Raw genomic sequence first — 127748 nt, forward strand, 5'->3', positions numbered from 1 at the left:
TAATTTAATCTCAATTGTTAGGGAAGATTACAGGTGGCCTGTATCATCGATCGATCGATGGCCGGATGTTTTGATTTGATTAATCAATTAATGAGTACGGTCATTTTCCACAGTGATAATTAGTTGCTAATTGGGATGTCTAAATGTACAGTACTTGATTAAGACTTTTTGGGCGCTACACCATATATATACAACATTAAAGGAATTACTTTTAAAAGGCCAAACGTTTATTTTTGGAGACAATCCTTCTTTAATTTTGTTACTTCCAATAATCCATCATGATGAAGCACTAATATTATATATATATATATATATATATATATATACACGAGTCATCATGATATATACGTGTATATATATATATACACGTACTAGAATTAATCAGAGTTTAACAACAATTAATTTTGATTATATATATATATATATATGGAAAGTGAAAAGGATATTACCCTCCTACTATCGGCTATTTATGATTCTTTTTGTATTTAATTTTTTTAATTTTTTATTTTACTTAATAGTTAAGGAAGTGACTATTAGTAAAATTATATATTTTTTAAATTTTTTCTTAATGATTAAGGATGTTAAAAAAATATTTAAAAGAAAATGATAAAAAAATAAATATACTATAAGTAGTAAATGGATAGTAACCCTATTAAAACCCTCTATATATATATAATTAATTCTAACAAAAAATTTATTAAAAGTCATGCCACCTTAATTAATATAAAATAATATACAAACTACAAAGATATTTGACTGGCCATGTTTGGGTTGAAAGATATTTTCATCTCATTTCATTTCATCTCATCTCATTATTATAATTTTTTTCAATTTTCACACAAAATATAATAAATAATTTAACTTTTCAAATCTCAAAATAATAATAATATTAAAAAATAATATTTTTTTAACTTATCTAAAACTATTTCATTTCCTCTCATTATCCAAACAAATAATATATTTCTTTTTTCATTAATAAGAGTTTTGCTATACAACTTCCATCACACTTCACACTTTATATTTTTTTAAAATTTTTAATATTTTTTTGAGTTTATTCTTTTTAAATTATTTTATTCATTATTTATATAATAAATATTTGATAAAAGAACAAAATAATAAAAATTAAAAAAAATATAAAATGTAGAGTATGAGAAGGTTGTAAAAATTTATTCCATATTAAAAACCATGGCAATTTGAAACGTACGTGAAGACCAATATTAATTAATATCGATCAATTTGCATGTAAAAAACACAATCGATCCCATCATGCTGCATGATCGAGGAAAACATCTTTCCATCTCCAAAATGGATTTGCAACTAGTACTATCACTTATTCCAGATCAGTCATACTTTGGGTATGATCATTGTGATCAGTTTGCAAAAGTACCAACCAATGAAGATTTTCGGTCGTCACGAAGAAGATCATCCAAGTAAATAAATAAATAAATATATAAAGATGACCATTTATATATAGTTGCTTGACTCAAATCCGCTCGCGATGATAAAAGCTTTGAAAATTGTGACAAACTTGATAGATAGAAAGATTTTCATGGGGAGATAGACTTGGGAAGGGTGGGGGACCTCCTCATCTCCTCAAAGCATCTTTTTCTTAGAAGCTGGCCCAGAAGAATCATCTATTTCACTTCAGAAAGGGAATCTGTTGTTCAGAAAACTGATCGATCAGTAACCAGATTAATCGATTGCTATCAAGACTTTCTTCTTCTCCTTTTTTTTTCTTTGCTTTTAAATGCATGTATATATTGGTGCACAGAGTAACTAACTAGGCGTACTAGACGTTTCGTTCCTTCAATTCGTTGGTCATTAACTATGTTGGTACCTAAAGTGTGAGCGAATTGATGAGGGAGAAAATAATTCTATGCAACGTACGTCTTGTTTTTTGGGAACAATGATTCCCACAAACTCAATCAATCAATTTCGCACTTAGTTTTGTGCAGCAACTCAATGGGTTCGTAGTATCAACATGCATTTGTTACAGTGCTGATCTACCAACTTGATGCGTCTTGTCGCTGAGGGATCGATGCTTCTGATGTTGCTTGTGTGCTCTTGTTATATCCTATATCAAATGATGATTATAAATTTTAAGATGAAAAATAGCATTTCTCAAACTTTTTGTGTGCGCGTACATAGTGTTACTTTAAATAATGACTAGTACTGTATATATAGATCATGCAATATGTAATTTGAGTCTCTCTTTGAGAGAAAGGCAATTAATATATGGATGGGGAAGAAAGATCAAAAGAATGAACTTGAGAGGGGTAGACAAATGTGATAGGGTAGGTTAATAAATGAGATCGATCTTAATGTTATCATGATTGTAAGTATTAAAAGTTTAATCAAATTAATATACTATAGTCATGTTAGCAACTTTTAAATCAATGTTTAGGTCTTTAATAATTAATATTAAAACAAGAACCATGTTACACTTACTATTTAAGAAGGGAATCGATGTCGACCCACAGGTGAGTAGAGCCACCACAAGGAAAAGGGCTTTTGAAGTGTGCGTGCAAGGTGGAATGCTATGATTTTAAAAGTTAAATGGTTATAAGCTAAATCAATACTTTTAACAATTTTAAAACTTTTAGATCAATAATGAGGCTTTTTATTTAGACAATAAGGAAGGAACATGAAGCTAAGAAAACAACAAGCAGCCGGAAGGAGGAAACCAATTATGCTTCGTTTGTTTTTACAGATCAGATGAGATGAGATGAATTGAGATTAAAGTTAAAAGTTGAATAAAATATTATTAGAATATATATTTTTAATAGAGAAAATATATTTACAATTATGAATTGTACAATCGTAGCGTAATCGTTTTGAAAAAATGAATAAAATATAGAATCCACATGAAAAAATTATTTTTTTAATAATAGACTATACTTTTTTTCAAAACGATTACGCGACGTTTATGCACTTTATAATTATATGTAAAATTATTTTTTTTAATATTATTTTTATTTTGAGATTTGAAAATCTTAAATTTTTTATTTTTTTTTATATAACAATTTTAAAAAATTATAATAATGAGATGAGATTAAATGAATAGAAAAAAATTATAAAAATACACTAGATTATCTTCGATGTAATGTTTAAAAACTTTCATACATATAATAATATTGTCTTCTCCGAGTGTGATCAGGTACTTCTTTTCTATTTGGATTTATTTGTGTCCATATATTTCGAGTGTTCTCCCAATTCAGTTCCTATCCTACTCCACAAAACTTGAGGTCCGAAAGTAACCAAATGATCAGGACCCACTTCATTAGTCCCGTATAGTGCCCACAGGTTCAATGAGCTCCAGCTAATAATGATCTTTTTCTTCTTCTTCTTCTTCTTTTTGGCTTCTTATTTCCAATAGAAAAGAAAGGGATCTTGAATGTCCAATGTCTTATCCTAGCTAGGCTATGAAGATATAATGCATGCCTACATATCCTACGAAGCAATGATGTCCTCTTTTCTTGCAGAACGTGGAAAAACGAGGGTGGGGTTTCTTCTGGATGAAAGAGTTGAACCAGTCCCAATATATAAAAAGAGATCGGTTGGGACCCAACAACCTACATAGGCTTGTGTGTTTGTCATATGGGTTGAACAGCCACAACAGTTTCCCCACTACAAAATGGGTGATCACATGTGTTTTTAATTAAATAGTTGAATATACGATCGTAAAATATATAAATATTGTATAATTATTTAAAAAATTAATTTTTTTATATAAATTTTATATTTTATTTATTTATTTTAAAATGATTAGATAATAATTATACAATTCATAATTATAAATATATTTCTGTTAATTATCGGTAAATTTCAGCAGTACTGTTGAACGGCCTTGCTAATATTTCCCCTTACTGCCTAATTAGCAAATGGTATGTGGCGGGTTACTATTGATTTTTAGGATAATATTAAATGTTGAATAAATATTAGCGTTGCTGAGCAGAAAGAATGTTCTTGTTACTGTCTGTCTGTCTGCTACTGGTAAATTTCAGCAGTGTTGAATGGCCTTGCAAATATTTCCCTTACTAATTTATTGTTAGCCAATGGGTGACCCCTTGATTTATCGATCGGATAGTATTAAAATATATAATCCAGTTCACGTGCTTAATTATATATCTCTATGCTCTTGATTCCGACATAAAGTTTGAAGCCCGATATACATGAGGTATTGAATTGCCATGGATCTGGAGTTTCAGGCCGAATGGGACTGCAGTAATGTCTACGTCTCCCGTAGAACCTCCACATCAATGGTCATTTCCCAATTAACAAAATTCAGATGATCACCGCGGACTTCAGATTTTGGTGGGAAGTTGACAAAATAATGACACAGAAAGAAGTGGGAAAAGCCAGCCTTGCTCGCTTTAAGATAATAAAGCAAGCATTCAAGTCTTTTCGTGTGTGGAGTTTCACGTAAAAAGATAAAAAGAAGGAATTCTGTTTCTCTCCGAGTAGTCAACTTTTGGGATGCATGGCCTGTCTGGCCTTAAGAAGAGCTGGCAAGGGTCAACTTCAATCTCCAGTTAAATTAGTTATCAGAGATCGAGTTGGTTAGGTTTCTATATACTTTCTGCTAGCTCATGGAGCTAGAGCCACTCATGTAGAATGTTGAAGAAGAATATTATTATTATGCGTTTGCATTTCCATGAAAAAGACCAGCTGCTTGGGCATTGGCAGGCAGGTTTTGCTTGAATTACAAGCACAATTAATTGTAGTAGTTACACGTCTCTGTACATCTGATCTATATATATATATATATATATGCCTACTGCCTATATATGTGACTGATTAAACCACTCATGTAGACTTGGGTTTATTGATCCAAATATTCCTTTTTCTTCTCTCTTTTTGATTAGCAATAGATTACAAGAAAGCTGGCAGTTTAGGGAGGGCCAAATGGTAGGGGAAGAGTACGTACATAATTATCACGAGGATCTCTTGTAATTATGGGAATACATTCGGAAATGTCACGAGAAGCGGCCTAGCCTGTTAAAGATCTGATTCTGGATATTGATTAACTTGATCAAGCCTTTAATCGATTATACCATTCAATTACGCTTTTGAATTTGACATCGGTCCACTTTCTCAATACTGATTTTTCGGTATCTATTTTTCTTCCGATAGTTTCACTCATTTATTAATATTTAATAATTTAACACTATATCATTACATTATCAAAACATTTTAATCTAACTTATAGATCATCTTTTCTGTAACTTGAACATGTGACTTAATTTTTACTCTGATAGTAATTATTAAAGATCTAATCATTGATTCAAAAATACTAAGACTATTAGATACTAATTAGATTAATTCTTTAACCCTTAATTACGATCATAACACCGCCCAACTAGTTCTTATCATGACCTTGTACTGAATATCACCGATGACTTCCTGCAGAGAGTTTCCTTCCAAGAATTATATATATTGTCCATCATGTGATCATAACTACTACATGACGTGCTTTAACCTTGTCAATTGAGGGCTCATTAGGTCCATATATATTTCTCAGTAAGTATGTGCAAATAAGGGGATTCCATTAGAGTAATATATATATATATATATATATACATGACAGATGGTGGCGGGGTTGCTAGAAACACAAAGGGAACAAAGGGATCTCACAATACGCTAATGTGGTACGTCTCCCTTCTTCTTCTTCTTCTCTATCTCTCGGGGTGGTTCTCGACCACCACAGACGGCCAAAGGACGGCGACCGTTGACCACGCAAGCCATCGGCTCAGATCCCGACCACCTAGCGGCGACCACACAATGATCGACCAAGCACACAGTGTGCGCCCCTTTCCCTCTCTCTTTCTCCCTCCTTGGGTGGTTCCCGACAACCACAGACGCCCAATGTACGGCAACCATCGACTCAGATCCCGCTGACCTCGGCCACCTAGTAGCAACCGCGTATACAGTGTGCGCCCCTTTCCCTCTCTTTTTCTCCCTTCCAGGGTGGTTCAGACGGCCAAAGGATGGCGACTGTCCACCACGCAAGTCGTCAGCTCAGATCCGGACCACCTTAGCCACCTAGCGGCGGCCACGCAACGGTCAACCACGCACACAGTGTGCGAAATGTGCACCAACGTGCCACGATGAGCTCCACGCCGGGGTGTCGCTTAGACCACCAGTGTCTTCTGTCCACCTTGAGGTGGTTCCTGATCACCATGGCTGGCATGGAGAGAGAGTACAGCGAGAGGGCACAGGGAGAGGGCAAGGGTGTGGCGGGCACGAGAGAGGGAAAGAAAGAAGAAGAAAAAAAATAGGGGAGAGATGTGGTGTTAGCGTGTCACATCAATGTGTGGAATCTTTTTGTGAGATTCTTTTATATCTATAATATTTTCATATATATATATATATATACATATATAAAAGAATATCGTTGTGGGCAACTGAAATATTGTCGAAGTTGATCTTTAGCATGTTGTTTAGCGGAGCAGTCCATTCTTCCTTCTTGGTGCTGATCTTTTTATAAGTTGATCACCACGCATATATAATTGTTGGAACCATGTAATATTTAGTGCTATATATATATATATATATATAATATATATTAGAGGATGAACGAATGAGTTTAATTAAGAGGGATGTTAAGGGTAAAATTACGGTTTAGAAAGTCATGATCCACTCTGAAATGCTATTTACAATCATGAAGACTTGGATGCCGAGGGGCCGTTGGGGTTTATACATCAGAGAATTTCGGAGTAGTGCAATTTAGGAATGAAAAGTACTGCTACAATTATAGACTATTATATAAAAACAATATTATAAATTAAATAATATGATTTGACGTGATTCGTTAAATCTATTTTATAATAAAAATAACATTCTTTTTATAATTAAAATATTTTTCTTTAGAAATAAAGTGCATACGGACTTTTATTACTTCAATTAAAATCAATAAAAAATAAAATAGAAACTAGTGTTGATCTAACCCAACAGTGTCGGGCGCTACCATAGGACATACGTACTGAAGTGTCATTGCCCATGCTATAATCTCACCGTGTCTCTCCATTTCTACTGGAAAATGCTGGAGTGATTGTTAGTACATATATTTTTTTAAAATATATAAAAAATTATTATATATTAATGAATTTGTATATTTATTGTTTTAAAAAAATATTTAAAAAATAAAGTGAGATTACTAGAGACACATCAAACCGGTATATAAGAAGTAGACGGCACAGTCAAAATAGAAAGATGTACCCATTTCATTTGCACAAAGAATGATCTACTCGTGGGATTAGAATCTAGCTAGCCATGATCTGATCATCTTCATGATCATTATTGTAAAGAAAAAAGAGTAATGTTATATATAGTTATAGAGTGTATAAGTGTCATGTAATTATTTTGAAAAAGAGTAAAGTTTATTATTAAAAAATTAATTTCTTTTTATGTGAGTCTTATATTTATTCATTTTTTTTCAAAATGACTGCACGGCATTTACACACTCACAACTGCAAGTATTATTTCTAAAAAAAAAAAAAACGTACTAACTGTCTCGTAATTCTCACCTTCACATCTTTCGATAAAAATAACTTAAAAGCTTGGTGTTAGAATATTATCATATTTAAAATATATTCGGAATATTCTACCATCGTATGGTAATATGATTTATTTTATATTATAGTTAGTTTATTGTGTAAATTATATAATATCAATTAGTAAAGTTGATTTAGTATTGTATTTTCATTCTTTTTCTAACTCCGGTCATTCACCTATAAATAAGAACAAATGTTATGTATTCAATAATAATTAAAAATAATAAAAATGTAGACCTCAATTTCTCTTTCCTTCTTTCTCTCTTCTACCTATCTTTTTCTATTTTATTATATTTTCTAACACTTGGATTTCCAAATTAAGGTGTTTAATGACAAGTTATACCATGCCCATATAAACTGTGGTAATGATTTCTTGTTAACTATGAATGCAGATAGTTAGCAGTGATCATTATCCTGATCTACTCATGAAGTACCATCGTTTCAGGGCGGACAAGCGCCATCTTCATGGTCGGTGCATAGTGTAATTTACATCACGATTCTTACTGTATATACAAATTATTTCGAGAGAGAGAGAGAGGTGGGGAAGAAAATACTCGGGTTTTGAAATGATTAGGGTGTGCTAGCTAACAGTTTTGGTGAGTGCCATTTTCTTGTCTATGCTTTTTCTTCTATGGGTTGTGGGTACGATTATGATTAGTGTCATCACACAACGCCATCCTTAAACATCAATTATGAATACAAATATTCACAGCACCAAGTTAAAAGGGCGCAGAGGTTAACAGATCACGTCGTCTTTAAACATCAATGACGAGTACAAAGATTTGTGGTGCCAAGCAAAAAGGGCATGGAGGTCATTAGACCATGCTGCCCTCAAACATCAACGTCGAGTACAAAGGTGCGTAGTTCAAAGGAAAGGGGCGCGAAAGACGACAACAGCGAAATATAACAACAAGTCACACACAGAGTAGAAAGAAAGAGCCTCACGAAATAAAAGCAAAGGGAAGCATGAAAAAATCAAAATCGCCTTAATGTTTTCAATGTACACGACTACAAAAGAAAAATATAAGAATACTTCTATTGTTTACAAAAAGTTGTTACAAGTGTAGTAGAGAAATAACCATTTACAGAAAGCTAAGTACTAGGATCGCCGGAAGGTGGAGTTGGGCGACGATTGTTGAAGACTTCGGGCATGGTGTCCCGACCAAAGGTGTCAACAAATTGATGCGAGGCTGCATCAGGTTTGAACATCCCCAAATCTAAATGCCTTGAGTCAGTGCGGGGATTGACCAACAAATGCGATCTAAGTCGAAGCACACCGGCCCCATACCCATAACCAAAAGCACGATCCCTACTGCCATGCGTCGACGCCAATTGAGGATGAAGGCGGACACGTTCCTCTCTCGCAGCCTCCAAGTTAGACTCCAACGTCTTCACCAGCTGTGTCTTTTCCTTCATTTGTTTATCTTTGTTGATGAGCGTCTCATTAAGCTTCATCTACTGTTTGTCTGTGTCGGCGCAAACTTTCTTGTACTCCTTGTGCCATTTGGTCAACTCTTCTAGAGTGCCGCGCACCTCAGAAAGGTCAAGATTAACTAGTCGTTTGCCTTCCTCTGAGGCCACCAATTGCTCCCCGAGTTTAGTACAGTGCCGCTAAGAACTAGATAACTCTTGGCAGACAAACTTGAGTTCCTCCGAGTGGGGGGAGAGTTTAGAGCGAGCATGACCCCGCTCCGACTCTAACTCCTCCTGAGTAAGGGAAAGCTGGGCTTTAGCGGAATCACGCTCTGACTCTAACAGTCCTAATGAGAAGTTGTCCCGAACCCTTACCTCCGTGGCGCGACGGAGTTCATCGCGAGGGTGAAAAACCTCGTTGCGAAGAATGTCCAAGTCACCAGCCAGAGAGTGTGCATAGTCATTTGCTTGCTCAAGTAGGATCTCCAACTCTGCCTTTTCACCTCTCCATCTCTCAAATTCTTTCTTGGCGAAAAAAGAGAAGACGCGCCTAGAGCGGACTTCATCCTCCAAATTAGCACGATTCGCCATGATCCAGGCCGTCAAGTCATCGACACCCTACAAAGATAAAACCCAAGAATGTTAAACGATCATCTTGGAAAAATGGCAGAGAGAAAGGAGAGAAGTAAAGTTGGAGTTACCCCAGAAAGAAAAATCCTTAGCTGATTAGCCATGCTGCTAACGGCCTCATCTTTAGCAGGAGCAGAGGAGGTGGAAGTACCTCCTTATCGTACCTCAACTCAGACCTATAGTAAGGACTAAGGGGGAAAGCCTTAGGAGGTACCCCCTGTGAGTCTACTCCAATCTTATGGCCTTAGCCAAATCTCCCATCGAGAAAACATTATGGGTATAAGCAAGTTCAACTTCCCCAAGACTAATGTCCTCATTCGTGAGACCACCCAAATGAACACCTTCCTCTAAGGGAGAAGACCCGGCGTCATCTCCAAAAGAGGAAGGAGTGGGATAGGGAATAGAAATATGGTCGCCACCAACCCCCAGTCAAGTGGAGGGGGTCTCTCCTCCCGAGATGGTAGTAGGCAAAGAGTTAGGTATTGAACCTTTGCCTTCACTTTCTTCCTCCACTTCTTCACAAACAAGAACGTCACCACCCTGGACACCACGACCACCTAGGGCACCATCTCCACTACCCTGGCTTCCCTTAAGGGCTGCTTGGTCGGCAACACTCAATGAGAAGGCGGCGTCCATATCAACGTTGACCTCAGAGCTTTCCCTGGGCATTCGAATGTAGGGAATTCAAAGGTGGGGCTAGACTTTGAATAAAACTGTTAGGAGGGAAGATCAAAGTCAAACGCAGTTGCCAAGTTAGAAAGAGCTTGATCCATCAAACCCTCGATGTCATCAAGACTTGGAGAAGGCGTGTATGCGGGTGAGCGATGGGGGGTAGAATAGAAGTACCTTGAGGTTGGTTAGACACGAGGGATGCGCTGTCATCTGTGCGTGCAGCCCCCCTCTTTGCTATGGGAGAAGGTGTACCTGAAGTAGGCTGGCGTGAGCATTTCGTAAAAGCGTTTGGAGTAGACTCTGAGGGAGACTTGGCGGGGAGAGATGGCACCACGACCTTGCTTAGGAAAAAGGTGACCTTTGATCTTTGAGTGGTCAGGCATCACTAAGAAATGGTCAATATTTGCGAGCGTCAAGAGATCCTCATGTCCAAAGGTCATCTTCATGTTGACACGGGATTGTTCCCGTTCGGTTAGGGGTTCCAAAGACACCATTAGGCCTTTGTTGTTAGGAATTTTACCCCAAGTAGCCCTAATTGGAAATTCCCAACGCATAGCCTCTAAGTTAGAAAATTCCCAACCGGTGCCTGAGACAAAAAAAAACTTTCTCGTCCATTGTTTGGCGTTTGAGTGACGACTTTCAAAATGGGCCAACCGTTGTTTCCTAATCTAAAAGCTGCAAATGTTACCTGGAGAGCTTCTCAAAAAATAAAACGCCAAGAACTATCGGACAGTTAAATCTGGGTATTCTTTCCTACTAGGTTCCAAAACCAAGCAAAACACAATACAAGAACAAAGACCACACATGAGAATGAAGCTGTGCATGGGCTAGTATAAGAAGATCAAGACTGTTGCGTATTGGGTGACAAGAAGGAAATCGCAAACCGTGGGCTAGGGCATAGACAGGAAGGGAAACCTTCTGGGCGAACCCTTTTTTGTCGATGCATTCGCGGTGAGGGAGTTCCAAGAGTATGGAGTCTGGGATCCCATAGGTGTTATGTAGATTCAACAAGTCTCTGGCACTGAGGGTGGAGTGCCACTCGAACCTTCGAAGTATGGAACGTCTTTAGTGGAATAAGATTCCTGGACAACAGGGGTTCATGATGTATTTTGTTGGGCCATGAGGGTAGCAAAGAACCAGAGGAAAATGAAAAATGTGGAAGATTGGAGTCGCAGGTAAAATAAGTTGAGACAATGGGGTTTCAAGAACGAAAAGAAGAAAGGAAGAAATCAGGAAGAAGATGAAGAATAAGAAAGAGTAGCGAAATCAAGGTAATAAATTTCAATCATTATTACCTGACTAAGCGAAGTGATTGAGGAACGTGGCAACGGTTACTGGGTAATGTACGCACGTTCCCCCAAGTTTAAAATTCTTGCTTCTTGATAAATGAAAATGACGAGTAAAATAATAAATGGGCCATCTAGGTAGCCCATAGGTTGTCCCAAATCGCTAGCGGGGTGGTCTAGGATCTCAAACATCTCAACTTAGTGAGACAAGATATTTATAATTCTTTCATTATGAATTCCCCACCCTTACATGCGAGAGGAATTAGTGGGGTAACTGGAGGAGTTAATATTGGTCTTGCCCAAACTAGGGGCCCAAGGCCTATCACCCATAAAGGGCTCAATGGAGTCGTGTGACTTAATGAACACCTAGCCGCTGACCTATTAGGAGAGGGTAAATCTCACGTTATGGATATAGACCACGTGTGATTAGGTGGTTTCAATACATTAGGGATAAATCTTATAATGGCTGAGTATAGTACAAAGTTAATCAGTTTACGATACTCATCCTATATTCTCCATGCCTATATATATGAGCAATAGGTAACCTTCGTTCTCTCTGATTTCATGCATTCTCGAATTATTGCTTCTCATTACTGACTTAAACATCGGAGAGATCATAGGCACATTGTGCCGTCCATTCAACGATTTATAGGTGAGTGATCACGACTGGTGGTGGGACACGTCCTTTACAAAATACACATCAAAACTAGTCATCAAGTAAGAGGATTAACAAGAAAATTAAGCAAAATGGATTGATATTAGTTTGCGAATATATAATCTCTTGAAAATTAAGCAAACTTATAAGTTTTGGAGTGCTATAGTACCGTCTGCAAAAAAATAATTAGTTATTGAACCCAAATTTGATTTAAAATATTTAGTTACAATCATTCTTTAAGAGGCGAATGAGATCAATTTTAAAAAACACATCCATTAATAATTTTTGGTTGGATGTAAAAACCTAATTATCGATCGAGGATCTATATAATGTTTACTTTGATGGTCAATTATGTGCACCCACAAAAAGAGATTATATTTTTATTTTCCTGGTTTATTATTATTATCAACCTAATTAAATTCATTAGAGAGGCTCATGTGTGGAACCTTGTGCCTCCCTCCTATTTGATCGTCGGGTGGTGGAAATACAATCGAAACTCCAAGAATTGCATCCTTTGGATTATATTTTTGTGAGGGTTTATCATTGCGCCCTTGTGCTGCTAGCTAGTCCAAAATCTTTTCAACATGCATCCTCGTATAATTGGATTTATTGCTATTCATTCTATATCATTACAAGAAAAATAAATATTTATGACAAGTTATTTATGACCAAAATGATTATTTATGATAAAAATAGATTTATTTTGATAAAAAATAACTGATACTAAACAGATAGTTTTCTTGTAGTGTATTATAGATGACATAATAACAAGGTGAATTTTATCTCCGTATTTGTTCATAATAGCGGAAGAAGAACTATGTCGAATCAAGCTTTTTAGGAAGGTATAATTTTTAATTTTCAACAATCTCAAGGCTGCCCTCTAATCACTCACCTTTCTTTATGTTGATGATTTGGCTATATATATGTATGAATGGGTCAGAGTTTTCTCTTCCAGCGCGTGTCGAGGTTATAAGGATCTATGAGAGTATATCTGGTCAAAAGGTTAATAGCAACAAGTCTGCTATATTTTTTTTCCAACCAAAGTGTCAGCAGCTAGGAGATCAATTGTGCTAAATGTGGCTGGTTTCAGAGAGGCAAAAATCCAATGTACGTATTTGGGGGCATCATTTCATACAGGCAAGCTTACTTCTGCCCTTCTAGAGCCATTAATGCTGAAAGTGAGGAAAAAACTTGTAGGATGGAAAGTGGTTTTATTCTCTAATGGTGGAAAGCTTACTCTTATTAAACATGTCTTATCAAGTTTATCCATACATCTTATATCAGTTTTGAATGTCCCAAAGAAGGCGATAAATGAGTTGACAAAGCTATTTTCGAATTTGTTTTGGGGTTAGAAGGAAGGGTAAAAGAAGAAAAAATGATTTCTTGGAGAAAGTATGTAAACCAACAGGAGAAGAGGGTCTAGGAATCTGGGATTTAGAGGCAGTGAAGAAAGCACTGCATATGAAGTTTGCATGGAAATTCTTATATGAGAACTCTCTATGGGCAATTTGTTTTAGAGAGAAATACCTGACACAGGCACACCCTTTTCTCATCACAGCATCTCGACAAGACTCGAGTTTCTGGAAAGTGGTTAGATTAGTCCTTCCAGATGTGATTCGTGGCATAGGCGGGCTAGTGAAGCAAGGAAATCTCTCTTTCTGGTTTAATAATTGGTCTCAATTGGGTTTCTTGGCATATAAAGTGGAACATATTTCTCAACCTCAGCTGCTGGTTAAAGAGGTATGGGGAAATGATGGATGGAATAAACATAAAATGGAAGAACTAGTGGGGGAGAGTTTAATAAACTAAATAGTGACAAAGGAATTATGGATCAGAGAAAGGAATGATTGTCAAATATGGAAAGCTTCTAGCACAAGAGACTTCACAACTAGATCAAGATGGTGATACGCTCGAGTATATGGAGAGAAAGTCACTTGGGCCAAGTTGGTTTGGCACAAAGCCTTTCCGTAAAAAATAAAAAACTTCTATTTTATGTTCAAGAGTCTTGGGGGGCAGCCTGCCTTTTGATATTAACATTCAAAAGTTGAATATTGCGACTGCGTTTGGATGTTAAACTGAGTTGAGTTGAGATGATAAAATATTGTTAGAATATTATTTTTTAATATTATTATTATTTTAGGATTTGAAAAAGTGGAATTGTTTATTATATTTTGTGTTGAAATTTGAAAAAGTTATAACGATGAATTGAGATGAGTTGAGAGGAGTTAAGGAACCAAACGAACCCACTGCTGTGAAAAACTTGATATGGACTCATTAGACCATGTGTTGCGCTTAAGTTTGTTTGTTTTTGAGTTATGGGATTATTTTGCAAGGTTATTGGGCATCAAAATAGAAGGAAGAAGAAGCTGGCAACAGATGACAGAGACCTGGTTTCGAAACGCTAATGTTGTCTCCCAACTAGGTATTATTTTGGGATTACTACCATCTATTATCAGCTGGTGTCTTTGGCTTCATAGGTACACAATTCACATGGAAGATAAAAAAGGAATTGACAAACAAGACACGTACGTGCGTTTTAAGATTAAATTTTTGCTTGCTGTGTAGATGATGTAATTGTCTCCTTGTAAAAAAGTTAGTAATTCTGATCTTGCCATTATGCATCAGTTAGGCATCACCTTCTCAAATATCAAAACACCAGAAGTTTTGGTTTTGCTATGGACTTCCCCAGTCTTAGGTTTCGTCCAGCTAAATGTAGATGTGTGTAGTTTGGGCAACCCAAGTATTTATGGTGGGGGAGGGGCAATCCGAAATTCAAGAGGGGATTTGATTGTAGGTTTTTTGCCTGCTGCTATGGATAGGGAGCAAACACAATGGGTGAGGTAAGTGCTCTACTAGATGGCCTTAAAGCTTGCATAAGGTGGAACCTAAACAGAGTTGAGGTCGAGACTGATTCACAGATCCTTGTAAATTGGTGGAATGGACATAGCCGTCTTAACTGGGAAGTAAGGCCGGAGGATTGGGAGAGAATCTTATGTCTATCAAAAGATTTGGTTCTTATACAATTTTCATAGAAGTTTTCAGGGTTGAAAAGGGACTATAAGAGAGATCTGTTAGCCTCTAGAGACATTATAGGAACTCTTGAATTGAGAGAGTTGGTTTGCCTGTGCTACGGTGTAAATGATAGGGCTGACTGAATATACACAGCCCATATACATGTTTTTTTAAAAATTTATTTATTTTGGACTGTATTTGGGTTTTTGTATAGTCTAAATGTTGGTTTGTTATTATGATATTCCATGCATAATAACTATTTAAATTACAACTATTTAAAATATGTCATATCTGTAAATATGATTGAAGATAACTAGAGATGATAAAATTTAAGAGGAACAACAAATATATATATATATATATATATATATGTGTGTGTGTGTGTGTGTTATGGATGAGCAAATCATGCATGGGTTTACTCAGTTGGATTTAATACGACGACTTGAAGAGGTTGATGTGAGAATAAATTAATTAGCAGAAGGAAGAAGGTCTATAAATAAAATTGGGGCTTTATTCTCTTTCATTAAAGAAAAAAAAAAGAGCGAATTAACTTGCAGGAATAAACAAATGGAGTAAGAGTGCTGTTAGGTGCCCTCAAAGCACTGGCATCAGCCTCTTCAAACGCTAATTTTTATCAAAATTTAAAAGGTTTGTCTTTAAAATCACTACATTGGATTCAGTATACAGATAAATCTCTAACTTTGAACTACATAATATTTAAGTTCATCTTCATATTTAAAGACCCACTCTGTTCATCTCTATAATTATTATTTTATTTACTTAAATTATTATTTCCCAATTTGAGCCACGGTATATTTAAGTTGAAAAATAATAATTTAAGCATCAAATTAAATTATTAATTAACATATAGTTAATGTAATTGTAAAATATGAAAAAAATAAATTAAAAATAATATTATATTATTATTTTGACTAATCCAATGGTTAATTCAATGTGAGGTTATGGTTAGGGAGGTTTTGGATTTATGGAAAATATGTATTTTTTATCAAATTTTTAGAGATGAATTTGATAAAATCAATGTCAATGCTCTCACGTGATGAACAGGAAAATACTCCACAGCATATGTGAGAGTCCTCATTTACCAAACATCTATGAAATAGAAATGTTAGAAATATTAGATTAGAATGTACAGCGAAAGCGATATTACCTCATAAGAAATATATTGGATCTAGTGCGGTTGTTCTACAGATTCTTTATCGTCATTGTTCATCCACGATCTTTACATCGATTATGAAGTGTGCTATGTGGTAATACTAGAGCAATACTCATATATCCAAATATATCATCCAAATATGTGAAGTGATGAAAGGGTGCCCACTATGCATCCCCATTTCTTACAAGAAAATATTTTATTTGCAGGATTATATATTGACACATCGAGGCAGGTTAATAACACGAAAGATGTATAGATATGCACGTCAACTCGTATACAGTTTTATTGACATGTAAAACTATATATACAGTAGCCAACCGTATATATATTATATATATATATTATATTATAAATATTATATATATATATAATATATTATATCAAGCGGACGCCAACAAGGTCTGAGATATCTTTTCAAATCGAAATCCATGTTTAAAGGAATCATCAGCGGACCACACAAAAATGCCCCCAAGCTTGTGTCTCCCAATCAGTTCTTCACAAGCCTCGAAAAACCCATCTTCAGGGCCCAAACCTTGCCCACCATCGCTGATAAAACTAGCCAAAATCTGAGCCCCTCCATAGCGAGATTGCTGTCTGTCATAATGCCTTAGAAACTGAGACACGCTGATTTTGTCGTACGCATAGAACTGGAAATTCACGTAGTCAATGAAACGCCCATATTTCCTCCACAATGCCGTGTAGTGCTTTTGGACCGACCCTTCGTCATCATAGGGAGCAATCGAAGCAAACGAGATTGTCCCACTTTTTTTTAGATTCATTACCAGCCGTCCGATGCATTCTGCGAATGTGTTGGGATCCGTGCTGAACTGCTCATAGTCAATATCAATTCCATCCAAGTTGTATTCTTTGATCATGTTGGTTAGCGAAGAAATGGCGTTCTGAACCCACGAATCTATGGAATGTGGGGCAAAATGCACTTCTCTTTTGCCTACGGTGGCACCACCCAAGCTGACTGAGATTTTGAGATTTGAATGCGTGGCTTTCATTCGGGAAATCTCAGTAGGATTGATATGTTTGGTTGCCCAGAAAGGGTTGAATTTTCCATTGGTGGGTGATGGGTTTTTGAGGCCTGTATAGTCGATTGCGAAGGCAAGGATGAAGTGGAATTCAATATCTGGATTAACGGGTACGTCTGATAACTTGATTGAATCAGACTCCGCACCAATGTACTCCCGAAAGAGTTTGGAGTTGGCAGCTACTCGAAACAACCAAGTCAATGAAGTTAATTATAACGTTAGCATTTCTCTTATTATTCTTCAATTGGCTCAAATAAGAGAGATAAATATCAAAGTTGACGTTATAACATTTATTATTATTATTATTATTATTATTATTATGTGTATATTCCTAAAGTCTTGACACGTGTACGGTACTCTCATATGGATAGAGATCCACTAAAATTTGAAGTGAGAGATATAGATACATGAAGTGAAACCTCATAACATTTATGGTTACCCAAATGAATGCTGCCTCCTCGTTTATTTTTGGAGATGAGATGAGATTAAAATTAAAAAGTTAAATAAAATATTGTTAGAGTATATTTTTTAATATTATTTTTATTTTAAAATTTGAAAAAGTTGAATTGTTTATTTTATTTTGTATTGGAAGTTGGAAAAGTTGTAATGATTAGATGAAATGAGATGAGATGAGATATTTTTCCAAAACAAACGAGGCCTGTTAGCAATAGATGTTCGATAAATGTTTTAGGATCCAATTCATACATCTAAGGGCAGGTTTGGGACATCAAACAAAACACAAAATTCTCATCTCATCTCATCATTATACATTTTTCAAATTTCTATACAAAATATAATAAACAATTCAATTTTTTTAAATTCCAATACATATTTTTCAAATCCCAAAATAATAATAATATTAAAACTTAATATTTTAAACTTTAAAACAAAACATAAAATTCTCATCTCATCCCCCAAACCTACCGTAAATCTCAAGAATTTTAGGAGATTCAGATGATTTCTCTCATCCTATCAATTACTATTGGTATTTACATAAGTAATTACACGACACGTAATGCATGGAGACGAAGCCAGGATTATAGGTTTGGAGGGGTTGAGTACTTTTAGGTTTGGAATAGATAGTTGAGTAATTGAAATATTTTGGAAATACTTTTAATGAAGTGATAAACAGCGTGTAAAACATAAGAAAGAAACAAGCAAATTTTAAATTCGTATTTTTCCACGAATATATACTATAAATTTTAAATCGAAAATTTTCATATATTGCAATTAAAAGGTGAGGTTGAACTATGGAAGCGATCTATTCGATAATTATATAGAAAAAGGTAATATATATATATATATATATATATATGTAAACTATAAACTAAGTTTTGTATATAACTGAATAATATATAGCAGTAACAATCTAGTAATAATATATAGCATGCAGTAGCTAACAATCTAGTGAATGTGGAGGCTTTTGTTAAATATGTTTCAGCCAAATAATTACAAGCTTTAAAAGAAAAAAAAAACTAGTATAAATATTATATTTTAATTTAATTTTTTAAAATAAGAAAAAAAAATAAAAATAGTTATTTGTGGTCTCGTCACTACCGTAATGATATAATGAAAGGAATAAAACTACTTTACCTCCCACATTTACTGCTCAAGTTGACTGCTTGAGCAAATTTTAAATTTTTTATTTTTTTTTGCTTAGTAATAAAAGACGTAATTTTAAGTGTATTGAAATATTTTTTTATTTTTTTAAAATATTTAAATATATTAAAAAAATGTGAAACAAAAATGAAAAAAAAAAACCCAAAACAATGTGCGGTCACGTTGAGCGGGCTACTCTGGGTGGTAGAGTAGCCCGGCAGAGTAACCCGACTCATAATGAAAGTACTTAAGGAGTAGCTAAAACTTTTTCGAATTCGAAAAAAATCTTTTCATGATAATTGTGATATGAATAAAAAGATAACCAACCAATTAAGCAGTGCTTTTAACAAGTGAATTAATGAAATATTAATGTTACGGTTTCAATATATATACTCGCAGTACTTACCATTGCATGTGGTGAAAAAGAGGACGAAGAGGCCGGAGATGATCACAAGTACTAGGCCATCGTAGAACTTCATGTCTACTTTATTTAATAAAGATCAAGTAGTCTTGAGTGAGCTGAATAATATCAAGTAGTAACTTCACTAATCACTCCTCCTAGCTACGAATTTATAGTGGCAGTCGGCTGCTCTTGCTATAATCGCTTTGAAAAATCAAGTCACACCAAATGCAGATCCTATCATCCTACGACGGGAGATTCTGTGGTTGTAGTAAAGAGATTATCCCATATGCCGGCAAATCAATCTCAACAACAACTTAGGCCAACCGTGAAAGTGAAAATACCAATTCATGTATACGACAGTGTTAACCATAGATTTTTCAGAGGATAGAAAAGATATTGACAAGATGGCATACCAACCTTGGTTTTCTAGTGTCGGTCATATTGAGATACCATGCATGAAAGCTGGCTTTGATTATGTTTCCTTATCAAAGGGTTTATGTTTTTGTCTTTTTTAATATGTTTTTCATGTCCGTACGCGCGTCAGTTTACCTACGGCAAAAGAAAGAAAATTGTTACACATCTGTCTTTTTTGTTATCATTCTTTCACCATCTTCTAATGTATTGAAAAATTATTTATCATTCGTTAATGAGAAATACTTTAACCACAAAATAATTACACAAAAATGATCTCACAAACTGACGTAGTTTGATGTAATTTGTTAAATTATAAAGTTACTTTTATTGTAAAACAAATATGACGGATCACATTAAGTTTTATAAGGAATGGATGACGGGTGAGATGATGGTCCATGGAATTTTCCCAACAAAAAACGAGGGATCTGCAGGTGATCGGGAAGAAGTTCCTAATTACACGACAACATTGACTTCTGATGTTCCGAGAAACATGGCTTCTCTTTATAAACAGCTGCATTCATTTGTATTTTGTCCTCTTAGCCAGGGTTGAAAAACCACAAAAGGAAGAGGGAACAAAGAACAAGCACTGAGCAATTTATACTGAAGTTTTGACTTTGAGTATTGGAATCAAAGAGAATATGCTCAAAGCAGAGTCAGTAATGACTAATTAGAGAGAAAACACAGATAGAATGAATATAGAAGAAGGATGTTCATGAATTATAATAATGGCCCCATAATCCGTCCAAAGGTCCTTAAAAGGCTCTGTAAAACATGATTGATTCCCTATTAAGTAGCTCCAAAACTTGTTAGAAATATATCGATAGTAAATATCAGGGCCTATAACAGTTCTGTAGGATTTGAATTGGGCCTAATGTACTCATTAACAAAAAGCATGCTAAGATTCTCTACAATGAGAGATATTTGAAGCCCATTGAAATGCTGTAATACACATCAATGCTAGGAATCAGGATAACCGTTTTTAAGAAATATTTTAGCCATACAAAAATTTCATAAAAATAAATTCACAAACTGATATGATTTGATATGATACGTCAGATTATAAAGTTACTTTTATTATAAAATAAATTTAAAGTATCACATGAAATCATTTTAATTTATAAATTTACTTTTATAAAATATTTATGAGACTATATATTATTCAAAAGAATCCCAAAAATATCTTCGGCCTATTTCCAAATGAATCCCGTAAATTGTTCAATAAGCAACATTATATATTTCCAAGCATCATTAACCAATCAATACAGATAAAATAAGACACTGCCAAATCAGTTTTTGAGTTGATTGCTTGTGTTTTTGTACAATATGCAAAATCTATCTACAAGTTGAGTTTTTTAGCATGGCTTTGTGTGTGTGTGTGGTTACGCCAAATTAATTAATCTAAGAACGTGCGGCCTATAGAAAAAATTATAAGAACATGCGATTAAAGATTTAGGGCATGATTGAGAATACAACTGTTTTTAGATATTCTCAAATTATTTCATTAGTATTCACTATTATTTATGAAATTATTTTACTATTATTCACAAATCATATGAGATACTCTTAGGATCCAAGCGGAGTCTAATATCTCATTTGTTGAAATATAAAAGAGTCCCACCCATATCCCTTTTAGATATTTTCCTGTTACGTTGCGGGGAACTATACTTCTTTGTATAGAGTAACCAACCCATCTAACAACAAGATTCAAGAAGATCGGGCATAAATTAAGGAGGTAGCTCCAACGACGTTTTAACCAAAACCTGTGTCCTACCATGATTAAGTAGCTTGCGGATCCAATTAATCAAGGATGTTATTTCTAATCTAATTTCAACAATAATGACTATAATTGGCAGGTTTGGGGCCTTTGATGAGACACAAAATTTTTATCTGATCTCATTTCATTTCATCCCATCTTATTCCTAAACATAATTCAAATACAAAATTTTCAAATTAATCATTACAACTTTTTCAGATTAATTATTATAACTTTTTTAAACTTTTAAATAAAAAATAAAAAATAATTCTAACTTTTTCAAATCTCCAAACAAAAATAATATTGCAAAATTATATTATTATAATATTTTAACTTTATAATATTTTTTATTTAATTTTTTCTCTCTTATTTATCAAAATTTAAAAAATATTCAACTCAAACTATCTCATTATTATTGACAAACTATCTTATTATTATTTATAAAATTATCATCTTATCTTACTCTCAGAGCCCTCAACGAAAACATCCGCCTAAAACCCCCATCTTAAACCACCAACAAATGGTGGATTCCTTGAATAGTCTGCGAGAGCAACAAGATCGACATCAGAAGCAGCTCGAGGATACAATTGCTGTTCTGGTACAGCAACAAGAAACTGCAAGAATCGACAGGGAAAATCAAGATAAAAGGTTTGCAGAAGTAATACATCAGATCTCAAAAATATCAATCAATGGATCAAACGCACAGGAAGAAATGCATGAAGACAGTGAAGAAGTACCTGCCCGTGACCAAGTTGATAGAGGAATTTTTAGAAACATCAAAGTGGAGTTTCCAAGGTTTTTTGGTGGAAATCCAGTGGCGTGGGTGTATAAGGCTAATCAATATTTTTTGTACCATCAAGTACCTCCAGGACAAAGAATATTCTTTGCTTCCTTTTATATGGAGGAGGAAGCCTTGGTGTGGTTTCAGAATTCATCTGAAGCAGGTTTATTTCGTTCTTGGGATGAGTTTACTCAAGCATTGCAGGTAAGATTTGGATTATCTGTTTATGACGATCCAATGGAGGCTCTTACAAGGTTGAAGCAAGTGAGTACAGTAGCAGCCTATAAGACAGAATTTGAATTGATTTCTAATAGGCTCAAGAGAATCTCTGAGAAGAATAAGCTAAGTTGCTTTATAAGTGGCTTGAAAGATGAGGTGAGATTCACTGTGAAGATGTTTAATCCTAAGAACTTAAATGATGCATTTGGATTGGCCAAGATTCAAGAACAGAACATTTGGAGCACTAGGAAGGTGTGGAAGAACACCTCATATGATTCGGGGACTAGTATACAGAAACCAATACACGCTCCTTCAATATTGGGAACACCTCCTCGAGGGCAGGCTGTTTCAAAAATGCCTTTCCAAAGGATCTCAGAAAATGAGATGCAAGAAAGAAGGAAGAAGGGACTTTGTTACTTTTGTGAAGAGAAATATTATCAAGGCCACAAGTGTGCAAAACCAAGAGTATATGTATTAGAAGGTATGGACTTATCTCAAATGGAGTCATGCGAATCAGAAGAAGAAACTGAACAGTCAGAAGAAAATGATAGTCAACAGATGAAAGGGGTTGCTGGTGTGGCTGCAATTTCAATTCAAGCCTTGGTGGGAACACCAAGTCCCAAAACAATGAGGGTTCTTGGCCATATCAAGAAGAGAAGGTTAACTATTTTGATAGACTCTGGCAGTACCTATAATTTTGTGGATACTGCAGTAGCAAGTAAATGTGGACTAACAATACAACAATCTGACCCCTTGCAAGTCAGAATTGCAAATGGTGATATGGTGGCTAGTGAAGGGAAGTGTTGTAATGTGACACTACTTATACAAGGTACGACCTTTGTATCTGATTTACTTACCTTGAATTTGGGTGGTTGTGACATAGTCTTAAGAGTCCAATGGTTGTTGTCATTGGGCCCTATCCTTTGGGATTTTGGCAAATTAAGCATGCAATTTACTTAAAAAGGAGTTTTGACTTGTTTAAAGGCATTAACTTCCACTTCTAGCAACCTTGTGGATGATGTGGAGGTTACTAAAATCTCTTCTATGGAGAGCAAGGGATTATTTTTACAAATCACTGCAGTTCAGTCTCAAGAGGTGTTGCATGATGTACCTCAGGATGTCTTGAAATTGTTAGATAGCTTTCAGATAGTTTTTGATGAACCACGAGGCTTACCTCCACAAAGGTCTCATGATCATCAGATACTTCTGAAAACAGACTCTACACCAGTGAGTGTGAGGCCATATAGATATCCTTACTACCAAAAGACTGAAATTGAAAAAATAGTTAAAGAATTGCTACAATCTGGTGTCATCAGGCCAAGTCAGTCACCATTTTCTTCACCTGTCCTTTTAGTGAGGAAGGGAGATGGTTCTTGGCGAATGTGCATAGACTATAGGGTACTTAATGAGGCCACAATCAAAGATAAATACCCTATACCAGTGGTGGATGAATTGCTTGATGAACTTTTTGGGGCAACTGTTTTTTCCAAGCTTGATTTAAGGTCAGGCTACCATTAGATTCGCATGAAGGAGGATGACATTTCCAAGACAACATTTCGAACACATGAGGGTCATTATGAGTTCCTTGTAATGCCTTTTGGACTCACTAATGCACCCTCCACATTTCAAGGTCTTATGAATGATGTCTTTAGACCATTTTTAATAAAATTTGTCATTGTTTTCTTTGATGATATACTGATATATAGTAGAGATTTGCAATCACATTTGAAGCATTTAGCCACTGTTTTGCATACCTTACAAGACCATCAATTGTATGCTAAGAAATCTAAATGTCACTTTGCTTGCCGTGAGATTGAATACTTGGGACATCTCATTTCTAAGGAGGGAGTCATGGCAGATCAGAAAAAGATAGAATCAATGATTAAATGGCCAATACCTAAGTCTGTTAAATCATTGAGAGGGTTCTTGGGATTGACTGGCTATTACAGGAAGTTTATTCGAGATTATGGCATCATAGCTGCTCCATTAACAACCTTGTTGAAGAAGGAAGCTTTTAAGTGGTTTGAGGAAGCAACTAAAGCATTTGCAGAATTGAAACAAGCCGTGACACAGCCTCCTGTTTTGGCTTTGCCAGATTTTTCTAAAGTGTTTGTGATTGAATGTGATGCATGTGGGAGTGGTGTAGGGGCTGTATTGATGCAAGAACAAAGACCTTTGGCTTTCTTGAGCCAAGCTTTAAAAGGAAAAAACTTGCAATTGTCAACATATGAAAATGAATTTTTGGCTTTGGTCTTGGCAGTCAAGAAGTGGAGGCCTTACTTGTTGGGAAGCTCATTCATCATCAGAACTGATCATCATAGCCTAAAATACTTGTTGGAACAGAAGGTTGGCACCCTTGCTCAACAGAAGTGGCTCTCTAAATTGCTTGGCTATGACTTTTCAATAGAATACAAAAAGGGAGGGAAAAACAAGGTGGCAGATGCTTTGTCCAGGAAAGATCAGTGGGAGAATGTTCATTCTGTGTTAGCCATATCTGTCCCAAACCCTATGTGGTTAGAGGAGATTAAAAGGGCATATGTTGAAGATTAGGTGGTACAGCAACAGTTTGTGATTTTGCAACAGAACCCTACAACAAATTCATCATTTTCTATTAGAGGAGGAGTTTTGTTTAAGAAGGGGAGGTTGTATATTCCTGACTGCACTGACTTAAAAGTCAGAATATTGCATTTTATTCATGCAAGCCCTGCTGCAGGTCATTCAGGTTTCCATAAGTCACTACAGAGGGCAAGGTCTGACATCTATTGGCCTGGTATGAAAACTGAGATAAAGAAATTCATCAAGGAGTGTGAAGTCTGCCAGAGAAATAAAGTTGAAAATGTTCACCCAGCTGGGTTACTTCAGCCCTTAAAAATTCCTCAAGCAGTTTGGACTGATATCTCAATGGATTTTGTGGAAGGATTGCCATTGTCTAGAGGTTACTAAGTTATTATGGTGATTGTTGATAGGCTTTCGAAATATGCTCATTTTGTGCCTTTAAAACATCCCTTCACAGCAGTTAAAGTTGCCTCAGTTTTCTTGGACCATGTTTTTAAATTACATGGCATGCCAAAATCTATTGTATCAGATCGTGGCTCCACTTTCCTCAGTTCCTTTTGGAAGTAGTTCTTTAAGTTACAAGGTGTAAATCTGGCTTATTCTTCAACATACCATCCTCAAAATGATGGCCAAACCGAGGCTGTAAACAAATGTTTAGAGCAATTTTTAAGGTGTTTTTCAGGTGATAAACCAAGCCAGTGGTTTGACTGGTTGGCTTTAGCTTAGTGGTGATACAATACCAGTTTCCACACCTCTACTAAGATCACTCCCTATGAGGCAGTTTATGGTGTTCCATCTACCCCACTCAGAGGCTATGTTCCAGGTCTTTCATCTAATCAAGCTGTGGAAGAATTGTTGAAGTCTCGAGAACAGATTTTAGACATTTTGAAGACTAATATGTTGTTGGCACAAGAAAGAATGAAATTTCAGTATGATAAACATCATACTGAGAGAACTTTTACAGTGGGAGATTGGGTTTATTTAAGGCTTCAGCCTTATAGACAGAAGTCTTTGGCAGTAAGGAGAAACATGAAACTGTCACCTAAGTTTTTTGGTCATTTCCAAATATTGGAAAGGATTGGACAGGTGGCTTATCGTCTTGAATTACCTCCAAAGTCACAATTACATCCTGTTTTCCATGTCTCTTGTTTAAAGCAAAAGATTGGACATCATATTTCTCCTTTGACAACATTACCTCCAGTGGATATTCAAGGTGAACTTGCACCTGAGCCTCAGATTATTCTACAGCGTCGTAGCAGAAAAGTGAACAACAGAGCAATGGTCGAAGTTTTAGTTCGGTGGCAAGGCACTAATGCTGATCAAGCTACGTGGGAACCTTATTGGCAATTAAGGAAAAGTTTTCCTCACCTTGTGGGCAAGGTGCTTTGAAGAGGAGGGGTATGTAAGGGTCCAGAGGTTGAGCAATGTTGGGGAGATTGTGTGCAGAAGTAGTTAAAGTTGTTGAAGGCTCGTGAGAATAATCACATGCAGTTCGTAGTAGAAAGTTAGAAAGTTAGTTTTGTTAGTTCAAAAGTTGGTGATAATACGACAGGTCGTGAGTGTATTCTTGTTTAATAGAGTTTGATTGCACGGTGTCGTTGAGTTGAATGTAAAATGTGTAGGAAGCTCAAAACGGTGTCGTTCTAATAATGGTTAGCTATAAAAACAGATTGGAATGAAGTGAAAAGGCATAAGAAGAATTAACAGAATTTCCCTCACAATCTTTCTATTCAATTCTCTCTCTTTTATCTCTCTCTACTTCTTGGACTTTCTCTCTCTAGTTCTTGGTAATTCATATTCGGTGAAGGGGCCCATTACACAACGACGATTGGCCTGAGTGAAGGAAGAGCCTCCCCCTCCAGTCCTAGTCCATACCGTCGGTTGCTTTTTATTTTTCAGTATGTTTTTTCCTTTTCTTCCAATGCATTGAAATTGCCCAGTTTAATGCCTTCCAGTATTCAAACCTCTACACTCGCCACCCTTTTAGAGTCACCGGTCCTGAATCATTCAGAAGTTTTGAGAAGTGTAGCCAAACAATTAGTCTGTGAGATCTACGCGCTACCATGTTGCAGTGTGTTGTCGTGTCTTCCACCTTTTAAAAGGCTTAATGGGATGGGATCTTCCAAGTCTGAGCGTGGTCCCCACGTGCTGGGATAGCCTCCCATGAGTGATATCGCCTCTCAATTATCGGCAACTCAATCCTTTCGTATCATCTTATTTATTTATATTTTCGCTTTCCCTAATCAATGATCATCAAATTAAGGAAGTAGAATCTTATAGATAAAGGATTGCTAGCTAGCAATTCAAAATAGCAAGATTCAGCACACCCCCTCCCATCACAACTTTTGGCTGTGGCATTGTAGTCAATATTGAATTTCATTCACAAATTATTTACCATTATTTTATTATTATTTATAAACTATTTTACTAGTAATATTAATAGATAATCTGAGATATTCTTAACATCCATACGTATCCTTAAGAAACTGAAATGGTTTTTTGGTGCATAACTTTGCAAATGCTAACTTTGGCTACATGCAATTTTACATGGCTGTGGCAAGTCCTAATAAACCGAACAAAACATGAAGCTCTTTTTCGACTTTGTGGTTTGTGATCGATTACATAAAACAGGAGCAGAGTGATTAATTTGTGGTCACATGACAAACAAATGTTACTAAGAAAATAAAACTCGAGCAATTAATTACTCGTAACATGGCATAACAAATGATACCAATACCATATATATTATTGTAACATATCATACTGTTTTAATAAGGGGTGACAATATGTGATACGATCCGTTAACCCAATACGAACACGACACGATAAAAGTGGATTAGGGTTTAACCTTAACGGATTCAGGTGAAAACGAGTTGACCCATTAAGACACGATTGCTTAACGGGTCAATCCGTTTTAATCCATTATAATCCGTTAAGAAAGTTAAAGTTACAATTATACCCTTATACCTAAAAATAAAATTGTTGAGATTTTAATTTCGATATTTTTATTGTTTGAATTGTAATTTTGGACTTGTAGTTAGTTTTATATTTTTTTTTTTATAGATATTGTGATTTTAATATTTATATAAAATTATGCTAAACTTAACTAGGTCAAACAGGTTAATTTCGGGTCTGTTCAACCCATTTACATAAACGGGTTGAAACAACATGACCCGTTATGTTAATGAGTCGTGTTAGAGTTTGAGATTTTGATACGATAAGTTTAACGGGTCGGATTATAATTGACCTATATAATATAATATACATGTCTTGACACGATACAAATATGACCTGTTAACACGGTTTGACACCCCTATCAGACAGTTTTATTAAAAACAAGGTAACAAATTATTCTAAACCTATGATGACAGTCTAACATTAGAATATTTTTCTAATTGTCTTCGTGGACCAGACATTTCTTTTTAATAAAATGGTGTTCATGTCTAACATATTATAGCGATGGCCATAATAATTAACGATGATATAAGTACTCTAATTTATGACTATAAATGAAGGACCTTTGATGTCCACTGAATGAAACAATTGGAAACCAAGAAAATTCATGTGAAGTATAGTGCTCTTCGTTAATATTTTCCAAACGGCTAGCACATCCATCGTCTCACATAAATCCAGCACACATTTAAAGCTGATGAAATTTCAATAAATGCAGGTTAATTGATTTTAATTTAATTCTAGGGCTAAGCAAATTATAGAAATATGAACATCATTAGTTTAGGAATGTTATATCTACAAAGAAATTATAAAAAAAAAAATCCTGTAAGTTGATATAGTTTTATTTGATTCGTTAAATTTATTTTATAATAAAATAAATTTATAATTTGACGAACTACATTAAATCATGTCAGTTTATAAGATTGCTTTTGTATAATCACTTTATGACTAGAGTATTTCCCTCGTTAGAAACTGAAGAACTCTAAAAGACAAGTTCTTGTACCATTCTCCACCACAAATAAACATGGTGGGGTGCCCCCTCCTCCCAGGGAATATCCCAAGAACTTGAGTGCTGGAGACAGCAGCTTATATATTAAGATCGACCAAAAGTACTACTACTCGAAGGATTTGGAATTTTTTTTTAACTTCTTTTTTGGGTTCACATTTTATACTATAAAATCATCACTTATCCTAAAAGTTTAAGCTAATAGAAAGATGTAGATTTTATTATTTATATCATATCTTATACTCCCCTCATGTGTGGGCCAGACTCTCCCTCAACGGGCGGCCCAACACGTATAATATTTAATTAAATGAAATAGAGTGTAAAGTCAGCCAGTCAAGATTCGAACTCAAGATTTTTGCTCTGATGCCATATAAAATTACTACTTGTTTAAAAAATTTAAGTTAATAGAAAAATATAGATTTTATTATTTATCTTTAAATTCACTAAAAAAAAAAAAAAAGCATCTTGATCTTTCTTTTGTTTAGATATCTAATCAAAAGATGCAAAGAAAAAAACGAGGTGTTTAATTTTGGCTGTTTCTTTTCCAACAAAAATGCTGTCCTTTTCAAAGACAATTTTATTGCCCCCTATTTGCCACCTTTGTGGTACTATTAAAAGCATTTCTTAGATAAATGTTGGCCTGAGCAAGGTATGATTGTAAGGGTCGGGGCAAAATAGGTTCAAAAACTATGTATCTATAGGACAATTTTTCTACTTGTATCTTTCCTATGTAGAATGTCCTTCAAATTCAGTAGTACTGATATTTTAATTTCATGTTGGGTTGTCCTGTTTTCTTTAGTTTGAGGACCCGCCAGGATGTTAGACCATTTAACCAAGTAACATGGGATACCATGATTGCCTGCTGTGTGCTGTCCAAAAGCTTGGGGATGAGATGATTAATTTCTTGAACCATATTGGGACTTTTATCTCTATTTTTTTTTCCCTTCCAAGCAATTACAAAGCAAACTTCTCACTGCATTAATAATCTTCTTCTAAAGCAAAACTAGAGCAACCTGGCCTACTTCAGCTAATTTTGATTGCTTTTTCAGTACTTGTCTCTCTGTTTCGGACGCATAAAACTGGAACTTTTTGCATGCACACAACCTCAGCATCACTTTCGCTTTTGACAATAATAATAATATAAAAAATAAAAGACCACAATCTTATAACTTTGCTTCATATGCGTCTCAATCTTGATGGAAGTGGCTTGGCATTCTTGAGGATGCGTGTCTCGGTTGAAAAATGGTCTAAATATGGGCTTCGTTTTGCCGAAAGTAATTATTTCTTGGTAAATAAGTATTTTTTACGAAATACTTCGTAAAAAACTCATATTTTTCAGAAAAGTATTTTATCGAAAATATTCGAGACAACTTTTTTCACGAAGATATGTCATGAGTAAATACTTTTTGCCGCAACCTTTTTTTCATAGAGAATAATGTTATTTCTCACCACATTATAGCAGATGAGACATTATTTGTCATGAAGAAAAAAGATTTTAACGGTCACAGATGTCACGGGAAAAAAAAAATTTTTTCTATTAACTTGTAGTTTGGTGAAAAAAGACTATTTTTTACCAATTATATGTCATGAGTCTCATACAGAACAAATTGGTGGCAAAAAAAAATTTTCTCATTAATGATATATTTTTTTCCACGACTGTCACTCCCAGAAAAAAGCAATATTTGTTGTAGTTCTCTATATGCTGGGCGACATTTTAATGCCACATCTTGACCTCGAGTAGGCCAGAGATACGTTGCCACCCCCATTTACGATATCTTCGATGCTTTAGCTCTCTTTTTATCGCGTTCTTTGTTTGATCTATTATAATTTATCCGCAACCTCGCTGATCCTTTAATCATAAACGTCAATTGTTCCATCTTCGAAACATAACGTGTATTTACAGGCAAGCGTGTAAATACTCAATTTGTTATGAGATCTGTTATAATTATATAAAAAAAAAAAAATCAAAATGTTAATATCATTTTATGCTATTTGATATGAAAATTTTATTGGTGACAATTTCACTAAAGTCCTGTTTGGATATGTTTCATCTCATCTTATCATTATAATTTTCTTAAATTCATACACAAAATATAATAAACAATTTAACTTTTTCAAATCTTAAAATAATAATAATATTAAAAAATAACATTCTAATAATATTTTATTTAATTTTTATTTAAAAATATTTTATCTCATCTTACTATCCAAACTCCATGACTACACCGCCTAAGAAAATACTGTATTTTTTTAAAGAACTTTAGCTAGCTAGAGGGACATGTTGGGAATTGGAGCTAAAGGCTAAAGGAGGAGCATAGTTTCAGAATGGAGACCTCTTTCACTTTCAGTGTAAATGTCAGTGAGAAGCAAGTAGTGCAGTAAACCATACGCAGCATTTAAATATTTCGAGTAAGTTCCAAGAAACAGTCTCACTTGGCCACCTCACTGAATCGAAAAAACAAGATAAATCCTGTATATTAATCAAACAGAAGATCTACATATACGTACACATTAATCCAACAAATGTAAATTTACAAAATGACGAGCAAGATACATAAATTAATAAACATTATTCTCCGGGCTCGAGTATGTTGAAATTGGATTGTTGCTCGAAGCAAGGGAGCATTAATTAATCAATATTAATTCTGGTTGATTAGGTGAACAAATTGTCAACAGGGAATTAGGAAGTACTGTCACACGTGAAGGAAGCAGCTGGCTTAAGAAAATAATTAAATTTGTTAGAAAATTACATCAAGAATTTAAGATTGCATTGCGACGTCGTGTCTATGCTGCTGACATGAGTTAAAAGAGTATTATTATATATAGTATGGGTTATTCTATTTTAAATTCAGTTTGTAGAGTCCACCATCTATACTATCATTTAAATAGTAAGATTTGATTCGTAAGATTTAAATTTTAAAATTTATTCAATGTGTTATAGACAAATTTTGAGAACATACGTATTACTTTTTTTTTTTTAGTATATTACACAAGCATGTAAGCTGAAATTTCCAAGGATGTTGTCCATAGATATACCGATCAACTTCAATGCCCATTAATTTAGCAATGCAATGATGGGTAAAGCTTGTTTCTATTCTAAATATTGTTGAAGGAAATTACATCTAAAACCTCATTTTCCTGGTTCACAGCGTACATCATTTTCATCCTCTCATTGGAACAGTTTGATACTCCGAAAACAACTAGAATTTTTACATGGGAAAGGTACTTGAAAGCAATATTGGTGTAAAATGTACACGTGGCAGCATCACCAGGTTGATGAAAAATCAATGGAATATTAATTCTTAGAGTGACATCGAAGCTACATATCCATGTAGAGAATGACATGAGTTCGTACATAACCCTTAAGAGGATGTTTGTTTCCCATGAAAGCTTGAGAAAGAGCCCTACGTACAAGAGGGTAAGCTATATATAGGGAGAGGTTAGGTGAATGAGCCAATGAGGCAACCAGAGGTTTTATTTTTATTTTTTATTTTATTTCCTGAAATCAGCCTATAGTCAGGCACCAGCAGCATGTGCCTGCACACATCACTCTTTATCACGTGGGGGCACCTACCTTTGCCACCACATACAAACCCCACTTTGTCTTGCTTTTTAATTATCATCAACCTTCTTTTCCCATCCTACGTCCCAATCTTTTCACGTTTTCTTCAAAAATCCTCTCCATTTTTTGTTACCGTTTGCACTTAATTAGTCCTATTTGTCATTTGAAATAATCGAGTATTTTAATTTCTTTCCCCCAAAATAAATAAGAAGATATATGACTGGATTGAATGATCTAATACAGAGAGAAATAGAAACAGTATCAGATCATACCGTTCACAAATCTTATAGGCTTGCGTTAAATGTTGTAGTGACCACATTATGTGTCTATCTCTCTCAATAATTAGATAATTAAATTAAGTAAAATAATTAGAAATTATCTTTTAGTTCAAAATTTCAAATGGTATAAAAACTTAGATTGAGACTAATCGCAGCCCGAAATGAATTCAGGAAGAGAAGTAATTAAAGAGCTTGTTTTGTCACGGAAAATTAGTTTGTGTACCAATTCATGCATGTTCTGATGAGTGCCAATGTTCACATGATGTTAGAGCTTTATATTTCATCTTTTGGCCTAAAATGAAAGGATAAGTGCTTGATAGATCGGGATTTTGCCTTTTGTATTAGCATGATCATAAAGACGAATACTTTTTTTTTAGAATCATTTTAGGTACAAGTGTCAAACGTACAAATTTTGTATAAATATTTTGTAAAAATGTGAAGTTTTGTATAAATATTTTATAAAAATGTGAAATCTATCAAGAAAAAGTGAGTTTTCACACTTTTCCATGGTAAAATTTATTTTTTTTATAAATGGCTTGCGGGAGATTTGTGTATTTGAAATTTGTATATATAATTTTTTAAAAGAAAAATTTTTAGACTCCGAGTGGTTTTGATTCAGAGATGAGTTGAGATGGTTTGTAAAAAATTGAATAAAAGTTAAATTATTTATTATATTTTGTGTGAAAATTTGAAAAAATTATTTTAAAATTTGAAAAAGTTAAATTGTTTATTATATTTTGTGTGAAAATTTGAAAAAATTATAATAATGAGATGAGATGAGTTAAGGTGGGTTGAGATGAGTTATGAATACAAACGAGACCTTATGTTGAATTGTCTCATCTCATCTCAACTTTCAAACGCATATATTTTTCAATCTCAAATCTTAACTTTTTTATTTAGGAAACGCTTGGATTCGCAACTCATTTCAACTCATCTCAATTCATCTCAACTCATTCCACTACTATTCATTACTATTCAGCAACTTTAACTCACAAATCTTACTACTATTCACAACTCATCTCATTACTATTCACAATCCATCTCAACTCATCTCAAATCATTTCAAGTCATCTTCGAGTCACAATCCATCTCATTATCTAATCATTAAAATTTTTTCAAATTTTCAAACGAATATAAAAAATAATTCAACATTTTCAAATCTCAAATAAAAAATAATATTAAAAAAATATATTCTAACAATATTTTAACTTTATAATATTTTTATTTAATTTTTATTTCTTATTTTTTAAAATTTTATAAAATATCCTAACTCAAATTATTTTATTATTATTTATAAATTTTTCATCTTATCTATAGACGTAATTTTTGAAAGATCGCTGCAATCTCTAATGAGAAAGGACCCTGCTACTCTTCTGCCCAACAAGTACAGCTCGGCGTGCTTCTTAGTGTAATTGTATTTTTTTAAATATATATTTTAAATATTTAAAAAAAATATAAATTTATCAAGAATTACTTTCTTAATCATTAAAAAAATTTAAAATATACGAAAGGTAAAACCTAAAGAGAAAAGGACAACCTAACATTTTCCTACGAGCAACACTCTATTCTCTTCCTCCGTCCCTGATTCTATTTTTCCTCGACCCTTTCTCCCATGTTTATTTGCTTTAATGCCTATTTATTTATTTATTGATTTTGTGATTTCTAAGAATTTTGATTTGCGACAATTCACCATCGTTTGCCTCCCACAAGCCCCCACTAGAGGGCTACTAATATCCCACCCTGCCATTCCCCTCCGCCAATGCCTATTTTTATCGATGCATGTAACACAAATGTGGTGACATTTTCTGACCGTCAATGCCAAAAAATTGGACTAGTCCAACCTATTTGGAGCCATTTCTCGATTTATCTTTTTCTCATTTTTCTGTTTATATTAATTTACGTGAAATATTTATGGCACTCTCTTTTTGCATCCTTCGTATTATCCTTTAATTTAATGCAACTATTATCATGACTGTAAGAAAATTTTTTCCTGTGTTCCAGTGAGCTTGAAAATTGACAACTAAGGAAACAGGAACTAAGAGCCTAGCACAAAATAAGTAGAGTTTCCAACTCGGCCCGTGGGTAAGCTTCTTTGGACATAACCTTCATGAGGGAACGTGTTGCAGGGGATAAGACTTGTCAACCTGGAAATCTCTCGAATAGTGTCCAACTCTTAAGTACTTGTCCGAGTAGTGGGCATAATGTGCGTAGAACTCTCGATCCTCTGACAGGAGGGGCATCAATGGACTACCAAGGACGTTAGTAAAGTAGGCGAAATCATAGAATTACGTCGCATTAATGACACCACTACCTGAGTTACAAGTCACATTAATGACGTCGTCATAGAGTCATGCCACATTAAAAGATTCTGACAAAAGAAACAGTTTGAAAGACACGGACTCCATGGGAGCAAACATGATCTATCCCCAGACTAATGATATAAATAGCAAGTCCCAAATACGAGAAAACTCTCTCTAATTCCTAAACTCTCACTTATTTACAAACTTTCAAGAGAATTTATTAACTTTAGCATCGAAAACTCTCCAGCCCCAATGCCACCCCCTCTTAGTTGCCATATTTCCTATATTTTACAGACCCAAATTTTGAAAACCTGAATTGTCGGAACCTGACCCAAAAGCATGTGTAACACGATGTTAACAATGACCATAAATATTATAAATTATATCTTTAAGTACGTGTGTAGAGCACATCATCCACACCATCTTAAATGATAAGATTTGATTTGTAAAATTCAAATTTTAAAATTTCTCTTTCAAATCAAATTATGTCATATAAATACTTTTTTATGTTTATTATCCATATCGACTTATAAATACAAATTTTTGCAATAATAAAGGTCTTGACCTTTCTAGTTTAGTGTAACAATAGTGGTAAGTTATTTATTTATCTTTTAAGTGAGAAGGTAAAGATCTAGGCAACCAACATTATATTTTAGACATCTACGACTTTATTCTCTCATTTTATTATTACAAAAAGATGATGCATTTCATATAGATTAGATTACAAAAAAAAAAAAAACTTAGATTGGATGGTTGGATATTAAACAAGAGAAAATATATAATTTTCAATCCATCATGTTTAACCTATTAAGTATTAATTCAAGTTTATTGATAATTAAAGTCACAATCTTTCACTCCATGGGTGTTCTTGCAAGCTATCTTCTTTGCCTATTTTTAAAATTTGAAATATAGAAGATTAGCTGTTTCCCAATTTCAAATATCTCCGTCATTTTTAAAAATACAAAATAAAAATCCTTGTGTTTTTGTTTTTTTATATGTTTTGAAATCTGGGGGGTCCAATGGGTTGCAACCAAGTGGAGCCCACTTTTCCTCATTAACAGGAAAGCTGCACTTGGCACTCTCTCAATGGAGCTCTGAATCTTAAACATCCGAAGTTTAAAATAAATTAAACTCAAAATTCAAAAAAAAAAAAAATTTAAATACCTTATCTCAACTCTTTTGATCGATCAAATTAAATAGATAATAAATAAGAAAAATAATTCATCGCCTTCCAAGCAAGGGGCTAATCTCGTAATATCCAGGAAAGAAAGGGGCCAATTTTCGAAGCGTATTCGGTTCCAAAAATAAAAAAAAAAGAATTGTTTTCAAAGAGCGTTTTAATTATCTTTTTGTCCCTTTATAACGGTCGGAAAATTCTCATAAGACGGATCTCGCTCGCTTGACGACGTTATCACCCTGCCGTCAGTGCCGTCCTCTTAACGTTCAAACGCCTCGTAACTTCTTTGAAAATTTTTGATCTTATTATATATTCTCTCTCTCACTCTCTCACTCTATCTGCTCCAAATCCAAGCACAGAGAAACGCTCTCTCTCTCTCTCTCTCTCCGAGAATCTGTGCCGTACTTGGGAGCTGACTTCAAGTTCTTCTACGGCCGGCCATTACGTTTAGAACTTTCTGTGAGTTTTTTTTTTTTAAGTTTTTTGTTCTCTTTCAGATTCGATCGGTCATTTTCGATCCGACTCGGATTCATCAATGTGTGCATCTCCTGGTTTTAATTCCTTGTTTTCTGCTTTTTGAAGTTCCGTTAAAATTTAAAGGAAAATTTACGCTGTACTTTTTCACACTCATTTTTTTATCTTCGTTGTGAAATCTATGTGTGATCGAGTGAATTGTGAGAGTGTTTGATCATCGGAATAGACTTCCTAGAAGACCTGGGGAGGGTTGGGTTAACGGAGCTGAGTTCACTCGTCGAGTTCTCACTTCTTGGTGCCGAGTCGATCTCAATTTTAGATTCAAGAACAGTGTAGCTCTCGAGCACTTTTTTTTTTCCTTACCAACAATTTTCCTATCTTTTGCAATTTTATTTTACTGTCACCTCATTTTGTTACTTTCGTTCTCCTCTGATTGTTAGGTGAAAGGTTCTTATCCGTACTAATTTAGGGAGAATACAGAAGGACTCTCATTGATTCGGATCGACTGAGTTTTTCCGATTCGGGAAAAGTTTCAGACTCGCACAGTAAAATAAAAAGCAATGGATTCCACGCAGAGAAGAGGTGGACTGGTATCGCTATCGCCATCGCAGACACCACGTTCGAGCGATAAGTTGGTGCGGGAACTGCGATCTGGGGAATCGAATTCCAACACCAAGAATGACAGAGACAAAGGTGTCAATGTGCAGGTTCTTGTGCGTTGCAGGTCAGTTCCAATCTGAACTCAGCATGTCGTTAAGTTAACGTGGCTTCTTTCGGATTCATGATCCAGTGGTTGGATTTCATTTGTAGGCCATTGAGTGAGGAAGAGTTGAGGATCCATACGCCGGTTGTGATTTCTTGTAATGAGAGTAGAAGGGAAGTTTCGGCAGTTCAGAGTATAGCGAACAAACAGATTGATAGAACATTTGCCTTCGACAAGGTTTGCTGAGCCAAATTCTTTGTAATTTCTTTTTGGGGTTCCTTAATCCTCTTTTTTTGGGTTCTCGAGGAAATGTTAGGAGAACGCAAGATTGTGAGATTAGTTCTCTGAGCTGCATGTGTTCTTGCTGCCCGAATCCTAGGAACTGATCTCAAATGAGCAGAATGGTTGAACTAGACCTGTTACAGAATAGAATCTTGCGGCTTTTGCTTTTTTGGTGGTCGCAGATTATGTAAATATGAAAGTTGACCATATTCTCTTTTATTTTCACTTCCCACTGACAATTGGGGTTGATAGGGTGATTTTGTGTTATTTGACTTTGCCTTACCCGGTAGAAATGTTTGTAATATTGGCAAATTCGGTTTAGGTCTTTGGTCCAACCTCCAAACAAAAGGAATTGTATGATCAGGCTGTGTCTCCTATTGTGAATGAAGTACTTGAGGGCTATAACCGATCTCAAATGAGAGAATGATTGAACTAGACTTTTATAAAAAAGGACCTTGTGGGTTTTTGTTTCTTTTGTGGTCCTAAATTATGTAAGTATGAAAGTTGATCGTATTCTCTATTATGTCACTTCCTGGGCTTGTTTGGAAACTGACAATTGGAGTTGATAGGGTGATTTTGTGTTATTTGTCTTTGCTTTAGCCCCTGGAAATGTTTGTAATTTTGGAAATTTGGTTTAGGTCTTTGGCCCAACCTCCCAACAAAAGGAATTGTATGATCAGGCTGTGTCTCCTATTGTAAATGAAGTGCTTGAGGGCTATAACTGTACCATCTTTGCCTATGGTCAAACGGGAACAGGGAAAACATATACAATGGAAGGAGGAGCAAGAAAAAAGGTCTGCTTTTCTCTTAAACGGATCAACTTTATATGTTTCATTCGCATCTACGTGCTGTATCAGTTACCGTTTGCTGCTTTTTGTAGAATGGGGAATTTCCTAATGATGCGGGCGTCATCCCAAGAGCTGTTAAGCAGATTTTTGATATATTAGAAGCTCAGAATGCTGAATATAGCATGAAAGTTACATTTTTAGAGCTGTACAATGAGGAAATTTCGGATCTTTTGGCCCTAGAGGAGTGTTCTAAATTCATAGATGACAAATCAAAAAAACCCATAGCTCTCATGGAGGATGGAAGAGGGGGTGTATTTGTGAGAGGCTTGGAAGAAGAGATAGTATGTACTGCTAATGAAATTTACAAAATATTAGAGAAAGGTTCTGCAAAAAGGCGTACAGCCGAAACTCTTCTTAACAAACAAAGCAGTCGCTCTCACTCAATATTCTCTATCACAATTCACATAAAAGAGTGCACACCAGAAGGGGAAGAGATGATTAAATGTGGGAAGCTGAACCTTGTTGACCTTGCTGGTTCCGAGAATATTTCACGCTCTGGTGCCCGAGAGGTATGGCATGAATAGAACTATACCATATTCAACTTTAGTACATAAAATAATGTAGTTGCATGTATCATATTGTGTGTATTTCTTGTGTTTTATCCTGACTGGAGTTGCGCACATTTTCCTAGTAGAGAAATTGTGTTTTCAGCTTTGTTTTCATTTTTTCCTTCCCTTTTTTTTTTTTTCTTTTAATTATCTCTTGACTTCCACTATATGACAGCAACGAAATTGTAACTTGCAGGGCAGAGCAAGGGAAGCTGGGGAGATTAATAAAAGCTTGCTTACCCTGGGTCGTGTTATTAATGCACTAGTTGAACACTCTGGTCATATTCCATATAGGTACGAATTACGCAATATAACTAGTTAACAGATTCTCTCTGGTCTCTTGGTTGTTTTTGTAAGCCTGGAAAGTAAGCTAATTGTTAAGATGCTTGAAATATCAGGGATAGTAAACTAACAAGGTTATTGAGGGATTCGTTGGGGGGAAAAACAAAGACATGCATTATTGCTACAGTTTCACCCTCCATTCATTGTTTGGAAGAAACACTCAGCACCCTTGATTATGCACACCGTGCCAAAAATATCAAGAATAAACCTGAGGTTAGTAAGTGGTACAGTATGTGCGTGTCATCAATCCTCTTTTAGTGCACATTTTTTTTTTGAGTTAATTTCATTTCTTTGCAACTGTTGCATTTGATCACCATTTCAGATCAATCAGAAAATGATGAAATCTGCAATGATCAAGGATTTGTACTCTGAAATTGACCGGCTTAAGCAAGGTTCACTGCTCTTAGATCTCTCTCTGTTTCTCTCTCTCTAGAAATACTCCTCCTATCCCATAATAGATACTCCTTTTCCTTTTTGAGTTGCAGTAAGAGTTTGCTGTAAATGTGAGAGTTGTTTATGCCCAAATGTCAACTCTCAAGATCACGTGCCTTGTTATGGAAAATTGTTGTTTTCGTTTGGAAATATTTTGGGGATCTACTGGGCATTAGATCTGATTTGAATCATAGTTGGGATTCTCGAGTTCTATGTTTGGGTCAACACTGGGAATATCCATTAGTATTTTACCTTTATTAATTAACTTTTGGACTGGAAGATGTAAGGTAAGAATGAAGGATAAGGGAGGCAGTTTGTTTTGGCATTAAACAATGTTGGCCAAGAAAATGGCAAAGGCGGCTAAAGTGAGGATATTGAAACAGATGGATCTTGCTGTTATTCAACAGTATTGAGTTCCATGTGTTATTGTGAAAAGGCCAAAACTGCAGCTAATGAAAACGAGCACTGGCATTGGCCTAGCTAAATGCCAGTGCTTAGCCAAATTTTAGCTAATTAGCTCAAAAGTGATCTGCACAGGAGTAGTCAAAACTCTAAATTCATCAATTTCTCCAAATTTGGCCAGCCACCATTCATCTCCAAAATAATATTTTACTCTAAAAATATTCCCAACGACTACTATTGGATAATTAGGTTGAGGAAAAAAATAGTTGGGAAACAATAATTTTAAGTAAAAATTAAATTTTGGACTTGGCAATAGCTAGACCATTTTGCCAATGCTCTTAGAGGGCTATTGGGAGAGTGAACTGCTAGTGCAGTGTCTTGGTACCAAAAGAAAAGCTCTCCACCAAGTAGAGAATAGCTAGAGATCTTTAAGGAGAATATGTTGAGTGGCCAGGTATACCAAGGGAGGTTAGAGGGCTTGTCATAGCTGATTGAACGGGCTTGTTTTATATATGTTCTCTTGAGTTGCAAATGATTTTGAAAATCATTCACCTTTCTTGGCTCATCCAAGATCTTTTTAGGAATAGTGTTGCATCAAAACACATTCCATTTATAAACTTTCATATATTATAAGACCGAGGAAGTAACTTTTGACATTGATGAAATATACATTTTTATTATAAGGAACTATGATGTAATTTAATTCCTCTTGGATGTTTGGGTACTGACGAGTAAATTCTACGGCATGTTTTGTATATGTTCAAATAGAGGTTTATGCTGCAAGAGAAAAGAATGGGATCTACATACCACGAGACCGTTATCTACAAGAAGAAGCTGAGAAGAAGGTTCAGTTATTTGCATAAAGTTGGATTATGCTATAATTTTCTTATTTTACTGTACATTTGTGGTATTGCTAGCTTTTATTGATCTCTCTCTTTACCCTAGGCCATGGCTGAAAAGATAGAACGCATGGAACTGGATTCAGAATCTAAGGACAAGGTATGTTTAGTTGAGATCATTTTATCAAAATTCTGTTCAGGTCGGTAAACGTAATTGAAAATAATTATGTTGCGACTACCTATCAAAAAAATAATCACATTACTTATCAACAGCAACTTATGGAACTTCAAGAACTCTACAATTCCCAGCAACTTTTGACAGCAGAACTAAGTGATAGACTTGAGAAAACTGAGGTATAGTATGCTTCGGTGGTCAAAGTACAGACCCTACAATTTTCAGTGCAACTTTCTGTCCTGCTCTCACTCTCATCTTGCACAAGAACTCACTTGTTTCTGTTGTTTGCAACTTCAGAAAAAGCTCGAAGAAACTGAACATGCATTATTTGATCTCGAGGGAAAACACAGACAGGCAAATGCAACAATCAAAGAAAAGGAATTTCTCATATCCAATCTCCTCAAATCTGGTCAGTGAATCGTTGTTCTTGTGCTCTATAAAAAAAAAAAATCGTAGTCTGCACAGAACAGTCTCTCTCTTTACTACTACTTATAGTTATTTTGTTGAAGATTGAATGGGGAAAAAACTTTTGAGGTATAAATCCAAATTAGATTTTATACTTCCCTCTTGCTGTTCTGGTCAAGTTGGTTTTGTTTTATGCAGTGTATGGATCAAAACATATTTGATAAGGCATTTGACAGAATGTCCTCCATTTCAATTTTCTATTTCTGGGCTTGGCATTTTAAAGTCTCATTCATTTGTAATCCAGTAGACTAAATCTAACAAGAATTTATGAATCAGATGGCTTAATTAGGGTGTTCCTTCTCTGTTTGCTCTAAATTAAATCGCTTGAAATTCTAGTTCTTCAAGTTTTATTTTAAATGATTGAAGATAGCAATTTAACAGTAACTTCCCCTGTTAATTGAACAGAGAAGGCACTTATTGAGCGAGCATTTGAGGTTCGAGCAGAGCTAGAGAATGCTGCTTCAGATGTGTCTAGTTTATTTGCCAAAATTGGTTTGTATTATAGTCTTGGAAGTTAAACTTCTTTTGGGTGTTGTCCATCAGTACTAGAGGATGATTTATTGCTGACCATGGTTGATCTTTCAGAGCGCAAAGATAAAATTGAAGATGGAAATAGAATACTTATCCAGAAGTTCCAGTCCCAATTAACTCAACAGCTTGAAATCTTGCATAAGACTGTGGCAACTTCTGTGACTCAACAAGAGCAGCAACTGAAAGACATGGAGGAAGATATGCAGTCCTTTGTATCAATGAAAGCAGAGGTAGAATCTACACTGGATAATTATGTGAATTCTTCAGATTTGATGTCAATCCAGTCAAATTTTATCTCTTGTTATCCTTGAAGGCTACTGAAGAACTTCGAGGAAGGCTGGGAAAGTTGAAAACCATGTATGGTTCTGGTGTTAAAGCTTTGGATGACATAACCAAGGAGCTCGAAGTAAATTCTGAGTCAACTTTTAGTGACCTGAATTCTGAAGTTTCTAAGCATTCATCAGCCCTTGAGGACGTAAGTTACTTTATTTACTACTCTTTCCTAACCTTCCTTCTCCTTTATAGCTGTCTCTGATTTAATTTATGCAATTCAGCTATTCAAAGGAATTGCTTCAGAAGCTGATGCCCTGCTTAATGATCTTCAAAGCAGTCTTCACAAGCAAGAGGAGAAGCTATCTGCTTATGCACAACAACAGCGTGAGGTTTGTAACTGGTCATGTATCTTAACCAGGGTTCGTATTATTATTTAATTTCTTGAAATGCTTCTCTGATACATGATACAGGCACATGTGAGGGCAGTCGAAACTGCAAGGTCAGTTTCCAAAATAACGGTCAACTTCTTTGAGACTCTAGATGCGCATGCATCCAAGCTGAGCCATATTGTGGAAGAGGCACAAACCGTCAATGATCAGAAATTGTCGGAACTTGAAAAGAAGTTTGAGGTGGTTGCAGTACTCTATTTAAACTGCATGGATCAGGATATAGGGTCTTATTCTGTTGTATTAATTTTTTTTAATCATTCATGTAGGAGTGCGCTGCTAATGAAGAAAGGCAATTATTAGAAAAAGTTGCGGAGTTGCTGGCAAGTTCAAATGCTAGGAAGAAAAAACTGGTACCTCTCGCATCTGCATTTTCTCCTTTCTGCACAATCTAGTTGTTCATCTGTTCCCTGGAACATAAAGGTTGCATATCAAATTGATGATGACAAAATGGAGCTTTGATTAGTAGCTTTATTTTTTCAATCTTTTTAGGTCCAAGTAGCAGTAAATGATCTTCGGGAGAGTGCAACAAGTAGAACAAGCAAACTGCAGCAGGAAATGTCAACCATGCAAGATTCCACTTCCACTGTTAAGGCTGAGTGGACAGTTCACATGGAAAAAACAGAATGCCACCATGATGAGGATATTTCTGCCGTAGAGTGTGGAAAGAAAGACCTAGAAGAGGCTCTTCAGAATTGGTATAGGCTACTTTTAGTATTAGATTATAATTGGTCTGGGAATGGTCTCGTCTACTTCAGTTCTTTTTTAGTGTATGTGAACTGAACTTAAAATTGTGCAGTTTAAAGAAGGCAAATTTGGGTGCACAACAATGGAAGAATGCTCAAGAATCCTTGCTCATCCTAGAAAATAGCAATGTTGCTTCTGTGGACTCCATTGTTAGGTTTGTATTTCCCAATACAAAGGTCGTTGACTTTTATTCAAGATTGTTCAATGCTCATTAAGTTTTCCTTTCTCAATCAGGACGGGAATGGAAGCCAATCAAGTCCTGCGTGCTCAGTTTTCTTCTGCTTTGTCAACTGCTCTGGAAGATGTAGACACTGCTAACAAGGATCTGTTTTCATCCATTGACTGTCAGTATCTAATTTTACATGCACACATGATTGCTCATTAAGTTTTTCTCTTGAAAAATCATGCTCAAACTATGAATAAAAAAACAATGCAGATTCACTGGAACTTGACCACGATGCATGTGGGAATCTCAATTCAATGATAGTTCCTTGTTGCGGAGATTTGAGAGAATTAAAGGGAGGCCATTACCATAAGATCGTGGAGATAACTGAAAATGCGGGGAAATGTCTTCTACATGAATACACGGTAAGAGTTGGAAATCTTTTACATATACAACACTTCGGGGGCTATTTAGTAGTTCTTCACATCACATGTCCACGAGAGAATATGGTTGAAAACACTACTAAGACACCAACCATCTTGGCAACCAAAATGCATAAAAAAAAACACTACAGCTAGTGAGAAAATATTTTTCTTTCTTTTCTTTTATTTTCTTTTATTTTTCTCGGAAATGTGATGCATGTGAACAGAGAAACCCCATTTTCTCCAGTAGGGGGAGCCCCCATGTATGTATGTATTATACTTGGTAGTTTCTATAATCATATGTCAACCCTCAAATCACAAACAGGTGGACGAACCATCTTGTTCAACACCGAGAAAGAGGTCGTTTAATCTACCAAGCGTGGCATCAATTGAAGAACTCAGAACCCCTGCTTTTGAGGAATTATTGAAGACATTTTGGGATGCGAGATCTGCGAAGCAAGCAAATGGAGATGTAAAACATATTGGTGGGGTGTACGAGTCTGCCCAGTCCGTAAGAGACTCCAGAGTTCCTCTCACTGCTATTAATTAAGGAGAGTTGAACAGAAAGAAGGGTGAGGGGTAGTAGTGGTAACAACAAATTGTGTACATAATAAAACCATGTGGTGCCGCCAATGTCGGACTCTCACCTATCTCTATATTCGTTATTTGTTGCCATGAAAAGGAAAAATCACTCTAGGCAGGAATATATATATAATATATATATATATATATATATATATATGGTAGATCTTTTTCTTTTTTTTAATATTTTGTTCTCTCATTCTTGTTGTTTTTAGGGGGGGGTGAGGTGGGGGGGTATTTGGGAGATTCAGTTCATTGAAGCTCCCTTGCTTATATGACACTACCTATTACTACTGCGACTCGAATATGGGTGAAGATTTTTCAGGATGCTTGTATTAAAACGTTCTATTGTTCAATAATTTTCGTCTCTCTGACAGATATATGGAGAACCTCGTGAGATAGTTAACTCGTAGGAAAGATATGGAGCTTTAGGCCTAGATTGTTATGCATACGAGAATATGAAAAATTTGTAAATAGTAATGATATAATTTATGAATAGTAGTGAAATAGTTTGAATTAAATAAAGTTAAATAAAAAAAATTAAAAAATTTAAAAAAGGTAGTATATAATTTTTTAATATTATTTATGTTTTGAGATTTAAAAAAGTTCAATTATTTTTTACAGTTTGGGAAAGATGTAAGATAATGATTATATTTGAGTATTTAAAAATTTGAAATTGAAAAATGTTTGTGTTTGAATGGTATTTAGATGTTAAGATTGGATGAGACGAGATGAGACGACTTGAATGGTTTGTGAAACCAAACCAAGATGTTCGAGCATTAGCATTGATTTCATCAAAATCATCTCCCAAATTTAGCTAAAAGTATATGTTTTCCATAAATTCAAAACCATTCAAGCCATAACTTCACATTGGATTATTATTTTTTTAATAATAATTTTTTATTTTATTTTTATATTTTGTAACTACATTAACCATATGTTAATTAATAATTTAAGTAAAACTTAAATTATTATTTCTCAACTATTATTTTTCCTCAACCTACTTCTCAACTATTTAATTAAATGTTTTACTTAAATGTTTGTGTTGGGTCTGATTTTTAAAATAAAATATCAAAGTAGTTGAGATGAAATGGGGTACATCTTCAAATATGAATAAATTACTTATATATTTTATAATATATATATATATATATATATATATATATACTAGCAGTGGTAAACGTGCAAAACACATATGCCACATCTGCCAAATTGAAAAAAAAAATAAAGTGTAACTTTAAATATTAAAATAGTCTAATATATAAAAATAAAATTATTATTTATTTATGTTCATAATTTATTATGAAATTTAAATTATATTAAAAATTCAAATTTATTAGATAGTTTTTTTCTCTTAAAATTGTACAGTAAAATCTCATCATTTATTTAATGATGAAAAATTAATATTTTATAAATTAAAGTTGATTTTTAGTATATGATATAATATTATTCTCTTAAAAATATTCAGTAAAACTTTATCTTTTATTTAATGATTTAAAATTAACATTTTATAAATTGAAGTTAATTTTAAATGTATGATAGAATATTTATATTTTAATTATCTATTTTATGTTAGTTTAAATTAATATTTAAACTTCTACCGTTAAATTAAATCTTAAGATTAAATATGAAGGGTTGAAATTTAAAACCTAAAAACTAATATTTTTTTTCACTTTTCCTTTCTCCCTCTCTCATTCTCCACGCACGATTATAGTATTACGTCGCACACTGGTATTCACACGGACGAACCCAAAAAGAAACAGAAAAACCAAACAAACATAAAAAAAAATAAAATAAATAAAAGCCTCTATACTGTTCATTACTATTGATGAACAATAATAAACAGTAATAGACGGATAGCCTCTTTTAAGTTATAGGAAGATATATGAAGAAACACTCCCAAATACTGTAGCTCATATTTCAAATTCCTATTGTTTGACTGCTCCAATGTACAGTCATATTTCTTCAAATTTTGAAGATGCACTGGCCAAATGCCAATGCCAGTTAGCTATAAAATACAACTGCTTCTCCGTCAAGGCAACTGCCTGTTTTGGGATTCTTCACTTGTACCATGCTCAAGCAGACCCCCATTGAGGAGCTAGTTTTCAACCTTTGGAATCTTATTTCAAAAAATATAACGCTATTTTTCCAACAACGTACGGCAGCTGTAAACCTTTGTAGTACACTAAATATGATACTCACAAGTCATAACCCCTTTAAAAAAATAGAGTAACTTGGGAAAAAATGTCAAACGCCCATAAATCTTGAGATCTAAACCATAATTGCTGCCACTTTAAACACAAAACCCATTGTCTCAAAGTTACTGGGAATCTTAATAAATGCACAATACTGCTTCGTATTCTTTTCTTCCTTTCTTTTTTTCAGAAAAGGATTATTTATCCACAACCACCCTGCGCTTGATGTGTTTTAAACTCATCCGCTTGTCTCCAAGTCACCTTTTTATGATAAATATGTCATGATTTCTCTAATTTCACCACCAATCCAACATATATAATCAGTTCAAACTCATTGACAATTGCAGACTTCGTTTAGAAAACGCGAATCAAAGAATGCTGTCGCTACTACTGCACCATTTGATCCAAAAGTCACAAACCGAGAAGTATAAAAAGAGAACTAAAAATTTCAATTTAATTTTTTTTATTATCTAACATTTATTTTCATATTGATTAGGCGGCAGAATTCCATAAATTCCTGCACAACAATATGTTTTGTTCTCAAATTATCAGTCTCCTCAGTTTGAACAGATTCAACATGGCACCAGCCCGGTCTATAAATTCAACAACTACAAGTGCTGATATGCTTTTTTTAAAACCTTACTCTTTTCTTCCATTCTCTAATTAACTTGGTTGGGGGGGTTCTAGTCTTGACAAATTTACTTATTTAATCTCATCTAAACCATATTGACAGACAGACAGGACAAAATATTGGGATGTCACCACTCAAATACTGAAATCACCAGCTTGCTCAACTTGATATACAAAATGAACCTATATACTTTAAATGATCTAGATATTCAGACAAAAATGCATTATTTATAGGATGCAGAAGCATATAGATATCCATCGGTACTGGACATATTCAATGGCCTCGAACAAGATCAAGTTTCTATTCTATATTTCCCGCTGACATAAATGTACATCTAACAACCTTCAATGTATAACACGCACCTTGGATGCGAATGACCATGCCATCTAATGTAAGCTGATGACCAACCTGCAAAATCAGAAAAATTACAACAATTAAATCGGATAGCAAGTACACCAATAACACATTAAGACTTCATTTGGAAAGTAAACTCATCTCAACTCATCATTACAACTTTTTCAAATTCTAACACAAAATATATAATAAACAATTCAACTTTTTCAAATCTCAAAATAATAATAATAATAAAAAATAATATTCTAACAATATTTTATCATCTCAACTCAACTCAACTCAGTTCAACATCTAAACGCACCCTAAGAGTCGGGTGAACTGCAAACTCTGATTCTAAATCATCTTTCATGTCATAAGAGGCAAACATGGACAAAATTTAAATAGTTATGGTTGTTTAAAAAATATTTTCTAACTAAACCCCCCATCCTTTTACAAAGAAAAATTATATTCTCAAGCTAGTGTGTAGAGCACACAATCTAAAGTGCTTACACGACATAATTTGATTTAGAAGATAAATTTTAAAATTTGAATCTTACGAATCAAATTTTACCATGTAAGTTATGTGGATGGTGTACTCTAACACACTGGCTTGCAAATAGAATAACTCTTTTCCAAATTGCTTGATGCTTAATCAGAATATCCTCAGTCTTCCAATGAGCTTGATATTGTCTTCACCTTCCAACTAAAAGCAAGCCAACAGCTAATTTTGGTCACCCAAAGTAAGAGGATGGTATCATTTTAAACACATCAGGGGAAGTCGTGTTGTAGTCAGAGTTGGGAGACACCAATTTAAACAGTCCAACTTGGGTTTTTCCCAATTCTATTTCACTCTAGATACAGGCAAGGACAGAAAATTATATGCTACACTTGGATAAATTGTCTATATGTAAGTATATAGGACTCCATTGCTCCTTACAGAGAAGACAAAAGGCCACACACACCTCATTTATCACATCTGTGTAACACAAGCATACAACCAATAACACCAGCAACAGAATAATTAACTTTGGCACATAAACTAACAACAGCTTCAGCCATAAGATTTATTTCCACAAGAAGGATGCCCATCAAATTAAACTACAAAGTGAAAGCAAGTAATGGGTTGCCCGTATGCCAGCCAGAAGACAATGGAGCCAAAAGACACTAAATCCTAGACCGGGTAGTGAATCTCTTTTTGGCTTAACAACATATGGTCAATTATGCACGAAGACAAGCAATACCTTAACAAAGCGCCACATGTAGAGTTGACCTTGTGAGGGTGGCGAGACCCAAATTTCTATTCACTATGTCACATACTGAGACCCAACCCCTGTGACCCATTATTAAGCAACGATTTCATTCCATACAGAACTAGCTGACAGCTTTAAATGATAGAGCAAAACAGAAGTAAATAGTCTTTGAGAAACAAATCATTTGATCTAAAAAAATATACACACTTTTCAAGTAATGACACAAACAAGAGTGCAACAGCATTCAGGACGAATAAAACAATTAAACTACCTGAAGAATTCCTCTCAATAACTGCACTTAAGAGTTCAACCGGCCTCTCTCCCAAATGTTTCATCATCAAAATCATCATTTGTGGAATTTTCTTGACAGATCAATTTGTCTTCTCGCATAGAATTTAAGCCATCATCCCAAAGCGGATGACTCTGATGAGTGTCACTGTGCTCAGATCCATGATTCATATCAACATTATCCTCCACATTTTGTCTCACATCATTTTCTACAAGTTCCATTCCCTTCTCGTCATCAATACGAGATGGCTCTACATTGAGATCAGAGCACAAATCATATCCAGTCTGATCACCAGTCCCATGATATGCAACCGTCACAGCACCCTGGTCCGATTGCTCAGCAGCATCTTTCTTCTGCCTCTTCCATTTCTTCGTAGATGAAGTACCATCATCTTCAAAATCTTCTTCTTCTCTTTCCCGATGTAAATAAACCCATAATTTCCTTTCACCGTCAAATTGCACACAAGGGTCACGTTCATAATGCAAACGGTCCAGGGCCCCACTAACAACTTGATTAACTTGTGCATCAGACACGTCTTCCACAATATATTGAGAATCTCTTATCAACGTACAAACATCTGCTCTGGTACCAATGCTTCCAGGCAATCTAGCAGCAGCATCTCTCACAAGACAAAGAATAGTAACATGCGGTGGCCGATTACGTTTCAGCATAAAATGGTCTCGAGCTTTCGAAGTAGGCTTCCCACCACACCTTCTCAAGGGAGCAACAATGGATTTTCTACCATCCGCTGCCGTGTAAGAGAAGGCCCTGTCAGGAACTGAATACCTAAGAACTTCCTCCATGCGAAAATAGGAACGGACTTCTTCAGAGCTTGGGCTAATGGTGTTAAGACTCTTTTGAGCTCTCAGGTCCCTGAACCTTTCTTTCTCATCCAGGTTGATCTGCATCAGTGCCAGAGGCGGTTCAGGGAGACTCCCTATTTGTCGAAGTGTCTCCTGACCACTTTTCAGCCAGTTAGCAAAAGAATCAACTAACTTCACCAGCATTTTGTGAGGAAGACTCCAAGCCTCAGGAGATGTCACCTCCTCAATAGTCTCGTGATCTGATGAACTATGAGAAACTGGACCAATCCAGGACCAACTTTTTGTAGACTTTTCATAGGATGCAAGTGCCTTCCAACCTTTCGCTCCTAAAGGTGCTGTTTTCGATGAAAATATCTTCAGAACTCCTCTCACTAAATCCTGAAGTGGCTCTTGAGTCTCAAGTATACAAGGATCTCCAGGGTTTGACCTGACACGGTTAACAATCTCCTGAACAGTAAGAGAAGGCACATTCCCTTGGCCACCATTCTCTAAGACATTGACATCCACCTTCTCAAGAGCAGGAATCCCATCAACACTGTCATGATTTTTGTTCTGCTCCTCTAGGGGTTTGCCAACCTCTATATCTTCTGGAAGTGGAGTAATCATTGCCAAGCGAACTGCAGAAAGAAGATGTATAATAGAAAAAGAGAAGCCCGTATGAACCGTAGGTGTAATGAGGGTAAACTGTTTTTTCTGTGGTTTGGTTTCCAGCTCCATCTCCACTGCTACCATTTCTGTAACACGTGGCTCAGAGTTTTCCATGTCTGAACTACCAGGGTCTTGGTCCAGTTTCCTTTTTGCTTTCTTCTTCAAAGGAGTGGAATCATCAACTTGCCATGGACCATCAGGCTGTAGATCACTGTCTTCATCTCTATCATCCATATCTGTTTTATCCTCCTTTCCTTTCCGCTTCTTTATCCCTGAATTGCAAACTAATAATGGAGCCTCAGATCTTCCATTGCGATCATTTAAACGTGCTTCTTTACCCTGACCTTTCTTCACAAATCTACTCCTCCCTTTATCATTGGCAATCGATTGTCTACCAAGTGGATCATCATCCTCAACAACAACATCGTCATGCAAATAATCATGGCTAACACCTCTTTTTTTCTGCTTCCTCTCAGAAGGCCGGGTCTTTGATGAGGACATATGTAACCTTTCAACATGTTCCCCACGTAACTTACCATTCCTCCCCATTTTGTGTACTTGTTTCGTATAAATATCATCATTAAATTTACCCACGCCTGAAATATAGCCGTCTCCCAAAGCCCTAGAGGCAGAATCGTGCAAGGGACTGGTATCCCGCATCTTACCCTTCTGCATCAAAGAGTAGTTTTCTACTTCTGGCACATGGCCATGATTGCTAAAGCCACCAATTTTCTTGGAAGGGTGCATGGTCCCATCAAGATCCCGTGCAATCTCCTTCATATTTTTCTTCCCAAATTTGGGCCTTTTAGCCTCTAGGCCAGACTGCAACAACTTAGATCGAGAACCTTCCATAACATCAATTGGGAAAGCCGACCTGCTTCTCAACAAGGGATTGGTATCCTCATCATCATCAAATTGCTCTGATGAGTCTGATTCTGTGTCTTCACTTTTCATCAACATTCTATTACCTTTCATTCCATTCTGCACAAAATTACCTTTAATCTTCTCTTGTGATGTTTCTGCTCTCAACTCAGACAGTGAATATCTTTCATTCATCTGCGGTGACGAAGTCCTAAGTGATCTGTAATGCAAATCAGGAGACTCCCTCCCCGTCTTCCACTTTTTACTTTTAGCATCCCAATCATCTGGTCTAAATGAGGAATCAACAGCAAAAGCCTCCCCTGGAGCCTTCTTATGCCAAAATGGTTCAGCACAATCTGATGAGTCAACTCTATTTGCTTTCACTTCCCGGCCTTTAGATGAAACCCCAACTGAGAATTGCTGAACATTCTCGGGATACTTGGAATTTTTAACAAAGTCATAGGAGGTTTTCATATTAGGTGGCTTTGAAGTGAATGCCTTCACCTCTGACAACTGACTTGAATTCCTGTTCCTACCAAAGGCAACTGAATCACTTTTTGAAGACAAAGGCAGAGCCATAAAACTCTCAGTGGCTAAATCATCGCCTCTTAAAAGGCCACGCTTCTTTCCTACTTTTAAAATCCCAGATTTCTCCATCACAGTGCCACGTGGGACATTTTGATCCTGTCGGAGACCCATTCCATATGTCATTTCTTCAGAATCATCACTGATTCTCATCTGATCCCTTGTCCGGAATGCCGTTGCTGAATCATATCCCACAGCCTTATTCTGCCGAGGAAGAGCAGCTATTGAACTGTATGGCCCAGAATTTGTATCTAAACCATGGTAAACAGAAGGATTGCGGCCTGCTAAATCCTTAGCTGATGGTGGCTTCGACCCAGCCAACTTCAATTTACCTTTTAGATTTGGCTTTCCATATTTTTCTGGCTCCAAAGTCATCGACCGTCCTCGTGAAGGTATGTCCAGATTTGGGCCCACTCCAGAAGCAGAATGACGACCCACTTTATCTGCAACTTTCCTGTCCTTGATGTTTCTGCTCCACAAACGTTCATCCGACCCTCTTTCTGATGAATCAGACTCAAAATCCTCCATCTTCTCATACATCAAACTCTTCTGGCTTTTCATAATATTCAAAACACGGAGCCGCTCTTCAATACTGTATCCCCTACAATTAAGCCAAGCATCCCTTATCTGACAAAGGTTACTGATAATATTATTTTGATAATTCCTCAAAAGATGGTAGTGTTGCCGCTTCTGAAAGAAATTCAAACCTTCCCGGTAAAGAGCTACCCTTGGCTCACACAAACCTCCCTTCAATGTGTCGAACAATTTCTTAATGGGGCTCCCAAAGTGCAAATTGCAACCTGTAAAAATCTCTTTGAGAGTAATCATATACGTCTCTTGGTCCATGTCCGGGAGAAACTTGGTGAGACTTAACCTCTCCTCATCAGTCAAGAACTCATTCCACACATCCACGGACAAAATATCCTCCAGACCAGGAAGATCATAGAGCTCCAATGGAATGCTACAAGTCTGATTCCCAACTTGGCAAAACTCGGCCCCGGTCTCTCCCAATTCCAACAAATCAAAGTCGTCGGACCCTGCCCCAGAATCTGCATCATCAAATTCATCATCGTCATCTGATTCAACCACCGAGCCACGCCGTTGAAGCTCATCCTCATCACTGGACATAGTCTCCCCACTACCAGGTGAAAACTCCGGATCAAACCTCGACACTTTAAAGCTATTCTTTTCAATCGCCATGTAACATCCAAAAATCAAAATCAACCACGGCCACAAGAAACCCGAACTTACCGCTCCAATTAACCAAATTTCAAAAATTCGCAGCCGTTATTGACAAAGCCAACTCAAAAACCTATTAAGAAAATATTAAAATTAAGACCTTAAATCAAGTCCAAGTCCTAACATTTGCGACTAATTATACAAATCGAAGCAGGAAGATTTGGAAGAAAGAGCACAAAATGCAATTAACAATGATTCCACAAGGAATGAAAACAGAGAAGGAAAAAAGAATTCTTGAAAATCAGGGATATGATCGAAGAGTACCTCATCGGGACTCGAAGAGATTCTGTGGACAAATTATCGAACCGAGCACGAAGTCCCTGGCATCGAAGGTCGAAGAAGTACGATAAGTCGCGGCACGCAGATAGAGGGAGAGAGAGCGAAACTGTGTATGGGTGAATCTGCGAAACCCTAGAGGACGAGGCGAGTGTGTGTGTGTATGTGTATGTGTATATATATAGAGAGAGAGAGAGCGAGAGGGAGAGAGGGAGGGGGTCGCAGGGGATGAAGAAGGCGTTGGTGGCGTGGAGGGAGGTGAGCCGTCTGATTAGGAGGCCGAAGAAGACGAGGAGGAGCAAAAAGACGAAAAAGGGCAGGAGGAGGTGTGTTTGAGGGGATGGTTTAACAGAGAAAGGAGAAAGGGAAGAAGAGAGAGAGAGAGAGAGAGAGAGAGGGGGGGGGGAAGCCGGGTGTGCAGAGCTAAAGAGACAGTGAGTGAGAGGCAGAGAGAGAGAGAGAGAGAGAGAGAGAAGGAAGCGAGTGATTTTATTTTATTTTTTGTATATTTTTTTTCAAAGGGTAACGTAGAAATAGATTTTATTACTTTATATCTCATTCCATTATAACAAACTAAAAACTGTATAATTTTAATAAAAGTAATTTAATTTTATATATAATTATTTATATCTCATTTTATAATTAACTGATAATAATTCTCATTTAAGTGTAATTATAAATGTCTAGAATAGACCAACTTGCTTATAACCAATTTATAAATTTACAATAATCTGATATGCTTAAACGACGACGTCAGACAAAGCTGCCAATCATATTCAACGCAATGCATTTTGATTTTCCCCCAAAATTGTCTTGCGCCAATATCGCAGCTCCCTGCCACCGCACACAATTTGAGTTCGCAACCGCTCCGTCATCTCCATTGCCAACCAGGTATACCGACGGCCATCTCTCTCTTCTTTCTCTGTCTCTCTCTCTAAGAAAATTTGTGTATAGCTGAATTTAGACAATCTTTGTTTTAATCGTTGTTTTATTCTAGAGTTGGATGTATTTTTCACAATGCATTCAATGATTCAGAACTTTAGGTAAGAATAATTTGTTTGGATGGCATCCTGTATTGGTCTCCGTTCGAACGAGACTGACCTCATCGATATGCTCATAATTTGATCTAGGAAGATCTCCGTTCAGATGAAATTGACCACATCCGTTCATTCTAAGTCTTTTTTAGAAACAAAAACAAAAAAACAGAAAATTCTTACAGATGGTCAAAGTGGGAAACTTTTCAAGGGTTATTTGAGAAGAGAAATTTTATATATCAGTTCACATCTCATATTTATAGTTTTTATTTTTTTATAGGATGTGGGGTGTAGGATAGTGAATAGTAACTATAAAAAAATTTTTCATTTGGAAAAAGTAGGAATAGGGCACCGATACATGAGGTCCAAATTTAGTGGGACCTTTTCGGACCCTTGCAAATGAAATCATCTCAGGTTATGGTCTTCATGCATGGAATACAACTAATTCAGGTTCGAAAAGATCATGTCTAATTTATTATTGGAAACTACCCAATAACCACTTGAATTCATGTTCGGTTTCTATCTAAAACCACCAAGATTGTTGAAAGTATAATGGAACTAACTAGCTAGGAAGACAACCCATCCATCTATATACGTTGAAGAAAAGAAGGGGGGCCGAAGAAGGTGGTTGTACGTGGGAGAGAGTATGAGAGGGAAGGAAAACCACAACCTAATTCCCACTCAAAAGGCCGGGATGGTTCTGCCAATCTCATGATGGTATATTTGCCCTAATTGGTGGAAGTCAAAGGGGGCCGGTGTAAGAAAGTGGGTTTCGCTAGGGATCCCTCTCCCTCCTATACATACATATATACATATATATATATATGTATATATATGTGTGTGTGTGTGTATGCTTTTATCATTAGTGGTGGTGGTCTCCTTAAGGGCTGCAGGGTCACTCAATGATATGAACGGCATGGAGTGCCGTTCGGGTATTCATTCGTTCAAATGAAACTAACAACAGCCGTAGATTCAAACTATATTGAGTTCCATGTGCTATTGTGAAATGCAGCTAATGAAATGGGTTAGACAATAGACTGGCTGTTGGGAGAGTGAAGTGCTGGTGCTATGCCTCGGTACCAAAAGAAAAGCTCTCCACACTCATCAATCGGCGAATAGCAAGAGATCTTTCACGAGAATATGTTGAGTGCCCAGATATACATTTTGTGTGGAGATATGAACTGAGTTTGCTCAGCCCCTACTGTGATTGTGGACTCCTTTATACTATAAGACTTCTTTCTTTTTCTCTTTTGCTCAGACTTCTTGATATTTGTAGGTTGCATAAGTCCCTTTTTCTTTTTTTTTTTTTTTAATAAATAAATCTGAAACTTACATGAAAAAATCACTTTTTTAAAAGAAAGTGCACGAGACTTGCATATTTTAAAATTGTATATAGCATTACTCTTTTAGAAAAACACCTCCCATATTGCAGTTAAATTTGAACCAGCAAACTGCAACAGGAAATGGCAAACCATTCAAATTCCACTTCTACTGTTAAAGTTGAATGGACAGTTCATATGGGAAAAACAGAATGCCACCATGTGGAGGATATTTCTACCGTAGAGTGTGAAAACAAAGACCTTGAAGAGGCTCTTCAGAATTGGTATAGGCTACTTTTAGTATTAGATGATAGTTGGTTCTGGGAATGGGAATGGTCTCTTCTACTTACAGTTCTTTTTAAGTGTATATAAACTGAACTTAAAATTGTGCAGTTTGAAGAAGACAAATTTGGGCGCACAACAATTGAAGAATGCTCAAGAATCCTTGCTCATCCTAGAAAGTAGCAAATTTTGCTTCTGTGGACTCCATTGTTAGGTTTGTATTTCCTAATACAAAGGTTGTTGACTTTTATTCAAGATTGTTCAATGTTTATTAAGTTTTTCTATCTCAATCAGGACGGCAATGGAAGCTAATCAAAGTCCCGTGTGCCCAGTTTTCTTCTGCCTTGTCAACTGCTTCTGGAAATGTAGACATTGCTAACAAGGATCTGTTTTCATCCATTGACCATCAGTATCTAACTTTACACGCACATTATTGCATAGAGCTGAAAACATTCAGGTTTATCAGGACTACCAGAGCACTGAATATTGAGAACATCGGTGTTGATGATTGCCTACAACGATATCTGTTCAGTTGGGAGGACAGTTTATGGTCAACAAATGTCGACTCGGCCATTGAAAACCATAAAAAACCGACCTCAAAGAATTGGCACTCCACCCTAGTAATAAATTAGCCTATGTCAAAAAGAGTAAGGCATATAACACGATGAAACCACACCCCATGGAGGTGTTCCTTCTCCACATTTGGAATCTTTACATTAAATGATATTACGTTAATTTTCCAACAATGTATTATTAGATCCCCTTGTGAGTAGGATGTTTTAAATTTGGTTTCGGTGATCATTCAGGCCATTGTGATGAAATATCGAAAAGGTCCCTAGCATCAGATCGCTCCAGCATTTGCATTTCCAGAGCCATCTCACTCTTCCCTCCAATGTCTCCCTCTCTCACCCTCCTCTACTCTTTCTTCTCTCACACATCTCCACCTCTTCTGCATCTTCTTCCTCTTTTCCCACTATTAAAGATGACTAGAAGAAGACTACTTACATAGTCCAAGTCCAACCAGATGGATGCCCTTGGCCCTGTACCCTCCAAGTGAAAAGGCCGATGCAGTTCCGGCGTCGTTGGTGGGATTTGGTTTGGGTAGATGGGAGTCTAAAAACTTTGATCCATGTCCTTTGGTTTCTTATTTCTTGTTTTTGTTCATTTCTTTTATTCAAAGGTGAAAAGAATAATTAAATAAGTAATCATCACTCCTGAGTTTTCTCTAAAAACCTAAAGCAGAAAAATCATCTCAAACATGCATTTACATACCTGAGCAACATCTTATTTTTCTCTTGTATTTTGCTTTGTTTGAGACTTCGCACTAAAATAAGAAAGTTAGAATGGTTGAATGAATCTTTGTCAAAAAAAAATCTCTCTTAATTATAATTTGCTACCATAAAAATAAAAGAGAAGTGTTAGATCAACATGGTTTATCGCAATACAACATTAAAAAGAGTTTTACAATTTCACAGAGCACATTAAATGAGGGGTAAGTGACTTAGGAGACGTTTGGATTCGCAAGTCATCTCAGCTCATCTCAACTTATTTCACTATTATTTATTAGTATTCAGCAACTTTAACTCACAATCTCACTACTATTCACAACTCATTTCATTACTATTTACAATCCATCTCAACTCATTTCAACTCATCTCTAGTCATTTTCGAATCCAAACGTCTCCTTAGGCAGAATGGAGGGAGGAAGTGGGAAAGGGAGAGTCATTCAGTCTGAGGAAAGAGAAAGAAGGGGCTCCTGATTTCAGATCCCTCAGTGAGATGATGGGGTGCTGATTTCCCTTAATGAAACGACTTGTTTATGCCACATAAGGAGTGCACGTGTAGTCCTTTGTTTGGGGACTGTAAATAGAATTATTGAAAAAAATAATAATAATAAAATGCTTAAAAATAATTAAAAATAATGAGATTAAAAAAATGAGGGGACAAATTTAAAGTTAAGAAAAAAAATAAAATTATATAAATCCCTTTTAGATTTTAATGAATACTATCTAGATTTAAAATTTACAACATTATTATTAAACAATATGGAAAGGAATGTAGTTAAGAATTGGCCAGAATTGATCGAAACGGGATGGAATTTGGAACAAAATGGATTGAGGATACATAGTGTACCGGTTGTTACACTAAAATGAAAAATCTCGATCGTTCTGACCATAACAAAATGAAATGGAATTCAAAATTATGCTTGGGATGACAATACAATATTACTTTAGAAAAAAAGTCGAATACCTAGAGTCTTGAGATCTAAAATACACATGCATGGAAGAATATAATTGTTGTAACCTTAACCACAAGCCACTGTCTCCAAGTTCTTAAGATCTAAATACATATATCGCTTGGGTATTCTTTAGGGGGGGACAACGTATTCTTTATTTACAACCATCCTAGGCTTGATATGTTTTAACCTCACATCCACTTGTCTCCAACTTACCTAATTGTTATGATAAATATATCATGTATGGTGTGGGAATGTTGAAATATATTCAAAACGGATGGGGGATTTTATTAATCATTTTAGATTTGTTGCGGGTTGGGGGGGTCTTGGATTAGATTTTGGCATTATATTTGTTGTGGGAATACAACCCTTAAGAATGTTTATTCTTATCCTTTTAGGATTGCCTTTGTTCAAGATGTTTCTGTGGCAGATTTTATGGACAACTTCAATGGTTCTCTACAGTGGAATGCAGATTTAGAGCTGTTCAGACTTGGGAAGTGGGTGACATCTCATATTTTTTCAGAATGTTGTATGCTTTGAACATTGATACTAGCCGAGAGGATAGGTTGCCATAGATTCATTCCGAGAACAAGAAATTTTCGCCAAACGTCAGTGCATCTTCAAAATTTGAAAGAATATAGATGAAATGATCTGTATTGGAGAAGTCAAATAGTTGGAACTCCAAATTTGAGATATAGTATTTTCAAGTCTTTCTTCATATTTTAAGTTAGGGCTGCAACCCGGTCTGTTACAGTCGGGTTTGCGCCCGAACCGACCCGAATGATCCACTTCAAGGCTCCAACTCGGTCCGACTCGACCTGAATAAAATCAGATCGGGTCGAACCCGTATGACCCGGCCTCTAAATACAACATCGTTTACTCTTCCTTTCCCTTCCAGAAACGACTTATTCACAGAAATTACAGAAATCCAGAAAGCACACGACCCACAACCATCAAAGAACCATTCAAAAAAAAAAAAAAAAAACATAACATAACCCTAATCATCAAAGAGTTGCCGACAGAAATAGAGAGAAATGGCGAAATAAAAAACCACACGGCCACAACCAATCCTACAAGCCCACAAGAATGGCATCAAGAAACCCAGAAAGCACAGGCACACTTCCACTGTTAGAATTGCACCTTGAGAGAAGAGAAAATGAGATAGGAAATCGAGAGAGCAGCTGAGGCCAAAGAAATGTTTTTGACTCTCTTCATTAATTGATGTTCTGTATTACACATTATCCCTTTATATATTGCACAGACCATATGGGTACAAAGATTAAGGAAAGAGGAAAAAGACAACTAAGTTTCTATTTCTAGTATACAATCAATTCTACAAAATGTACATAAACGGTAAAGCAACATTCTGGCACCAAAAGCATACTGCAGGTTCCTCTTGCTTTATCATGGTGACTGCTGGTCCAGCTTTTGTAGCTTGTTAGCTGCATATCCTTCTGTTGTAGTGTTGACAGAGTAGCCTTTTGTAGCAGTAATAGGGATGCATTGCTTCTCCATGGACCTTAGGACATTCGAGTTTTGTGACTCCCCCTCAAGATGGGCATAGATATTTAAGATGCCCATCTTGAACAACAGAAACTGAAAATTTGCAGTGCTTAGTGCCTTAGTGAAAATGTCTACAAGTTGAAACCTTAAAGCAACATGTAAATGAGTGATAACCTTGGCCAACACTTTTTCTCTAACAAAATGACAATCTGGCTCGATGTGTTTGGTCATTTCATGGAAAACTAGGTTCTTGGTTATATGCAAAGCAGATTGGTTATCACAGTATAGGGTGGCAGGCTTGGTATGCATAATGTTAAAATCTTTTAACAAGGAAATTAGCCATACTTTTGTGAGCTAGTGCTCGATATTCTGCTTCTGCATAAGAACGTGAGACATTTGCTTGTTTCTTTGATTTCCAGCTAACCAAGGAATTACCAATGAAGACACAAAAACCTGTTATGGATCTTCTTGTTTCTGGGCAGGCTGCCCAATCTGAGTCACTAAAGGCCTTGAGGTGTAGATCACATTGAGAGGAGAAGAGTATACCTTGCCCTATTGACCCTTCCACATATCTCAAAATTCGATGGGCAGCTTGCATGTGCACCTCACTTCGTTTGTCCATAAATTGACTTAGTATGCCTACTGCATAAGTGATGTCAAGTCTGGTTATGGTGAGGTAAATCAGTCTTCTCACAAGCCTTCTGTAGCTTGAGGGATCATTTAGTGAATCTGAAGCTGAGTGTGAAAGTTTGTGATTTGTTTCAATGAGTGTGCTTGCTGTTTTGCACCCAAGAAGCCCTGCATCCTCTAAGATCTCTAGGCAGTATTTTCTTTGGCACAAGTGGATCCTAGCAGTTGACCTTGCAATTTCTAATCCCAAGAAAAATTTAAGGATGCCAAGGTCTTTAATTCTGAATTGAGAGTGTATGTGGGCCTTTACTTTATCAATTTCTTTGATGTTGGAGCTGCCTATGACTATGTCATTAACATAGACAAGTAAGGCTATGAAACCAGCCTCATTGTTTCTAGTGAAGAGAGAGTAATATGATTTTGAGGGTTGGAACCCAATGGAGGCAAGGGATTCAGAAAATCTAAAGTGTCATTGCCTAGAAGCTTGCTTGAGTCCATAGAGTGATTTGTGGAGTTTGCAAACCAGATTTCCCTTGGTGGTGGACTCCCCTTTACTGTGATAACCAGGAGGCAATTCCATATATATTTCCTCATCCAATTTGCCATGAAGGAAGGCATTGTGCACATCTAATTGATAAATGTGCCAATTAAGGGTAGCAACTAAGGCAAGAAACACACGAACTCACATCTTGGTAGTCGAATCCTTCCCTTTGAGTGTAGCCTTTTGCTACTAATCTAGCCTTAGGCCTCTTTACTATACCATCAAACTTGAGTTTAATCTTATAGACATATTTGCATCTCATTGCCCTCTTTCCTTCAAGCAACACAGTGATTGTCCAGGTGTTATTCTCCTCTAAGACTTTGAGTTCAGTATTCATGACATCTTGCCAATACTTAAACTTAGTAGCTTCTTGGTAGGTTTGAGGTTTTCGAAGGAGGGAGAGTGAGAGAGCAAAAGAATGGTGAGGAGGGGAAAGATTTTTGTAGGAGAGGTAGTGATGGAGAGGATGAGCAGTAGGGATATGAAGTGAATGTGAAGATGGGTTGGTATGAGCTGTCTGGCAGTAATAATCATGGAGATAAGCAGGTGGGTGTCGAGTTCTATCAGATCTCTTGAGGGTGATAGGTGTTGTGTTGATTTGTGGAGAGGCAGGTGATTGTGTGTAAGGTGAAGAGGGTGGAGGCAGGTTGTGTTCATCATTTTGTGAGGTAAATTCAGGGGTGTTGTTTTCAATAGGGGTTGAGGGAGTGAAATGTTGGGATGTGAAGGGAGAGATGGATTCCTGTATAGGTATTGGAAGGACTAGATTTTAAGTTGGTGGGGTGGTATCAAAAGTTTGGAGTTGAAAAGGGAAAAATGACTCATAAAAAGTAACATCCCTTGAGACAAAACAAGAGTGATCTTCAAGATCATAAACTTTGTATCCTTTGATTCCAGGTGGGTAGCCTATGAAAATACATTTTGTTGCTCGAGGATCCAGCTTACTTCTATGGTTCTTGACAGTGGATGCAAAGCATAGACATCCAAAGACCTTTAAATGAGAATATGAGGGAATAGATGAGAAGAGGGTTTCATAAGGAGACTTATTGTTGAGGACAGGTGTAGGAATTCTATTGATGATGTGTGTTGCAGTCAACACAGCATCTCACCAAAATTTGAGTGGAAGGGAAGCTTGAAAAAGAATGGCTCTGGCAGTGGAGAGAAGATGTTGATGCTTCCTCTCTACCACCCCATTTTGTTGAGGGGTGTAGATGCAAGCTCTTTGGTGTAAAATGCCTTGTGAATTATAGAAGTCCGTCATTTGAAATTCTAGACCATTGTCAGACCTCACTTGCTTAATTTTGGCATCGAATTGATTTTTAATCATGTGAATGAAATTCTGTAGGATATTTCTTGTTTCAAATTTGAACTTCATTAGGTAGACCCAAGTGACTCGAGTTTTGTCATCCGCAATGGTTAGAAAGTACTAATGGCCTTGAATGGAAGGATGTGAGTATGGCCCCCAAATGTCACAGTGAATTAGTTCAAAAGGAGTAAATGTGGAAATGGAGCTCAAATGAAAAGGTTTCCTTTTTTGTTTAGCCAAATGATAGATTGTGCATTGCATATCACTATTACATTTTACATTAGGAACATGGGATTGAATAACATTCATCCTTTGATGGGATATATGTCCTAATCTAAAATGCCACAGATCAAAGTTTTGTGATTGACTAGAGCTTGAGTCTTCATTGTTGGTGTGCTGACTGGAAGTTTCTGTGTTTGATGGAAGGCCTTGAACAGCATGACAGGTTGGGGGTTGAGGTCTGAGGAAATAGAGGCCATTGGAAACTTCAGCAAGACCAATCGTCATCCATGAAGATAGGTCTTGTATAAAGCAAAATTTTTCAAGAAAAATGATGCAAAGAGAAGAATCTTGGGTGAGCTTGCTGGCAGATATAAGATTGAAGGCAAAACTGGGCAAACATAAGACATTTGTGAGGGTGAGTTTATTTGAAATTTTAATTGTGCCTATATGTGTCACCTCAGCATATGTTTTGTTTGGAAGGTGCACCTGAGTGTGTTTCTTACAAGTGATGGTGGTGAGCAGTGAAATGGAGCAGACCATGTGGTCTGTGGCTCCAGTGTCGAGGATCCATTGTGAGTTTGATTTTTGATTGTTTTTTGCAGGAAAAAGATGGCATGCTTGTAAGACAGTTTCCATGTGAGGGGTTATACCTGCCATGTTGGAGGAATGATAGTCAGGAGACTTGGCATCTGTGGCTGTTTGGAGGTCAGTGCTAGCATGGTTGGTTGGCATGTTCCTCTCCTTTGAGTTGAGCTGAAAAGTCTGAGCATTGAGAAGAGCTGATATCTGCTGAATCTGTGCCTCAGTCAAAGGAAGTTGTGGGGCACTCCTGTTGTTTTTTTGGTTTTAAGCAACAGCCTGGTTTGCTGAGTGCGTGTTTGGTCCATTAGTTGAGTACCCAGGTTTGGACTTGGTGAATTTGAAGTTGGGTGGGAATCTAACTAGTCGATAGCATTTTTCTCTTGTATGGCCTATCTTGCCACAGTGGTAACAAATAATGCCTGTCTTGTCTTTCTTCTTGGCTTGACCATGGTAAGCAGCCAACACTGATGGTTCATTTGGGGGCATCACAAGGGATCTAGCCTCCCTTTGTCTTTCTTCCTACAACACTAGAGAAAAGACTCTATCTAATGAGGGTATGAGACTCATAAGAATAATCTGACCTCTAATGGCATCATAGGTATCATTCAACCCCATTAAAAACTTGAAGATTGAATCTTTTTGTTGGACTTCTCCTATGGATTCTAAGGCTTTACAAGTGCACAAGCCACATGAACAATGAGACAGTGGCCTATAATTGTGTAGTTTTTCCCACACTGCATTAAGTTGGGTAAAGTAATCACTCTCGGATTGTGTTCCTTGAGTGATGGACCCTAGATGCTGTTGTAGTTGATAGATGCGCACATTGTCAGGTTGTGCAAACCTAGCTTTAAGCTTATTCCAAAATTTTTTGACTGAGCTCACATATAGAACATTAGATGCGATTTCTTTTGAGATTGAGTTGAGAATCCAAGATATGATCAAGTTGTTACAGCGGAGCCAAGGCACATAAAGGGTGTTGGTGAGTGTAGGAGTTTCAATGATTCCATCCAAAAAACCAAGTTTGTTTATTATGGAAATGGCTAAGGTGAATGAGCGATTCCAAGAGAGGTAGTTAGGCCCTGTGAGGTGAGATGTGACCACCACAGTGTTGGCATTGTCACTGTGGGGCAAAAAGAAGGGGCTGTTGGGGTCCTCAAATGGGGAAGATTTATGTTGTGTTTCAGCCTCAGCCATGGGAGCAATAAGCTATAAGTAAGATGATGAAGATGATGTTTAATGATAGAGATAAAACAAGCAGGTTACACCCGCTCTGATACCATGTTAGAATTGCACATTGAGAGAAGAGAAAATGAGAGAGGAAATCGAGAGAGCAGCTGAGGCCAAAGAAATGTTTTTGACTCTCTTCATTAATTGATGTTTTGCATTACACACTATCCCTTTATATATTGTACAGACCATATGGGTACAAAGATTAAGGAAAGAGGAAAAAGACAACTAAGTTTCTATTTCTAGTATACAATCAATTCTAGAAAATATACATAAACGGTAAAGTAACATTCTGGCACCAAAAGCATACTGCAGGTTCCTCTTGCTTTATCATGGTGGCTGCTGGTCCATCTTTTGCAGCTTGTTAGCTGCATATCCATTTGTTGCAGTGTTGATAGAGTAGCATTTTGTAGCAATAATAGGGATGCATTGCTTTTCCATGGACCTTAGGACATTCGAGTTTTGTGATTCACGAAAGGGATGTATCGGAAGTTTTTGAGAAACCAGAGGTATGCAACGAAGCACAACAAGAAGAATGGTGGTTCTGCATTTTCGGGTTCTGGCGCTTTAGCACATTACGTAGTTTTTCTCTTCTTTTTGTGAAATAATTGGAACAAATTAAAAATCTAATAAAGCTCACCTTAAATGTACGTTTATACTGCTCATTGATTTGCGGACTCCATTAACTAATGCTCTTTCATCTCCAAGCTTTCATGTACACTTTTTTCTCCGTATTTCTTGATCTTCTCTCTTAGGCCCACCTAACTTTCCCATACAAAAATGGCACATTAATGTTCCTCCTATTAAAGCCTCTGCTAGATTAGGTGTAATGGCGTCTCCTCTAAAATCACGGCCCGTATAAATTCTTCATGATACTTTTAGGCACAGATATTGACATTTTTTTTTTGGCAAGGAAATACTCTCTCGGGACCTTTGATGGTCGAGCTTGGCAACTCGATGAGCCTGAAATCCATAAAAGTGTTGAAGACTTGCCAGAGCTGAGTTTAGAAATAGGCTTCATGGCCAAAGCTGGAGGTGTTGCAGTTTTTTACTTGAAAAGTTCAGACGAGTTACACCCAAAATACGAACCCGCTATTTGCTGGGTTGGAGACCCGCTCAGATCATAACCCGATAAAAAGTAGGGTCGGGTCGGGTGAGTCTCATCGGATCCAACGGGTGATCAGGTCACATGCACAGCCCTATTTCAAGTCTTAATCAGTGACTATTAGTTTATTGATATTTATTTTTATTTTTTATAAAATGTTTAAAGATTTAAAAAAATGTGAAAATTAAAAATGAAAATAAATAAAAAAATGAATTTTGCCTAGGCTGTCACGCCCAACGGTCACTATTGGGCGGCAGCCTTACATCACTCTTTCGACAATAAAAGACTATGATCCAAAAAAAGAATAATTGTGAATAGGCCACAAGAGATGAAAGAAAATCACAAACTTGAGGCCACATTGAAATGAAAAATTTTTCATTTAGTTTTAAAGATTTAGCTAGAAGAAAGTATTGATGCATGCTCGCCAAAACCTTCCAACTTGCCAATGTTTTAAAGACATATATTCATATATGCACAACTATAGACATATTATAGGTTTGTGTGTCAATAGAATTTAAACAGACCATAAGAAATGTCACCTTTGTCTAGGTGTAATGCACAACTATAGACCAATAGTCTTTGCAAAAAATTTTGGTGAGGAATGATGAACAGATTGTTTAGAAATCTTTGCAAAAAAATTGCCCTAAATATGGGAGATGCTATGTGATGTATGATGAACAGATTGTTTAGAAAGATGATGACAGTTGCAGAAAGTAAATTTTGGTTCCGATTTATTTTTCCTTGCAAAGTATGGTAAAGTTCAACTCATCTCATTTCATTTAATTATTATAATTTTTTTAAATTTCTATACAAAATAAAATAAATAATTTAATTTTTTTAAATATTAAAATAAAATAATATTCTATTAATATTTTATTTAATTTTAATCTCAACTTATCTCATCTATAAAAATAAATAAAGTAAATATCTCGCTGTTCAACACTGGCCAAATATTAATATACTGTTTTTTTTTTTTAACTTCACATATCTGGTCTTATAATCTACTCCTCATTCCAGGTGCTCACATGAATTTAAGGCTGCAAATGATTTTGGCCACATCAATTACAAGATGCAATTAGGTTGACGAAAAAAATTAATTAGAAAATAATAATTTAAATAAAAATTAAATTGTTAATTAACATATGGTTAGTATAGTTGCAAAATATGAAAAAAAATTAAAATTATTTATGAAAAAATAATATTATATTATTATTTTGATTAATCTAATGTGAATTTATAACTTAAATGATTTTAACTTTACGCAAAACACGTACTTTTAACTATATTTTAGAGATGTCTTTGAATCTTTGATGAAACTAATATCAATGCCATTATCCTGACTCTTTTCCTTAATAACTGCATTTAGAAGAGTAAGGTGCCTTTCAGGCATTTTTTTTTCCGTCGTCGATTGGCTTTTCTTGAAAAAATCTTGACAATGTATAATTTAAGAAAACGCTTTACCATTATAGATTGGTTCTTTATGTGCAAAAGGAATGTGGAATTTGTGGATTCCTTAGCACTCCATTGTGAGGCAGCAAAGGTTCTTTGGGATGAGATCTTTAATAGGATTGGTATTGCTTTGGTGATGGCTAGAAAGATGGTGGATTCACTGGCTTGTTGGAAATGTATCCAGAATAACCACCAAATCATTGCCATGTGGAAGATGATTCCTTTATGTCAAAAGAACAACGACATTAATTTTGAAGATAGAAAGCGCTCGTTGGGAGAGATTAGATATTTTTTTCTTCCATTTATTATTTCTTTCTTTGGTCATCTACTACTTGATGGGGCTAGTTTATAATGAGGTGTTCTCTATTTTATACTCCCTTTGCATAGGCTATGCCCAATTACTTGTTTAATAAAATTTCTTTTTAAATCTAAAAAAATTAAGTTCTCTAACTTAGAGCCAAGACTAACACAATCCAACATACAATCGGCTCAAATTCATTCAAAATTCCCGACTTCGTTTAACAAACGTAAATCAAAGAATGCCGTGAAATTAAGGTCAACCGAAATAAACATAGTAAAAAAGAGTTGACCCCCCACAAACGAATTAATGAAGTCAAAGATCTACAAGCTTACTAAACTACTGCTACTGCTACTGCACCACCGTTCGGTCCAAACGTCGCATATCAAAATGTAACAAGAAAGAAACACTATATTTCTCCTCTTTTTTTTTTCTTTTTCTTTCTAACGTCGAAAATCATACTGATTAGATGGCAGAACCCCATAAATCCTTGGGCAACAGTATGTTCTGTCCTGTTCTCAGAGTATCTGTGTCAGTTTAACAGATTCAATGTGCAAAATTCCCTGTGAAATGTAAAAGGACAATTTTCTTAGGAGGAAGTTCCTCCAACCTTGTCTACGAACTCGACGGGTACCAATTGAGCATGAAACAAGACAAGCTTTGTTTTTTACTTTAAGAAAAAAAAAAAAAAAAAAAAACCCTACGGTTATCTTCCTTTCTCTTCCCTTTTTAAAGGGTTCGAGTGTACTGGTCAAGACAAATTTACTTATTTAATCTCATCTAAACCATTTCAAAAGACACGAAAAAGTATTGTGATGCCGCACCACACAAATACCGAATTGACTAGCTTCCTCAACTTGATATACAAAATGAACCTATATACTTCAAATGTTCTATGACATTCAGGCAAAAATGCAATATTTGGAGGTAGAAGCTGAAGCATATTGATATCCATCTGTACGGGATATATTCAATGGCCTCAAAGAAGATCAAGTTTCTATTCTACATTTCCTCTGACATCAATGTACATCTAACAACCTTCAATGTATAACACGCACCTTGGCTGGGGATTACCATGCTGCCATCATCTAATGCAAGTCGATGACCACCCTGCAAAAAAAGGAAATTACAGCATTGAAATCAGATAGCAAGTACACCGAGAACAAATTATTAAGATTCTAAATTATCCTTCAAGTCATAATAGGCAAAACATGTACAAAATTCAAATAGCTATGCGAGTTTCAAAAATCTTTTCTAACTAAAAACTCACTCATTCAATTTGCCTGATGCTTAATAACTTAATCCGAATACCCTCAGATGGATTTAAGTCTTCCCATGAGCTTAATGCTGTCTTCACCTTCCAACTAAAAGAAAACTAACAAATAATTTTGGTCACACAAACTAAGAGGATGATGCTGTCATTTCAAACACATCAGGGGAAATCAGTGTGCCTTTAAGAAAAGACAGGTTTTTTCAATACTTTGCCCCTTCAAAAAATGCTGCAATGCCGAATCTTTTATAACAATTCACTATGATATACTTGGCACACATGTTCTTGTTTAGTAGCTCTTTGGGTTAATTATAAGTCACGGTGTTGCACTCATAATTGAGAGACCAATTAAAACAGTCCAACTGGGGTTTCCCAATTCTATTTCACTCTACATACAAGTAAGTACACGAAATTATATGATACACTTCGATAAACAGTATATATATGTATGTATATAGGACCCCATTGTTCCTTATGGAGAAGACGAAAAGGCCGCACACCTCATTTATCCTATCTGAGTAATACAAGCCTACAACCTAAAACACCAGCAACAGAATAATTAACATTGGCACATAACCTAACAACAGATCTGACCATAAGTTTTATTTCCACATGAATGATGGCAATCAAATTAAACTACAAAGTGAAGGTAATTAAAATTTAATGTGTGGCCTTATGCGGGCCAGAAGACAATGGAGCCAAAGGACACTAAATCCAAGGCCTGGTAGTGAATCTCTTTTTGGCTTAACATCATATGGTGAATTATGAGAAATGACAATGCGATATATCAAAAAGGCACCGTATGTAGAGTCATTGTGACAGTGTCGGGACCAAAATAACTTTTCACTACGTAACAAACAAGGCCCAAGTCCTGTAACCCATTATTACGCAACGATTTCACTACATACAGAACTAGATGACAGCTTTAAGAGAGCTCAAAACAGAAAAAAAAATAGTCTTCGAGAAACAAATGATTTGATATAAAAATATACACACATTCCAAGTAGTGACACAAACAAGAGTGCAACAGCATTCAGAAAGAATAGCACTACTGAAACTACCTGAATAATTCCTCACAATAAGCTTGCACTAAGGAGTTCAACTGGCCTTTCTCTCCCAAATATTTCGTCATCAAAATCATCATTTATGGAATTTTCTTGACAGATTAATTTCTTGTCTCGTGTAGAATTTAAGCCAATATCATCACAAAGCAGATGACCCTGATGAGTGTCACTGTGCTCAGATCCATGATTCATATCAACATTATCCTCCACATTTTGTCTCACATCATTCTCTACAAGTTCCATTCCCTTATCAGATGGCTCTACATTGAGATCAGAGCAGAACTCATATCCAGTTTGATCCCCATTACCATGATATGCAACGGTCACTGCCCCCTGGTCAGACTGCTCGGCAGCATCTTTCTTCTGCCTTTTCCATTTCTTCGTAGATGAAGTACCATCATCTTCAAAATCTTCTTCTTCTCTTTCCCGATGTAAATAAACCCATAATTTCCTTTCCCCGTCAAATTGCACACAAGGATCACGTTCATAATGCAAACGGTCCAGGGCCCCACTAACAACTTGATTAACTTGTGCGTCAGACACGTCTTCCACAATATATTGGGAATCTCTAATCAACGTACAAACATCTGCTCTGGTACCAATACTTCCAGGCAATCTAGCAGCAGCATCTCTCACAAGACAAAGAATAGTAACATGTGGTGGTCGGTTACGTTTAAGCATGAAATGGTCTCGAGCTTTTGAAGTAGGCTTTCCACCACACCTTCTCAAGGGAGCAACAATGGATTTTCTACCATCAGCTGCCGTGTAAGAGAAGGCCCTGTCAGGAACTGAATACCTAAGAACTTCCTCCATACGAAAATAGGAACGGACTTCTTCAGAGCTTGGGCTAATGGTATTAAGACTCTTTTGAGCTCTCAGGTCCCTGAACCGTTCTTTCTCATCCAGGTTGATCTGCATCAGTGCCAGAGGCGGTTCAGGGAGACTCCCTATTTGTCGAAGTGTCTCCTGACCACTTTTCAGCCAGTTAGCAAAAACATCAACTAACTTCACCAGCATTTTATGAGGAAGACTCCAAGTCTCAGGAGATGTCACCTCCTCAATGGTTTCGTGATCTGATGAACTATGAGAAACTGGACCAATCCAGGACCAACTTTTTGCAGACGTTTCATAGGATGCAAGTGCCTTCCAACCTTTTGCTCCTAAAGGTGCTGTTTTCGATGAAAATATCTTCAGAACTCCTCTCACTAAATCCTGAAGTGGCTCTTGAGTCTCAAGGATACAAGGATCTCCAGGGTTCGACCTGACACGATGAACAATCTCCTGAACAGTGAGATTCCCTTGTTTGCCATGCTCTGGGACATTGGCATCCACCTTCTCGTGAGAAGGAATCCCATCAACACTTTCCTTGTGATTTTTGTTCTGCTCCTCTAGGGGTTTGCCAAGCTCTATATCTTCTGAAAGTGGAGTAATCATTGCCAACCGAACTGCAGAAAGAAGATGTATAATAGAAAATGAGAAGCCCGTATGAACTGTAGGTGTAATGAGGGTAAATTGTTTTTTCTGTAGTTTGGTTTCCAGCTCCATCTCCACTGCTCCCATTTCTGCAACACGTGGCGCAGAGTTTTCCATGTCTGAACTACCAGGGTCTTGGTCTAGTTTCCTTTTCGTTTTCTTCTTCAGATGAGTGGAATCATCAACTTGCCATGGAGCATCAGACTGTAGATCACCATCTTCATCTCTTTCATGCATCTTTGTTATATCCTCCTTTCCTTTCCGCTTCTTTGTCACTGAATTGCAACCTGTTAATGGAGCCTCAGGTCTTCCCTTATGATCATTTAAACGTGCTTCTTTACCATGACCTTTCTTCCCAAATCTACCCCTCGCTTTTTCATCTGCCAACAATTGTTTATCAAGTGGATCATCCTCAGCAACATCATCATGGAAATAATCACGGCCAACATCTCTTTTCTGCTTCCGCTCAGCAGGGTGAGTCTTCAATGAGGACGTGTGTAACCTTTCAACATGTTCCCCACGTACCTTACCATTCTTTCCAAATTTGTGTGCTTGTTTCCTACTACTATCATGATTAAACTTACCCAAGCCCGAAACGTAGCTGTCTCTAAAAGACTTAGTGGCAGAATCGTACAAGGGACTGGTATCCCGCATCTTACCCTTCCGCTTCAAAGTGTAGTTTTTTACTCCTGGCACATGCCCATGATTCCTAAACCCACCAATTTGTTTTGAAGGATGCATGGTCCCTCCAACATCCCGTACATTCTCCTTCATGTTTTTCTTCCCAAATATGGGCCTTTTAGCATCTAGGCCAGACTGCAACGACTTAAATCGAGAGCCTTCTGCAACACCAACTGGGAAAGCTAACTTGCTTCTTAATAAAGGATTGGTATCCGCATCGTAGTCGTCAAATTGTTCGGATGAGTCTGATTCTGAGTCTGAACTTTTCATCAACATTCTATTACCCGTCCCATTCTGCACAAAATTACCTTTAATCTTCTCTTGTGATGGTTCTGCTCTCAACTCAGACAGTGAATATCTTTCATTCATCTGTGGTAAAGAAGTTCTAAGTGACTTGTAATTCAGATCAGGAGACTCCCGCTTTGTCTTCCATCTTTTACTTTTAGCATCCCAATCATCAGCTCTAAACGACGAATCCATAGCAAAAGCCGCCCCCTGAGTTTTCTTATGCAAAAATCGTTCGGCACAATCTGATGAGCCAACTCTATTTGCTTTCACATCCCGGCCTTTAGATGAAGCCCCAACTGAGAATTGCTGAACATTATCGGTATACCTGGAATTCTTAACAAAGCCATAGGAGGTTTTCATATTAGGAGGCTTTGCAGTCAACACCTTTACCTCTGACAATTGACTTGAATTCCTGTTCCTACTATAGGCAACTGACTCACTTTTTGAAGACAAAGGCACAGCCATAAAACTGTCATCATTTCTTAAAAGCCCACGCTTCTTTCCAACTTTCAAAATCCCAGATTTCTCCATCACACTGCCACGTGGGACATTTTGATCCAGTAAGAGAGCCATTCCATATGTCATTTCTTCAGAATCATGACTGATTCTCATCTTATCCCTTGGCCTGAATGCCGCTGCCGAATCATATCCCACAGCCTTATTCTGCCAAGGAAGAGCAGGTACCGAACCGTATGGCCCAGAATTTATATCTAAACCATGGTAAACAGAAGGATTGCGGCCTGCTAAATCCTTAGCTGATGGTGGCTTCGACCCAGCCAACTTCAATATACCTTTTGCATTCGGCTTTCCTTTTTTTTCTGGCTCCAAAGTCATCGACTGTCTTCGTGAAGGAATGCCCAGATTTGTGCCTACTCCAGAAGCAGAATGACGACACATTTTCTCTGCAGCTTTCCTGTCCTTGATGTTTCTGCTCCACAAACGTTCACCTGACTCTCTCTCTGATGAATCAGACTGAAAGTCTTCCACTTTCTCATACATCAAACTCTTTTGGCTTTTCATTATCTTGAACACGCGGAGCCGCTCTTCAATACTGTATCCCCTACAATTAAGCCAAGCATCCCTTATCTGACAAAGGTTACTCACAATATTGTTCTGATAATTCCTCAAAAGATGGTAGTGTTGCTGCTTCTGAAAGAAATTCAAACCTTCCCGGTAAAGTGCTACCCTTGGCTCACACAAACCTCCCTTCAAGGTGTCAAACAATTTCTTAATTGGGCTCCCAAAGTGCAAATTGCAACCCGTAAAAATCTCTTTGAGAGTAATCATATACGTTTCTTGGTCCATGTCCGGGAGAAACTTGGTGAGACTTAACCTCTCCTCGTCAGTCAACAATTCATTCCACACATCCACCGACAATACATCCTCCAGACCAGGAAGGTCACAGAGCTCTAATGGAATACTACAAGTCTGACTCCCAACTTGGCAAAACTCTGCCTCGGTTTCTCCCAATTCAAACAAATCAAAGTCGTCGGACCCTGCCCCAGAATCTGCATCATCAAAGTCATCAGCGTCATCCGATTCAACCGCCGAGCTACGCCGTTGAAGCTCATCCTCATCGCTGGACATAGTCTCCCCACTACTAGGCGAAAGCTCCGTATCAAACCTCGACACCTTAAAGCTATTCTTTTCAATCGCCATGAAACATCCAAAAATAGAAAACTACCCCAGCTATAATAAACCAGAATTACAGCTCCAATTAACCGGTTTCACATATTCGCAGCCGTTGGTGGACAGAGCCAACTCAAAACCCTAAAGAGAAAATATCAAAATTAAGAACTTCTACCAAAGCCAAGTCCTAACAATTGCGACTAATTATACAAAACGAATCAGGAAAAATCAGAAGAAAGAGAGCGAAAATTCGAATTGACAACAATTCCACGAGGGGAGAAAAAGAGAAGGAAAAGGAATTCTTGAAAATTAGGGATAAGACCGAAGAGTACCTCATCCGCGACCCGAAGAGATTCTATGGAGAAACCGAGCACGAAGTCCCAGGCATCGAAGGCAGAGAGAAAACGAAACTGAGTATGAGAGAATCTGCGAAACCCTAGGAGAGTAGGGACGAGACAGGTATACCTATATATAGAGAGAGAGAGAAAGAGGGAGGGGGGTCGCAGGGGATGGAGAAGACGATGGTGACATGGAGGCAGGTGAGCCGACTGATTTAGGAGGCCGAAGAAGATGAGGAAAAGGACGAAAAGGGGCAGAAAGGAGGTGTGTTTGGGGGAGAGGTTTAAAAGAGAAAGGAGAAAGGGAAGAAGAAGAAAGACACAGAAAGAGAGACGAGAGAAAGAGAGAAGGCGGGTGCGCAGAGGTAAAGAGTAGTGAGAGAGGGAGAGAGGGAAGGCAGCGAGTGCTTTATTTTTTTTTTATTTTTTTTTAAAGAGACCGTTGTAAATTGTAAAACGGGCCTTCATTTTCTTGGGCTTCCCAACCGTATTGTATTGCCCCTAAACCCGGCCCACTTTCTGTCCTCTTCCCGCCTCCTTTTTTCTCCTTTTCACAATTTTATAATACTTTATTTATTTATGTTTTTTCCCCTCTTTTCTGTATTTTGAATTTTCCAATAGAGTTTTGATGTAATATTGTGAGAAGAAAAAATATATTTATCATTAATTTTCTTATCATTCTCTCATAATCATATGATATGGTATTAGATGATAAGTTTATAAGTAAAATATAATAAATAGTCTTCAATCATCTAATCTCACGTCATGAGATGATAAGTGTATGATCAGAATTGGAATGATGAATAGGATTACTCGTAAATAAAGGTACTTAATAATTTTTCTCAAGTTCAAAAAATAAAATTTTGCTACACAAATAAAATGCTCGCAGGGCTTCGAACAAAAAAAAGAAAAATGTTTTGGTCATATATATCCAAACCCTCGGGAAGCTCAATAAATCAGGGCTCGTTTAGGGAGTAAGATGAGAATTTTGTGAATAGTAGTAAGATGGTTTGAGTTGAATATTTTTTAGATTTGAAAAATGAGAGAAAAAGTTGAATTATTTTTTATTTTTTGTTTGAAAGTTTGGAAATATTGTAATGATTAGTTTGAAAATATTTGTATTTGAATTATGTTTGAGAAGGAGATGAGATGAGAATTTTAAGATGAGATTTATTTCCTAACAAGCCCCCAAACTCCAAGTCCAAACTCTCCTCGGTACTTCCCCACTCAATTAGCATGTTGGACCAATTACAGGCTTATGAATAGGGATGACCATATGCGAGATAGTTCGTAAACTCAATACGAACATATTATGAAATTTATAAATTTGAGTTTGATATAAATGGATTCGGGTTAAAATAGGTTCACCTATTAAAACACAATTAATAAACAGATCAACCTGTTTAATCCGAATCAACCCGTAATAACCTGTTTAAATTATATTTCAAAATTACAATTATATGAAAAAATCTACGCAACCTCATACTATTCATATAACCTCCACACACCATATTTTTTTTAATTATTATTATTATTTTCTTTTATCAAATATTTAATAGATGAATAATGGATAGAATAATTGAATTAGTTTAAAAAGAATAAACTCAAAAAAAAATTTTAAAAAAATATTAAAAAATTTAAAAATTTAAAAAAATGTTGTGTGTGGAGGTTGGGAAGATTGTGTAACATTGCTCCAATTATATATGAAAAAATCTATTCATCATTCTAACTTCCATCATCATTATCACTAAACTAAAAAAAATTACTTATCACTATCTTTCATTCTCTTATGCCGTCTTAACTTATAAAATTTATCTTTCATTCTCTTCTACAATTGGTTGAAAAAAATTTTGTGATCCAGCTTTCCATCTTAGTATTGTAACATTAATTTTAAATGTTCACAATAATGGTACTTGATTGTATTTGGTTTTTGAGAAATCAAGTAGTACATAATAATATATATGTCTTCATCTTGAACTACTTTCCTCTGAAAAGTTGAGAAAATATAGTGAAAACACTGCCAACCGAGAGTGATTAAAAGTCAAGAAGACAGTTTTCCTCCGCAATATATGGAACCCTCCTCCAATAGATTTATATTCTTTTTTTTTTATGATGTGGGAGTAGGAACTTTAGGCAGCACGACTGTAAGGGGATTTCCCCACCCCTCCCCCCCAATCTCAGCGGACTTGAGAATAATAACTAAGGGAATTAGAACCGAAGGTCTAGCTCAGAACGAATAAAGTCTCCAACTCGGCCCATGAGTGGGCTCCTCTAAACGCAACCTGCATGAAGGAACGTGCTGTAGGGAATGAGACTCATCGACCTAGAAATCCCTCGAGTAGTGTCCAGCTCTTGAGTGCTTGCCCGTATAGTGGGCATAATGTACAGAAAACCCTCAATCTTCTGACAAGAGGGATATCAACTTACCACCAAGGATACTAGTGGGGAGGAGAAATCAGAAAACTACGCCGCATTAATGGCACCACTACCCGATGTACATGCCACATTAATGACGCCGTCGCAGAGCCATGCCTCATTAAAGAATGCTGACAAATGGAAGAGTACAAATGACACAAACTCCATGGGGAACTGAAGAAGAGCGGACCAACTGTATTGCTATCTAAACTTACCTCCTCCGTGGGATACCATAAGGAAAGGTATGCCTAAAAGTTGCCTTATCTCTCCTGCGACTAAGTGCAGGTTAGTCCTCAGCTACTCAAAAGCAAAAGACTTTACATTTCTTTTAAGCGTCAACAAGTGGGAGTGGGAGCAGGAGCGGGTCTAGTTACAGACTACCTGAAAACTTACCTCCTTGGGGGGTAACATGGATGAGTCGCCAGAGGCCACTCGAACCCTCCTGCGAATGAGAGTGGGCCCAGCCTTTAGGTGGTCCGAATACTTACCCCGACCTCCGCTGCAAACGAAGAGTGGGTTCAGGGCTAGTCTGGCTCAAAATCTTACATTTCCCTGTGATGTCAGAGAGCAGGAGTGAATTCAATCTTAAATTGCTTGAAACAATTACCTCCCCACGGGATAATAGGGGTAAGTCGAGCCAGAGGTAGCTCGGACCACCCCGCGGAGAAGAGCGGGTTCAGCCTTTAGGCTACCCAAATACTTACCCTGACTGCTGTCACAGCGAAAGAGTGGACTGGCCCCATGGCTGTCCGTAAAAGTTACCTTCTTAGGGAACCAGAGAGGTGGGTTTGACTTGAGGCATCCTAACCTCTCCTTAATGGAGTGTGGGCCTAGTCTTTCGACTACCTGACGTAAACAAAATCTCTGAGAAGGAAAAGACTGCACATGAAGCTATAAGGTGTCAACGAGCGGGAGCGAGTCTAGTTGCAGACTTCCTGAAAACCTACCTCCTTGCGGGATAATAGGGACGAGTCGAGCCAGAGGCCGCTCGAATCCTCCCGCGGAGGAGAGCGAGCCCGACCTTTAGGCTACCCGAATACTTACCCTGACTTCCACTGCAATAAAAAACAAACCGACTCACAGCAACCTAAAGAAATTACCTCATCGAGGGTTAAAGAGGTAGGTTGGCCTAAGGCGTCCTGGCCTCTCCTCGGCGAAGAGCAGGCCAAGTCTATTGACCACCTGAATACTGTAGCACAGCATGGACAACAATGTGGTAGAAAACAACAAGCCTGGAATCAAATACAAAATGCTAATAGAGGAAGATGGCTACAGTTCCAGACCGCTTACCTCCCTGCAGACCAAGGAGGCAAGCTGAGCCTGAGGCCATCTTGTCTCCCTATGGTGGAGAGCGAGATCAGCCCCGCGACTACTCGAAGAATAAATTTATGCTAATAGAGGAAGATGAGTACAGTTCCAAACTGCCCAGATAACTTATCTCTCCGCGGACCAAGGTGACAAGCCAAGCCCGAAGCCATCTTGTCTCCCCATGGTGGAGAGCGATATCAGCCCCGCGGCTACCCGAAGAATAAATTTATGTTACTGAAGGAAGATGGATACAGTTCCAAACTGCCTGGACAGCTTACATCCTCGCGGGCAAGGAGGCAAGCCGAGCCCGAGGCCGCCTTTTCTCCCCGCTGCAGAGAGCAAGATTAGCCCAACTAGAAGACTACATGGCAAAGGTGGGGTAAAGTAGAAGAATAAAAGAATCAGGTGAGTTAAAGCCCAACTAGAAGACAGATAGAGAAATAAAGGAAATCAGCTTAAGGAGAATGTAGAGAAACGTCAGCCTCACTAAATGAAGTCGCCAAGGTCCCAAGAGAATGGCTACACAATAAAGGCGGACAAAAGCGGTGCAAACAGGAAAGCTGTCGGCTAGTGGGGTCGTCAGGCGTATGCTGGGCACTGGCTGGGTGGACCGTAAAGCCCTATATGGCAAACCCTTGCGGCTAAACCCCCCAGGCCGGCCACAAAAGAAAGAAGAAGGAAACATCAAAGGAAAAATACGCAAAGATACATAACCGGACACAGTAAGATGTAAGGCGATATCATTAATTATCACGAGTTATAACATAAAACCGCAGAGTTATAAGGAGCAAGATACAACATAGCTAAGTGCGACAAAAAGTTTAAAAGTGAGGCAAACCAAAATCTCATCAAGTAAAATCACATGGAGATCTCGAGATGATGACTAGCCAGTGAGGGTGGACGAACACAACGTAAAGGAATAAACGGACGTCAAGTAGGGTAGTCAAGAATCATTTGATTTCCTATGCCAAATTCCCCCAGGCCGACCACACAAAAAAAAGGAGAAAAAAAAAAGGAAAACATAATGAGGACAAGCAGCTCGACACGTCAAAATTGCGAAATACTTTCATTAATTAAAGTTATATACAAGTCGTAGGGCGACGACATGCACGTAGATACATTCAACTAAAAAGAAAATGAAGAACGAAATAAAAAAGTCGCAGCAACAATGGGGAGCAAGGGTAGGGCGACTTCAGGTCTCGGCACTGGGAGTACCAATCTCAAGAATGTCGGGAATAGGGTCACTCAGCTCTAGAGTAACCGGCTCAGGCACGATCGAAATGATTGGACCCTAAAAAGCATTAGGGATCTCTTTCCTTCCCAGGTCACGACTAAACTCAAAGGCCACCTCGTTGACAAGAATATTGGCAAGGTCGAGGTCCTGCAAATAGTTCGTGAAAGTCCTCAAACGCAGCTGCGGACTCCCCAAGAGGTGGTCCCGCATCGACATACGCCCTTGACACACCCATGCCCCCACGCTTGAACACAAATGCCTGGGGCCAACTTTAGTTGCCTATCCAGGTGGGAGGCAGCCTCCTACGCCGGAGATCGGTCATCCCGAAGGTCAGCGATAAGCCACTCCAACCGCTGGCCATTCTCCCTCGCTTCCCTCGCCTTCTTCTTGAACTTTTTCTGGCTGTAATCAAGTTTCTTATTCTTCCTGTGCTCATCCTTCAAGGCATGTTGTACCCTCTCCAGCTCTCACTCCAACTGTTCTCTCTCTTCCCTCTCTCTGCGAGCATAGTGAAGGGTGGCTTGGGTCATCAAATGAAGGTGTTGGTTCTTTTGCTCAACGGCCTCCTGGCCGTGCACAATGAAAGTCACTAGCTGAGAGATACCCTAAAAACAAGAAGGGCCGACATGCAGCAATCAATAAAAGAAGATTGGAAAATAACGAGAGAAAGGAAAATGACAGAAGGAAGTAGCCAAACCTCGTAGAAAAAACTGGACAAACACTTAACGACTTGGTTGATAGTCTTTGCACGGCTCCCTCCTTTTTCCAGCCGGGACAAAGGAGGGATAACTTCTACTGAGCCATCAGCCTTGGACCTTCGCACCGACCTACTGGATTAGATTCGACTACAACATTCAAAAGGGACTCACCTTCCATTGGGCGTTTTGCCTAGATAAGCGGGTCGTCGCAAGGACCCCTAGGACCCGAGCCAACTATAACATCCAGAAGGGACTCACCCTCTTCTTAGCGCTCTGCCCAGGTAGGCGGGTTGTCGCACAAACTCCTAGGACTCGAGCTGACTACAACATCCAAAAGGGAGTTGCCTCCTGCGCTGCACTCCATCTCGACATGTTTATTGGAAGTAGCAGCGGCCACCCCCTCATTAGCAGCATCCAAACCACCCGAGCAAGCCTTGGCCTCGTCCCCAAATGAGTAACTACCAACAACAGAGCGAGTTGAGGAAGGAGGAGAAACCCACGAAGAACGCTGCGCCTCGATAGCCCTCCTAGGGATCTTGACCACAAAGATTCTCGAAGTAGGGCATCTATTTCGACCACGTCTGGGGGCATCTCAGTAGCACCAGTCGACGGTGGCATCGCGGAGGGAACGTTGGTTGGAGGACCTTTTGCTGGGGCATCCGAGGGTTTCAAGGAAGAAGGCTTTACCGGCACCTCCGCTGGCATCACCAGGATGGTGAACCTCGGGGGTAGCTGGCTCCCGCCTTGGAGGAATCAGGGCTCCAGAAGGGAGCCTGTTGTCAGCCCGGATACCTTCTAAGTGAGGCTCCTTCCCCTTGCCTGATGGAAAAGGGTCCAAGGGACGCTTTCGAGCGGGAACAGCCAGGGGCTGAGCAACGGTCATCCTGTCGTCGAAAGGAACGTGGCTAGGAGGAGGCAGAGAATCCCTTAGGCTCTCATAAAAAAAGAGGACTTTCGATAAGACACTATCAGGGTTCTTCTGCACCCACACTCGAACGACTTCAATGCACCGCACCTCGTTAGAAGTAGATAACGAGCGCACCACCTTGTCCTCTGGAACCTTACTCCAGTTCGTCCAGATAGGGAACTGGCAGCGGCTCACTTGACCCACTGGGAACTCCCACCCATGGCCAGACACAAAGAAGAACTTCATAGACTAGTCCTTCACCTTGCGATACCTCGGCTCCAGGTTAACATGGGCATGTATTGCCCTACAGTTATAGATGTTCCCCTTTTGTTGTAGCACCTTGTAAAGAGGAACTCATGCTCAGTATGGTCGGCGTCATCTGGGTCAGTTTCCAGCAGAGCATGCCACCAGATAATGCTGCAACAATGCAATGATAAGCTAAGGCGGTCTAGCAAGTCATGAACAGGGCAACAAAAGGCAACCTCAAGCCGCACAAAAGCATGGAATGAAATAGGGTCAGTCGTGAAGAATGACCCTCAACATTGACACCACCCTTGTTTGGACCAGGGACCTCAAAGAGCACTGATTCTGGCACTTGGTAAGTGAGGGCTAGCAAAGCTAGCATCGTCGCAGAGGCATTGGAACACCAACTGTTGCCCCCGAAAGATAGTCCAGCGTTAGTATCACCCCCACCAAAAGCCCTAGGTTGAGTGAATTTCTCAGAAGCCATCAATGTAGAAGTAGAAGGTAATAGGGGAAGGAGAAGAGAATAGGCAAAGAAAGAAGAAGTTGAAAAAATAGGGATGGCAAGAGAGCTACAACGTGATGAAAAGAAAGGGAACTCTAACCCTAACTGTGTTTATATAGGGGAAAGGTAACGGTTGATCTCCCACACCCCATGACAGAAGGGAGAAGTATGAAACGCTTTGAATTCTGGGAGTGTAGCCCACGAAGCGACGTGAATGCAAAAAGCCACCTGGCACCCTCAACATTAATGAACTTGAAAGACGCCATCAGAATTATCAAAAGGCGAGCCAACAAGTATGAAGGGGAAGCGTTACCAGGATTACCAAACGACAGGAACCTCCCCAAACTTCGAAATCGTGTACACGTCAGCAGAGGGATCTCGACCTCAGAAACAAGGCAGGCTCAAGTGATAAATAATTCCTTCCGTACTCATCTAGTGGGAATTAGCGGCGTAACTGTAAGGGGATTCCCCCCGGTCCCAAAGAGCATGAGAATAACAACTAGGGGAACTAAAACCGAAGGCCCAGCCCAGAACGAATAAAGTCTCCAACCCGACCGATAGGCGGGCTACTCTAGATGCAACCTGCATGAGGGAGCGTGTTGCAGGGGATGAGACTCATCAGCCTAGAAACCCCTCGAGTAGTGTCCAGCTCTTAAGTGCTTGTCCATGTAGTAGGCATAATGTATGGCGAACACTCGATCCTCTAACAGAAGGGATATCAACGGACCACCAATGATACTAGCGGGGAGGGGGAAATCGGAAAATCACGCCGCATTAATGACACCATTACCCGAGCTACACCCCACATTAATGACGACGTCGTAGAGCCACGCTGCATTAAAGATCTCTGACAAATGGAACAGTAAGAAGGATACAGACTTCATGGGGGCAGACACAATCTGTCTCCTAGAATTATGGTATAAATAGCAAGTCTCAGGTACAAGAAAACTCTCTCTAATCCCAAGGCTCTTTCACTTATTTATAAACTTCTAAAATAATTCACTAACTTTGACATTGGAAACTCCCTAGCCCCAAGGCCGCTCTCTTCTAGTTACCTCATTCCTTGTCTTTTGCAAGCCTATTCTTGAAGACTTAAGTTGTTGAAGCCTGGCCCAAGGGTGTGCAAAACATGACGTTAACACACGATAGTTGTTAAAGATCAAGAAAGAGGGCAAAACATCAACTTCTGTTAAAACCACATTTGTTTACACCTCAAATCTGAATCTTGGAGGAGCTACAACAGCAAAAATTGTAATTGAACAAGAAACATAAAAATAAAAATAACCTTAAAAAGATTGCAGTTGAAGGAGATTCCCAAGTGATCACAAAGAGAATTACTACAGATACAAAGAAATTACATAAAAGTAAACTCACAAACTGACGTGACTTCATACGATGCGTTAGATTTACTTTACACTAAAAGTAATTTTACAATCTAACATACTGTATCAAGTCATGTCAGTTTATAGATTCACTTTTATGTAATCCATTTTTGGCTAAAATCTTTCTTGATCACAAATGCCAAACTCCATCAAACACTTTTTAAACATTATGTAATATGCACCATTAATGTCGGTATGCAGAACGTGCAAAGACGTTGATACAGCACGTTCATTTCGTAACTTCGTACAAAAATATAACAGCTTCAATGTATATTAGTTTCAGGGATATGTGGGGAACCTTAACAAAGACGTGCTCACAACTCACATTCTCTAACATTCGAACTTGTACTGTCTTTTCAGTGTCTGTTTGTTCTTTCAACTTTTTTGTTTGGTTGACAAGAATACATAATTTCCCGCACACATATTTAAATTGGTTCAAAGAATGTAGAGAGTTGGAAGGTCTATGTTAAGGCAACATGCAAGGGTCTTATTTCGGAACACAAAAGAAAACAGAACACAATAAAGTTCCAAATTTTCTTGAATCTATTATTAGACGTACAGCTAACTTGAAACCTTCGATTACTTTTCATTCCTTCCTCACCAATTTCAGGTCCCCCACCCATTGTCTATTTCTCTCTCCTTCGCAAATTGACATTCCAATTGCAACTTCTCCTTTCTCTTTCTTCTTCTTCTTCTTCATTGATCCAACTTGTCAATCCTCTCACCAAGCGAAGCCGAAGAGACAAACACATTTATATATTTTGTTTCTTCATGGTGTTCATGAACATCTCAGAAATGATGGCCGGTGAGAACTCATCGGAATGGGTTCTTCAAGGCATTGAGATTGATCAAATGGTGGATGTTCCCATAGATGACGACAGCGACGACGAGACGGAGAGCATAATGTCGAAATCTTCCAATGAAATACTCTTGAAGAGAAGCAACCAGAGTGTAAGGAAGAGGAATGGAGTCCAGGGCAGTGTTCCTAGGATGGGAAGGATGGCATCAGGGGCTGCAAGAGGGCTTAAGAGCTTACGTTTCCTTGACAGGACAATAACAGGGAAGGAAACCGATGCATGGAAGTCCATTGAGAGACGCTTCAAACAGCATGCAGTTGATGGGAGGCTCTCCAGAGACAAATTTGGAACCTGCATAGGTAAGTTCATCAGAAACATGATGTACATGTTTGGTATCTTCTTCTTCTTTGTTCTTGGAATAGAGCACAAGGTGGGACTTTCGAGACTTTCTGTTTTGCAGGAATGGGGGCAGAATCGAAGGACTTTGCTGGGGAGTTATACGATGCCTTGGCTAGGCGTCGGAAGATTAGTGCAGCTAACGGGATTACTCTGGAAGAATTGAGGATCTATTGGGAAGACATGACTAATCACGACATCGATTCCCGGCTTCAGATATTCTTTGACATGTAAAAGGAACTTCTCTTTTTTTTTTGTCTTTGACATGGCCACAATAAAGACACACAAAACAGAAGGATTTTAATGTTTATGGCGATTTTTCAGGTGTGACAAGAATGGAGATGGGAAGCTGTCAGAGGATGAGGTGAAGGAGGTGAGTAAATGCACCATATGAAGTTTTTTGTAGTTTTATTTTTACTCTTCCAATGGTCTCTGTGTTTGATTGCTAAAAGTCCTTATGGAAAAGGTTATAGTTTTGAGCGCCTCAGCAAACAAACTAGCAAATCTTAAAAAGCAGGCGGCAGAATATGCAGCTTTAATCATGGAAGAGCTTGACCCTGACCATCAAGGGTATATAGAGGTATTCAATTCTTCTCGAGCCCTTTTTCTTCATGTTCTTCTTGTTATTGGCGATCTTGGTGTGTCGAGGAAAAAAATTTCTCCTAAATATTTGGTATAAACAGATGTGGCAGCTAGAAACTCTACTAAGGGGAATGGTGAGCTCCGAAGAAAACAAACAGCTTGCCAAGAAAACACAAACTCTAACAAGAGCCATGATCCCCAAGAAATACAGAACTCCTGTTAGCAGATTCGTATCCGAAACAACAGAGCTTATCCATGAAAACTGGAGGAGAATATGGGTTATAACATTGTGGTTGACGGTTAACTTGGTCCTTTTTGTCTGGAAGTTCAACGAATACAGGCACAAAGGGGCATTCCAAGTCATGGGTTCTTGTATATGCTTTGCCAAGGGTGCTGCAGAGACCCTAAAGTTCAATATGGCTCTCATCCTCCTTCCTGTTTGCAGGAAAACCCTTACTAACCTTAGATCAACTTTTCTCAGTAGCTTATTTCCCTTCGACGATAATATAAACTTCCACAAGCTTGTCGCTCTAGCAATAGCAATTGGAACCTTTGTTCACATAATAATGCATGTGAGTTGTGATTTTCCAAGATTGATTTCATGCCCACAAGGGAAATTTATGATAATTCTTGGGTCCGAATTCAATTACAAGCAGCCAAATTATGTAGATTTGGTGAAAAGTATCCCAGGTCTAACCGGCATTCTAATGATCGTTATAATGACTTTCTCCTTCACGCTGGCACTGCATTCGTTTAGGAAAAATGTCATCAAGTTACCATGGCCATTCCACCATTTGGCGGGGTTCAATTCCTTCTGGTATGCACATCACCTGCTGGTTCTGGCCTATATCCTCTTGGTCATACATGGCTATTTCCTCCTCCTCACAAAGGATTGGCACAGTAAGACGGTAAGTACGGTTTTCCAGTATTAGATATATCTTGGTATTTTCTAGCACCTTTACATTGAGCATGCTCTAACTGATCAATCACGAAATGGTTTTCAAGTAACAGAGGACAATCCTTCTATACCGATGACATGCTAAGATTTGATTTGCCATGTTTAAATTTCTCTTACAAATCAAATCATGTCATGTTATCGATGTAGAGGGCATGCTTGTTGAGGAATAATCTCACATTTGCTGTGATCAAAGTCTTGGACATGTTTATAAGGAATGAACAATCCTCTCTTATAGAACCGGTTTTATGAGATGAGAGTTAGGTCTATAAATTTCTTCATTTCTACATTGACTTGTAAATAGACATTGTTGTTCCCCTAATCTTTTTCTAGTCTTAATTTGAAATTTATCTTACAAATCAACTTCTACCATGTTATCGGTGCGGAGAGCATGCCCTTGACACCAGCTTGCAAGTATAGAACAACTTTTGCAACATTTCAGGGTTGTTGTTCTCCTAATCACTTCTCACTCTTAATGTCTCCAAAACTCCTTTTAGATCTCACAAAATGTTGTTTCTTACTTCATACACACAATCCATATTCTAAATTATCCTCAAGAACCACTAATTATCTAGTTTGATACCTATGCCTGATTGCAGGCCATAGCTGAAAAGTGTGCTGAAAACATGCTTAAGATCATTTCTTTTCTCTGCAGACATGGATGTATCTCGTTGTACCTGTACTATTCTATGCTAGTGAGAGAGCTTCTACAATAATTAACGAAATCAATCACCGAGTCAACATCATTAAGGTAAGTACCATCAACATCATGACAAAGTTCTCCACTAACTGAGAAAAATACATCGTACTGATCCTGTTTCTTGTACATTGCAGGCCATTATATACACAGGAAATGTTTTAGCACTATACATTAGCAAGCCTCCAGGATTTAAGTACAAAAGTGGAATGTACCTTTTTGTTAAATGTCCAGATATATCAAGTTTTGAATGGTAATAAATAAGATTTATATATATATAGTGAAATTAAACATGCTGCAATAACTCTTTAACTCACTCTAGTTCTCATTTGTTACAGGCATCCTTTCTCCATCACTTCAGCTCCAGGAGATGACTACTTGAGTGTCCATATACGGACCTTGGGGGACTGGACTAAAGAGCTCAAAAACAGATTTGCACAGGTGATTTGTGTATATTATCATTCCTAAACCGCAATACCAAGTTATATTTCCTGAGATGTAATTTGAATCATAATCATAGGATTCCAGTGATTCCTTGTGCTTGATTTCTTCACCTTGTCAAACATTCCTAAAAAAATGCAGGTCTGTGAGCCCCAAAGTACCCAAGCAAGAAGAGGAAGTCTCGTGAGAATGGAAACTAAAGCACATCCAAACTACGAGCATTCACAAGCAGGGTGAGCAGAGAATCCTAGACAAAACGTTTCACAATTCTTGGTGTGGTATCATAGTTCAAAATTCCTCTGTTCTGTCACAGATATCCAAGGATCCTCATCAAGGGACCATATGGAGCCCCGGCTCAGAATTACAAGAAGTATGACATCCTTTTGCTCATAGGTCTAGGTATCGGGGCTACTCCATTCATCAGCATTATAAAAGATCTCTTAAATCACATCAAGCCAAATGACCTTGAAGATGTAAGTAGAAATGAAAATCCGTTATATATATATTGATTCAAGGTGTGTGAACTTATATGGTATTGACATTGAAAAAGAGACTAAACTAATGCAGGATTCAATGCACAGCAATTCTTTGGGAGCAAATAAAAAATGTCCTGAAAGAGCATATTTTTATTGGGTAACAAGGGAACAAGGCTCCTTTGAGTGGTTTAAAGGTGTCATGGATGATATTGCAGAGTACGATCACAATGTATGTTTCCAACATAGAACACCTCCGGTTCATGTTTCCTCCATTTACATTAATCAATTGGCTAGAACCTTTGTGTATGTTGCAGCATGTAATAGAAATGCACAACTACCTGACTAGTGTCTACGAAGAAGGAGATGCAAGATCTGCCCTTATTTCCATGGTGCAGCAACTACAACATGCTAAGAATGGAGTTGATATTCTCTCTGAAAGTCGGGTATTATATTAACTCAGTAAACAAAAACTGTCGTGTCAATGTCATGCACTTGCAGTAAATTTCATACATGTTTTTTAACATGTCATTGCCACAGATACGAACGCATTTTGCAAGACCCAACTGGAAGAAAGTCTTTTCTGACTTGGCAAACACCCACCAATCTTCTCGAATAGGCAAGTACTTTTCGGATGATTTAAGAGAAATTTATAAGAATTTCTCTGGAGCCTCAGTTATAAAATATTACTCCTAATCGGTTACTTAATGATAATTGGTATTGTTTCAGGTGTGTTCTACTGTGGAAGTCCCACGCTTACCAAACCAATAAAGAAACTTTGCCAAGAATTTAGCCTAAACTCGTCAACTCGCTTCAATTTCCACAAGGAGAACTTCTAGTTTAGCTATTTTCAAGCTGCAGAACATTTAGCAAACAGGACTTCTTTTTTTTTTTTCAATTTAGTTAAAAGATGTTCCTCCTGATCTTGTTATTACTACTTGACATTCGACAAACTAGATGTGTACAAAGCAGAGAAAAATTTTGATTAGGATTTTCTATATGGTTTAGCTTGTGTTAGCTTCTGCTGCTAAGCTCACATTCATGGCTCTTTAATATTCTCTGAAAGGTTCATGAAATATCTCTTTTGAAAATCATGGTTCATACAGAACAACAGCGGGCCACAATTTTGTGCGACACCATGCACAAGAGTAGTTTGTTAGTCCTATAAATATGTAGTTTTTACTGCACAACTATTCAAGACATTATTACATCAAAGATATTCATATTCAACTCGTTCCTTCAAGCTTCGAACTAAATAAATAAAAAATAAAACAAACCTTCCTTCACGATCCTACATGAACCAGAACAGAACTGGTCTTCAGATCCAGCCCAAAGCAAAAGAGCCTTTCCTCTGCTAGCCTTGCTTGTTCTCAACTCACTTCGAGTTAATAAAACTTGCCCAAAATTGTCCCGACTCCCCGTGCCATTGACTGATCCAAATTGCTATATACAATCATTTTTGCGTACTCCTTACGCACCCTATTAATATGATTGGTCAAAACAGTTATTTTATATTAAAAAAAAATGATGCAGTCAATCACATTAGTAGAGTGTGTAAGAAGTAGGAAAAATTGACTACAAATAAAATTTTTGAAAAATTATTTTTTTAATAGTATACCCCTGAAAAGGAGTGCGATGCGCTTGCATAATTCATAACTGTATCTTTCATTACTCGACCCATTTTAACTAGGTTCCACATCACTTTTCGACCTCTGCCTGATCAGTTCAAGATTTATTTTTACAATCATTATTAGTTACTCTCCAAGTAGTTGATAGTTTTTTTCTCATTTTACATAAATTCTTGGATCGTTTTTCTAATTAATCTGTTTTTACTCTATCTGAACAAATGATCTCCACTTACAAATTAACATTAATCAAAGTACGTTGAAAGTGCCTAAGTTGCCAATACAAGGGTTTTTCTAATTAAGCAACGCCGGGACATGCAAATAATGCTGGCGTGGACGAGACAAGCTGAAAATCAATATATAGGACAAAAAACAAAAACGAAATGCCATTATCAAGCCCATTAATGCAGATTTCAACTTCTGAAAATACACAGTGCAAATAGGTGGTGCTGTGGGACAAGTATCCCATTACTAATTTACTCATTAGACAATTGAGATCTTTCTCACCCTAGCTAGCGCCTAGAAGAGAAGCATTACGGAAACCAAGACAAATAAATAAAAGTCAGAGAGAGAGACAGATGCATGAGGATAATGACCAAGAAATTTTAATACTAGAGACAATATTGCTTGGATGTGGCACTGCACTCTTCTTTGAGATTGGTGGCTGTAACAGGGAAGAGTTCAAGGGTCTGAAGGGGTCTAGTACTGCAACAGTAGGAGATTGGACCCATCTCCACCGTAGCATTCCCATCATAGCCGTACGTTGTCATCGTGGATTTCTCTATGATCTCGGCCCTCTGAGGGATGTCTACCTTCCATGTATGATTCATTGCTTGTGTCGATGCACCTGCAACTCCTTCCTATTCCAAAATATAACCCATAAAAAGAGTTCATGGAAGAAGGAACGCAATCACACGTTCTTTGCCTTTCTATACGAATTTCTTCCTTCAGTCATTGTTATATATCTTTAATATTAAAAAAAATCATAAGAAATAAAAAGGAAATGGTGTGTGCACTGCGAGTAAATAAACATGAAACACCATGTTACAAAGATACTTCTTGTGGCCATGTGGGTATAGGGGTATTGATGAAAAGATCATGCATAATTAATAGAGTGTTCATGGATTTCACTTTATAATAATGAAAAGATGAAAGAAAAGGCCTTCTGAAAAGAGAATCAACATAAAAAGCACTCAACAGAGTGTTCTTGCATGCCTACGGCCCACAGGAAGAGCATGCAAAAGACTCTGCTCGCATGTCTAACCTAATTCATTATTTGGATGGAGTCAGACGTACTGACAAACGCCAGTACTCTCAAATCAATTTGAAAGAAAAGTTTACCCTTTCCACATTATTCCCCTGCAATAGGTTATTTTGACTTGAATCAAGGTCCGTAAATGCATTATATTTCTCATTCAATCGAATGGGAACTATATTGCTTTACCGACCTTCATACAAGATGAACAAAATGTGTAGCTAACTTCGCAACTGAAAGAGAACAATAAATAAAGATTAATACCTGAGGAAGAAAGCTAACAGAGCTGTCAAAGAAGAAAAGTTGTGGAAGAGCAGGAGAACTAGGAGACTCATAGTAGCCAGGAAATCGATCATTTGACTGATTCATCTGGTAATAATGCTGTTGCTGCTGTAGTTGCAATTGCCTACTGACTTTCCTTCTGAGCTTCTGTCTATCCCTTGCCTTGTGGTTCTGAAACCAGTAGAAGACATTCTTGCCTTCAATCTTGCCATAGAAAGAGAGGTTGGCTGTGATCTTTTGTATCTGAGAAGCATTGGGAGTTCTAATCCCACTCCTGTACATCTCTTCCAAGATCATGAGTTGCTCTGAGGTTGGGCACCATCTGGATGAAGCTGCTACTGGGGACATCTTAATTTCCTCCTCTTTAATGGTGTTAATTTCTAATTGGGAAGGCCAGGGGTAGTACTGGGGGAGGGTTGAAAGTGAATAATAAATAGATGGCAGAGATAGAAAGGTACAGTAGAATAGGAGCCAGGTGAGTGACAAAAGGGTGGGAGATCTAGAGATAGAGAAGGGCAGATGATGATCGATTCATGGATAAATGTAAAGAGATGTTAAATGAGAGGAAAAGGTGGCAGTAGTACTACTGCATGCTGATGGATGTTTCCCTAGCTAGCTAAGCCAGCCAGCCAGCTAGGGAAAACTCATGATGACCAGTGAATTTAGAATGCTTGAATGATTCTGTCATCATCACCTTGTTATTATTTACTTTCTCAACAGAATGAATAAGACAAGAGATTAGTAGGGTTTTTTTTTTGTCTCAGCACTCGGCAGAAAGTTACTCGGATTCATTTCAGACGAAGGTCTTCTTAAATGCATGCTAGCATATGGTACTTGCTGTTGAAGCGCGTAACCACACGCCTCACATAATACATATCCTGCTAATTAGTGCCAATGCTTTGACGCCTCGACAAAATTGTGCAAAATGTTTGGCCTTACATAGAAATATTTTTAAAAACAAACGACTTTTAATCTTGTCAATTTATAAATATAATTTTATAAATATAACTTCTCTACTAAAAAGTTAATTCCTAGCAGGAGAGTATGTTTACTGCATGACAGTCGTGTGTACATGTGATAGTTTGTTTTTTATTCAAGACAAATATTCTAGCTACAAATTAATTATATAAAAATAATTTCATAAATTGATATATCTTGATGTAGTCTATCAGATTTTAAAATTAATTTTATTATAATGCAGATCTGATGACTCACATAGAATCACATCTGTTTGCAAGATCATTAGTTTTGTGTAATTCCTTTGTGAGTGAAGTGCTCCTCTTTACCCAAGGTCCATATGATATTATAAATTATGCTAGTGGATCAAGCTGTAATATTATTGCTTGTTCGATTGCATTTCCCAATTTTCGAAATAAGAAAAGGGTAATGATAGGCTTACAACTCTTTTACCACCACTTTATTACTCTTAGTATATAATTTGTTTTATTTTTTTCTTTTAAGTATTTTTTTAATATCTTTAATCATTAAGAAAAAATTTTTAAAATATACAATTTCACGAATAGTTACTTTCTTAACTACTAAGTAAAAGAAAAATTTTTAAAAATTAAAAGAATAGTAAAAAGATAGTAGAAGAGTGGTAAGACTATCATTACTTCATGCGAGAACTTTCAATTCAAAATAGTCCTACATATTATCTCTCCCAGCCCTTTATTAATAATTTCTAATTGCTCTGATCTAAATCTTTTTTGTATTAATTATTTAGAGTGTTTGATATATTTTCTGCGTGTGCAATTGAGCTCCCACATGACACCAATCTAGTGCAATATATACTAGTAAAGATTTCACATGTAAGGCACGTATTTCTAGTTGAAGATAGCGTAACTAACTAGTATGTCGGTCGGACTAGTCTTGCTTGATAATCCCCGTAAGAGTTATTTATTTGCGATGCTCGAAATTTTTGAGCAGTGTGTCCGTCACACTGGATTTGCTCGATGATTTCAAGCAAGGATTATTTTCTTGCAATGCTCGAAATTCTCAAACAATGTGTCAATCGGACTTGCCTTGCTCAGTGATCTCGCACAAGTTAAATTCTTGCCCTACTTGGTACTACAGACCAGTGTATCTATCGAATTGGACTTGCTCAGTGATCTTAAGCAAGAGTTATTATTTTGCAATGCTATCGAGAAATGTGTCAGTCAAAATGGCCCTGTTCGATGATCCCAAACAATATTCATTTTCTTGTGATGCTCGGACTTACCAAGCAACATGTTCTTCGAACTGGACTTGCTTGGTGATATCAAGCTAGGTTTATTTTCTTGTGATACTTAGAATCTTCAAGCAATGTGTCAGTTGAACTAGCCTTGTTCGGTGATCCCCAGCAAGGGTTAAATTATTGTGCAATGTGTTGGTCAAACTATGCTATGCAATGCATGTACATCCAGTATAGGTGTTGCCCTATTTTTTATATAGGAAATCATAATTTTTAAAATTCAAATCAATTAGAACTAATCATTACGACCGAGAATTATTGAGAAAAAATAATAATTCTTAATATAATAAGAAACTAAACAATGTGAAAGTATTTTAGAGTTTTGTCAATTATAAAAGGTAATTTTAAATCGGTAGTAGCAAAGGTAGCAAGCCAATGATGATATGTGAATCAAAACATGGTTTCTGAACAAGCACTATAAGAAAATCTAGTTTTTACAGCTAGAATTTTTTCTGATGAATAAAATTTTGATGGCAAAAGGTATTTTAGTCGCTTTATTTCTGGCGAAGAAAAGTTGGCCATGAAAAAACTACTTTTTTTGCGGCAAAAATAGTGTCACTACAAATAATTTGGATGGAAACAACTTATTGCGGAGATTTTTATTTTTTTACAACAACATTATTCTACCACTAAAAAAGTTTGGTACACTACAATGATATTGTCACCACAAAAGATCGCGATTTAAAACCTAACCTGAAATCTCTCATTTTTCTTCTCTCTCTCTCTATTCCTCTTTCTCTCTTGCGATCTCCTTGTTGCCCTAACTTTCCCCATTTCCAGAAAACCCAAGCCCAAACCCAAAAGCTTCTAACCCTCCGCCCCTTTTTTTATTCTCTCTGTTTCTCTCTCTCTCTCGTAATCTCCTCTTTGTCCTAACCTTCCCCATTTCTAGAAAATCCATACCCTAACCCAAAAGCATGAGCTACCATTCCAACACCACCTTCTCGCACCAGCCATCCCCCTTTTCTCTACACTTTGCTTATGTCCGAAGCCTTCTCCCACAACTCTCGGCCACCCCTGCACTGACAAACACCTCTAACCCATTCTCAATCACCCTCTACGTTGAAATCCTTCACCCATGCCCTAACTCAAAAGTTAAGTCAAGAGGCAAATATACAACCGTTGTAGAGTTTAGTGCTTGTTAGCTACGTGCATGTATTTGTTTCACATATGATCATGCTATCAAGAAGATAATTAACTTCCTTTATGAAGATAGATTTGTTTTGTTCATAAAATTGATCTTCCCAACTCATGTATAGTTTTTTTATTGCAAGACTCATGCCTAGGTCTACATTGTTTGTATATATGAAGATGATCTTGAAAGTTTAATGTTTAGAACTAAACTAATGAATATGTAAAATAGAAATGAACAAGAATAGAACGTCAGTTTGACATTCTTTAGTACGCTAACTCTTATATTTGGACCACGTTTTTTTAAATGTCTATGGACAAAAAATTATTAGATGGTCTTATTTCTAAATAACTCATACCATATGGTATTATTCATAAAAAAAAAAAATTGCACATGAACCTAACCTAAGCATATCACAGGACAAGGGGATGACCAAATTTACCTAAAATTTACTCAAAAGAAATCTCAAAGGTAAAAATGTGATTTTATTTAAGAGACAATATAATTTAATTAAGGCAAAATAGACAGTAAGAAAAAGATTAAAAAAAACAAAAACCGGAGGCACTAATCATCTAAATGAAAAACTTGGTAATTTTTCTTGTCAAGCAAAAAATTTTCAAAAATGCTAGTCACTGAATGTTGGGTTCCAAATTTTTTTTTTTACTTAGTAATTAAGGAAGTATTTTTTAATGATATTGTAATTTTTTAAAAAAAAATATTTAAGAACATAAAAAAATGAATCACAAAAATAAAAATAAAATAAAAAATACTTTTTGTTCTTACCGGGACGGATCTCGCACTAGTGCCACCAGCATTGCTAAAAAAATATTTTAGAACCTCATGGACAAAAAGGTAACCCATCAAACACAAACCTCAAGGATAAAGAGATAATCTTACCCATCGAACACATTAGAATCTCAAGAACGAAGAGGTAATTTTGCTCATCAAACACAAACCTCAAGGACAAAAAGTAATTTTTCTTTGTTTATACAAATTAAACCTCATTGGTCAAGGACAAACAGGTAATTTTACCCATCAAACACATTAGAATCTCAAGGATAAAGAGGTAATTTTGGTCATCAAACACAAAACTTAAGACAAAAAATAATTTTGCTTTGCTCATCAATTAACTCAAACCTCAAGAGTAAAAAAGTAATTTTTCTAGCAAAAACAAATTACGATTCTTACCCGATAGGCTCTTTTTTATATTAATAGAATAGATATATGAGGTCATCTCACTTAATGCTTAAATATTCAATAATTATGGGTAGTGTCATATCAATAATAGAACAGATAAAAGCAAGATACAAAGTTGTATACTATATTTTTCATTTTTAAAAATACTGTTATGAGATATTTTAGTATTGTATATTGAGAATTTCTATTGGAGAAAGATATTTTAAGAAAATAAATTTACAAATTGATATAATTTAATATGATGGTTAAACTTATTTTATAATAAAAATAATTTTATAATTTAGCGTAATGCCGTAACATATCATATATAGTTTTAAAATCCTGCATATTTTGATTACAAGCCAGGAAAGCTCGTTTGGATACAGAAACGGTTTTATCTTATCTCATCTCATCTCATCATTATAACTTATTCAAATTCTCATATAAATTATAATAAACAATTCAGTTTTTTCAAATTCTAAAATAATAATAATTTTAAAAAATAATATTATAATAATATCTTATTCAATCTTCAATTTTTATCTAGAATCATCTCATCTCATTTCATTATCCAAACAGGGCCTAAGTGTTTTCACTGAACAAACGATGAACGTAGCGAGCATTAAACATGTCACAATCATTATTTGTCAATCATGTCTAGTCATCTAGTTCCCTAGCCATATAATATTGTTTACCACAACAATTATTTGCTTTACCACATTGAGTTCTGATTCCATGTATTAATTGACGAGTCTTGTTAAATATAAGTGGTTTGGCGCGTCAAATCGCGTATTAATATTGACATGGTCTTTTTTTATTGAAAAGAAAAATAAAAGAAGGAAAATCTTGAGAGAAAAAGAAGGTCATCTATCTCATGAAAATTATTTCCATCTCAATTTACACCGTTTCATTAAACATATATCTTACATGTTAGCATCGATGCTCGGTTTGGTGCGCGATCTCGCTTGCAAGAAGATTTTTCCTTAATTGACACTTCAACAACTGCACACCAAATATTTATGTGAGTTAATACTATATACAATCACTTTTGTGTATTCTACTCATGTGATTGGCCAAAGTAATTATTTTATATTAAAAAAAATAATGCAGTCAATCACATTAGTGAAATACGTAAAGAGTACGCATAAGTGACTGCACATAGAATTTTTGTATTTATGCTGACATTGATTAGCGATATATATATATATATATATATATATGAGAAATGATATTTACAGTCATAGAGTGTGCAAGTATCGCTCACTCATTTTGAAAAAAGTAAATAAATATAGGACCCCATTCTTTTTCAAAAGGAGTGTAAGGCGATTGCACAACTCATGATCATTTCTAACATTACTCTTTCTCTCTCTCTCTCTCTCTCTCTCTCTCTCTCTCTCTATATATATATATACACACACACATTATACACACATGATAGTTGAAGCACGTGCGTATTGCATAGATATGTGTTTGCCAATTTAGGTGGTAATGTAAAACCTTAGAAAAAGTCTACTTATCATTCTTATACCATACATTATACATTAATTTTTTTATCGTTTTTTTTTCCTTATCAAATATATAGTATATGGATAATGAGTAGAAGAACTCAATTAGTTTAGTAGAAATAAAACAAAAAAGATAAATCATGTGTGGCCATGTCATGTGGTATATATATGATGATGTGGAGCAAAACCCAAAACCTAAATATATCTGTTGCTCTCATCCATTCCCTTTCACACACTAAATAAGTTCATGACTAACTACCATAAGAAATGTAAGCTTTGGGATATGCAAACCTTTCAAAATTCATAAAAGCTTGCATGGAGATCCGATCGATGCCTGTCTTTTGTGACTATGTTATGTCAACATTCCCTACACAAATATATTATATATATTTTATCACCACCAAAACTATAAATTACTGTATATTTTCCTCTTGAAGAATTAGCCTCGTTTGGATGCTGGGAGCAGCTTAGCTTAGCTCATAATTTTTAAGCTACCTTAAACATTCAAACACAACTTTATCCACACATGAGTGCAATTCAATTTATAACTTATCTGAATCCCACAACATGTAACTCACTATTTGCACAAAAAATGATGGTACAGCCATGTGTTGTACATTTTTTCATGGTTGCAAATGCAGCTTGTATGATGGCTTTTTTTTTTATTTTTTTATTTTTTTTATAATAGGTTTGGCACGCAGTGACAAGGAGAATGTCAGGTGAACAATGGTTTTTAATGATGAGACCCACAACCTTTTTCAACTTCCCATAAATACATCTAAACCCATCTTAACATAAAAAAATATTTAAACTCATCTTAGGTGAAAACCATAAAACTCACTCTATCATCTCAACTCACTACCATTTATAAAGAACTCAACTCAGCTCAACCCAGCTCGACATCCAAATGCAGTTTTAAAAATTCTTTTTTCTATAATGGCTTTGATTTGCCAGAAGCACAACGAAACAACGAAAGTAGACAATCAATAGAAATCTCTCTCTCTCTCTCTCTCTCTCTCTATACATATAGATATATTTTAGGGTAAGAAAAGAATAATTCTCAAGTTCGGTCATGATTAACATATTAAAGACATTATAGATATATGAAAGCTCCTCACGTGCATGAGTTAGCATAAAACAATATGTATGTTTTAATTTTTGTATAATTGTGATAAGTTCTACAATAAATAATGTACTTATACACTAACTTATAAAACGGTATAACTGATTAGATAATGACACTCACATTTGCATGTTCTTTTAGATTTAGATCCCTTAATAGAAAACTTGTCCCATGCACCCTCCTTTAATAAATAAAAAGAAGAAGAAGAAGAAGGATTTAGATCCCTTAAGTTTTTGTCCAAATTTTAAGATCTAGAGTAGGAAAGAGAAAGACACATAAAACAAATATCACAATATTTATGACTGCCTGATTTAATTTATACTAACAACATTATATACTCAATAAATGTTGGAGGTTACAATAACAGAGGATTTCCACATGTGCCATGTGTTATTCATCAATGGGGTTGTTCAGCCGACCCGAATGGGTCGAAATATTCAATTCTGACCCTACCCGATTGTGAATGGTTTGAGATTTTTTTCGAACCCGAATAGATGTTTGTTCAGAAATTTCAGCCCAAAATATTATAAATTTTTTTTTTTTTCGAACTGGTTTCGACCCGAAAATGGGTTCTCTCCTTTTCCTTTCAATTTAATTATGCCCAAGAAATTGGAAAAGCTTGGGAAGCAAAATGATGGAGAAGCAGATTGCAGAAAAAGAAATGGGGTTTTCATATAAAATAACCACACAACTTCAAAATAACAAAACTCATGCCATCCTCCTCCAAGAACAGACTCTTGGCCCTTGGGTATTGAGGTTAGAAAATCACAAGAAGGAAGAAAAAAAATTAGAAAGAAAAAGAGTATCATGTCAATTCCAATAGTGGACTCTTAAGTGTTAATGCTGTAGAGTACACCCTCACATCGATCTCGCTCGTGGATGTCAAACTAATCAACCTCCCTATGTAGGATTCGGCTGATGGAGTGCATGATCTGGAAGCACTATCGGCAGCCATAATCTTACAATTCCAATATTTTGTACGTCTTGATGAAATGCCTTGTGGCTCACATTAGAAACAACTCAATATATTCTGTACGATTTGATGAAATTCACTGTTAGACAAAGCTAAGCGCAAAAAAGACATTGTGATATATATATATATATATATATATATATAAAGAAAACAGAGAGAGGGAGAGAGAGAGAGTGTAAGCATCTAATTCGGCAGCTAGGGTTTAGATTGCAAGCAACAGAGAGAGAGTGCCGAAGAAACTCAAAAGGTTTTGTAATTTGTGTAAATAAGTGAGAGCAAGTATTATCGCGCAGCACAAACGATGCCGTTTACCAATTAATTTTCAATTAATTCGGAAAAACACCTAAATCGGCTATTACCCGATACTCAAATCAGATTTTTCGGAACACATTCGGGTACTTCCGAAGTCCGATCTTCTAAGTTCGGTTTAGTTAATACAGGTCGAAACTAATCGAAAATTTTGGACAGGGTCAATTAATGGGGATTATGTTATATCATCAATATTCATGTCAACCAATTAAAGACTGTCACGTACTAATATGGTATGTCAATCTTATATTGGCATACCTAATTGCAAATTTTTAAAATCTTATGTATCAATTTTATGAAAGTTAGAAACATCTAACTTTAAGCAATGTTTTGCAATTAGTCTAGTCTCAATCTGAAATTACGTTGAAAATGAAAAAGAAAAATCTCTAAACCACTTGAATTCCACCGACAAGACAGTTTAAAGATTTTGATGAATACCCGAATTTATTTTGATGGATGTGATATTCATTATCTATCATAAAGCACAACTATGTCATACCCAAAAAAAAAAAAAAAAAAAGAAGAGTTTTTTAATAATTATAATTTAATTTTTGTCAGTAAACATTAATGGTCATTGGTTCATGTAGGGAACTAGCAGCATTTTTGTCTATGAATTGGCAACGTCCCACATTTATGAAATTGCCTTCATTGGAATCATCTGATCCACTTTGAAGCTGGAGAAATTATTCAGTAATCTGAAAATTCATGTACAGTACGTTACTATACTGAATACTCCCATTAAATCATCTATATTCTAAAAATTCCTACTTAATTTTCATGGCAAAAACACAGTAAAAGAATTTCAACTACCTATGATGGATAGAAATCGAGGAAAAATTATAGATATGGGAATTAAGGTTGAGGGGAACACATGCACCAGGAGTGAAACGTTTACACTCAACAACAGAGATGACCAATATCATGTGCTAAAGATGATTCCATAATTAGCGTGCAGCTAGCCTATTTTGTGTAGTCACATTCATGTACCCAAACCCAATTAAAAAGAGATAATTTCCATCGCCAGACAAAAAGGACGATTAGATTGTCAACTCAAAACTGATGCTGCTCTGCTGATCTAAAATCTCTGTCTTTCATGCTCATACGAACCAGGGGGTTGATGGGTGCTGATTTGACTGATCCTTGTGTACTTTTGTGCAGCAGTATTAGGTCATCTCACATTAGTACTTGTACTTCTAAACATTAATTTCATTAATTAGAAGAATGCTGCAATAAACTAATTTTATAAAAATAATTTTATAAATTAATAAAATTTTTCATAATTTATTAAATTTATTTTATTATAAAAATAATTTTATAACTTAATAAATTATGTCAAATCATATGAATTTATAAAATTATTTTTATATAATTAATTTATAAATAAAATATTTTTCTTAAAAATATTGAAAGGTGAGTAATTAATTTTTAAATAAAGAATATTTTATACTAACAATTTAATATAATAATTAATAATTTAATTTTTTTAAATTTTTAAATAATAATAATATTAATAAAATAATATTTTATTTTATTTTTATTTAAAATTATTTTTTTTCATCTCACAGTCCAAACATACCTCTAAAGATAATCGTAACAAAGATTATGCCTATATCATTGTTTATATATTAAACGCAATTAGAAAATCATAAGCTGAAATAGGGTTGTCTTCACATCAGCAAGACAACAAGTTAGTTCTGCTACCGATCGAGAGACATATATGACGTTCTCAAAGATAAGCGATGTCTTAAATATTACTACCCAAGCCTATACAAAACCCCACTTTTCAGATGTTGAGAAGGAAAGTTATAATGAGCTGGACGGTAAGATAAAATGGTCCATCTATATATATACATGCATGCATGCGTCCTTAATTAGTCTGTCCTGCATGCGTGCATGGATCACTTCAGAGTGACGGACGTGTAGGCCGAGACACGCCGAGCTCTTCAGAATTATAGATTTCATTTACTATATCATATTTTTGAAAAACAAAAATTTCTTTTGCATATATTTTGTGATTGATTGCATCATTTTTTTTTTAATATAAAATAATTATTTTAATTAACGATCATATCAATAAATTGTACAAAAAATATAAAAAAATAGCTTTAGATAAGATAACTCTTTAAAAATAGCTCAAAATCTGTATTATTCTATCCAAAGTTAAAAGATCAATATTGTTTTCTGCCACGGCAATTGGGCATATATATTTTAATTAGAGTTATTTTATTATCAAGTTGGTATATAGAGTACATTATTCACTTCATTAAAATGATAATATTTAATTTATAAGATTTAAATTTTAAAATTTATTTTTTAAATTAAATTATAACATATAAACATTTTAATAGATACATTATCCATATCTACTTACAAATATAAATTTGCTTATATTTATGACATTTAAAGCCAATCGTCAATTAAGAAGCTCAATCTCTTTAGTATGCAGTCTAATTAATTAGTTCTAATTTTGCTCTCTAGGTTTAATGTTTTGAATTACTACCTAATAGCTATATATATATTTATATATAAGTCGAATTTGAGTAGTTCGGGATTGAGTCAAGTCACTCAAGTTCTGCATGTCGGATCAGCCTTCTCTTTTTCATTCTTCAAATTACAGACATTTTTCAATTGTGAAAAGCAAAGATGTCGGCTACATTCGTGTCGGTCCGTCGGATCCATCGACATTAATTGCATTTTGTCATTTGCTTCGTACGTCACTCATTTGCACACAATATCAAAAACAGATTTGATTATATATACTAACAGAACTGCTACGTACCGGTACAACCGGTGCGTGTAACCGACTGACTGTCACGTCAGCATCTATGAAAACAATTAAAGAAAAAAAAATTTGTGAAAAGTAAATCTATGAAAGAAGATAATTTATTGGACTATAAATATATGGGAAGAAGTGAAACTTTGAGAAGAAGATTTGAGAAAAGTTTTATATTTGAAACTTGAGTGAAAGCATTTTGCACAAATTGTATAGAGAATTTACACGGTAAGCATTTCAATCTCTCTCTCTCACATTGACCTTAAGGGCACTTCACTTTCCGCTCTTCAATAATTTCCTAGTGGGCTCTCTCTCTCTCACACAATACTTATTTTTCTGAATTTGAAAATTCATATTGCAGTGTTTTTGGCAGTATCAATGTTACATATCAAAGCGTAAATATCATTGGGGTTCATTAAAAATGGTGTTGAAGCCATGCTGAAACTCATATTGAAGGAAAGGACGTCGGTCGTTGTGTGTAGACTCGATTTCATCCGGTTTTAAGCAATCCGTATTTCTCATGTTTCACTGTATGAAAGTCCATTCGGTCTCCTTTAGCTCTGCTCTTATGGATATTTTTGGAGAGAGATGGAGATGGGTGACTTTTTTTTTTCTCCCATTCATTTCCTTTACGTTACTTGCTCCTATTTTCTTTCTCCTGCCTACTGCAATGTAAAATAAAACACAACATTTCATTTAATGAGGTGGAGATTCCCTATTGGTTGCACAGGCTGGTTGCAAGAAGCATTTTTCATATACTAAATGTTTAAATTTTCAGGATTCAAATAATATGGATTGCCTATTTAAAATAAGCCAGGTATTTCTAAACAAGCAAATTACAACAAAAATTGAAAAATAAAATGGAGCATGTATATATATACATATAAAGGAAAATGCAAGGTAGACCATCGATGGATGCTTTTTATTTTTTTACTTTTGTTTTTTTGTTTTCTTAAATATTAATAAAGGAACTGAATTGGTTTTCTTCCTTAAATATTAAGAAATATAATATTTAAGGAAAAACATAATGCACTAATCAATAGATTCTATCAGTAGACCTCTCTGTCTTTGTAGCACCTCCCATATATTATTAATAGGTGTGTAAAAATTAATCAGGAAATTGGACCAAACTAGCTCGAATTGATGGAACCGGTCTGGTTTTGGACCTATCCGGTCCGGTCCGTGATCCGTTCCCTTGGTTTCAAAACTGGCCGGTACCGGTCCGGTTCCGGTTCTATACTTTTTAGGACTAGACCAGACCGGTTCACTATATTATATATTTTAAATTAATTTTTTTAATATTATATATAATTTTTATATATAATATATATAATAATATAAATTATAATTATATATAGGATAATTTTATTATAATTTATAATATAAAATTTTAATTTTAAACATAAAAATTTATTTAATCATATACTTTAAACATAATATATATATTAATAACATTTTATGGCCTAATAAATTCTCAATATATTCTTTTTTATAAGTACATTAGTAAATTAGTAATACTAATATACATTAGTATATAATGTATATTAATTATAATTTACATTTTATGGCCTTATACTAATAGTCTAATACTATATTACTATTAGTAACATACTTTAAGTCTATATATAAATTACTATATAAATCACTATACTAAATAATTATACATGAAATAATGATATATTAATACTAATACTATTAGTATTAGTATACGTACTAATACTATCACTATCAATGATATAATTATAATAAATAAAAATCACTATAACAAATACTAATATATAGTTATTCCAATCACTATAACTAATACTAATATATATACTAATATTATTAAACTGGACAACCGAACTGGAACTGGTAAAACTGGAAGATACCAGTTTAGGAGGGTAACCAGTGCTTAATTGGTTTTCAAAAATGCAAAATCGGTGTATACCGGTTCGATCTCAACTTTTGTCTAAAACCGGACCGATTACACCCCAATATATATATATATAAAACTAGATCTTGAGTCCTCATTGATGGAGGCAGGACAAACTAGATTTGGCTTTGACTATGCTTTTGCATTAGTTAATGATAGACTGTCAAGATGGAGGTTTTTTTAGAGATTTGATCTTTTGGGTTTCCATTTTGGAGCATTTTCAATATTCTAAGATTCCTTGCATTCATACAAAGAAGTACTATCCATTTATGTCCCTCTAGAATAGGACTTCTCACACGAATACAATCCCAGACTGATTTAGTAGAAAAACTTTCACTCTCAGTTTTGGTCCAGATAAGCAAATCTTCTCCCTCTTTGCTTTTTGCAAGCACATTAAGGGCATTCTAAAAAAAAAAGTCTTTATTTTTATGTGGAAGGCTTGGCATGGTGCTCTAGCCATGGATGACAAAATTAGGCGGATTGGGATTCCTCTAGCTTCAAAATGTAATTGATGTAAGCAAGGGCAATATGAAGACCTTAATCATGTGTTATTTGAAGGGGAGATTGCAGCTGGGGTTTGGCAAAAATGTGGTTCTTTACTTGGTTTGCCGGTTGGAAGATCATGGTGAGAAACTTGTCTTAGTTGGTTTCGGAGAGCCTCTAATTCCTCACGAGTAGGTGTCATACTTGGTTTATTGCCTATTATTATTTCTTGGAGACTATGGGGCAGAAGGTGTGCTGCTCGAATGGAAAACAAAGTTGAGTCAATTTAGGCGGTATGGCTTTCTATCAAACATTGGGTAGGCGTGCTTGGCCAAGGTCTTGCTAAGTTTAAAAAATTTAACCATACCGATTCTTACATTCTTTGGAGCCTGAATGTTCATCCTATTCCTATTCAACAACAACCCATTCAATTCATGTCTTGGTCTAAGCCTTCGCATGGTAAAGTCAAGTTAAACATAGATGGGAGTTGCCTGGGTAACCCAGCGATTTCGGGAGCTGGAAGGGTGATTCGGGATATGCAGGGGTCTGTTTTGTTGGCAGTCTCTATGAATTTAGGCTATGGAAACAATACTCAAGCAGAATTACGGGCGTTATTGGAGGGAGAAGCTGTAAACAATTAAACTTCTGCTAGTTAGTGCAGAATGATTATAGTGTTGTGTTAGTATGCATCATTGTTCTATTTTTGCGTTGTTCTTGTTAGGCTTGTTTTTAGATGTTTCTTCATTTTTTTTTTATTACTATATAGGCCTGTTTAGTATTATTGTTAATCTAGGCTTGTTTAGTTTGTTTGTTTATTTGCTTGAGGTTCTCGTTGGGTTGTATTTGGAAGGTTTTTGATAATATGTCAGATACCTTGATTGTAACCACGGTATTCAACAGCCATAAGTGGGGTTTTTTAATAAACTTGGGATGGAACTGCTATATGTGTGGCTACCAGCTCTTCTATAAAAAAAAAAAAAAATACAAAGACCATATTATAAAGTTGTTTCAAAACTTTGTTGTAAGAAGAAATCTTTATAAATTAGAATAAATCAGATTTCCTCGATGAGAAAGGGTGACAGAAACACTCGATCAATTCTTTCATGCTATTTATAATTAAGCTCATTTATAAGATTAAAGGAAGAAAGTTATACCTAATGGTTTCCTAATCTCTAACGCGCACTTCCAAATTAACGGAATTTGATTATAATGGAAAAATCTTCTTGCAAGCGATTACACACACTAATATTAAATGTAAGACATTCGTTTAATAAAACAATACAAATTGAAGACGAAAATAATTTTCGTGAGACAGAAGGCCTTATTCTTCTCTAAAAAAAAATTTCTTTTATTTTTTTTTTGGCAATAAAAAAAGTTGTTTTAGTGTTGGTACACAATTTGGTGTGCCAAACCGCTTGTACCTACCAAGTCCCGATTATAATACATGATGATCAATCTGTTATACATTCTACTCATGTTAATTTATTTGCTAAACATAAACCAGTACTTATATATGGAAACTTTCAACATCGGTTACTACTATAAGAAAAATTCTTATTTTAACTATTTTTATTAAAAAAAAAAAGTATTATGTTCTCAAACCGATGTGTAGAATATATCTAGTAAAATACTTACATGGCATAATTTGATTTGAAAAATAAATTTTAAAATTTGAATTTTATAGATCAAATCTTACAATTTAAATTATATGGATGGTGTACTGCTCCATACACCAACTTGAGAATATAATAACTTTTTTTTATAACTGTAATGGACTCCAAAACAAGTGATTAAATATATTTACACATAATTACTGACTTATTGTAAATTCGACCAATTAAACTAAACCCTAAATCACAAGACAATCCAAATTAAATATGTATTCATGAGCATGATCAGAAGTGCTGCAATCAAAAAGAAATTTTATAAAAGTATATTTATAAATTGACAGTGATTTATGTGATACTTTATATCGTAAAACATTCCTAATCATTAAACATATATATATATATATATATATATATATATAGTGTCAAGTCACATGCACGTATGCATGTAGTACACGGTGAGCAATAAATCCAGTAGGTAATTGAAATGAATTCAATTAATTATTGATCACATTGTAACAAACAGTTGGAGACAGGAAAATCATAGGCCAGTATGATCTGGAAGTGCGTACCCCCATGCATGCATGATCGATTTTTTTTTTTTTTTTTAAATTTATAAAGAGGACGGAACCTTCAAGCTTTATTGACAAGCCCTCACTTATTAAAGAGGAATACCGTAGTTACAAGACATCACTATGAAAAATAAAAATTATTACCAATTAACCACAACTTTCAAATAAAAAAGCTAAAGAATACCCAAATAAGAGCATCTCAAATAAGGAAAAGACAAATTGTCAGTACGAACCAAACCTCTCAAAAATCTGAAGACATGTAACAGAGATCTCCAAACTCAGGTAGTGCCCTGAGCTATCAAATTTGCCAAATAATCCGAAGGAGCATTACCTTCATGAAAAATGTGATTAATGATAAAATTCTCACCTCTTAGTAAAGTAAGCTCATAACCTCATCCAAAAAATCATCAAGATACCAAACACTACATCTCTGTTGATGAACCCAATTTACAAACTAAAGAATTTGATTCCACGTCCACCTCCTGAAGCCCCAATGCATGGCAATATTGCAACCCAATCAATAAGTCTTTTAACTTAGCAAGGTTATTAGACCCATCCCCAAGATAACATGACAAAGCAAGCAACATATCCCCATGAACATCCCGAATTATTCCACCTGCCCCTAACCTCACAGGATTTCCAATATTGCAACTATCAATGTTCAACTTAACTCTCCCCTGCTTCGGTTTCACCAAAGATACCCAGTTAACCTTACTTGGTTTAATCGGCAGAATGGGAATAGGCAAATCCTTCAACCGATCTTCATCGAAAAACGACAGCTTGGAAACCTGAGGTAAATTTTGTTGCATCTTACCGAGCCATACCTGCACCGATCTCCATACCTCTTCAATAGAAAACATCATGCCTTCCATTCTTGCCTTGCACCTTCGTTGCAACAACTTCTAAGTAATGATACAAGGAAGTTTACCCAATATACTACCAACTTGGGAAGAACGGGAAGCACATCTGAACCACAACATAACCATCTCGTGCCATCTTCCATTTGGAACGTACGGGACTCTCATGGTTGTAGAAAAACATTTCCATACTGTCGATGCAATATCACCTGTAACAAGAACATGATTTAAATCCTCATAACTTCCTCCCTCACAACAGTCACATTTAGAAGTTATAGGAATCCCAACACTTCTCAATCTATCATCAACACTTAAACAATTGTGAAAAGCTTTCCACATAAGAATTGAAATCTTTTTCGGCAAAGATTCACAATCGGAGCATGCACTCTTCATAGAGAAATTTCCATCCTTCGTTTGGAGCCAAACTAAGATATCTTGACCTAATTTATGTGCACCCAAGAACTAGCAGATTTCATCCGCCTTCTCAAGGCCAACCAGCCTCTCCAACAAAATAACGTCCCACACGGTTGAGATCTTTAATTCACCCAACTTCAAATTCGGCTTATAAACCATATGAAGAGAATCAGCAAGGGGACCCCCCCTCCACCCAGTTATCCAACCAGAATAAAATATTCTCTTCCCTTACTTTCCATTTTGAACTTTCCAAAACAACCGGAATGCACTTCACCACCATCCTCCAAAACCAAGATCCCTTCTTAGCGTCAAGCAAGGAGACATGCTTATCTCCAATGTATTTCACACGGAAAAATTGAGTCCAGAGGTCATCACTAGTCATAATTTTCCAAGCAAATTTCATATGAATAGAAGACTGAACATCAACAAAGTCTCGAAGACCAACTCCACCCTCTTCAATTGGTTTGCACATATTCTTCCAAGCAATCCATTTCTTTTTTTCTTTTCCATCCTTATCACCCTAGAAAAAATACGTAGTAGCTGATTAATACTTTTCAACAACAATCGTGGCAACTGAGGGATAGACAAAAGATGAATGGGCATGCTTGCTAAAACATGTTTTAATAAAACCAGCTTACCACCAAAAGAGAGCCATTTTAATTTTACCCCTATTTTATCCCTCACCCAGTTAATAAAATGATCCAAATGACAATTGGTGAGCTTGCTAGTAACAATAGGAGCCCCTAAATAAGTGAACGGGAAACCACCCTCAACAAAGCCAGTGAGACGAAGTAGATCTCTCTTCCTCCCCGGAGAGAATTGCTTAGCAAAATAAACAGCAGTTTTCTCCTTACTTACCCTTTAACAGGACCATGCCTCATAAGTGTTAAGAACCTTCATCAAATTCCTTAACAAAATGCTTTCCACCATTAACAAAAATGACTAAATTATCAGCATAAAGAAGATGAGAAACAAGTGGCGTACCTCTTGGTTGGGAAATTTTTTTAATTTTTCCACACAAGAAATTCTTATTTAATAAACGAGAGAGAACTAAGGAGCAAGACGATCCACTAAGATCTTGGTACAAATTTTATAGAACACTAAGCATAAACTAATAGGACTAAACTTGTCAAATCGAGTCGGTTGAGGCATTTTAGGAATAAGAACCACAAAATAAGTGGTGTAAAATCTAGAAAGAGAAACCCCTCGGAAAAAACCCTTTACTGCTTCCACAACTTTCGTATGAACAATATCCCAACAAGTAGTACAATAAAAGCTCGAGCCAAACCCATCCGAACTTGGACTGCTTTCAATAGGTATGCTAAAAACTACTTATTTCACCTCTTCTTCCAAAGGCAAAGAACAAAGCCTCAAGTTATCCTTATCCGAAATAATAGCGTTAACCAAGTCCCCTAGTTTGGAAGCACCACCCGACTAGATTGCCCCAAGAAATCTATAAAATAATGGACGACACCATCATGAACCTCCTGAAGAGATTTTAAGACCAATTCGTTTGGCAGCTTCGTTTCCATAATCTAGGACTGCTTCCTTTTATTAAGTAAAACATGAAAATACTGACAATTCTAGTCTCCTTGCTTCCACCAGTGTACCTTAGCAAATTGAGCCAACCGAGCCTCCTCTCTTTGTAGCCAAGTATTACGTTCAATTTTTTAGACAATAAGATCCTGTTCCACATCTTCGATATATTGTTCTTGCAGGCGAGCTTCCAACTCTTCAATTCGACTTTCTAGTTCTTGAATATGTTGACCCATCCATCCAAAAACCAACTTATTCCGGGATTTCAACACCTGCTTAAGCCTTTTCAATTTTGCCAATAACTTCACGAGGAAATTTCTGAAATCTTCTTCCACCCAAGTATCACTCACACATCTACAAAAATTTGGATGATTCACCCACATTTGTTGGAAATGGAATGGGGAAGGACCATATGATGTCACATCATTCAAAAGTGAAATAACCATAGGTGCATGATTAGAAGTGGTACGTGGTAAATAACGCGTAGCAGAGTCCGAAAAAAGATCCAAACAATTTTGATCCATCAACGTACAATCTAAATGGGCCCTACAAGATAGACCATTATGACCATTACACCAAGAAAAACTCTTACCCAAATACTTCATCTCAATTAATCCACAAGAATGAATCTATGAATTGAAATCTTCCATAGCCACCAAGGGACGAGGCCTCCCTCCTTTTCTTTCCATATCATAAGAAATGATGTTGAAATCACCCGTAATAAACCAGGGACCCCCAGAGTTGCTCTCCCTTTGTAGTTCTGCCCATAAGGCACGACGCTGCTCATAATAACATTTAGCATATACAAAGGATGCCTTTCATTCTATCAAACTATCAAAAATAAGAGCTATAATATGCTGATAACCCAAACTTTTCACAATAACATTGACCTCGTTCATCCAAAAAAGCCACAACTTTCCTTCCGAGACTTCATTCGAAATACCATAATCAAAACCAAACGATCGTTTTATACCATCCATCGAATCTTCACGTAAAAATGGCTCAGCAATAACAAAAACTTTTGGTTTATACTTTCTCACAATTTTTCTCAACCTTCCTTTAGACGACCCCACCCCCTGACATTCTAATATAATATTGGACTAATCATAAATTTAGTTTAGAGGACCGGGTAACTACCCGTTCGCTGCTACAAACCCTCAAAATTGAATCCTAATCCTTTTTCTTCACATTTTTCGATACTTCAGAATTAGAGTATACATCCTTGCCATTATGCATTTTTTCCACCACTTTTTCATTATCAGGCAAACTAGCCAGATTTTCATCTACTTGTCTATACCTAGAGTCAATCTTGTCTCCACTAGAATCCCTAGGGTCCAAAATTGCAATCTCCCCCACCACATTCCTCTCACCTGAAATTTCATCTGAATGACCATTCACAATGCAGACCAATTCTTCTTGTACCAAAACATCATTAACAGAGCTGAGCAAAAATTTTCCTTCCTCTAAATTCACAACCCAAGTATCTGGTTTCTTAGCATTTTCATGATTTTTAGCACGAGACAATTCATCCTCCTGAAGACTTTCAACAAAATTCAACTCCTCCCCTACCAAATCATCAACCTGCGCTTCAACCTGAACCAAGACCTTTGAATCCGAAACTTTCTACACCAAACCTAGATCCTCTTTATTCTCATGATCCTCTGCTTTCGAGCCTGATCGATCAGACTCAGTCATGACTTTCTGCACCACCCTATATTCTTGTCTCACAATATGTTTCTCCTTATCTTTTCTTAATTGCCCCTTCTTACACATCGTAACATTATGGCCCTGTTGCTTACAATGGATGCAAAATGCTGGCAATGTTTCATACACTACCTCCTGCAAACGACTTGAAGAGCATGAAGGAGCACCAACCCAGAAAGACATTAGAGGAGGCTTCGCAGCATCCAACTCCAAACAAACCCTTGCCCCATCTATTCTTGTTGCGCATCTTGTAGAGTTATCACTTCTAATAAATTTGCCAATCTGGGCCATAAGAATACGCAAAATAGAGGAATGATAAAAATTCGGAACCAATCCAGGAAGGAAAATCCAAACTGGAACCACCAAAGGCTCTTCCTCTTCGTTAAAATCAGGAGACCAATGAAATGGTTTGTAAGCCACACCGTCGATATCACAAGCCTCCCTAGAGAAAGCTTTGTTGAAATCCTCCTTCGACATAAGCCGGACAAAAACATTATGCTGCTTTCTCATGGAGGAAACAACTACTACACCTGCCAACCTCCATTTGTTCTTGATAAATAAACGGATCGCATCCAAAGAAGGACGTTGTCTCAAAAACTTAAGCACCAATGAAAACCTAAAAAGCTCTGCAGATTTCTGAATTTCCTCCTTAGAGAAGAGAAAATACATTTCACCACGCATAACTTTTGGAGCCCTCAAAGACATCTGAACATCCGGAATCAGATGAGGAACAACATATACAAGATCTGCAAAAGAACATGGTCTAGCCGTCGACATGGGGCTACTAGGGCCCCCGCAGCTACCATGCAAAAAACATGTAAAACCCTAGCATGAAAAATTTGCTATCTACATCACTAGAGAAAAGCACGTGACTTCTATACATGATCAATTATCAAGTTACATTATCAGGAGTTTTATAGAGAAATTGTGTACTGTGATCAGTACTAGTTTTTTCAAAACAAGATTCGTTCTCAACTCTTATGACGTCCTCTCTGGACAATCTAAAAGCTAGCGAAGAATATCATTAAAAACTGGCATGCATGGAAGACAACCTGCATGCAAGTTTGTAACTATTAATCCATATGTACATGTGTTGTCCTTTATCATGAAAAGAAGTGGCGAGTGAGTTCAGAGTTCTTTAATTTGAAAAAAGGTGAGATCCATTATTAAAAAATTAATTTTTTTATGTGGATCTTGTATTTATTCACTTTTTTCAAATAGATTGAGTGGCACTTAAGCACTTAACGACTACAAATATCATTTCTCTTAATTTTATGATCTTTTAGTATTACTACAAAGCCCCAATTAAGTAATTATAAATATTAATGGTACAATAATATATATATATATATATATATATATATATATGGTGTTTAATGTTTTGGCTTTTTGTCTTATAAAGCTACATTTAATATATATATATATATCTATATAAAATATATAGAGTTCAAATTGTCCCAAACTTTTGATGAATAGTATTAATGCGATGCAGCTCTAATTTTTTAACCCTTTGGGAAAACTAAAGCCCCAAGTAATGGTAATTAAATGGAATTGAATGCTCTGGCTTTTCTCTTACAAATTAAAGCTACATGCATGCAGATAATATATGTTTGGACCACAGCCAGCTTTCAAATTCTCCCAACCCTTTTTTTTTTTTTTTGTAATAATTCATAAATGGTAATATTAATGGTACATATAAATTAGCTCTTCTGATTAGCATTCGCGTGAGTACGGGGGGGAAAAAATTAACTCTAGAGTTTTTGTATGCAGCTCAACAGGAAAATTACTTTCTGTTTTATTATTTTTGTTTATGAGTTTAAAAGATATATACTAGATCATCGAGTGCGCGCCTCGATCTGTAGATCAGAGGAAGAAATTTTGAAGATATGCATAAAGAAATATTTTTTCAATATTTAGTCCAGATTTTGAGTAAAATTTATATTTTTTAACTCAAATTAAACTTTGACCCCAAAAAGTTTCTAAAGGCCAAAAGATGTATATGTTACCAACAACATATATATATATATATATATATATATATATACACTACAACAGAATGTGTATTTTGTGACAGAGGAAACTGTCACAAAAAAATGGCAAACCGTCACTAAACATATTTGGTGACGGTTTGAAACCGTCACCATGACCGTCACGTAAAGTGCGTCACAGAAAACATTTGGTGACGGTTTACTGTTCAACCGTCACAAAAAATATTTTTAGTGACGGTTGGAAGTGTTCCGTTCGGTACAACGTTCGAACGTTCCTTTTTTGTGACGGTTATGAACTGTCACAGAAAATCACGTTCGGACGTACAATTAAACGTTCGGACGTTATACCCGACCCGATTGGCGTTCGAATGAGAGAAGTTGACGTTTGTTGTATATCGTTCGAACGTATCATATTTACGTTCGCATGTTAATGCGTCCGAACGTTAATTACAATAAACGTTCGAATATTTGTTCGAACGTAAACGTAAATGTTCAAACGTAGCGCGTTTAATGTTCGGACGTTATTTCGAATGTAAACGAAGGAGCGTCCGAATGCAAGTTCTTTGTTCGAACGTTAGTCGGTTTAACGTTCGAACGATTCAATTGTATTTACGTTCGAACGTTTGGTACAGTGTGAACCAACGTTCGAACGATTTTTATTTACATTCGAACGTACAGATCAGAAATACTAATTTCATAAAATTTAAAAACAAAATACCAATAGTATCATATTACATACCCAATTAAGAAGTAACAATGTCTTATAAAAGTACAAAATTAGATATTAAAACTAGTCAGAAATATTGATAAAATTTATTTCTTCTTTTTCCCTCGCCCACGGGGATTCTGTTGCAACGACATAACACGCTCCATTTGCACCATCATCTCTCGTTGCACTTGCTCTTGCACTTCACTGCGTATTCTTTCCTCCTGGTCTCTCTGTTGGTCCTGCAAACGCGTCTCTAAATGAGACTGTCGTTCTAAGAGAGACTCTAACTCTTGCTGTCTCGACCTCATATACTCATTCTCACGCCGTGCAGCTTCTAAATCTGCTGTAAGATTATTAATTTGTGAAGCCGATGAGGTTGAGGAGGATGAACATTTATGCTTGATAGATCGTCCCAAACCTCTTGCCATACTAGACTGCGGCCCGAGCACTTGGGTGAATATGTCTATGTCACCAGGAGAGGATTCCGCAGAAGTCGACTGCATCTCCAACATTTTGTTCTGCAATTTAAAAGGTAATGATCGTAAATAATTAGTAACGTATTAAAAGAAATAGAAATAAGAAATAAACTATTAAAATGTTCTATAAAAAATTTATTTAACAAAATTAACACTGCTTACATAATTATCTGCAGCGACAGGATCCATCCACTCACTATGCTCATTAGTGTGAGCAGCAGCATAGATATGAACGAGGGAAAAGTTTTCAGGATCATCACGTTTCTAACAAAGCGACAATATTAGCAATTTTAAAAAGATAATGTTAGTACTTATCAGAAAGAATATCAGGAAAATAAATAAATTCTATAATTTTTTAATTACCATTTTTTCAGCAAGACGGTGGAATGACCTTGAACCGGCACGATGGTGGACAGTCAGAACGGATCTATTCTGTGCATTTGTAGAACTCAAGTGCTACAAAATATATTAAAAATGTTAATTGTAATATGTATACATATAATGTATAAAACGAATATGAATGTAAATAATTTAAAGATATAAATGTAAAATACCTGATAATCTGGAGATGCGAAAAGATCACAACACTTTCTCCAATCATCTAACTTCATCTGCTGAAAAGGAGACTGCGCAGCCTCTTCCAACGTCTCAAACTTCTTGAAGTGGTCATGACATCGTCCTTTGTTTAAATTTTAGTCTAATTACTTAACCGTCACAAACTGTCCGACCTTGACAACTCTCAAGGCCGAAGAGACTATGACAGTCAAGCAATTAAATTGAAATTTCAACATTTCTTCAAGATTATATTCCCTCGTTGTGTACAAGATCATTATTCTTAAAGTATAATTTTAATTGTTATACTTAATTTCAAAGGTTATACTATAATTTTAATTATTATAATTCTTAAAGAGTTATTTTTATGCTTGTTATTACTTATATATTAATTATTATTATAAATATTTAATTATCGTACTTAAATTTCAAAGGTTATACAATAATTTTAATTATTATAATTCTTAAAGAGTTACTTTTATGCTTGTTATTACTTATATATTAATTATTATTATAAATATTTAATTATCATACTTAAATTTAAAGGTTATATAATAATTTTAATTATTATAATTCTTAAAGAGTTACTTTTATGCTTGTTATTACTTATATATTAATTATTATTATAAATATTTAATTATCATACTTAAATACTATTATCACAATATATCAAATCCATATCACAACATATAAAAGTGATAACTCACAATATATTCACAAAATAACATGCCACATGTATTAACATATTTCTAAACTTGAATAAGCAATAAACATGTATTAACAAAGCCTAATGACAATATATTTTTAATAATAAACACAATATTTCAAATTTATATCACAACATATTTAGAATAACTCACAAACTATTTACAAACTATACAAACAATAATCACAATATGATAAAAAGTAAGCATCAAATCACAACAACATATTGATAAAGTTTAGAAATATACCTAGCACTCACAATATCCTCTTACAAATCAAAATCTTCAAACTTCCCAAAACAAGCAATTCTTCAAAAAAATACAACACAAACTTATTAGAAATATTCTATAACAAAAACACATTCTATAAATATCATAAAATTTAAATAAATACAAGAAATAAAAATATTATCTTACCAAAACTCACCTCTCTCTCACTCTCTAACTAAACTCTCTCTCACTCTAACTCTCTCTCTCTCTCTCTCTAACTCTCTCTCTCTCTCTCTCTCTCGTCGAAATCTCTCTCTCTCTCTCTCTCTCTCTTTCTCTTTCTGTTGCGCGCACGGGAGAAAAGAAATAATGGGCATCCTCCCGTGCGCGTACTGATTAAGTTCTAAAATTATTAGTTTAAACGTTCGAACGTTAACTTTAAACGTCCGAACGTTAATTCTAAAATTATTCCCGCCCAGAACGTTCGGACGTTTAAAATACACGTTCGAACGTACCCTTCTTATGATATAACATGAAATCTAGCGGGAAAGTTCCCGCACTTTCCTCATATATGTTCGAATGTATCACAATTTCTCGTTCGAACGTTTGTAGATTTATAGATAAACGTTCGAACATACTACTTAAACGTCCGAACGTACATTTCATGAAAGTGTTACCATATTTGAGCGGGAAATCTCCCGCACTAATTTGACTAACGTTCGAACGTTGACGGATTTGATGTTCGAACGTATAGTATAAACGTCCTTACGTCTAAATAATCACACAGATATTAAACATCGAGCGGGAAAATTCCCGCCTCTTACTTTAACGTTCGAACGTTAACTTCAAACGTTCGAACGTAATATTCCTATTATACTTAACTTATAATATAATATATATACTACATTGTATAGTATTTTGTGCATAATATAATTTATATATTATGCACAAAATATGTGTTTTTCTAAATTACTTATATTTATACTAGTTAAATAATATATTTATACTATAATATTAAGACTAAATTTACTAATAATAGTTTAGTATATGACTATATGTAAATATCATACTACTAAAAATTTACAATATTACTACCATGTTGTTCTAAATTACTAATGTATAAATATAATAGCATGTAATACTAATGTATATATAATATACTATAAACACTAAGATGCATAATAACATCAACATGTAATATTGTAATACATATACTAATGGATAAACACTAATCTATAAATTTATAATAACATATAATACTAATGTATAATAACTAAAGTATTATTCATATCAATTTTATATAACAATATCTTGTATTAATTATATTTTTTGACCTAATAAATTCTCAACATATTCATTTTGATAAATATATTAGTAATTCTAATATACATTAGTATAATAATTAGATTTATGGCCTAATACTAATACTATTAGTAAACCACTTTAAGCCTATATATAAATTACTATATAAAGCACTATAGTATTAATTACTAATACTATATTACTATGTGATACTATTAACTATAGTGATATATTAGTATTAGACATTAGTATACTAATACTATCAGTGATATAGCTAGTGTAATATAATAATATTTATACTAATACTATTATATAGTTATACTAAATTAAAATCACTATAGCAAATATTAATATATAGTTATGCTAATCGCTATAACTAATACTAATACTAATATAGACTACAGTTATAACTTATAGTATTATAACTTATACTAATATATTATATAGTTATACTAAATCACTATAACTAATACTAATATAGTTATACTAATCACTATAATAGTGATATAGTATTAATATCACTATTAGTATAATACTATAATATATAGTATTAATAATAACTAATACTAATATAATTATTAGTATAACTAATATTTATATAATATATATATCAAGTATAAGAGATTAGAGATTTAATATATATATATATATATATCAAGTATATTAGTTTATTATTAATATTTCGGTGCTTTTTTTTTAATATTCATATATAATAATATATATCATTCATTTTTTTTATAAATTTTCATATATATATAATATATAAAATAGATTTATATTAGTTAGTATACTACTATACAATACGGCGTCGTTTCTATTGCAATAGGACTTTCTTTTTAATTTTTGAATGCATGTTATTATGTTACTTGTTTTATTTAGTTGTATTTCTTGTTATAATCAAAAGTTTAATTAATTCCCACAGGTAATGTTGAGAAAATTGAAATTTAAAAGCTCACAAATTTTTTTTTAAAAAAAAAGTGGGTCAAATATGAAGTTAAAAAAGATAAAAAAAAATAATAAAAAAATCCGACTCCGCTCCGACTCCGCTCCGACAAGTCGGAGTCGGAGTCGGAGCGGATTTTATATATTGCTAAACTTTATAAATATAAGAAGCACTCACAAAAAAACCAATAATCTAATTGTCAATAATATTATATAACATCCTAATATATAACTTAAACATTTATAATATAATATATTATATTGACAAACGTTCGAACGTAATAATAAGTACGTTCGAACGTTCTATGTATATAAGGCCAAAACCGAACGTCGAAACGCATTTCCCTGCCCGTATCCATCGTCTTCTCCGTTATTTGCCGCCACGCCGCCGTCACCGCCGCCGTCAACTCCGCCACAACCGTCACTAAAAGGTAGGCATTCATCTTTTATGCAAATAACATGTATTTTATTGAGATTTAGATTGACATTTGGATTGAGTTTGGTTTAAAACCGGATAAATATTACCGGATTTTCAACTTCATTTTCCGGCCACCACGACCAGTCATTGGCCGAATAGTCACCGTAGAAATGTTTCTTGAAGTGTATACTTCATTTACATGGTGACATTTCGGCATTTAGACCCTTGTAGAGAAATTTTCGAGATTTCAATAATGGCTGAGTCGACTCAGCCATTCTGCGTCGAAACGTTCGAACGTTTCACCAAGACATTCGAACGTACGACGTTTAAATTACCGAGCCGTTACGGCTTCCACGTTCGAACGTTAATCGTCTTACATTCGGACGTGAATATTATTAAACGACATACGTTCGAACGTTAATATTTACTTTCGCACGTAAATCACATACGGTCGGACGTTTAATTATAACATCCGAACGTAGTGATTTTCTACATTATTCATGCTTCGACGTTCGGACGTTCATATTTACGTTCACACGTAAAACAAATACGTTCGAACTTAAATTCGAACGTATTTGTTTACTGCTTATGTTCGAACGTACATCTGTACATTCGAACGTATTTGTTTTACGTTTGAACGTAAATTTATTTACATTATTTTACGTGCGAACGTATAAGTTAACGTCCGAACGTTTTTATCTTTAACGTTCGAACGTTAAAGATAGAACGTTCGAACGTTAATCCAGAGCATCTTAAAATTAATACAAAAAAATGCATTATTCTAAATAATTTTTTTTCCTTTTCTATTTTCAGGATATGGCTCTTCCACTGCATACACGAAAACGAGGGAGGGAAGGAGCCACGTCGGACACTGCCCGTATCGGAGCTCGTACTGTTATGGTAGAGAGAGAGGTCTTAATTAATGAGTTCGACGAACTCTGTTGGCAGCAGACGAACCTAAGAGATGTTTTCCTCAGTAGAGGCTGGGGAAATATCTGCACATTGAGGGGGAAGGTATACCCCTCAATGGTTCAAGAATTCTATATGGGGATGTGTGACATGCCTCCGGATGCATCCTCTCACACCGTGACTGTACGCGGTGTTTCCATTGAGGTATCGGCAGATGTCATCGGCGAGCACATCGGGATTCATCGAGGTGCTCAGACATTTACACACTCAACACCCCGTGAGGATGTAGGCACTTCTGCATCATCTACTGGCCGGGGATGTGAGCCAGCATCAGCCGATGATGCAGGCCAGTCAGAGGCTGAGGATACTGGCGTCGAGGCTCGGGATGATGACCGAGACGAGGATTTCTACATCCTCACCGGGAGGGATCGCATGCAGATCGAGCGGAAGAACGCCTTCAACCAGAACCATCTGCTGCATTTCTTCCGCATGTTGCACCTTATTGTTGCAACAAATGTTGATCCTGTGGCTCATAAAACCACATTTAGTCGGCTTCGGGCACAATTTTTGATACGAGTGGCACGTGGAGATCCTATAGATTTGCCACTGCACATTTTTGAGAGGATCCGTTACGAGGCGAGCATCGTCTCCACGGATAATCTCCCATATGGTGTCCTCATCAGCCGACTATTACTTGCACGGGGAGTGCCGACCCAGCCAGAGGAGCGGGTCAAAGATCAGATGAGCCCCCTCGACATGACCACGCATCGGCGTAGCATTGGACAGGCGAGGGGACGTCAGCCACCCCCTGTAGAGGATCTAGTTCCTCCGACGCAGCCTGAGCCAGGTCATGTCGGGAGTAGTAGTCAGCATACGCCGAGTACATCTGCAGGAGATGTGCGGCCTGCTTGGGTTGATGCGGTCATCTCACAGCTGACTGCGCATATTGATCATAAGATCGATCGATCGCTCGAGGCTATATCGGCGTCTGTTGCCGAACTCACCCATCGTGTAACTATCCTCAACGACAAGGTTGATACCTTGACTGAGGAAGTACGGAGTTCGACTTTTGCGGATAACGTTATCATCTGACTGTTGTTTACTACGTTCTATCAATTTTTGTATTTTATTTTTAATATTTGTAACGAAAAATATTATGGAATATTTTTATCGTTTTTTCATTTCAATTTTTAATCTTCTTTGATGTTATAGTTTTCAACTTTAATACTAAATCACTGCATTTCAAATATATATAAATCAATAATATATATTTATATATTACAAAGTGTGTATATATAAATATATACAATTCAATTTTTTAGACTTGTTCACAAATTATGCACAATAAAAATACATAATTTTTAAATTAAAGTCATTTAATTTAAATTTACAATGAACGTTCGAACGTTAGTAATTAACGTTCGCATGTTGGCGGAAAACATTTTACGTTCGAACGTAAAATTAATAACATTCGAACGGTTGCGCCAAAACATTTTACGTTCCAACGTAAACAGACATAACGTTCGAACGTATATGTGACGTTCGAACGCATATTTCCCATACGTTCGAATGTAAAAAAATCTCATTCTATCTTTAGTGACAGTTTCCAAAAACTGTCACAGAAAATACCTTTTAGTGACGGTCTAGGGACTGTCACAATTTCCCAACCGTCACTAAAAAGCAATTGTGTTGTAGTGATATATATATGATCTTTTTGATCTATTATCTCTTAGGGCTAGTTTGGATAGTAGAGTATTATCAGAATACTCAACTATTATTCATTATTTAATTATTATTTTTACCTACTTTTCACTACTAGTATTCACTACTATTCAATATTCTATAATTAGTTTTTCATTACGATTTACAGAATATCTAATATCACCTTACTACTCAAATGCAACCTTAGTCCTTCAACCCTTTCTAATTTCTCTTTTTCAAAATCATAATTTGAAATAGAAATTTAACATTTAATTCGTGTTGCAGGACAGTGAGAATCATGATTTATAATTGTAATTTGTTACTATCATGAGACGCATCATGCAGTATGGTCGAATTTACATTCACTACAAGAAAATAGCTCTATTGCGGCGATTTTTGGTCTGTGGAATTAATATCGCCGCAATAAGTTACTAGTCACGGCGATTTATTGGTCGACGTGGCTTCCAACCCGCGACTTTCTTTTTTGTTCTTTTGCGGCGATGTTAACCTTATTTTCAGTGAAAATTTTCGCCGCAAATTTTATATTTTTTTTTGCAGCGATTTTAAAGAAAATTACGGCGAGGTAAACCGCCGTAAAATGTCAAAATCTTGTGCCGACGCACAAGTTCGCTACAAATTTCCAATTAATGTAAACGCGCCAAAACCTCCACAGAGAATCAGATTTCCCCCCAAATCCTGAGTTCCCCTCAAATCCCGATTTCTTTCGTCCCCATTTTTGCCTACCAGTAAGACACGCCCCTGTTTCCACCCCGCGATTTAGGAGCTGAAAATTCCATATCGTTGCATTGTTCGCCCGTTTCTTGGTTCTCCTTTCGCGGAATCCAGTCCCCCCATTCCAGACTTGAAGCGAAACAAAGTGAGTGCCTCCCCGTCGACCACGTTGAGAGATTGTTTTGGGAAGACCAATATCGGCGGCGATTATCGTCCATCGACACGGTGGGGACTTCCTTTCATGCGTCGAAGGTATCTGTGGTTCCCTTTAAGAAATAGCTCTCCCCCTTCATCCTCGCATGAGTTGCTTATTGCAATAATTATGCATTTTGGTGGGTACTGATTAAGAGTGTGTCTAAATTCACTGCAGATGTTATTGGCGTGTAAGCATCCTTGTTTCTGAGTGTACCTTTTTTTTCTTTTTTTTGTTGATCTGTAGCCTCTCGATGTTTCTGCTTCGTTTGGTTTATTCATGGCCCTTCGCTGGTGCATTGTTTGTGTTTGTCTCCTTCGACTGTCTTTGAAGTTCCAAACTGTCACCCATTCAAAATTAGTGAAAATGATGGGTAAATGAAGTTATAAACTGTGGTTGAAGTTCGAAGGTTTGGTTCATTTAAAGGAAAGGAAATGTCTGAGTGTCAGTTAGCTTGATAGGTGCAGCATGTGTGATGCTAGGAAGAGAAAGGCTAGTAGGAGAGATTATTAGTTTAGGTTGAGATGGAGGATGCCATGGATAGGAAAAAAAAAATGGTGTGAACCTTCTTGGAATACCAAGTTAAAAGGCAATTGTTTTGGCTGTTTGCATTGATTAGAATAAATGGTGTGAACCTGCTTGGAAGCTTTGGACAGTTGCCTTGCTACTTTGAACTTTTATTAGTTTAGTCGCCAAATATGGAACAAAATTCAATCTTCTCTTGTGAGATTAAGCTGGACATAATGCTTTCTATCATTAATTTTGTTGTTACTGAAAAAAGAAGCATGCCGACTGTTTTTTTTATTGTTGGGGTGTATCCACAATATCACTCAATGCAACTGACCTAAATCCAAGTCTAAAGGGTGCGATGTTGAATGATATAAATATGTTGAGTGTGTCTTCTCTAACACCAATTGATTTTCGGTAGATTTGCAGCTTATGATCAGAAAAGTAGTATTAAGGCCAGAGATCATAAATTCGAGTCACTTGAGTATGTCTTTCCTGATACCCAAAGAAGAATGGTAGATTAGTAACTCATGGTCCGACAGTTATTAGATGAACTGCTTTATCTATCCTTTTTGTCTGTATGGATGAATATGGATAGGCATGAGGGAGACATCATAACACAGCTAGAGGAGAGGAGAGGATAGGGTAATATCTAAACTGGATAGTGGCAGGAGAAGTTGGCATTTGCAAGGGTGGCCAAAACTGTTGGGGGGTATCTGGTTGCAGCAATTTGGCCCAGTAGAGTTTTTTAGAATTCCCTTGTGAGGATTTTATGAACTAGCATGTCCCTTTTAGCAAATCCTGATAAAGATCTGCTCTAGCCTGCTTTAGTGCTTATTTTTCCTCTAGTTCACACAATTATCCATTTCAACTCAACATCTTATTACTAATTAAGATGAAGAACAAAATTCCAAGCCCCTACTAGCTCAGTAGTGTAGCTCCAAGGATAGGGTGGGATTGTGATGTAATGGTCCTCTGGAAGAATTTTTTTTTTTTTGGAAGTTTGAAGCCCAGTTTCTATCTCCTAAATAGCATTCTACATGGGATGTTGGCAATCATAGGCCTTCACAATTTTCAAACTCAGAAAATATCAATTGTATTACTGCTATATATATATACCAAAATAAGAGAAATAATAGAATTTTCCTGGATCAAGAATGAACGATGGAAGATCTAAAGAAATTCTTAATTAACACTCTTTCACTTTGCACTGTTCCATAAATTTTATTGGAAACAATTTGCATGACAATTGGTATCTTTCTCATCTTCCATATAGATGTCTCTCTCGTATATTCGTTGTGTGCTTTAGTTGTCTTTTGCGCTTATCAATAAAGTTTTATCACTTATAAAAAAAAAAATACCCAAATGACTATGGAAAACTATCATTGGAGCTTTTTGAGCTTACTTATGCTTGGTTCTCTCATAATACATCAATAGGTGATTTTACACCTGCAATTGAAAAACCATCCAACCAATGTGAAACTCACAATCCAAGTTATATTTGATTTATAACTTGGATTCTGAGTTTCCACTAGGAATATGATTGCCATCAAGAATCCTACATGTAGATCTTTCACACATTAGGTTGGATTTTTGGTTTTATCCCCAAGGTGTTAGTTGTAACTGCAGTTTTTCGACACTGCAGGCGAGAATTTTCTAATAAATTTATGGGATACCATAATCTTTAGACTAATTCAGAAGGTATCTGTAAGAAAAATTGCATCACCCCCAGTGTGTAATCTTGATAGTGGTATGCCTATACAATAATATTGTATTGTGGCTTTGAGTGATTTTATAAACATCTCATACAGTTTCCTGCCTGCCATGAGCAGAAGCGCACATGGATAACAGTAATATATGATTCCATTTAGCCTGACAGTTTACAGTTAAAAATTTATGTATCAAGTTAGGAGTTTCAAGATTTCATAAGTTGGTGCCACCAGTGTGAAAGCTCTTTGAGTCCAACTGCATTGCATTTCTAGTGACAAAAGAAGCAGAGACATCTGATAGGAACCCTGCCTGTTAACCTGATCTTCTCCGCCTTTTCTCTCACCCCATTCTTTTCATTTCTCCTTTTCTCTTCCACCTCTCCTCTTGCTACTCCTGCTATCTGATTTATCCTTTCTATCTTGCTTTGGTAGTGATGTAGGTTTGAAGCCCTTTTCTGCTCTGATTCACCCTTCAATTTCAACAGTACGAGAGTCAAGAATCCAATATCTTGACTTGTGAACCATTCAAAAATTTAGCTAGCCAACATCATAAGTTGAGGCAAAACCCTTCTCTTTTCCATCTTAAGTTTGGCCTGCATCTCTTCTGACCATGATCCCAAGCAAGTATTCTGGAATTCTTTTTCGCATACCTGAAATAATTTGCGCTAACCATAATTTATCACTGCAGAAGTTTAAGCACATTGTGGACTATGCATGCAAAGGCTCTATGGCTTTAGGATTTGAAAATGATAGCGATTTTCAGCTTGTAATGTGGATTTCAAAAAACCAAACCATCACCCCTGGTGATTTTCAGCTTTTGGAACAAGTGATGATTTAAACATGTTAAATCATCGCTTGGCCCAAAAACTTAAGCTGATAGGAAATGTGAATTTAGTCATATGAATCATACTATCGAAGACTAGCTCTCACATGCAAGACCAGAAAGCATGCGGATCCAGCTATTAAGAAAGGAATTTGATATTTTAATTGGGAGGTGGAGTAAAGTTGGAAAATTGCTGCTCAAGCACTATGTTAAATCACCACTTGTTCTAAAAATTTCAGAATACTAGAACAATATGTTATTCATTTGAATTATATTCTCTAATAAAACATTTACCGCTTCCTAATCTTTCCCATCTTAGCTCTCTCCCAAGCATCTGCTTTGGTTCTCACAAAATCCTCTCGTGATGAGCTTTCCGACTGGGGCTGGTATCCATCAGCTGAGGATGTTGGTCTCAAGGAGGATGTATGACTTGGAAGCCTAGTTGGGAAAGCCCTCTCCAGTGCCTCCTTCTGCTCCATTGAGTTATTTATCAAAAGTTTATCTGTTGCTTAGAGGTTTAATTCTTTGACAACATTTATCATGAAAAATGTTTTGAAAACAGTAAAATTTGTCTTCCATTCTAATGAGTAGAGAAACTCCTAGTTGCTCTACCAGAACTTGGCTGGCCAATTGTGAGCTTAGTTCTTGAGGGTTCAAGGTCCTCTCTCATCTTCATCTGAGTTGCAAAATCAGCTTCTTCAACTGAATGAATGGCAACAGCAGCTCCAAACTCAATGTCTTTTTATTCGTAGTCCTCATTCACATGGCCTGGTCAATGGCTCTAGAACCAGCCCTGTGCCCTGTTATCTGGAAAAGCGGCTAGTCAATCAACTTTCTTTTTTTTTTGTCTTACTCATCTAGCATTTTCTTTTGTCTGTGATTCATTGATTGACCCCCGAAAAGAAAAACCAGAATTTGCTTTAGCCAAAGTAATTGACAGAAACCTTAATGGATCTTGACCAGAAAATGCTAGAAGAGTGTCAGATAGCAGCATAAGTTTTTCTTCTTATAATCCTCTGTGCTCCATATTTGTGGAGGAAAGTTATGCAAAATGTGCGGATTTACGTGTATTTTGAATCTTTGATGCTGAGAAAAACAAAAACAAAACAAGAAACTAGTACCTTCATCAAAGGTACTATCCCAAGTGCCATGGATCTCTTCCTGCTTCTCTATTTCTGGGCTTGAAAATCTCAGTCTAACAAAAATTAAAGAGGTCAGTAGAAAATTCTCTAACAAAGATTGGAATTATGGGAGATCAGTAGGCAACAGATCTCCCATATTATCCCAAGTATTTATCAATGAATTCTAACTTTGATGTCTTCTTTCCGGGAGGATGCTGTACTCGTTTACAAGATGAATAAATTGATTTGTTGGTTCTGAATAATTTCTCTAAGTACAAAACAAAACTTGAATCAAGACTTTCCAAGAAATTACAGATTTTTAGTTGGGTTAGAGGTACCTCTTTTGCTTAACCAAAATGTCCACTGTCCAAAAGCTCTGTTGCTTATTTCCTCAATTATTCAATGGGGGAGAGAGTAGTATATGTTTGTAAAGAAGACCAGAAACATGGATTGGTGTCAATGCTTGAACAAGAGAAGGGGGAAAAGCAAGGCAAAATTTGCTTTGCATTCAAGTACACAGGGAAGCAAAGAATTTTCTTGCTCCTTATGCATATGCAGCATGCAGTTTAGTTCATATTGCAAGTTGTTTCCATTTTCAAACTCTTTCTTGCTCCCTCTTTGTTGAAAGTGGCTTTGGACAAGAGTTCTTATTCTTACATAGTTTGTAAGTTTTTTGAGAAATGCTTGCTGTCCAAAGAAATTCTAACAAAATAAACTTACAAACTATGTATTTAGTTGTGTAAAGTATATTTGATGCTTTATACTAAACTACGTTAGTTTGTAACTCGACTTTTATGAAATTTCTGTACTTTTTTATGTTAGCTGATACGACAAGCTTGAAATATCAGTAGGAAAAATTATTTATTCAAAAATGCACTTTCTCAAATTCTTTACCCGTCCTCCATATAGCTAAATCTTAGTTATCCGATTAACTAACATGTATATTTCAACCTTTTTAGATGGACAAAAGCTGGATGAACTTGACCGATAGACTTCGTTCGCCTGCATACGCCGATGGGGTTAACACTTTCCTCACCCTAGCACGAAACCATTCTCAGGGTAGTGAGCGCATTCGGTGTCCATGTCGTTCATGCTGTAATAATCTCTTCTTGCCTATACGAATTGTGGAGACTCACTTGTTCATTAAAGGGATCAATCCAAATTATACCCAGTGGGTATTTCATGGGGAGGAGGAAACAGGAAGTTTCAATGAAGACGGTGACGATAGTGTTGCTGATTACGCCGATGAGTACATTGATGACATGGACCATATGTTAGATGACATCCGGGCAAGCACATTCGTCGATGTTCCCCAAGATCACAATAATCCATCGCCAACTCGTGGATCAATACCAGATCCCTCCCCAAGTTCATCTTTCGACCAGCTACTAGAGGATGCCCGGCATCCACTTTTTGCTGGTTGTACAAAATTCTCAAAACTATCATTTATTGTAAAGTTGTTACACATTAAGACACTCGGTGGGTGGTCAATAAAGTCGTTTGATATGCTACTTAACCTGTTGCGGTCTACCTT

At 36.2% G+C, this 127748-nt stretch overlaps 7 protein-coding genes, 1 long non-coding RNA gene and 1 pseudogene across 14 annotated transcripts in view; 5 read left to right on the forward strand and 4 right to left on the reverse strand.

Annotated features, from left to right (window-relative positions):
* Positions 1–16775: 16775 nt before the first annotated feature.
* LOC108993953 (chitinase 2-like) lies at positions 16776–19510 on the reverse strand. Its single transcript, XM_018969018.1, has 2 exons — positions 19438–19510; positions 16776–17611 (listed from the first exon to the last, which is right to left on the reverse strand). The coding sequence occupies exons 1-2, from the start codon at positions 19508–19510 to the stop codon at positions 16776–16778; spliced, it is 909 nt and encodes a 302-aa protein (XP_018824563.1).
* Positions 19511–22121: 2611 nt separating this feature from the next.
* Positions 22122–26546, forward strand: LOC108993952 (annotated as a pseudogene).
* A 10215-nt stretch (positions 26547–36761) lies between these two features.
* Positions 36762–45252, forward strand: LOC108993968 (kinesin-like protein KIN-5D). 2 transcript variants are annotated; one of them, XM_018969039.2, is made up of 23 exons: positions 36762–36891; positions 37347–37630; positions 37717–37846; positions 38530–38685; positions 38772–39248; positions 39484–39581; positions 39686–39842; positions 39952–40021; positions 41232–41308; positions 41409–41462; positions 41576–41656; positions 41775–41886; positions 42348–42434; positions 42528–42703; positions 42787–42948; positions 43028–43135; positions 43217–43375; positions 43462–43545; positions 43685–43890; positions 43992–44093; positions 44174–44283; positions 44376–44527; positions 44850–45252. In XM_018969039.2, the coding sequence occupies exons 2-23, from the start codon at positions 37467–37469 to the stop codon at positions 45072–45074; spliced, it is 3147 nt and encodes a 1048-aa protein (XP_018824584.1). In that variant the 5' UTR covers positions 36762–36891; positions 37347–37466; the 3' UTR covers positions 45075–45252. The 2 variants fall into 2 exon arrangements, with proteins under 2 accessions (XP_018824584.1, XP_018824585.1); XM_018969040.2 differs by lacking the exon at positions 36762–36891 and adding an exon at positions 37098–37238.
* A 2887-nt stretch (positions 45253–48139) lies between these two features.
* LOC108993961 lies at positions 48140–54674 on the reverse strand. 2 transcript variants are annotated; one of them, XM_018969031.2, is made up of 3 exons: positions 54226–54674; positions 49787–54034; positions 48140–48340 (listed from the first exon to the last, which is right to left on the reverse strand). In XM_018969031.2, the coding sequence occupies exon 2, from the start codon at positions 53920–53922 to the stop codon at positions 49822–49824; it is 4101 nt and encodes a 1366-aa protein (XP_018824576.1). In that variant the 5' UTR covers positions 53923–54034; positions 54226–54674; the 3' UTR covers positions 48140–48340; positions 49787–49821. The 2 variants fall into 2 exon arrangements, with proteins under 2 accessions (XP_018824576.1, XP_035541186.1); XM_035685293.1 differs by lacking the exon at positions 48140–48340 and adding an exon at positions 48829–49595.
* Positions 54675–55002: 328 nt separating this feature from the next.
* On the forward strand, positions 55003–57994 carry LOC108993944. Of its 3 annotated transcripts, none has more exons than XR_004798311.1 (5): positions 55003–55128; positions 56284–56543; positions 56732–56874; positions 56984–57086; positions 57167–57994. It is a non-coding gene; the product is annotated as an uncharacterized LOC108993944 (long non-coding RNA). The 3 variants fall into 3 exon arrangements; XR_004798312.1 differs by having other exon boundaries at positions 56284–56413; positions 57167–57992; XR_004798313.1 differs by lacking the exon at positions 56284–56543 and having other exon boundaries at positions 57167–57991.
* A 10793-nt stretch (positions 57995–68787) lies between these two features.
* LOC108993964 lies at positions 68788–75090 on the reverse strand. Of its 2 annotated transcripts, XM_018969033.2 has the most exons (3): positions 74709–75090; positions 70303–74517; positions 68788–69081 (listed from the first exon to the last, which is right to left on the reverse strand). In XM_018969033.2, the coding sequence occupies exon 2, from the start codon at positions 74404–74406 to the stop codon at positions 70315–70317; it is 4092 nt and encodes a 1363-aa protein (XP_018824578.1). In that variant the 5' UTR covers positions 74407–74517; positions 74709–75090; the 3' UTR covers positions 68788–69081; positions 70303–70314. The 2 variants fall into 2 exon arrangements, with proteins under 2 accessions (XP_018824578.1, XP_018824579.1); XM_018969034.2 differs by having other exon boundaries at positions 70303–75090.
* A 9096-nt stretch (positions 75091–84186) lies between these two features.
* Positions 84187–88647, forward strand: LOC108993958 (putative respiratory burst oxidase homolog protein H). Its single transcript, XM_035685483.1, has 14 exons — positions 84187–84562; positions 84664–84829; positions 84924–84972; positions 85066–85179; positions 85283–86089; positions 86792–86887; positions 86971–87086; positions 87172–87274; positions 87416–87507; positions 87588–87747; positions 87827–87979; positions 88065–88193; positions 88288–88366; positions 88477–88647. Exons 1-14 carry the CDS (start codon positions 84187–84189, stop codon positions 88584–88586), a joined length of 2550 nt encoding a protein of 849 aa, XP_035541376.1. The 3' UTR covers positions 88587–88647.
* A 1093-nt stretch (positions 88648–89740) lies between these two features.
* On the reverse strand, positions 89741–91418 carry LOC108993959 (WUSCHEL-related homeobox 3-like). The gene is made up of 2 exons (XM_018969027.2): positions 90892–91418; positions 89741–90232 (listed from the first exon to the last, which is right to left on the reverse strand). The coding sequence occupies exons 1-2, from the start codon at positions 91255–91257 to the stop codon at positions 89984–89986; spliced, it is 615 nt and encodes a 204-aa protein (XP_018824572.1). The 5' UTR covers positions 91258–91418; the 3' UTR covers positions 89741–89983.
* Positions 91419–121817: 30399 nt separating this feature from the next.
* LOC108989616 overlaps positions 121818–127748 on the forward strand; it is a 17441-nt gene continuing 11510 nt past the window's right edge. For both annotated transcript variants that reach the window (XM_035685055.1, XM_035685056.1), the window contains exon 1: positions 121818–122113. The gene's annotated coding sequence lies outside the window, so the exon portion shown is untranslated. The remainder of the gene's footprint in view (positions 122114–127748) is intronic.

Source organism: Juglans regia, chromosome 14 (genome assembly GCF_001411555.2).
Source record: "Juglans regia cultivar Chandler chromosome 14, Walnut 2.0, whole genome shotgun sequence".
Taxonomy (NCBI): domain Eukaryota; kingdom Viridiplantae; phylum Streptophyta; class Magnoliopsida; order Fagales; family Juglandaceae; genus Juglans; species Juglans regia.

Coding starts and splice junctions, on each gene's coding strand:
- LOC108993958 (XM_035685483.1), top strand. CDS start 84,187: ATGAACATCTCAGAAATGATGGCCGGTGAGAACTCATCGGAATGGGTT. Junction 87,087..87,171: donor GATATATCAAGTTTTGAATG/GTAATAAATAAG, acceptor CATTTGTTACAG/GCATCCTTTCTCCATCACTT. Junction 88,367..88,476: donor CCACCAATCTTCTCGAATAG/GCAAGTACTTTT, acceptor GTATTGTTTCAG/GTGTGTTCTACTGTGGAAGT.
- LOC108993968 (XM_018969039.2), top strand. CDS start 37,467: ATGGATTCCACGCAGAGAAGAGGTGGACTGGTATCGCTATCGCCATCG. Junction 39,582..39,685: donor TCTGGTCATATTCCATATAG/GTACGAATTACG, acceptor TTGAAATATCAG/GGATAGTAAACTAACAAGGT. Junction 42,704..42,786: donor TTGTATCAATGAAAGCAGAG/GTAGAATCTACA, acceptor TTATCCTTGAAG/GCTACTGAAGAACTTCGAGG.
- LOC108993964 (XM_018969033.2), bottom strand. CDS start 74,406: ATGGCGATTGAAAAGAATAGCTTTAAGGTGTCGAGGTTTGATACGGAG.
- LOC108993961 (XM_018969031.2), bottom strand. CDS start 53,922: ATGGCGATTGAAAAGAATAGCTTTAAAGTGTCGAGGTTTGATCCGGAG.
- LOC108993953 (XM_018969018.1), bottom strand. CDS start 19,510: ATGAAGTTCTACGATGGCCTAGTACTTGTGATCATCTCCGGCCTCTTC. Junction 17,612..19,437: donor CTTTTTCACCACATGCAATG/GTAAGTACTGCG, acceptor TGTTTCGAGTAG/CTGCCAACTCCAAACTCTTT.
- LOC108993959 (XM_018969027.2), bottom strand. CDS start 91,257: ATGTCCCCAGTAGCAGCTTCATCCAGATGGTGCCCAACCTCAGAGCAA. Junction 90,233..90,891: donor CTGTTAGCTTTCTTCCTCAG/GTATTAATCTTT, acceptor ATTTTGGAATAG/GAAGGAGTTGCAGGTGCATC.